The sequence below is a fragment of the Xenopus laevis genome, chromosome 8S (genome assembly GCF_017654675.1).
Source record: "Xenopus laevis strain J_2021 chromosome 8S, Xenopus_laevis_v10.1, whole genome shotgun sequence".
NCBI classification, from domain to species: Eukaryota; Metazoa; Chordata; class Amphibia; order Anura; family Pipidae; genus Xenopus; species Xenopus laevis.
In genome coordinates, this window is record NC_054386.1 from 5,058,558 (window position 1) to 5,196,855 (window position 138,298).

Sequence of the window (138,298 nt, forward strand, 5' to 3'; positions counted from 1 at the left end):
CCACAGAAACGAATTGAGCTACAGAGCATTTTGGCAGTAACACTGAAGAGTGATGTTTTGGCCAATGTGTTGTTTTCTTTATGAAAGTTCTGTAAATTTGAATACAGATATTACAAATGACTACACCTGCTGGGCTGTGAATTAATTCTAGCCTGTGAAAGTCCTTGAGGCCTGAAATTTAAAACTGATCTAAAAATTGGGAAATCGTGTATATTGATATACAGAAACATCAACAACAATATACAGAAACATCAAACAAATTTATGTGACTACGATGTTAGATAACTCAAACATCTGCCTGTCAGAATCACAGCATTGTCAGATACAAGGGTGCACAGCAGGAATCATGGAGGGTACTAGTTAGGAAATGTTTATTGCCAGCTAATAACTGGTCCTAGGGGAGTTGAGACTAAGGCAAATGAGCACATAGGCGGAGGGTGATTTCTTTTTTTAATTTTCTATTTAGGATTACCCAATGGCACATACTACTAGAAAAGTATATTATTATGAAAATGGTTTATTTACATGAAGCAGGGTTTTGCATATGAACCGCTTTATGCAGTATATTTTTACAGAGACCTACATTGTTTGGGGGGTATAGTTTTCCTTTAAAGGGATACTGTCATGGGAAAAAAATTTTGTTTCAAAATGAATCAGTTAATAGTGCTGCTCCAGCAGAATTCTGCACTGAAATCCATTTCTCAAAAGAGCAAACAGATTTTTTTATATTCAATTTTAAAATCTGACATAAGGCTAGACATATTGTCAATTTCCCAGCTGCCCCTGGTCATGTGACTTGTGTCTGCACTTTAGGAGAGAAATGCTTTCTGGCAGGCTGCTGTTTTTCCTTCTCAATGTAACTGAATGTGTCTCAGTGGGACATGGGTTTTTACTATTGATTGTTGTTCTTAGATCTACCAGGCAGCTGTTATCTTGTTTTAGGGAGCTGCTATCTGGTTACCTTCCCATTGTTCTGTTGTTTGGCTGCTGGGGGGAAAAGGGAGGGGGTGATATCACTCCAACTTGCAGTACAGCAGTAAAGAGTGATTGAAGTTTATCAGAGCACAAGTCACATGACTTGGGGCAGCTGGGAAATTGACAATATGTCTAGCCCCATGTCGGATTTCAAAATTGAATATAAAAAAATCAGTTTGCTCTTTTGAGAAATGGATTTCAGTGCAGAATTCTGCTGGAGCAGCACTATTAACTGATTCATTTTGAAAAAAAAAAAATTTGACAGTATCCCTTTAAGTTTTGTGAGTATTCAAGTTGTTTCATCTCTTGAATTTGGCAAATCAAATGAGAAGTTGTGCAAATGACAGGTCTCTTTTAAAGGGGTTGTTCACCTTCCAAACACTTTTTTCAGTTCAGTTGTTTTCAGATTAATCTCCATAAGAGACAAAGATTTTTTTTCAATTGCTTTCCATCTTTTTACCGTTTTCCGTTTAATGTTTCTGGCAGCTCAGTGATCCAGGAGCATCTGCACTTTTACATTTAGTTGATGCAATTAGTTGATCCATTTCTCAGCAGCATCTCTGGAATATCAGCAACTATTGTATCAATTCTAACAGCTGCCTTTAATGAAACTCAGGGATTCTGCTCAGTAGGGACAAAGATAAGAAATGTATCAACTAAATGTATCAATTTAGAACAGTTTACAGGGTCGGCGACCCCCCCCCTTTCCAATCTTCTCATTGAATAAATAAAGCCCTGCTTTTCCATTGTAGCATGTTTGAAATCAACAGTGTTGTGAAGTATCTGTTGTCTAACCAAAGCCCCACCTGATCAGTTTTGTTTAGATAATTTTGAATGGCCCCAAAGAGCTCTACTGCTTTCAATAGCAAAGTAAGTAACATAATTAAATATGTATAAGTTGGTTAAAATGCTGCTTTCTTTAATAATGCAAAAAACTTAATTGACTGGATGACATTTACATTTAAGTGACAGCAGGACCCTGCTTATACAACATATATAAACTCAATATTCAGTTGATTTTTGGGATGTCATGGTCCAGAATTTGCCAGTGCCAACAGGTGTGCCCTTCTGAGCATAATGGGGAAACCAGTAATTGCAGTCGGTTCCATTTTATGAAAGACAAGGCGTCATTTATCACACTGACATAATACATTTTTCTTAATATATCTAGAATAGGTAAATTTAAAACAACTGGACTTGTGGAGTAATCAATGAAGACGTTCTTCAGATGTCACCTCTTTGAAGAGTTACAATGTGCCATTGTAAATGGATTAGTGGAAGAGTTTATATGCCGAGAATTTCCCACACCAGTCAGTTGTACTGAAGAAGCTGCTCGGGTGAGTAGTGAAACGTCTTCATTGATTACTCAGCAAGTCCAGTTGTTTTAAATTTACCTGTACTAAATAAACCATGACCTGGATGAATGAAAATCTTCATAGTCATTTTCTGGAATATGTCATTGCTACCAAAAACAGATCAGCAGGTAACTTGACATGATCTACATTTGTTACTGGATCTCAAAGATTATACAGAAAATGAAATACCTATTTTTTTCTATATCTAGGCAGAAGACTTCTCATAAAAACATTGTCTGCATTCCGGGATCTTGGACATTTATATGATCTGATTTTAGATCTGATTTTAGAGCATGTAAAGTCAGCTGATCATCTTGAAACGATAATGATGCCTCTGGTGAAAGACTGGTGAGACTGTGCTTAGACTGTGGCATGAACGGGTCTGCCAGGCTGCTAGTTGGTGCTCACACAAAGTCATACACAAGAATTGTGAAGAAGCAGGTAGTTTCTTCAGTACCATGTTCACATAAATGCACATTTTAGGCAAATGTACCCCTGTAATAGAAGGGAAATCATTCCAAAGTGGGTCAGGATAATTGTCTGGTTGCCTATCTGTTAGATCCACCCAGGGGATTATATCCAGTGCCATTTTTAGTATCCAGTGCTTGGGTAAGTTTAAGTCTACAATACCGAAAAAAGACAGGTAAAACTATAGAGAGTGAAAGAGCACTTTAAAGGGATACTGTCATGGGAACAAAAATTTTTTTCAAAATGAATCAGTTAATAGTGCTGCTCCAGCAGAATTCTGCACTGAAATCCATTTCTCAAAAGAGCAAACTGATTTTTTTTTATATTCAATTTTGAAATCTGACATGGGGCTAGACATATTAGCAATTTCCCAGCTGCCCCAAGTCATGTGACTTGTGCTCTGATAAACTTCAATCACTCTTTACTGCTGTACTGCAAGTTGGAGTGATATCACCCCCCTCCCTTCCCCCCCCCCAGCAGCCAAACAAAAGACCAATGGGAAGGTAACCAGATAACAGCTCCCTAACACAAGATAACAGCTGCCTGGTAGATCTAAGAACAGCACTCAATAGTAAAAACCCATGTCCCACTGAGACACATTCAGTTACATTGAGAAGGAAAAACAGCAGCCTGCCAGAAAGCATTTCTCTCCTAAAGTGCAGGCACAAGTCACATGACCAGGGGCAGCTGGGAAATTGACAAAATGTCTAGCCCCGTGTCAGATTTAAAAATTGAATATAAAAAATCTGTTTGCTCTTTTGAGAAATGGATTTCAGTGCAGAATTCTGCTGGAGCAGCACTATTAACTGATGTGTTTTGAAAAAACCATTTTTTCCGATGACAGTATCCCTTTAAGGTAACGTTTAATGGCCAGTTCTAAGCAACTTTTCAATTGGTTTTCCTTATTTATTTTTTATAGTTTTATAATTATTTGCCTTTTTCTAAAGCAAATGCTTGGTAAGGCTACAAATGTATTGTTATTGTTACTTTTTATTACTGATCCTTCTATTCAGTTCTCTCCTATTCATATTCCAGTCTCTTATTCAAATCAATGCATGGTTGCTAAGGTGATTTGGACCTTAGTTACCAGATTGCTTAAGATGCAAATTGAAGAGCTGCTGCATAAAAATCTAAATAACTCAAAAACCGCAAATAATAAAAAATTAAAACCAATTGCAAATTGTCTCAGAATATCCCTCTCTAGATCACACTAATAGAAATTAAATGATGTTGTGGAGGGACAAGAAAAAAAAAAGGTGAAAGTAAAGGTGGAAAATGGGAAAAGAGTAAAGGTATAGTAGCCTATTACTCATTGGTGGATATAATGACATAGTGCTGATCTCTAGTGAGGAATGGCAGAGCATAGCAGGGATCTCTTATGGAATTCTGGCTTTGAATATTGCCTTGTGGTGAGGCTGGCAAGATTATTTGATAAAATGTGAATTTAAGCTGTGGCCATTTTACACCATTTCTGTCTCCTGGTGTTTATTTAAGGTATGTAACAATGGGGTTCAGTGGGAAGGCTGAAAGTGAAGGGTCAATTGAGGAATCCCCTTGTCAATAAACATTTGGCACTTGAGAATTTTCAGCTTCATAGCAGCAATTATTCAAGACTTCAAACTTGTCACAGGGGGTCACCATCTTGGAAAGTGTCTGTGACACTCACATGCTCAGTGGGCTCTGATTGGCTGTTGAGAAGCTAAGCTTAGGGCTCGTCACTAATTATCCAGCAGAAAATGAGCTTCCCTGGCTGTAATATAAGCTGATGCTACAGGTTTGCTGATTATTCAATTCTGATGCTAATTGCACTGGTTTCTGTGCTGCCATGTAATAATTATCTGTATTAATTACTAATCAGCCTTATATTGTGACATTTCTATTCTATGTGTACTGTATATTGTGAGTGGGTCCCTAAGCTCAGTAAGTGACAGCAGCACAGAGCATGTGCAGTGAATCAGCAGTCAATTTTACATTCACTTATTTTAAAGGTTTACTTATCCTTTAAGATAATCTTCACAGGATCAGAGCAGTAGATGAGCTGCAACTGTCAACTTTATGAAAACCCTCACAGCAATTGTCACTTTTTGCTGAGGGAAACAAGGTTTAAACTACTTGGGAGGTACAGGTGATATCGCTGGAGGTGATTGACTGAAACTGAGACGACAATGTATGTGCATTAAGGCTCAAAGGTTTAGAAAACATCTCAGTTATAGTCTTCACAATGATAAGATTTTTTAAAAATACAGTAGAGTTCTATAGAGAGGTGCTAAATGGATTGTTTGCTTTTCTATGTTTATTTGACTAGAAGATTAACGGGGGACTAAAGCTTAATTAAAGAATTAGGTAGAAATGTTGTACATTATATTTTGTGCTTCTGTACCAGCCCAAGGCAACCACAGCCCTTTAGCAGTAAAGATCTGTGTCTCCAAAGATGCCCCAGTAGCTCCCCATCTTCTTTTCTGCTGAAAAAATACAAATGGTGGTCTTATGCTTATTTCTTAGGGGGAAAAAAATAAGAAACCTTTCTCAAATCTTTCCTAAGCAGAAGAACATCAGCCTCTTTCTTTCTCCTGACAACTTCCTTGACTACTTGCTGGTCAGACTGGTGGGAAACTGACCAGCAGGTGGCGCTGTTGTAACAAAATTCATTCATATTAACAGTACATGTATCCCTTAATATCTTGGAATGAAAAAACAATAAATAATGAATGTACATTGCAAATGTGCTTAGAATAGCACCCTCATCAATTTTGCATTCACTTATTTTAAACGTATACTTATCCTTTAAAGTAGAGAGTTGTAGTCCAACTATAGCTGTAAGAAATATTTGTAGTTGCACTGGTACCTCACAGTCTTAGGGTCGTTTTAATGTTTAGAAACGGTGTAAATTATCTTTCGCCATCACATTCCACAGTAATGGTTGCTTTATTTTTTTTTTATTTAGGAAAATGAAGATTCCATTGCTATTGGTTATCTTTACTCTTGTGGTACAGCCTGCATTCCTGGTAATTATTCTTTCTCCTTATTGAATGTATTGAATATTTACTATATATTGAATGCTTTGGGATTTGTTACAGATGTTATGATTGGTTTAAAACAGTGGATATATGTGGCCTAATGTTACAGACACACAGGTACATCGATTGTAATAACACTAAGCAATGTCTTGGTGTTCTGTAAAACAATATGTTGTTTTATAATAACATTTACTATACACGTTCTTGCTTTAAAAGGCAGATCTGCAAAAACATGCTGCATGAATGCATTGGATGGTGATATTGTTTGAATATTCTGTAGGGCCTCCTTCCTACACAGTGGCACATTTATACCAGAGCCCAGGGTCCGACTGGGGGGCCTACAAATCTGGGTGTGGATCTGGGCCGGTGGGGCTCACAGGGTTTTTTCCAGTGTCCCGCAGGCCCAGTCCGACCCTGACAGAGCCCCATGTCTCCTGGGGAAGGGCAACCTTAGCCAACTCATACTTTTCATCTGTCTACACAAATGAGGAACCAGTTAATGAAGGTTTCCTTCTTAATAGTCCCAATTCTAGTAACACAACTAATGATGCATGGTTCACACATGGAATGGTCAGCCATATCAAATGCACAGGAGCAATACTGAACAATGTGCCACTCCGAGGTGAGTCCTGAGATGCAGCTCGCTCCTTGCCCACCGGTCCTGTGCCAAAGAGGGTCTGGGGGCTGCATTGCTAGTGCAATAGTCATGTCTGAACTAGAGGAGTTGAATTTCCAGTTTAAAAACCAATCAAGGATGATTGTAGAGCTGTAAGTACAGAGGAAGAAAGAATGCTAGATTTCCAAGTCAGACAGAATGGAAGCAGAGAACACTGCTAATGTGGTCTGTAGATGATGGCAAGGGAGGGTGGAAGATCTGATCACTATAAAAGATTTGATTTTAAAAGGCTTAAAAGATAGAAATTAGTTTGAACCAACAGTTGGAAGAGAGGAGGCTTTTTACTCCCCACTGTCCCCAATGGTCCAAAGTGTGTGAGGGAAAGAGGCCACCAGGAGAAAGCACAGTCTCAATGGCAGTGTCATTCTGGGAAAGCCAAGTTTCTGTTAGTGCAAGAAGTAAAACTGTTCCAATAAATGCAGATTTGTTAATTATAGGGATGCACCGAATCCAGGATCCGGTTCGGTATTCAGCTAGGATTTGGCCATTTTCAGCAGGATTCGGCCGAATCCTTGAGCCAGGCCGAACCCAGTCCGAATCCTTAAAATCATGTGACTTTTCGTCACAAAACATGGAAGTAAAAATATTTTTACGCACTTTGTGTGCGCCACTATTTTTCCCTCCCCCTCGCTGGTTTGCGTATGCAAATTAGGGTTTGCATTCGGTTCGGTATTCGGCGGAATCTTTCACAAAGGATTTGGGGGTTCGGCCGAATCCAAAAAAGTGGATTTGGTACATCCCTAGTTAATTTAAGAGCAGATGTTGCGATGGATACAAGAATAAGTGAAGTAAGAAGAAAGGGTTGGAATCTGAATAAAGTTAGAGAGGGTAGAGGACTGAGACGGTCTGAGCAAAGGAAAGAATAACAAGGATGAAGACAAGCTGCTATAGAGTTAAGAGAATATACATATACTAGAATACAGTTTTATATGTAAATATCAGTCTAATTCTTCTTTCTTTCTTTTTAAATATAATGGTGTAATTAACATAGGCAGTGGTCTACTATTTGGTAGAAAGGTTAGTAACATATGTGAAGTTCCAAAAATTCCAGTATAACCCCCCCCCCTTCTTCTGTCTTAAAATGGAAAGAATGTTTTTTTTAGTTCAAAATAGCAATCCAGAACAATAGATTGTACTTCATTCACATCAGTCCCTGCCTGAGATGTGCATTCTATGTTATATTTCCATTAGGTTCAGTTTTAACAGGGGAGCACTCGCCGGTGCTCCCTACTCTTCCGGCGTCTTCCCCAAGATGGCGGCGCCCAGCCGAGTCACGTGGGTCTTCGGACGCCAGTGCGCCATTCCGGAGCAGTGTAATTACAACAGCGTCAAAACGTGCGGCATCAGTACACAACATCACCGTGTGACGTCATCATGCAAGTCATATGCATAAAAGGACGCCAGAAGCCTGAATCTTTTCCTGATTATAGGTTCTTCTACTTAGAGTTCCTGGGTGTGCTTATTGTGTGAATTCCTGATCCTTGACCCAAGCCTGAATCCTGACCACAAAATCTTGCCGCCTGAACTGACCTTTGCCTGAACTGACGATTCTTCTGCCTAATGCTTCTGTACCGTGAACCGTGTTCCTCCCATACCGCTTCTTCCTTGGTCCACACTGCAAACTGAGCTTTCGGGCCCTGACAGTATAATCGGGCAAAGATTCAGGCCTCTGGCGTCTTTTTATGCGACTTTGAGCCAAACGTGCGTGATGATGTCGTGCGATGACGCCGCACATTTTGACGCTGGCATCGTTACGGTGGCGTAATTACGCTGCGCCGAAATGGCATGCTGGCGTCCGACAACCCACGTGACTCCCCTGGGCACCGACATCTTGGGGAAGACGCCGGAATAGTAGGGAGCGCAGGCAAGCGCTCCTTACAGGGTGGAATTCAGTGTGTCAGGAGCAATCCAGGCAGCCCCTATCTAAAGTCCAAATACATGCCTTCCAAATGGCTTCAGTTGACAGGACATTTCCATGATAAAGGCTCACAAAGGAGTAGAATGTAGAGTAGGAGCATGGCCTCAAGTATAGATTTTAAATAAGGAATATTGGGAGGTTTGCTCCAATACAAGAGTAGATAACTTATTTTGGTAAGTGCCATTATACTGGTGGGAAGCAAGACATTTCGAGATTCTGTACCACTGGAAATCACTTACTGTGATTTTTTTTTTCCTCCACCTTTGCGATTGATTTAAGGCCTAAAGCAATATTTATGAAAATGCAATATGTTTAGGTAATTGTGAGATTAAAAAGCTCTAGATTGTTCGTAAGATATGGAATATAAGAACTGATGGGGTTATCTCTAGGGCAGGAGTTCTGTGCTTTAAATATTCACTGATATACTAACTAACTAATATTCTGCAGGCAATACATTAATTTTATGTCCCAATGCTGTTGGGTGATGCACAGCACTGATTTAGTATCAATTTATTTGGATGAATGTGAGTCTTGTACGTGATTTCACCCCTGCTTATTGTGCTTAATTCTGCTGAGATTGTTGTCCATGTTGTATATGAGTAAACATACTGGGTTGTTCCTGTCAGTCTGTAATTCAATTATAGTTTCATTTCACTTGCTTTGTTCCACATTATGTCTGCGCCATTATTGTCAATCACTCATTTGTCATTTAACCATTTATTGAAGAAGCACAGTTTAGTGGCCTATAGTGTATAAATAGGTCTTTTTGGGTCATTTGGAGGGACTATTCTCTTCAACCCAAACGATCTGTGAATATGATGCTTATGAACAATATTCTGCAGACTATGTTTGGCAATATTTTGCAGCCACGGTAGAAAGTATTTACATGAAAGTATATGAGCAAAATATTTTCCTTAAAAATGCAATGTACTTATTTATACAACTGGAACGCCTGGGGCTTTGGAACTTTCTACTAACTTAAGTCCTCCTTATAAATTCTTGAAGGCAGAAGACAAAATGAATCAGATAACCTAAACTTTAGGCTTTTATAGGTTATCTGATTTATTTTGTGTATTTGATTTATCTCCAGCACTTTGGGTTCACTCTGTGGTTTGAAATTCACTTTTAAGAACCCTAATTCTGAGCCTAATGTACATGAATTCACATTGTTTCTGACTTGACATGTTGGTAAGTCCTCCGTTTAATTGCAATCATATCCATGTATTCATATAATCACTGCCAGAATGATTCATAGGTCACCCAACTTAGCCATTAGTTTAGGACTGTCTTGGGTATTTGGTTTAAGATGGACAAATCGCAACCTATTACAATTTTTTGACTTTTTCTTTTTTTCTATATAGTCTTTTCAAACCATTCAATATATTTCATATACAATACATATATTCAATCCCCCAACATTTTCTGAAAGCTGGTAATGACTAGGAGCTGAAGATTCAGTAAGACTATGGGCCGGATTTACTAAAGGACAAAGTGCCACCCGCAGGGACAATGGCAACTCACTAACAGGCGCAGGTGCCAATTCGCTAGTGAAAGAGACATTTGCTAGCGTTCGTTTGCACTCTATCGTCAGGCGACTTTTCGCTCTGGCGGAAAGTCATTACTCCGCAAATTCACTAAAGTGCGGATTTTACTGAATGTTACCTCTTTTACCAGAGTTGACTTCGCCACCTCAAACCAGACGAAGTGCTAAAAAGCAGCGAGATCCTCCTCAATCTTCTGTCACTTACATCATATCCCGTGTGCCGAAAATGCATTAAAGGACAAGGAAAAGCAAAACAATAAAATCCCATTTTTACATTCTTTAATGAAAAATAAACCTTTCTCCATTATACTTTAATTAAAAAATGTGTACAGTTTTTATAAGAAACCTGACTGTATGCAGTGAAATTCTCCCTTCATTTACTGCTGTGGATAGGAATTGTCAGACGGTCCCTAACTGCTGAGCAGGGAAACAATCATACTTATGAACAGCAGGGGGAGCCCCCGCCTTACTTCCCAGCCATGCAGAACTCAAGCAGCTTTGTTTATGACGATCCCTAAGCAGCCCAGACCACACTGAGCATGTGCAGGGTCAGGGTCAGGCAAAGATGTATAACAAAGTTACAAGATGGTGACCCCCTGTGGCCAACTTTGAAAGCATAAATCATTTGTTTGATTAGGCTTGTGGTGCAGTAAGTTCATGCTTATGTTTAGTATACAAAATACAGCATTTCTAGCCTTATTCTATTTTACACTTTCCTTGTCCTTTAAAGTTCCAAAAACATTGGCGAAGCGGTATTGGCTGTAAAAGTCCTAACAAACTTTTTTTAGGTAACCGGTTTTCTCCAGACATTTCATATTGATTTTACAGTGGGCTCATGTGTAGGGCATTATATATAAATTCTCTTGTCTTTATTAAGTTTCCCTGGATATTTGTAATAAAAAGTGGTAACTTCAAGCGTTTGCAGCAACATTTATAATAAAGACGTCCATACAAATTTAAATTATCCGCCGTATGGAAATTGGCCTAAGCACAAGATCACTAGCAAATTTTCGCTAGGCACAAACGAACGCTAGGGCATCTTCACTATGAAATGCTCGCACTGCCGAAGTATCGCTAGCCAAAAGTCACCAGCGATGGGTGCCCAGGGTGCAACTTTGCATATTAGTGAATTAGGGTAGTGGTAGCGAATTTGCGCCTAGCGAAGAGGTGTGATGTCTGCGAAGTGGTCGCTGGCGACAATTTGCCCTTTAGTGAATCTGCCCCTATATCTCCTTTTTCTCTATGCTGTTCCAGATAATATATTTTTTATTGTTGAACAACTGCCAATAACCCTTTTTTTTTTTTTACAGTTACGAAAGTCCAAACGGCAAAGTGACTTTTGGGACAACTGGGGAGAATGGAAGGAGTGCAGTCATAGTTGTGGGGGAGGAGTAAGTTTCAGAGAGCGCCAGTGCTACTCCCGCAGGTAAGAGACTCTTTATTATTGTTCACAAAATAATTGCAACTGGTCCTTTTTAAAGGGTTTTATTTTTGAGACCAAACCATATAAGAACAAGAATATCCTCTTGTTGTATGGCAGAGAGTTCAGGTTCTGAATAACACCACCATAACCCTCCTACTGTGTCATAAAACATCCTTAACAAGGGCAATACCTCATTTGTTCTGTACAAATTGATGTCACCTTGTGCCAGTCCTACTATTGCCCCACATTTTGCATTTATATTTTTTAAAACAGAAGAATGCCATTACATTCAAGTATACTGTGAATATCAGAAAACAGTATATTTTTTTAATAATGTCTTATTAGATAAGATATTGTTTCTAAAAGAGAAGCATAGTAAAGAGAAGTTTGCAAATTTGGATTGACATTTTGAGATTGCTATGGTCTGGAACTGGCTCTAAAACAACAGGTATTTGAAAAATGGAAGCATTTTGAAATATGATATAAAGGGCAATATACCGTATATACTCGAGTATAAGCCGAGCCCCCAAAATATGCTGAAAAACTCTATCTCGGCTTATACTCGGGTCAATTGCATAAACGGTCGCCGGCGTCCAAGAATAGTCGCCGATGTCCAAGAATAATCTCCAAGGATATTCGCCGTGGTCCAAGAATGGTAGCCGCATCCAAAAACGAGACGCCGGCACCTCCAAAGGGAGCAGAAACCCTCAATTTTTTGATTGAAACTTACCAGAAGCTGCTGTATTTCTCACCCTAGGCTTATACTCGAGTCAATAACTTTCCCAGTTTTTGGAGGTAAAATTAGGTACCTCGGCTTATACTCGGGACGGCTTATACTCGAGTATATACGGTACACCTGTGCCCATGTGGTTTTGTTTTTTCCTCTTTTTTTTTTCATTGCTATCTAGCAGTAATTAAAACATAGTCTAGATCAGGGGTCCCCAACCTTTTATACCTGTGAGCCACGTTCATATATTAAAAAAAGTTGGTGATCTGCAGAAGCATGCAAAAAGATCCTGGGGTGCCAAATATGGGCTGTGATTTGCTATTAGTAGCCCCTGTGGGGACTCTGTTTGACAGTACACATGTTTTATGCAATTCTGTGATGTAGGATATTATTAATTGCTTATTTGAGGCGAGGCATAAAACATTACTAACAGATCTGTAAATGTCAACCTTCAAAGGGCTGTGTCCCATCGATACTGTATAACATGATTTCCTAAATACCCTCTACAGTTCATACAATTATGATCATGCCATCTCTTCATTTCAGTCTACTGTACCATTGATATGGACACAAATAACAGAACTTCTCATTTGTGATGATGTGGCGATATTTTATTTGCATTCTCCCTTTGGGTGAGGCTCAGATACAGTTACACAATGATTTCCTTGTGGAAACTTGTTCCGCGTGCTGGATAAAATCTATTTTAAAGGGAATCTAATTCAAAAACTATGCTGTACATTTCTGTTGCTTGGAATACATATATTATTGTCAATAGAGTTTTACATTTTTAGGCTCTGTTTTTTCACAGAATATTCAGCATTTTTAACTTCTGTAAGTGTCTGATGTGAAACTGCTTGCTCTTGCCAAAACACAGCAGGCTTCCCTGATACACCCCACCCATTTATTGTACAGTGTTATGGAATCGGTTGACCCCTTATAAATATGTTACAACAATTATTATTATTATAGGATTGTACAGATTAGGGTACCGGCAAACAAGGAACCAAGCACTAACTCCAAGGTTCTGGCCAACTCTTCTGCCTATAGCAGCTGCCTTTGACTTCGGGTGGAGCCCTCTGCTACTCAAATGCCGCTAGGTCTTATTGTGGGAGAACCAAGGAGAGAGTTCTGGGCAAGCCCGGGAACCATGTATTCCCATATATGACACAGCTCCATTCAAGAAGATAATTTAAAAAGCCTTTATTAGCATATGGCTTTTAGATCTGCAACAAACATGATGTATCGGGCTCACCTGCAGCCTTTATTCAAGGTGCAGGTGAGCCCAAAACATCATGTTTGTTGCAGATCTAGAAGCCATATGCTAATAAAGGCTTTTTAAATGATCTTCTTGAATGGAGCTGTGTCATATATGGGAATACTTGTGAAACCGGCTGGACTGTGGACCACTGGACATGTGCACCGCCTAAATAATTAAGAGGTGAATAAGTGGTGCTGACTACAAAAAGTTTATAAGCACGGGAACCAAACCTAACCAGATAGGACGTGGGAGCAGACAATGAGGCTTGAACAGGCAGGGTAAATACCAGACTTCCAATGTAGTATCAAAATCAGATAGAAGGAGCAAGGTCCGGGTCATAGACCAGGGTCAAAACCAAAACAGTGGCGAGGTACACAATCTGAATCCAAGAACAGTCAAAACCAGGCAGGGGTCAGTTTCAGGCAGCAGTCAGACAGTTCAGGGACAGGCAAGGATCAAACTGGAATAATTAATTAGAAATAGCACCCAGGAACTCAGGAAATACCTTTTAGGTTGGGCAATGAACATGGGACCTTTGACTCTTGAAATATTTGAATTTCGCGACATCCGCAATAATGTCACATGGCGCACACACGGAAACTGTTGAGTTTACCCGAATGCCACACGAACCCGGAAGCAGTGTTCTGGAACGGCGACCAGGAGATCCAGGAGGCAGGCGGCCCCGCTGCCCTATTAGACCACCGGGTATTCTTACAAAAATTAGTTGCCCACAATAAATCTTTGCTAAACCCCCGGGCGACTGATCTTCTGCAAATGTTTTTCCAGCAGAAATAATGTAAATCACCAATGAAAAAACATGCAGCACTTTGTTTTTCCAAATGGTGGCAAAGTTTCGGCAGCAAAGTACTTTTACTACTGGTATAAGACGTTGGTTGGCTGATGGCTCATACTCAATGTCATTCACCCATAGGGGTGTCTATTGTATTCCTTTGTGAGTAAAATAGACAGCAGATTTAAGGTGAGATGAAGACAGATAGGAGTTTTACTAATCACATACTGAGTAAATGTTATGCTATTGACAAACATGATTACATATAGACTTTATTTACAAGTGTACCTGCATCCGCTGTATGTTTAGCTCACAAAAATCACATGGTCAACACGGCATCCCTCCATTTATTTCACTCCAATTCAAGCACTGGAAAAGAAAGGAACTTATCTATATGAAAAGTATCTATATGAAAAGAGTGTCTCTCGTATGGGTTGTTTTATGGGATTTATTTTTATGGAGAGCTTCAGTCTTCAGGAATACAGTTTCTCTTAATTCATGTAAAGTCCCATCAAGATAAAGCATGGCTGCAAAATACTCTTTCAAGCAGATACATTTCGTAGTCTTTGTGCTTGACACTGTAGGAATCATCATCATCATCAATGTATTTATGTATATAGTGCCAGTAAGTTATGCAGAACATTTTATTAAATTTGTAATAATTTAACAAACAAGGTTTACAGAATAAAAATGGGATCAGAGGGCCCTGCTCGTGAGAGTTTTCAATCTTAAATCAAAAAAATAATTATCTTTGGTAAAAGTACAACGTCTCACCCCTATTTGGTTGCATTAGTATGGCTTGGCTGACTAGTAACCAATGGCATGTTAGGAAGTCAGTCAGACAAGTCCTAGTACATAGGGATATGTCACATGATGGCATTCTGAACTAAATTATGTAGTAGCTAAAAAACTTAAATAATATAATATGGCAATGCATTATTAGTCAATAAGAAAAATATATGCACTGTGGGGCAGTGCAGCCCTACTATCTATCTACTATCTGTTTGTTATGTACTTTAGATTCTATGATTTTTGTTAAACAGTTTGCTGTTAAAAAATAAAAATAAGAACTTTATTAAGGATTTTATTGTTTTTTTAATTGCACCTGTTCTTTGTTTTTCTTTCTTAGGGCAGATGGGGGATCGATTTGTATTGGACCAACCAAAAACTACCGTTCCTGCAATGTTCAGGTAAATAAGTCTCTGTGAAACTATGTAACTATGAATCTTTGCAGAGGATTTCTGTACAGGTGAAAAGTACAATACAATCATGACTACAGCTTGAAACACGTCATTATTGGAGAGAAATGTAATTACTTGTCCTAAATGGTCTCATCCATAAGCAATGTATTTTAAATCTTAAAGGTTTTTTTTGTTGGCTCAGAAGTCATTTGACCAAAGATATGTTGGCAAAGTCAGAAAGTAGAAAGGTGTTTTCCACTGTGGCATATAATAAAATATTCATCTGTAAACTATTTTTCTGATATAGGCCAATAATGTGATTTCAAAAACATTTTTTTTCCTCCAAGACTCAAGACCCAATGGGTTTCTGGCCAACTTATAATTTGCTATGTGTTCTTTACACTGTTTCAGTGTAGAGATTTGATATTTGTGATACTTTCAAATTTGTCCCATAACGACTCACAACGATTGTCAGTCATTTCTGCCTTGCAGTTCTGCGTTTTTAGATTAGGATTTTCCAGCTTCCTTTGGATCAACTAGTTTAGATGGTTAGTAGCCAAGTGTAAACCTACCCCTAATGTTCATTAGTGTAGGGCAGGCTCTAGCTCCCAACTGTCCCTGTGTAGGCAGAACTGTCTGAATATTAAGGCATAAAAGACTTGAATACATTGCTGCTCAGTTCAGTCAAATCACTCTCAAAGTGGCAACAAACTGGCCAATGAGGTTCAATGTTGATAAATTCAACATTATGCTCTTTGGTGCTCTCACACTAACATCTAACTTCCTAATACACCCCGTACAATCTGGTTTCTGTCCCCACTACTCCTTACTAGGGTTGCCACCTTTTATACATTTTTTTTACCGGCTGCTGGGGGCGGGGCCTCAAATGGGCATGGCGTGAAGTCAAAAGGGGCGGGGCCACACAACGGAGACCCGCGGCTGCTAGAAATGGCAAAAAAAAAAGGTAAGTTTCAGGTGATTGGGGGCAGGCCGAGGGCTCCTTTTGATCGTATTACAAATTTACCGACAGCTACATTGCCGGTAAATTTGTAATACCGGCCCGGCCTTGGCAGGTATTTTACCGGCTAGGCCGGTAAAATACCGGCCGGGTGGCAACCCTACTCCTTACTAAAGTCAAATGTACCTTTCCTCTCTTAGTAATAAATAAACGGTGTAAAGGACTTGGCCCAGTGCTGATCGTTGTGGTTTTTAAGCTTAGTCCAATATATTAAAATATGTTCCAAGTACATAAATCCTCTGATGCCCAATAGTTTCACTCATTGAACTTCTAACCATATGCATCTTTGTGGTACTTGTCTTTTTTGTTACATAGGAATGCCCTGAGGGCTCTCGTGATTTCCGCGCAGAGCAGTGTTCAGAATATGATGGAATGGAATTCCAAGGCAAAAGGTACAAGTGGCTTCCATATTATGGAGGTAAGGAAGGCTTTTCTTTCTTTTTCACTGTCACTTTGGCCCACCGGGAGTTTTCCTGGTATCCCGGTGGGCCAGTCCGACACTGGAGGGAGAAGACACGGGTATGGGTTGAGCAAGGGCCCTGAAGAAGCAACATTTTGTGGGTTAGGGTCAAGTGCGGGTTAAGGTTTAGCGGGTTGAGTTTTTTTCTGACCCGTACATCACTACAAGTTACATTTAGGGGCATGGAGTTTCACAAGGCTTTTAAAGAAGCAGGCATCTCAAGTCTCAGTTATACATGTATACACACTATTGTGCAACTGCACATATCACTTTACTTTGTTTTTAATTACACCTGACTTCTACTTTCTAAAATGGGCGTTGGTTAAGGCAGTCTCTCCCTCTTAAAAGCCGCTGAGCAGTTGGCGGGGGAGGATTTAGCACAGGAGTTTGAAACCAAAGCACACGAGAAGTTTACATTAAGAATTGGTACTAAACAGAGAGGTAATATTCCTTTTTTACTATGATTAGAGATAAATAAGTTAGGGACCACCATGTGGGGTTTTACCTTGACGTGGGATGGTGGCTTATCAATATTATGATCATAACTTTGTAACAAAAAAACCCTGTTTCAAAATTACATGCACTTGCATATTTACTTGAATTACTTAGACAGGGCTTTAAACTTTTTGAAATTGGCCTCAGGCGTGTATCCACAACCCCCCATAGTTATCTCAAGTCTCAGGCCTCACTACTAGAAGACACTGATGTAGATAAAAATGTTTGAGTCTACTAAACAGGTGTGTAATTTAAATACATTTACATTTAATTAGATTAAATTATTTCCCTATGATTTAAAGCAATTCAATTCGAGTTAAAAAAAAACAACATATAAACAAGTAATAGTAGTATTGTCATTGTGTGCAGCATCATATTTATTTTTTTCATAAATAGAAAATCTTTACCTATGGGGAGGGGTCTATAGTAGCCCTATTCAGGCATTTTTATACATTCTGTTTTGTTTAAATGCTACATTCTCATTTCATTTTTGTCTTGTTCGTAGAAAGACTTTTAATAGTCAAAATAACAAAAATATTTCATTGTAGCATCCAATAAATGTGAGTTGAACTGTATCCCCAAGGGAGAGAATTTCTACTACAGACACAGAATGGCTGTGCTTGATGGGACCCCATGTGAGCCTGGAAGAAGAGACATTTGCATTGAGGGTGTGTGCAAGGTAGGCCTAAGGAATGTAATCTACAGTACAGAAATGCCTGTCTAATATAAAGTACTGTAGATATTAGACAGGCAAAAGCATGTATACAATGACGGGAATTCTCTACGTTTGCTTGAAGATTCAGTGATGAACCAGACAATTGTTCATATTACTTCAAAAAACTGACTGCAAGTTATTTTTGGGTTTTCAAATATGCACCTGTTATGTCAGGAACTTTTTGAGAATTCTGTGCCATTACAATCTTTCCAGAAGAAGTGGTGAACAAATACCTGGACTTGTCTACAATTGCTTCCCATCATGGAAAACTGTAACCCCCTCAAGTGTGGCACGAAAAGTGTCTGCAGTGTAGCCATCATGTTACACAAAAACAAAAATTTGTTCTTATAGAGGCCAAAGAGAAGCGCCTAAAAATCCAGTACTCTCCAAGTTCTCAAAGGTCTTTTAATACTTAAGTGCATTTAAGTTCTTAATGGTTTTTAAGTTCAAGGCTGTACCACACCAAACCATATGTAACCATATATAGTAAAGATTAAAGGATCAGTGCGCTCACTCCTGAAAAAAATATTGTCTTTAATATTGGATCACGCAACAGTTGCTTTTGAGTAATGTAGCCGTCATTCTATGTTCGAAGCAATTTCAGTTGTCCACAATGAAAAGTGACAGTAGCCCATTCCTGAAAGGTCTTGGCTACTATTCTAGGAGAACCCAGTTTAAACTTGTTATTGGGTTGGTGCTGAAGACACCCAGAGTAACTTAGAGCAGGTATTCGCCTGTGTTTTATTTACAGCAAGGATTTCACTGGAAATAGCTGATGTAATGGTCAATTATTTCAGTTCAAAATGCAGTTCTATTGTTTAATTTAATAAACTGTAGAAAGTGATGGAAAATGGGAACATAGAAACAATAATAATCTGATATACTCAATGCAATGAGTACATACTGTCCTTTTTCTTATTATTGTGTTATAAGGGATTATTACTATAGGTTTTCTTAAGGTCTCCATACACAGATGGATATAAGATGGCGACAGAAGTCCCGTCGGATCAAGGACCTCATTGGTACGTTGATGTAGTCCTCGATCCGACTGCCCATATTCTCCTCCTTGTGATCAGATTGTTGGGACCAAGGGCACACAATCAGATCAGCCCGATATCGCCCACCTCAAGGTGGGCATATAGGGGAGAGATCTGCTTGTTTGGTGACCTTCACATACAGAGATCCGCTCGTTTAGCTAGTCACCTTAATCAATAGTTTTTTCCTTTTTGGCTGCGGTAATCGTGCTTTTCCATCTATTTTAAATACTTTACAGTATTTTGGGTTGCTACATGGCCATTATTTCACTGGACCAGCTGGTCTAAATAATAATTGATGTCAATGTTATCCGTAGGAAAGAACAACAAATATAGGAAGGCCTTTTTTAGGTTTTCAAAATGGCAATTCAAAACACCAAATCATTTATCTATGTACGGTGTTTTTATTTGTGAAACCATATTGCGACATGAAGGCCAAAATGTTATAGTTGTAGTCAAGCTTTTGTAGCCAGTAAACCATCTGTGACCAAGTGTTACATATTGTATTAATCAGTATTAATCAGTATTAATTAGTATTCTTGATGGACATGGAGAAGAGGTTTTTCTTCTAAGATGAAATCCACCTTCTTTGGGTCACTGTTTGTGATTTTTCAGATGACATTTTAAGACTTTTGTTTGTATAAATTAACAAAGGTTCTATTAAAGGGCACGTAAAGGCAAAAAAATAAAATCACAGTTTTACATTCTTTAATGAAAAAGAAACCTATCTCCAATTTATTTTAATAAAAAATGTGTAACGTTTTTATAAAAAAAACTGACTGTATGCAGTGAAATTCTCCCTTCATTTACTGCTGTGGTACTAAATGAAGGGTAGTAAAGGAATTGTCAGACGGTCCCTAACTGCTCTGCAGGGAAACAATCATACTTATGAACAGCAGGGGGAGCCCCGCCTTACTTCCCAGCCATGCAGAACTCAAGCAGCTTTGTTTGTTTCCCTGTAGAGCAGTCGGCAACTGTGTAGAGATTTGTATTGGATTTTATTTTTGCCTTTACATCCCCTTTACTGTTTCCAACTCCAGCTGCAGGGACAAAGATAATGGAGCCAGATTTGAACAGATAAACTGGGATTCTATTTGGAGGATTATTTTGCAACAGTCACTGGTTCTGCAGATTTGCAGAAAGTTTGTATTAAACAACACAAAAACTATAAAATCCACATTAGATTACATGACAACACAGGACCCAGTGCAGTCTGTATATTCTGATTATTAATCAGTCTTGCTGTATCAGCTTCTGGCAGATATAATTTGACTTGTGCTGTTTTGATCATTTATGACGATCCCTAAGCAGCCCAGATCACACTGAGCATGTGCACAGTCTTAGTCTTGCAAAGATGTATAACAAAGTTACAAGATGGTGACCCCCTGTGGCCAACTTTGAAATCATAAATCATTTGTTTGATTAGGCTTGTGGTGCAGTAAGTTCATGTTTATGTTTAGTGTACAAAATACAGCATTTCTAGCCTTATTCTATTTTACTTTACTTCGCCTTTAACCATGGAAAACTCATCGTTCTCTTGTTTGTGTTGCATCTTTTGCTGACTGATTGCAATTGGGCAGACTGTTGGCTGCGATAACATATTGGACTCTTCCAAGAGGGAAGACATGTGCTTGGTGTGTGGAGATGATGGCAGGTCGTGTTATGAGGTCAAAGGACAGTACGTGTCACCTGTTTTGTCAAAAGGTAGTTTGCCTGATTTCATTTCAAAAGAGTAAATGTTACTCTTGCTGCACTCTCTCTCATCTTATTCTGTATTGTATATAAAATACTACAGTAACATAGAAGATATATAACTTAAAGTGGACCTGTCACCCAGACATAAAAAGCTGTAGAATAAAAGTCCTTTTCAAATTAAACATGAAATCCAAATTCTTTTTTTTATTACAGCATTTATAGCTGTTGTAAGCTCATTTAAAAATCTCAGCTGTCAATCAAATATTGTCTGCCCCTCCTCTATGCCCTAGGCAATTACTTTCACTTTCCATTCAGCACTTCCTACATGTCACTGCTCTCCCCACATTCCCCCGTTCTCTTTATCGTTTAATTGTGTAACCAGGACATGGGGATGGACATCAGGTCCCCCATTCTGGTGCACAAACAAGATTCTGAGATGATACAAGACTTGTCTTAATAACAGTGTCCACAAAATGGCTCCTGCCTGCTTGTTATAATTATGAATTCCCAGACTGAAGGAAACAAGATTCAAATAATTTATACAGTGTAATTAAAGTTAATTTTGCTTGACTAATGTGATAAAATAGGATTTGGAATAAGTTTTTTTTGGGTGACGGGTCCCCTTTAAAAAAATAGAGGAAGTCATGTGATATCTTTATCACTTTAACCAAAATGTAATTGGTAAATGGAATTTTACACATTGTTTCACATTTTATTTTGAGTACCGTTATTATATCTGTAGCCAGAGCAACCTGACTTTCATCTGTCTAGTTTATATTCTCTATCCATTAACTCCCTCCATTAACTGGTCTCTTATTAGTCCTATTCTAAAGACAAAGATCTGTCTTGTGGTTATTTAATTATATATGTTATGGATATTTGTTATAATGTTTTTCCTCTGGTCTTTCAGGATACAGTCAGCTTTTCACCATTCCCTTTGGGGCTACCAGCATCCAAATTAAAGAAGTTGCTCCTACAAGGAATTTCTTAGGTAAATAATGCACGTTAAGGGGGTTATTTATCAAATTCCGAATTTTTCTCAATTGGTTTTTTTTACACTTATGTATTATTACATTTTCCCAAAAATTTGCTTTGCTGGAAAAAAAAAAATCAGATTTTCATGTTTTTTTCAGTTTTTTCATCCAATTTTCATATTTTTATTTGGATTTTTCACCTGAAAACTCAGATTTTTGACAGAAAACTTCGGGGTATAGCACAAAACCCAGCGCACATCAAAAAAATCATAGATACTTCTCCCATTGAATTATATGCAACCTCAAAAGATCTGAGATGCCTGATTTTCTGATTTGGACTTTTGCATCCTCGGGGTTTAATAAATTCCGAAAAATTTGTGATTTTTTAAAAGTAAGATTTTATAGAAAAAAAATCACATATTTTTTGTGATTTTTCCATTCGGAGTTTAGTAAATAACCCCCTAAGTGTGTAACATCTATGGAAGTTTGTGTGTATATATATATATAAATGATAGAAGTGTCAAAACTCGCAGGTATTTTTTTTTTCTAAATGTTGAGAAACAATATCTTTTTTTCATCATTTAGGTCATATACGAACATCTCTCATCGGGAAGAAGGTCTCCATATGTTTAGTTAACTACAGAAAGAATCAGTGAAAAACACCATATTTGCAAATGTTATATTTGCGCAGTTAGATTTTATTTTGGCAACCTAAAAGTAGAACAGAAGGAAACACCCCCCCCTCCAAAACACAATGGATTATGGAGAGTGGAAATTACAAACATGAAACGCTTGGCAATTTTTTTCCCCATCAATTAGCTTTATTATCAGTTTAAAGGAGCTCATGATTGTTAAGTGACAGGGTAAAAACCATGAGTTTAAAGGGATACTGTCATGGCAAAAAAAATGTTTTTCAAAACGCATCAGTTAATAGTGCTGCTCCATCAGATTCTGCACTGAAATCCGTTTCTCAAAAGAGCAAACAGATTTTTTAAATTTAAATTTGAAATCCGACATGGGGCTAGACATATTGTTAGTTTCCCAGCTGCCCCCAGTCATGTGACTTGTGCTCTGATGAACTTCAGTCACTCTTTACTGCTGTACTGCAAGTTGGAGTAATATCACCCCCTCCCTTCCCCCCCCCATCAGTCTAACAACAGAACAATGGGAAGGTAACCAGACAGCAGCTCCCTAACACAAGATAACAGCTGCCTGGTAGATCAAAGAACAGCACTCAATAGTAAAATCCAGGTCCCACTGAGACACATTCAGTTACATTGAGTAGGAGAAACAACAGGCTGCCAGAAGGCAGTTCCATCCTAAAGTGCTGGCTCTTTCTGAAATCACATGACCAGGCAAAATGACCTGAGATGCACCTACACACCAATATTACAACTAAATACACTTGCTGCTTCAGGAATGACATTTTATATTGTAGAGTGAATTATTTGCAATGTAAACAGTGTCATTTAGAAATAAAAACTACATCATAAAAATCATAACAGAATCCCTTTAAGGTGTCAGATGTTATTATGCTCTGCAACTGCAACTCCCGAAGGCTATAAAGGCTTAATGAAGTAATAAGGGTAGCTGGACAAGTAGAAGGGCGATCAAACTTTTATTCATACTATTATTTTTTTCCCTGTGGTTTACAGTTTGTGAAATGAAAATGAACACTTGCAATTATAGTTTTATTTAAACTGATATCTTCAGTACTTGCACACGACTGACCATATAAGCAGGATCTACTTGTTAAAAATTGTGTTTGCTAATGTGGGTATTGTATCATGAATATATACAGTAAATCCATGTTTGTTCTTATGCCATGCTTCCTTTGCATCTATTGCCACCTATTTTTTGTAATTTCAGCATTTATTCATTTATAATAAGTCACTCTGTGCTGTGGTGTTCATGCAAATGGCCTGTAGATGTCACTGTGCTCATACTTATACTGTGCATACTTCCTGGTAGCTTAAAAGTGAAAGCTTACTGTTGTGTAATGCCTGCATGACTCTGCTAATAAAGCACTATTATACTCTACTCATCCTCGGTTATCTAAAACATAATTGGGGCTCATTTATCAACACTGGGCAAATTTGCCCATGGGCTGTTAACTATAGCAACCAATCAGGTTGCTGCATTCATAGTTCTTCTTGCAGCTGGCTTTATAAAGCTAATCACTGATTGGTTGCTATAGGTAACAGCCCATGGGCAAATTTGCCCAGTGTTGATAAATGAGCCCCGATGTCTCAAAGTGTCTTTTTATTTTCTTCTCTCTCATTATCTACAGCCATAAAGAATGTCCAAGGGGAGTATTATCTGAATGGATACTGGACCATTGAATTTAGTCGAGCTCTAGATGTTGCCAGTACAGTCCTTCATTACTATCGAGGAACTGAGGGAGATCTGGCCCCTGAGGTTATAACTGCCAGGGGTCCAACCACTGAGCCTCTTGTTGTGGAGGTGTGTTGGTTCATACCATTGTAGTTATCCTTCTATGTCCTTGTGGTGAGATCAGATCAGATATGGCAACTCTATAGCCTGTTCAAGGCTACAAATATATGTCTCAAAATACATGAAGGTTGATGCATATATATGCAATTTAGGGATACAGTTTTTGGGTACTTTTTTTTTTTTATCAATTTAAGCATGTATACAATGGTAATCCAGAAGTATTGTGTTTGCTTATCCAAAGACTAGAGATGGAACCCTGGCTGTTCATGTTCAGCTGAACCCCTAAATCCAGGGTAATCTATTGGGCTGAATCAGTGTTTCCTGTTTTACCAATATATATTGACATTTCTTATTAATTAGGGCCTCATAGGCCCCCTATACCTCCTGGGCCCCCCTGCAGGCGCAGGGTCTGCTTCCTCTGTAGTTACGCCCCTGGGCTGAATACCAAACCAAATTGGAACCCTCCCACAGTGCCGTGCATAAGAAGCGCACACCCAAATGTGCATGCTGATTTTTTCCAATTACTGTAAATAGGGTTCGGGTTTGCTTCGGCCAGGCTCCTGGATTGACCGAAAGTCGAATCTTGCTAATAATAGCTTGGATACAGCTGAATCCCAAATCGAATCCAGGATTCAGTGCATCTCTACCAACGACTGAAAGAAAATGTGGACATCCACTTGGAAGAAAAGAGCAATGTCACCATGTTTGCTGTGTGAATCTTTGTGTTTCATGACCAGTTCTAATAAAAAAATTAAGTATAGATTTTGATTGACAGTCAAATAAAAGCTACCACTGTAACCGGTGTCCATCACAAAAGCAAATGAGCAATTAGAAGACTTTAGTGCACAGTGTAATAGAGGAGGCTCCAGACTGTCTCATATAAACGAGTTTCTCACTTTTGTCTCCTCTGTTTTAACACACTCGTGGCACCAGGGATAACACAATCACAACAATACAACGTAGTTCACTCTATAGACAGGGAGACTGTATATATCCCTAAATATAAGCATGGTGGAAGGGTTTTATTCTAAATAATGCTTATGGAAACAGTGTATATCATTAATTAACTATTAATTAACCAGCAATTCTTTCTATTTTTTTTCTACTTTTCTGTACAGCTGATAGGAGAAGAAGCCAACCAAGGTATTCAGTATGAGTACTACCTCCCTAACCAGGCTAACCAGGATGATTACCATTGGAGTTACAGTTCTTGGAGCGAATGCAGTGCTGAGTGTGGAGGAGGTACATTGGCTGGTTAGAAAATGTTGTAAAGCAGATATCTGAGTGCTATCTTAAAGGAGAAACAAACCCTTAATAAAAAAAAACCCTACCCCCTACCCTACATAGACCCCCCTCCCTCACCCCCAGCCTAGCTGCCCCCCAGGCAAATGCCCTTAACTCTTTACTTACCCCTCTGTGCAGAGTTCACAGGCGCCATCTTCAGCCACTTCGGTAATCTTCGCAATGAGACTGGCACTTCGTCAATTATCGTGACTTTCGGCAAATGCGCAGTTGTCGCGCAACAGAAAATTTCTCTAACTGTGCATGCGCCACTTCGCCAGTCTCATTCTGAAGATTATCGAAGAGAAGAAGATGGCTGCCGTGAATCTGCATGGAGGGGTAAGTAAAGAGTTAGGGGCATTTGCCCAGGGGGCATCTAGGCTGGGGGCGGGGAGGAGGGAGGGGGGTCTATGTAGGGGTAGGGGGAGAGACAGGGAATAAGTATTGAACATGCTTACAGAAATGTATTTAATACTAAGTAGAAAAGCCTTTGTTGGTAATGACAGCTTCAAGACGTCTCCTGTATGGAGAAACTAGTCGTATGCATCACTCAGGTGTGATTTAGGTCCATTCTTCCACACAAATTGTCTTCAAATCTTGAAGGTTCGGGGGCCTCATGAACTATGATATTCAGTTCTTTCCATAGATTTTCAGTTGGTTTCAAGTCGGGTGATTGACTGGGCTATTCTATCAGCTTTATTTTCTTTCTCTCAAACCCAATGACTGTGTGTTTGGGATCATTGTCTTGCTGAGATCTCCACCCTTGTTTCATCTTCAGCATCCTGGTAGATGGCAGCAGATACTTATCAAGAGTTAGATGAAGTTTGCCAGTACCATATGCTGAAAAACAGCCCCATGCCCTGATGTTCCCACCTCCAAACTTCACTGTTGGCATGGTGTTTTTGGGTTGATGTGGAGTGTCATTTCTCCTCCAAATATGGTGTGTACAATGACTATACTAGACTCAACTATATTCTCCCAGGATTTCATTGTCTTTTCCAAATGTTATGCAACAAACTTTAAATGAGCTTCAACATGTTTTCTCTTCGGCAGTGGAGTCTTGTGCAGTGAGGTTGAGGTTGGTTGAGTGCATAACTTTCTTTTTTCTTTGAAATAACTGTACCTCCTAACTAAAGGTCTTTCTGAAGCTCTCCTTGAGTGATCCTTGGCTGTTGGATTACTCTTTTGATTATTCTTTTGACTCTTCTATCAGATATCTTGGAGAAGAACCTGGTCATGGCCGGTTTAGGGTGAAATGATGTTCTTTCCACTTCTGGTTTATGGCCCCAACAGTTTTCACTGGAACATTGAGAAGTTTATAAATACATCAGTAACCAACGCCATCAGTATGTTTTACAACAATAAGGTTGTGAAGGTCTTGAGAGAGCTCTTTGCTTTTACCCATCATGAGATGCTTCTTGTTTAATACCTTGGTAATGAGAAACCTTTTTATGAACCATAATTTAGGACTAAACCAGCTGATTAATTTGCACTGATAGGGGGCAGGATTGCTTTCTAAATACTGGCAGCTTTCAGCAGGTTTATTGGCTTTCCATGCCTTTTTGCACCTCCTTTTTTTCATTTGTTCAATACTTATTCCCTGGGTCATTCCACTTTATTCCACACAACTTAATTTATGGACATATTTGTTTTGAGTTCTTTGTATGTGTGGATTACTTGGTTTGTTACTGACATTTGGGGGCCGATTCACTAACTTCGAGTGAAGGATTCGAAGTAAAAAAACTTCGAATTTCGAAGTGTTTTTTGGGCTACTTCGACCATCGACTACGAATCGAACTATTCGAACTAAAAATCGTTCGACTAATCGACCATTCGATAGTCGAAGTACTGTCTCTTTAAGAAAAAACTTCGACCCCCTAGTTCGCCATCTAAAAGCTACCGAAGTCAATGTTAGCCTATGGGGAAGGTCCCCATAGGCTTTCCAACGTTTTTTTGGTCGAAGGATAATCCTTCGATCGTTGGATTAAAATCCTTCGAATCGTTGGATTCGAAGGATTTAATCGTTGGATTCGAAGAATTTAATCGTTGGATTCGAAGGATTTAATCGTTCGATTCGAAGGATTTAATCGTTCGATTCGAAGGATTATACCTTCTATCGTTCGATCGCAGTATTTGCGCTAAAATCCTTCGACTTCGATATTCGAAGTTGAAGGATTTTAATTCCCAGTCGAATATCGAGGGTTAATTAACGCTCGATATTCGACGCTTTGTCAATCGGCCCCCGGGTGTAAATTTCAAGTCAATAGCCCCCTTAGAAATAAGTATTAATGTGTTTTCTTTTCTTTTCAAATTCTTTTTATTGAGTTTGCAATAAAATATGAATAATTTACATAGCTTTTTGATAATCACAAGCATATGGTTATACAGAAACATGTATATGAGATACAGAAAGAATTAGTACAATATCAACCGTACACATTAAAACAAAAAAAAAATTAAAACAAATAAAACAAATAAAAATATAAATATATAAATATAAATAGACCTGTACTTTCCATATAGCTCAAGCTTTACAGAATAAAATTAATGACTCAGTCGAGAAAAATTAGATAAGATAAACAATGCAATTTAGTGAAAGGGCTTAGTCTTTGAATAAAATAACTAGTTATTTTCATCTTTACCCATAAGTTTGTGAATGAGTTTTCTTTTAGCATCATCAAGAGTTGCAATATAAAAAGACCATCTACGTTCAATCTTATTTCTCTGAGATAATTCATCAACTCTGTATCTAATGACCTCTTGGATACATAAATTGTATAAATATGAAAATACGTCTTTCAACTGTGGGGGATTGTCTCTAATCCAACATAAGAAAATAGATTTCCGGGAAGCTGCCAGGACTAACCAGCAATAATCAAATATTTCGGTTGAAAAATTTGCTAATGGAATATTATTTGCCACCAGAAAAGCGTCTTTAAGACCCAATAAAGCAAAATGTGGATTTAATACAATATCTGACTTAATAGACTTTTTAATAAAGCAGGTAACATATTCCCAAAACTGTTTAATAAATGGGCACGACCAAATATAATGAAAAAAATCAACATTTTGCTCTCTACACTTAGGACAATAGGAAACTTTCTGAGAGTCCATAGTATTCTGGAATAATATTCCATATCCAAGATGAGTAAATCGATAATGTTGATCTCTCCAACCCTCAGAATTTACATATTTCCTGAAATTTTGGAAGGATCTCAAAAGGTCTTTAGATGTTACACTAGTTTCCAAAAAAGAAGTCCATTTAGCTGATGAATTAACAAATGGATCTTTAGCCTTGGAAAATTTACTAAGTAAATGCGATGATATCAAAGGAATACTATTAAGACTAGGGTCATCCGATAATTTCAATATTGAATCGTAGAACTGATTATCTCTCAATTGCGACCTACTTCTGCTTTCAATTAATGAAAACCCCTGTCTAATTTGTGAATAGATTAGTCTATCTCTTTCTGAAATGTTATATAACCTTTTAACTATTTCCCAAGAAAAAGGATTACCTGTATCTGGATCTACAATATGTCTAATTTGGGATATACCAAGTTTTCTCCATTTATAAGAAAACTGATTACTTTGTTTTTTAGGAAAGCCTTTTAAAAAAAAGGGGGAAAGAAAAGGCGAAATTGTATAGTTTAAGTTATTCTGTTTACATAGAATCTTCCATGTAATAACCGTATCTCTATAGATAGGATTTTTTTTAATATCAATATGTTGGTCAGACCAGATTTTATGAAGAGAGGATGTAATATGTTCTTTGGAATCTAGGAATAATTCAAGATCAAGATTAGTGAATTTCTCCTTACCAGATAACCATTCCAAAATGTATCTAGTATTTGAAGCTAAATTAAATTTCCTAAAATTAGGAACATTAAGTCCTCCTGAAAATTTAGAACTTCTCAACCTCATTAAGGTTTAATGTGTTTTCAATGCTGTAGGTGTGAGAACAATGAGGGATGAGTAGTTCACTAGTTAGAATTCTCCCAGCCATCCAAATTCTGAACTAATGCTGAAGTAGGATTCTTCAGTTTGTGACCCTGACACTTTTCTGCTACGACAGGTTATCAGACACGTCTGGTTTTCTGCATTATAGACAATGAAGCATATCCAGACATTATGTGCAAGGAGAAGTCTTCTCCATCCAGCAACAGGACCTGCAATAACCGGCTTTGCCCACAAATGAAACGGTGAGACAGCCGTACACTGAATATTTGATATAATTGCCTTGTTTGATATTGATACATTTTCAGTTCCATGTTAAACAGACCATGAAAGTGCTTAGAAACTGTGCTGGCTCTTCCAGTGTAGACGAGTCAGAAGATGTGTCTATTCATGTGTAGCACAGGACTGAAGTTAGCAGTATATGGCCATTTAAATTCTGACTGTCAATTAGGCAGTTATGCCATACTGTCTCTGATTGGTCAGTTTGAGTCATTCAATTCAATCTCACTGTAACATGTACCTGTGTAATAAGTCATTCATCTGAATTCCAATGCTGGAATATTGTTTTAGGATAAACACCTCTTTTTTTACTAAATGTCCTGCATCTTTATTCTATGCAAAAGGATGTCTTACATTTATTCACCATCAACGTGGAGCCGAGCAGGAAACACAAAAATGACCAGGTAACGAGGAAAAATGTTCTCATGAAATGCCGCTTTGGGCTAAAAGGACTTTATTAACCTCCGAAATGTAAACTATTTGAATCTATTTCTGGTGGCAAGGCGATGGCTTTATTTGAAGCAGTGGGTGATGCTTTGCTGTGGCATTTGTGATACTAATATTAAAGGGACACTCTACCCTTAAATATCTCAGATTTATTGCAGTAAATTACCTATGATATTACAAAACATTGGCGGTTGTGAAAAGTCTGGCCAGCGATTTTCATTCTAGCCGGAGGAAGGCAGTTTGGGGAGATTAGTTGCCTCGAAGAAGAGGAGATTTGTCGCCGGCCGATTAATCTCCCCAAATCTGTTTTTGCCCTAAGTATCAAGGGTCGAATATCGAGGGTTAATTAACACTCGATATTCGACTGCCAAATTAAAATCCTTTGACTTCGAATATTGAAGTCGAAAGATTTTGCACTATCCAGTCGATCGAACGATTGAAGGAATAATCGTTCGATCGAATGATTAAATCCTTCAAATCGAACGTTTCGAAGGATTTTAATCCATCGATCGAAGGAATATCCTTCGATCATAAAATTGTTAGGAAGCCTATGGGGACCTTCCCTATAGACTAACATTGGCCTCGGTAGGTTTTAGGTGGCGAACTAGGGGGTCGAAGACATTTTTAAAGAGACAGTACTTCGACTATCGAATAGTCGAACGATTTTTAGTTCGAATCGTTCGATTCGAAGTCGAAGGCCGTAGTCGAAGTAGCCATATTCAATCATTCGAAATTCAAACTATCTTCCTCTATTACTTCACTCGAACTTAGTGAATGGGCCCCTAGGAATCCTGCGGGAGCTTATAAGAAGCTTTGGGAAATAGCTAGAGCAAGTGCTCGTTCAGCTGCTAACATTTTTCCTTCCAGGTTTGGTTTCAAGAGCAGATTGTGAAAAGAAGCAGGTACAATATGGTTTCTTTTTGCGACTGCAGTGTGTGCTTTGCTGTTTTAGTTGAGGTGTTGGGGGTGAAGTTTCTACCTTGCGTCTCGAAATCTTTCCTGAAAATGCCCTTGCTCTTTAGTTACAATAAAGCAAAATATTTGATAAATCAGTTTATTGTGAACTTTTTACAACCCTGATTATATTCATGAATATGTAGGTATGATACATACACAGCTTTATGCTTCGTATTCTTCGTATAGTGAAAAACTTAATACATGGGTGTAGCAGAAAATGTTGCAATAAGTTGAGTGACTTGGATCTTGATAAAGGGAAAATAACTTTTTTTTTTTTACCCTTAGGATAGAGGCATGTTCAGAGTTTTCTCTGAGTCACTGTGTTTTGCCGAGTGTTTATATTATTGAGCTAAAATCTGTCAGACAGAACTCAGGGAGGGAGAAAGCAGATCGGCCTTTCCTCTGTCTCTGTTTCTGCAGAGCAGGGGAAAAAGCAGTGTGTGCCACTAGCCTAAAGAGGAAATTACTAGCCGACAAGTGTTTAGCTCATATCCTTAAAGATATAGTTGTGTACAGTATAATAGCAAAACATAAAGAAAAATATATTACATTTGTGTTATTCCTTTGAATATTAGGCTGTTCCTTAAAATAGCAGTGTCTGCATTCTTCTTTACAACCTCAAACATTCACTGTATAAACTGAAAAATGTTTCAAGATTTTGCTTTCCTTTCAATCACTGAACTAATAATTAGTTGTATAATCAGTGTTTCTGAGAACGAACCATACACGTTAGGCAGGGCCGCCATCAGAAATCACACAACAAAATATTCTGGGCCCCCTCGCCACGCCTCCCTTAACCACGCCTCCCACCAGGTCACATGGACATTGATGGTTCAGGGGCCCTGCATGGGGGGATCAGGGGCCCTGCATTGATGGATAAGGGGCCCTTCCTTGGAGGGATCAGGGGCCCTTCCTTGGGGGGATTCAGGGGCCCTTCCTTGGGGGATTCATGGGCCCGCATTGGGGCTTCAGGGGGCCCGCATTAGGACTTCAGAAGCCCGCATTGGGACTTCAGGGGCCCGCATTGGGACTTCAGGGGCCCGCATAAGGGGGTTCAGGGGCCCACATTGGGACTTCAGGGGCCCGCATTGGGGCTTCAGGGGCCCACATTAGGGGTTCAGGGGCCTGCATGGGGCTTTAGGGGCCTGCACGGGGGTTCAGGGGCCTGCACGGGGGTTCAGGGGCCTGCACGGGGGTTCAGGGGCCTGCACGGGGGTTCAGGGGCCTGCACGGGGGTTCAGGGGCCTGCACGGGGGTTCAGGGGCCTGCACGGGGGTTCAGGGGCTCACTTTGGTGGTCAGTGGCTTATTCGTGGTCAGTGGCACTGCATAGTGGAATCAGGGGCTCACATTGGTGGTCAGTGGCACTTACCTGCAACTGGGGTTCTCCAATGGCGACTTCTCCTCCAGCGGTGTCTTTCGCGTCCTCGCCGTCTCCAGGAAGAAGCTCCTTCTCTAGATGCGTCTTCAATCTTCTGTGTGCAGGCGGCAGGCTGCCGGCGGTTTAAATAGAGTTGCGCCCAGAATGACTGACGTGAGTAATTAAACCCCACACTGCTATTATTTGGAACAAGCTATTATTATGTTGAACACTGCTATTATTTGGAACAAGCCTCAAGGAATGATTCAATGACACAGAATCAGCAGCATGTTATGACTGTTGGGTTTCTATTACTCTACTACACCTACTGGTAAATTATTTGCCATGTAGTAATAGAATTGCTACCAAATACGATGATAGATCAGGTTAGTGATGTCGGACTGCTATTATTCTGAACACAACTGTATATACTGTACATGCCATACTTTCCCCAGATGCATACCTCCCAACTGTCCCTTTTTCTGAGGGACATTCCCTCTTTTGATAGCTCAACCCACAGTCCCTCATTTGTACTGGAAAGTCCCTCTTTTCTCTGCACTGAACAGCCAGAAAAAGAAACAAAGTTTCTCACTTAATTGGCTTTTAGCAGAGAGCCCAGAACAGCCACAGCTGCAGATAAGATACTTTGTAACAATTTTGAGACACAAAAACACAGTTTAGATAAGGAGAAATATTTTCAAACTTTCATAACCTGCCAAATTTTGTAAAACAAACATGGTAATTAGGGGGTGTGGCCACAGAAAGGGGTGTGGTCAAAAAATTGCTGCACTACGCGCTAAAAATTTTTTTGTCCCTCTTTTTACTTCCAAAATGTTGGGAGGTATGCAGATGGACTGAATTAAACAGTAAAAGGCTGTGTATATATTTGTTCTACTTGATGGCACCAAACTGACATATTTAAATATGAGTTTCTAGTTGTGAGATGGTAGTGGGGAGATTTAAAAAAAAAATCCTATTAAATGAATAAATTATAACATTGCTCCTCTTGTGACTTTAACATAACATGCGCTATATCTGCTGAAAAACATTAAAAAAAAAACTATGAGTTGCTCAAAGCAATGCAACATGCTCTGTCTCCACCTGTTCTGTTGTTGCCGGATCCGCTGCTGGAATTGCAACTGTTTTTCACTTGCAGCTGGAAAGTGAATGAGTGGGGGTCATGTTCAGCCACTTGTGGGGGTGGCACCCAGAGTCGCTCAGTCAACTGCGTCACATATGAAGCGAGGGCTTCTCAGCGCGATGTTCCAGATGCAGAATGTGCAGCATTCACAGAAAAACCAGCTGCCCAACAGATCTGCAATCTCCGCGCCTGTGCAAAATGGAGTTTGGGACCATGGACAACGGTGAGTTAATAACTATTCTAAATGTCATTTAAATGCACATTGGTCCTACATAAATAAGGGAGTACTTGCAAATCCATTTTAAAGGCCAATTTCAAATTGCTTTAAAATATCACTGTTTATATCATACTACAAATGAATTGAACTTGTAAACTCTGGGAACATTTACAAGAGACATGGTCCTACAGTTATAGTTGCCTTTGAGAATATGGGCCTCATTTACTGTGGACCTGTCACCCAGACATAAAAAGCTGTTTAATAAAAGTCCTTTTCATATTAAACATGAAATCCAAATTCCTTTTTTTATTAAAGTATTCATTTTTTACAGTTGCTGTAAACTCATTTAAAAACCTTAGCTGTCAATCAAATATTGTCTGCCCCTCCTCTATGCCTTAGGCAATTACTTTCACTTTCACTTTCCATTCAGCACTTCCTACATGTCACTGCTCTCCCCACATTCCCCCGTTCTCTTCACAATTTAAAGTGGACCTGTCACCCAGACATAAAAATCTGCATAATAAAAGTCCTTTTTAAATTAAACATGAAATCCAATTTCTTTTTTTTATTAAAGAATTCATAGCTGTTGTAAACTCATTTAAAAATATCAGCTGTCAATCAAATATTGCCTACATGGCCTCTATGCCTAGGCATAGAGGCGGGGCAAACAATTACTTTCACTTTCCATTCAGCACTTCCTAGATGTCGCTGCTCTCCCCACATTCCCCCAGCTCTGTTAACGATTTAATTGTGTAACCAGTGCATTGGGTCCCTGTCCCCTGGTGCACAAACAAGATTCTGAGATGATACAAGACTTGCCTTAATAACAGTGTCCACAAAATGGCTCCTTCCTGGTTACTATAATTATTATTCCCAGACTGATGGAAACAATATTCAGATAATTTATACAGTGTAATTAAAGTTCATTTTGCTTGACTAACAGGATAAAATAGGATTTGGAATAATTTTGTTTGGGTGACGGGTCCCCTTTAATTATGTAACCAGGACATGGGGATGGACATCAGGTCCCCCATTCTGGTGCACAAACAAGATTCTGAGATGATACAAGACTTGTCTTAATAACAGTGTCCACAAAATGGCTGCTGCCTGCTTGTTATAATTATGAATTCCCAGACTGAAGGAAACAAGATTCAAATAATTTATATAGTGTAATTAAAGTTAATTATGCTTGACTAACTTTATAAAACAGGATTTGGAATATTTTTTTTAGGGTGACGGGTCCCCTTTAAGGGTGTGAAAGTACTTGGTATCATTTGCCATGGTTATCCCATAATGTTGCTTTTTTCCTACAGAATTCAGAAACAGTGTCATTTTGAATTCATTAATGAGGCAAAAGCTAAGAAGCAAACCAGAAAAAATGAGTATTAAATGAACGAACCAAACATAGTATATATGGCTACACAAAGGTCTCTGGCCAGTGTCTTAATATAGAATGCACCCCCTTTCCTCTGTGGGACAATCACTATTGATATTTAAGGGGTTGTTCTCCTTAAAGCACAGGATACACAGTAGATAACAGATAAGTACTACTATAGTTTATATAAACAAGCTGCTGTGTAGCCATGGGGGCAGCCATTCAAGCACAGGATACACAGTAGATAACACATAAGTACTACTATAGTTTATATAAACAAGCTGCTGTGTAGCCATAGGGGCAGCCATTCAAGCACATGATACACAGCAGATAACAGATAAGTACTACTATAGTTTATATAAACAAGCGGCTGTGTAGCCATGGGGGCAGCCATTCAAGCACAGGATACACAGTAGATAACAGATAAGTACTACTATAGTTTATATAAACAAGCTGCTGTGTAGCCATAGGTCAGCCATTCAAGCACAGGATACACAGTAGATAACAGATAAGTACTACTATAGTTTATATAAACAAGCTGCTGTGTAGCCATGGGGGAAGCCATTCAAGCACAGAATACACAGTAGATAACAGATAAGTACTACTATAGTTTATATAAACAAGCTGCTGTGTAGCCATGGGGGCAGCCATTCAAGCACAGGATACACAGTAGATAACATAAGTACTACTATAGTTTATATAAACACTGCTGTGTAGCCATGGGGCAGCCATTCAAGCACAGGATACACAGTAGATAACAGATAAGTACTACTATAGTTTATATAAACAAGCTGCTGTGTAGCCATAGGTCAGCCATTCAAGCACAGGATACACAGTAGATAACAGATAAGTACTACTATAGTTTATATAAACAAGCTGCTGTGTAGCCATGGGGGAAGCCATTCAAGCACAGAATACACAGTAGATAACAGATAAGTACTACTATAGTTTATATAAACAAGCTGCTGTGTAGCCATGGGGGCAGCCATTCAAACACAGGATACACAGTAGATAACAGATAAGTACTACTATAGTTTATATAAACAAGCTGCTGTGTAGCCATGGGGGCAGCCATTCAAGCACAGGATACACAGTAGATAACAGATAAGTACTACTATAGTTTATATAAACAAGCTGCTGTGTAGCCATGGGGGCAGCCATTCAAGCACAGGATACACAGTAGATAACAGATAAGTACTACTATAGTTTATATAAACAAGCTGCTGTGTAGCCATGGGGTCAGTCATTCAAGCACAGGATACACAGTAGATAACAGATAAGTACTACTATAGTTTATATAAACAAGCTGCTGTGTAGCCATGGGGGCAGTCATTCAAGCACAGGATACACAGTAGATAACAGAGAAGTACTACTATAGTTTATATAAACACTGCTGTGTAGCCATGGGGCAGCCATTCAAGCACAGGATACACAGTAGATAACAGATAAGTACTACTATAGTTTATATAAACAAGCTGCAGTGTAGCCATGGCGGAAATTGAAAAAAGTCTATATGGCGCAGGTTAAATAGTGGATAACAGATAACAATATGTTCTGCAGAGCTTATCTGCTGTCTTTTCTCTTTTGAATGGCTGCCCCCATGGCTACACAGCAGCTCATTTATATAAACTATAGTAGTGTTTCTGAAGCAAACACAGCAGTTTTACCAGTGCAGGGCAACACTACATTATATTTGTATTATTTTAAAACACTTTAATGTTTTGATGTTTCTTTTCCTTTAAATAGAACTTTATCCTTTGATTGGACATTCTCCATAAAGTGCTCCGACAGTCAGTGTATGAGTTGTTACCATATCAGGAATATTGTTAATGTGGTGTGTGACGCTCTCAGCTTATCGGATGTGGCATTGTCCCTATTGATTGGTACCAGTCAATACATGAAGTTGTTAAATTCACATAAATAAATAACTGTTTTTTAAATTGTCCTACATTTTGTGTCAGTGTTCCACAGAGTGTGGGGAAGGAATTCAGAAACGCACTGTATCTTGTACAATAGACTCTGGGGCTGTCGTACAGGACATTGTCTGCCTCATGCAGATGAAGCCTCCAGATACCCAGTTGTGCTATGGGGAAAACTGCATTCAAGAAATCGGCTGGCATATTGGAGAGTGGGGGCTGGTAAGCCAACAAGCTGCTTGGTACAGTCTTGGTACTAAAAAAGTTTCTTCCAAACATGGTGCCCGAACTACTCCTTAGATCAGGGGTCCCCAACCTTTTCACCCGTGAGCAACATTCAGATTTAAAAAGAGTTGGGGAGCAACACAACCATGAAAAAGTCCCTGTGGGAGCCAAATGAAGGATATAATTGGCTATTTAGTAGCCCTATGTGGACTGGCAGCCTACAGGAGGCTCTGTTTGGCCATAAATCTGTTTTTATACAAACAAAACTTGCATCCAAGTAAGGAATTCAAAAATAAGCCCCAGCTTTGAGGCCACTGGGAGCAACGTCCAAGGGGTTGGAGAGTAACATGTTGCCCACGAGCTACTGGTTGGAGATCACTGCTTTGGATAGACAAGGGGAGGGCTATAGAGGGAGCTGATCCCATTAGTAGATGTGGAAGGCAAGAAGTCACCTGCAGTTCTGGTGAATCACAAGGCAAACTCAAACTGAGCGGGGTGAAAAAATTTGCCCTAATTATATAAGTAGAGTTTTATTAAAGGAACAGTAACGTCAAAATTTCTTTTTTAAAAATTTGCTACTATACAACGAAAAAAAACCCCCAACACAAATTAAACTTTAAAATCACAAAGTCTTTATTAAGAAATAACTCACAGAAACTCCACTCAGAAAAGGCGACAGAGAGACCATCGATCCTGCTGTGCTCCATTTCTTCTGGCTGGCTATTCTTACTGACAGCATGCGGCTTCTTCTCCTTGTTGGATTCGGTGGATGAAGAAAGAAGACACTCTGGCAAGGCAATGGTGGTGCGTTAGGCATGTTTTGCAAGCAGATGCTTCCTACTGCTCCTACTGTACTGTATTTGCGCGCACGCTGCAGGGAGCCCGAGCAGATGCACCAAGCAAATCTTCCATCGGCGCACCTAGATCGATGGTCGCCCTGTCGCCTTTTCTGAAGAGCACAGGAAGTGGAATGAAGTTATTATGATTTTTAAGTTTAATTTGTGTTGGTGTTTTTTTTCTTCGTTGTATAGTAACAAATTTTTTTTTGATGTTACTGTTCCTTTAACTCAGAAACTGAGATGATTCTGAAATGTTTTTGTGATCCCAAATTGCCACAACTTCAGCGAATTCTTCACTATAACTGATGCATCCCCCCCAATATACTTCCCATACCATACTTCCCATGTACTGCACCATACTGTTCTCCTTTAATGGTTTTCCCTAGTGTTCAAAGAGCTGCAACAGCGGCATCAGGAAGCGCCAGGTGATCTGTGCCGACAATGATCGTAACTTCTATGAGCCGGAGACCTGTGAAGTTTATGAGCCTGAAAAGCCTTCTTTGATTGGGAGCTGTAACACGCAGCCCTGCCACCTGCAACAACGTAAGTCTTTCCCTGAACTATTCAATGTTTCCATTCTGTGATATCCAAAGGAGCGCTACACAGCCAAACCAAAGCACCTGCATGTAAAGCATATACACTTATACACACACATATACACTATATATATATTTATATACTACAATTAAGTGTTAGTCATAGAAATCTATGGTCTTTGCTCCCATCCATCAAGTCTACCCTATATTTTCTTTTAGCCAATTGTCCTGTATTCTCCTCTACATTCATCTTCAGGTGAATTACACTACTGTGTATGGGAAAACATTTTTTTTCAAAATGAATCAGTTAATAGTGCTGCTCCAGCAGAATTCTGCACTGAAATCCATTTCTCAAAAGAGCAAAGAGATATTTTTTTTATATTCACTTTTGAAATCTGACATGGGGCGTGACATAGTGTCAATTTCCCAGCTGCCCCAAGTCATGTGACTTGTGCTCTGATAAACTTCAATCACTCTTTACTGCTGTACTGCAAGTTGGAGTGATATCACCCCCCCCCCCAGCAGCCAAACAACAGAACAATGGGAAGGTAACCAGATAGCAGCTCCCTAACACAAGATAACAGCTGCCTGGTAGATCTAAGAACAACACTCAATAGTAAAAACCCATGTCCCACTGAGACACATTCAGTTACATTGAGAAGGAAAAACAGCAGCCTGCCAGAAAGCATTTCTCTCCTAAAGTGCAGGCACAAGTCACATGACTGGGGGCAGCTGGGAAATTGACAATATGTCTAGCCCCATGTCAGATTTCAAAATTGAATATAAAAAAATCAGTTTGCTCTTTTGAGAAATGGATTTCAGTGCAGAATTCTGCTGGAGCAGCACTATTAACTGACTCATTTTGAAAAAATGTTTTTCCCCCATGACAGTATCCCTTTAAACACCTCGGTCTTCTCCCTCTTTTAAAACAACCACAGCCAAAAAAAAACTACGCCCTGTCACTTTTGGGATGTGATGTCCATTATGTAATAGAAGCACCACTGGGCACAACCTCTTCAGAGGACAAAAGCTTAGGGAAGTATATAAGTTTATAATGTGACATTTCTTTGGCCAAGGTTTGGAAATGTTTCCATAGATTTCTATGTGATCCATAAAAAGACTTCAGACGGAATTTAAAAGACTTAGATTTGCTAGTCCTGCCCAAGAATATCATGTGAAAAATAGCAAAATAGAGTTGAAACATCTGAAACTGGTGCAACTGATCTGCAATTTATTTTGCAGAGGTTCCAAGCATGCAAGATACATGGGGCTACGATAATTCAGATCAGTTCATCCTGACGCGATATAATCGAGATGGCTCCACACAGAGTAAGTAACATTTCCTCTAATTATTGTACAATAAGTTGCATATTATGAAGAATATTCAGTATATCTGGATGGATGCCCTCTTATCACCCACAACAAACAACATTTCAATGCCCCTATTTTCTTTGGTCAAGCTTTGCGACTCAGATCCATTCCCTTTATTAAATTCGTTACCTTTTGCTGTTATTTGTCCTTAAATTTCCTTACTCTTCAGATTATAAATAATAATGTTTTACTATGATCGGATTCTTTCTATCATTTTACCAAACTGGATTATCCATTTCCCTGGCCATTCCGCCATAATGCCCAAAGTTTGTTCTATGTCTAAACCGCTGATTGCACAATTTTGCATCATTTAGGGGCAGATGTATTAAGGGTCGAATTTCGAGGGGTTAAATCCCTGGAAATTTGACTGGGGAATAGAATCGAATAGGGAATTCGGGCGAATTTACGCGCTGGCGAATAGTTGAATGTGCGAATATTCGCCTGGCGAATAGTCGAGCAATCAAATATTCGATCGAAGATTTTCATTCGATCGAATGCCTTTTTATTCGATCAAAAACTGCTTTTAAAGCAATTCGGTAGGTTTAATCTGGCGAAGTGGGCAGTCGAATGATTTTTAAAAGAGACAGTACTTCGACTATCGAAAGTGGACAGAGATTGCAAATTTCTTAGGTGGAATTGATATGTTTATACTGTAAGATTGTGGAGCATTTAAAAGATTATCACAGGCAAATTTAGGATGAAGCGTTGTTTAATTGTTGGACACTTGCATAACCCAAAGCATAAAATGATGCTGCAATGAACTCTTTTAATCAATGGCTCAGTCTAGACCAGTGGTCCCCAACCAGTAGCTCGTGAGTAACATGTTGCTCTCCAACTCCTTGGATGTTGCTCTCAGTGGCCTCAAAGCAGGAGCTTATTTTTGAATTCCAGGCTTGGAGGCAAGTTTTGGTTGCAGCTGTACTGCCAAACAGAGTCTCAGTAGGATGACAATCCACATAGAGGCTACTAAGTGGCCAATCACAGCCCTTATTTGGCACCCCAGAAACATTTTTCATGCTGAATGTTGCTCACGGGTTCTAAAGGTTGGGGATCCCTGGTCTAGACTATCTCTTGTCTTGAGAAGATGGCTCTGAAATGACTTTCTCTATCTCCCAGAGGGCCTTTAGCAATTAATAATTTGGCAAGTTGTCCTATGTCTAAATGCAGCACAAGCTGGTGGAGATGGTGAGGATGCCTAACAATTCTGCAATTAAAATGAAAAAAAAAAGGGATAGGAACTATTTGTCATGTCAACAATGAGTGTATTACCAGTGTCGGACTGGGACACCAGGGGCCCATCCAAAAACCTTAGACCAGGGGCCCACTCTCAGTACCAATATTCTTCATCTCCTCAATCAACCTCTATTCTCCTAGTCTCTTTTCTTTATATACTATAATCTATTATTCCATCTATTTAGCCTCTTTGTTCTCATATAATGGAATGGCCATGAAATAGGCCAAATATTTAGCAGCATGAGGGGCCACTGACACCTTGGCCCTCCGGGAGTTTTCCTGGTATCCTGGTGGGCCAGTCCGACACTGTGTATTTCTATTACTTATTACTATTAGTGATGGGCAAATTTGTTCCGTTTGGTGAATTTCCAACGAAATTCGCGAAACAATGAAAATTTGCGAAATGTGTATTTTAATGCCCATGTTAAAGTCAATCGGCCTCCAAATAATTTTGATGCGCAACAGCTTTTATGCGCGCAACTATTATTTTCGCACAGTTTTGAGAATTTATTTGACGACAGCAAAATGCGGAAATTTGCTGCGAATATGCGCCTGGTGAATTTATTCGCCCATCACTGATTACTATTGCTATTACTATTTCTGTCGTTTATAACAAAACATGGTCATTTATGCTTTTATCCAGACCGCAGACTAGTGGACAAAAACAGAAATGAAGACAACTCCATTCCCAATTACCCCAGAGACTGCCGACGGAACAGGTAGACGTGTGTGTCAAGGAGCAACAGTATCAAATACAGTAACTTCTTGCTTTAATGTAGGAACTCCTCCATGTCTATTGTACAGTGTTGGGCCCAGAACTTAAATTGGGTGTTTTTTGTTCTTAGATTTGGTTGTTGCCCTGATGGTGTCACAGAAGCTCACGGCTACAACAACAAGGGATGCCCCCGGGATTATGGAGATCCTTATGTTGGCAGAAACCAGAGAGCTGATCCTTCTCCTGGAGTAAGTTTGATATTTTACGAGTCTATTTTTGTAGAAAGTGGAAATTTCTACCCTTGTAATTTTTCTGAATACCTGACGGGATTGGAAAGATAATTTGCAACTTATAAAATGTCAGCTTCTATGGGCAAAACAATTGTTGACTACCGTGGTTTTGAAGCCCATGACTTCTCTGATCCACAATATAACGTTTACTCGCTAAACAGAAGGATTATGACATTCATATACTAATTTTCCCTTAAGGACATAATTGAGCAAATGTATTTTATACATTTATAATTGAACATTCCCTTTATTGCTTCAATAACTATAGAGATTATTTAATGTGAAGGCTAATTTGATGGCGGAATGGTTGATGCCATTGTAGTTTGCCTTTAGAGGCCATGTTGGGTTTAGAAGGGATGGATGGCAATTTTATTCATTTTTATCACCTTTATCTCTTTAGATTCCATCTGAGGAGTGCCGAGCTTCTCAGTACGGATGTTGTTTTGACAACATGAATAAAGCCACTGGTCCTGTGGGTGAAGGGTGCAGAAGTAAACCAAGTTATCGTAAGTCCTTTTACTTCTCATTGATCCAGGGCCGGGCCAAGGGGTAGGCAGAGTAGGAATGTGACTAGGGCACAAAGCTCGGGGGCACCAGCCACGTACCTGCTCTATCGCCTACCCCACATCCGGTCCCCTACTCCCCGGCTTTCTCTTGTGCAGCGCACATGCGCGCACTGATTTGTGCTGCTGCGCATGCGCGTCGGTGTCACCGCGCACCGGCATCATCTCAGCCGGTCACACAGCCGGACACCGCAGCCGGCCAGGTTGCCTAGAGCGTCTGGCTGGTGTGGCCCGGCTCTGCATTGATCACAAGGGTTCGCTTGTTGTTTCATATTTGTTATTGTGCTAAATGGGTACGTCATCACTTAATACCATTGACTTGTTTTTTAATTACAACACAAGCGTCTATGGGGCAGATTTACTAAAGGACGAAGTGGCTAATGCTAGCGACTTTTCGCCAGAAATCACATCCGCAGGGACATCGGCAATTCGCTAGAGAAAGAGACCGTCGGTAGCTCTCATTCGCACTCCATCAACTGGCGACTTTTCGCAGGTGGCGAATGGTCGTTGCTCCACAAATTCACTAAAGTGGATTTTACTCAACGTTACCTTTCTCCAGAGATGACTTCAGGCCTGGATTTGCGGCAAGGCCGCATAGGCCCGGGCCTAGGGCGGCAAAAAATAGGGGCGGCATGCCGCCCAGCCGCATTATGGGGATCTTTGCTTCCCCGTTGAACTACACCAGCTGTGCCGGCGTTTTTTCGCCGGCACGCTGGGAAGGCGGGCGCTAGGACCTCGCGGTCTGACAAGGCGACCGCGCGGCCTAGGGACGGCCCGAGAAGAAATCCGGTGCTGGTTGACTTTGCCACCTCAGACCAGGCGAAAAGCTAAAATGAAGCTAGACACTTACATCATATCCTGTCTGCCGAAAATGCAGGTGAAAGGTGAAAAACGCTGGCGACTTTTTCTTTTTTAAGCGGGATTGCCTGCAAAAGTCCTAACAAGCTTTTTTGGTTTAACATTTTTCCCCAGACATTTTACAGTGGGCTCATGTGTAGGGCATTATACGATCTCTTTTGTCTTTATTAAGGTTCCCTGGACACTTGTAATAAAAAGTGGCCACTTCAAGCATTTGCACCAACATCTCTAATAAACTTTAATGTACCCGCCCTATTCAAATTGACCTAAGCGTAAGATCACTAGTGATTTTTCGCTAGGCCTAAATAGCTTGCAAATCTTCTCTATGAAATGCTCCCACTGAAGAAGTATCGCTAGCGAAAAGTCGCCATCATTCGGTGTCCAGGACGCAACCTCTCATTTTAGTGAATTAGCGTAGTGGTAACGAATTTGCGACTGGCGAATTGTGCAAAGCGGTTGCTGAAGACATTTCGCCTTTTAGTAAATCTGCCCCAATGTCTCTCATATATACCCTTTTGAACTACAGACGCCCTACGATCTTTCCATCGGTGGAGTATTGTCCCAAGACCCACCTGAGTTGCTGCCTGTCATTGACTTTAAAGGCAACCACCTTCCTTTGCATAAACAAGAGGATTTGGGGGCTGGTTTACTTACAATGAATATAAATAACTGATGTTTTGACCTAAAAACACACTGTTTTGAGACTTCAGGAGGTGGCACCAGAACACAGTTGTCCAGTGCTTCTCAGACTATTGTTGCTTGAAAACATGAACTGCCATGTTCCAAGTGACAAATGACTGGCTAGTTACTGCAAAAGCGCTTTTATGAAATTGTTGGGCAATTTCAGGAGATTTTGTTCTGATTTCTAAGCAAATAACAATTTTAAGCGCTAGAAAATTTCCAGTGTGCAATTGCCCTTAGGAAAATAAGAAAAGCTTTGCTCACAGCCTGTAGAAGGAGACAGTGTTGGACTGGGACACCAGGGGCCCAACAAAGAACATTAGACCAGGGGCCACTCTCAGTACTATTATTCATCCTCTCCTCACTCAACCTCTATTCTCCTAGTCTCTTCTTTACATACTATCATTTATTATTCCATCTATTTAGTTCTCATAGAAATAGGGAATGACAATGAAATAGGCCCAAAGTTTAGCAGCATGAGGGGCCACTGACACTTTGGCCCACCAGGAGTTTTCCTGGTATCCCGGTGGGCCAGTCCAACACTGCCAGGGGCCACTCTCAGTACTAATATTCTTCCTCTCCTCACTCAACCTCTATTCTCCTAGTTTGTTTTCTTTACATACTATAATCCAGTGATCCCCAACCAGTAGCTCGTGAGTAACAAGTTGCTCTCGAACCCCTTGGATGTTGCTCCCAGTGGCCTCAAAGCAGGAGCTTATTTTTGAATTCCAGGCTTGGAGGCAAGTTTTGGTTGTATAAAAACCAGGTGCACTGCCAAACAGAGCCTCAATGTAGGTTGACAATCCACATAGGGGCTACTAAATGGCCAATCACGGCCCTTATTTGGCACCCCAAGAACATTTTTCATGCTGGTGTTGCTCCCCAACTCCTTTTACTTCTGAATGTTGCTCACGGGTTAAAAAGGTTGGGGATCCCTGCTGTAACCTATTACTCCATCTATTTAGCCTCTTTGTTCTCATAGAAATCGGTAATGGCCATGAAATAGGCCAAATGTTTATCAGCATGAGGGGCCCACTGACACCTGGGCCCACCGGAGTTTTCCTGGTATCCCTGTGGGCCAGTCCGACACTGGATGGAGATTTTATAGGATAAAATGATTTCCGTAGAGCTATTCCCCTTTATAAAGAACAATACCAGTAGTATGGTAACCTTTTCTCAGGACACATTATGGTTTGATATTTGATTTCAGTGTGACAATGTGACAATTCTAATATCTATCTAAGGATTAAAAGACAAGTCTCTTTGTTGCATGTATTTTTCCCAGCATATCCTACAATTTGTCTGCTACCAAGTGCTACAGGACCATGCGCTGATTGGTCAACCCGTTGGTACTTTGCGCCTGAAGTTGGAAAATGCAGTCGTTTTTGGTACGGCAGCTGCCACGGCAACAAAAATAACTTTGCCACAGAGGAGGAGTGCAGGAGATCTTGCCAGCAAGTACAGGGCAGAAGTTCTGGTAATGTAAAGTATAGGTTCCGCAAGAGAGGCATGAAATGGGACCGACTGGCTCACATTCATTCAGTGGCCCAAGGAGAGGACCAGCCAGTAGAAGAGAGAAGAGATCAGAATCACGGGACGGCCAAAACACTTGACCAAGATCTTGAAGGTAGTGATGTCGCTGGTCATAGTCAAGACCGCAGGATGGACCACAGAAGAAATGGAGGTTTCACAGAAAAGCATGGAACTAACACAGAAGCGAAATCATCTAAGAATTCTTCAGTTTACAGGTACATTCATCTTGATATCTAAAACCCTCAAATCCTGACATGCGAGAATTCTTATTACCCTATAGTGGAACACTACATGGAAGTTTAGGCCTCATTCCAAAGTTGTATATTTTTTTTCACCATTAGATTGACTAAAAATGCCCTTTATATTGTAAATTTCCCTTTGGGAGTAAATTATTATTAACATTTTCAAGAGTGATATTACAATAGGGAGCGCTACAATCACTTTAAATTAACAGAAAATTCCTATATTTGAAATTGTTTGAAAGCGGTAAAAAAACATGAAGTGGATTTTTTTTTAAAATTTTTAAAGTCTATTAAAAGATTTTAACATTAGTAAAATAAAAAGTGAAAAAGGTTTTACATACATTGTATTCCTTAGTTTTATGTGATTCACATTACCATCATATGATCAGATTATCATTATTTCAGATTATCACATTTCAATAAAAACATCGAACCCTTAAAGGAGAAGGAAAGCTCCAAGACGGTTTATTGCCAACAGATTAGCCACAATAGTACAAGCTATAACACTATATTTATTCTGCAGAATGCTTTACCATACCCGAGTAACAGCTCTAGACAATGTCTCTGTTTGTTTAGGATAGAAGATGCCATATAAGCTTGGTGTGACATCACTTCCTGCCTGAGTCTCTCCCTGCTCACTTACAGCTCTGAGCTCAGATTACAGCAGGGATGGGAGGAGGGAGGGAGAGAGGAGCAAACTGAGCATGCTCAAGCCCTGGAGGTTTAAGATGAAAACAGTCTCTGAAATTGGAAGTTAGGGCCAGATCATCTTCCAGCCCCCACGACTGCCAGTGAGTTGGACAACAAATGACACAACCAATAAAACTGCTCCCCTCTGTGTTTGAGACCTGATAATTTAGGTTTTTAGAAAGTTTTAGTTTTGCAGCTGGGCAGGGGGCAGGTATGGGTAGGGGGGCTTACGCTTCCTTCAATACCCGAGACAATAAAAAAATTCCTGATACCCCCCCCCCATGCCTTGTTAATAAATCACATTGAGATGCTTCTCTTAATACCTTTCCATGCCGCAGTATTCGTCAGCTGTATCTTTTTGTTTCACCACAGCACCTCCGTTAAAACTTACAGAACTGCACAGAGAATGTATAGACCACCCAGAACTGGCCAACTGTGAACTTGTTGTCTACACCCTCCTCTGCTCCAATGAGTACTACACCCTCCTCTGCTCCAATGAGTACTACGCCCTCCTCTGCTCCAATGAGTACTAAGCCCTCCTCTGCTCCAATGAGTACTACGCCCTCCTCTGCTCCAATGAGTACCACGCCCTCCTCTGCTCCAATGAGTACCACGCCCGCCTCTGCTCCAATGAGTACCACGCCCTCCTCTGCTCCAATGAGTACCACGCCCTCCTCTGCTCCAATGAGTACCACGCCCGCCTCTGCTCCAATGAGTACCACGCCCGCCTCTGCTCCAATGAGTACCACGCCCTCCTCTGCTCCAATGAGTACCACGCCCTCCTCTGCTCCAATGAGTACTACGCCCTCCTCTGCTAAAATGAGTACTACGCCCTCCTCTGCTCCAATGAGTACTACGCCCTCCTCTGCTCCAATGAGTACTACACCAGCTTCTGTTGTACCAGCTGCTCCGGACACTGACCCCACACACAACCCAAAATGGTACCATGGTACATAGACATTACCTTAAACTTTCCATGCTTCACGGATCGTCACCAGCTGCAGAATTCAAGAAACCTGTGCCTGGACGTTGCTCTGTGAAAGATCATTCGTTGGTTTGGATCCCTACTGTCTGGTTGTAGATATTACTTTTTAAAAGCAGGATTTAAAGCAGAAAGAATCACAATATAAATATATAAAGTGTTTAATTGCTTCTTGTTTAAAATGTCACCAGATTAGTGTTTGGGGGAATGTATATCTGGGAGTAGGAGTTACCAGCTGATCAAAGCCCAGAGTCAGGCAGATTGTGCAACTGAATGTCACCCAGAAATGCCATCCTTACAAGAGAATAATGGGGGTTCGGCCTCATAGTAATTGTGATATAAATGTCGCTATCCTCAGTTCAAGGATAATAAATGTTTTGTTGATCTACAACTCCGAGGGCCATTGTTGAGAGGGACCATGTGTCTAATACAACTGTACTGTAACAAGCCCAGTGCTACTTAGGTTTCTTATTTCTTGCAACTCTCTTTCATTTATACAAAGCAGAGACATTGTTGGGGTGTAATGAGCAAGGCTAAACACCACCCCCAAATGATGTCTCTGAAGATATATAAACCATAGTGAGCAAAAAAAAAAAAAAAAACAGGACAAGATTAGCCCCTAAATGGGAAGGATTCCTGAAGCCATACAGGTTATTGCTAGGAAAAAGCGTCTACACTTATATCTGGGGCCATAACTGGCAGTGGTGTAACTACCGGGGGAGCAGGAGGTGTGATTGGCTCGCGCTCCACTGACTCCGGCGACAGAAAATGGCTGCACGTCCCGCCCCCCTCTAGTTACGTTACTGATAATTTAGTAGAGTTGGTTGTTTGTGGAAATGTTGGAACCTGCACTTTGGATACGAGTATGCGCTTCATCCTAGCAACAGATAGAAGCCTTTAATCTATAAACACTTAAGCATATTGTACTGTACAAGACATTTGTTTTATAGTGTATTTTGTAGGGTAGGTTGTATTTGCCGTTATGCTGCAAGACATATGGGTATATTTATCAAGGAGTGAAGTGAGAGATCCCCACAGTCCACTAGAGTGAAATTCCGCCTCTCTCCATTCATTTCTATGGGATTTTGAAAGGCGTATTTATCAAAGGGTGAACTTTCACCCATTGATAAATACTCTTTTATAAATCCCATAGAAATGAATGGAGAGAGGCGGAATTTCACAGGTGGATCTCTGACTTCACTCTTTGATAAATATAAATATACCCCATTGAGTGAAGCTGTCGGCAAACTGAACAGAATATAGTAGATTTCACGTGTGTTTACCAAGCATTTTAATTTCAATTAATTGTACAGAAATGATCAAACTCCATTCACATTCCGCCTGCTCTCAAAACTCTTCATTTTTCCTTTGCAGTTTGGTGTCATGGATTCTGCTGGTAAAAAGGATTAAACAGCATTAAAGTGAATTTATAACACTTTTTTTACATTTCTCGTTGTGACCCCCTAATATGGTCTGCCAGACTGAACACTGACCTGTTTGCAGCAGACGTATAATGAGGGGAGCAGTGGGCACATGAAATCAAATATCACTTCTACAACAGTCACATGAGCTGGAATTAACCAATGTGGTTCTTTAATGGGGCACCATCTCCATACCACTTACATTGGGGGTTTAAAGGAGAAGGAAAGGTTAAAACGAAGTAAACTTTATCAGAAAGGTCTATATAAATACACCAGTAAACCCTCAAAGTAATGCTGCTCTGAGTCCTCTGTCAAAAGAAACAGCACATTTCTTTCCTTCTATTGTGTACTCATGGGCTTCTGTATCAGACTTCCTGTTTTCAGCTTAAACCTCCTTGCCCCGGGCGTGAGCATGCTCAGTTTGCTCTTCTCTCCCTCCCTCCCTCCTCCCGGCTGTAATCTGAGCCCAGAGCTATGAGTGAGCAGGAAGTGATGTCACAAAAAGCCAATATGGCAGCTGCTAACCTAAGCAAACAGAGACAAATGTCTGTTTACTCAGGTATGGTAAAGTATTCTGCAGAATAAATAGTGTTATAGCTTTCACTATTGTGGCTAATCTATTGGTAATAAACTGCTTTGGTAGCTTTCCTTCTCCTTTAAGGGTGATATCTGCAATATGTTTGCTTGTGTAATCTCTTATATTTCTATTTAAGTCTGACAAATAGGTTCACTTTAAAAATCACTTGGGACCAGTGGTCCCCAAACATTGGCTAGTGAAAACATGTTGCTCCCAGTGGCCTCAAAGCAGGGGCTTATATTTGAATTTCAGGCTTGGAGGCAAGTTTTGGTTGTATAAAAACCAGATGCACTGCCAAACAGAGTCTCCTGTAGGCTACCAGTCCACATAGGGGCTACCAAATGGCCAATCACAGCCCTTATTTTGCACTAGCCAGGAACTTTTATTTATTTATTTTTTTTTAAATATTTTATTTTCATATTCAACAAATGAAATCAGAATGACAGCAAATGTTATTCAGATGAAGAAAATATATTGCATTGGATACAATGGTATGATATTCTCAAAACTGTACAGTTTTCATGTTTGCGTTGCTCCCCAAAACTTTGCTCAGGGGTAAAAAAAAAAATAGTTGGGGACCCTGGTGTAGACAAAAGAATTATTAGGCGCTTCCATACGGCTATCTATGCGGTGTTTTATTATGCATTCCACTGCCTAGGAATACCGTATATACTCGAGTATAAGCCGAGTTTTTCAGCCCCCAAAATATGCTGAAAAACTCTACCTCGGCTTATACTCGGGTCAAGCGCAAAAACGGTCGCCAGCTTCTAAGAATAGTCGCCGGCGTCCAAGAATAGTCGCCGGCATCCAAGAATAGTCGCCGGCATCCAAGAATAGCCGCCGGCATCCAAGAATAGTCTGCAAAATATTCGCTGGCATCCAAGAATTGTTGCCGGCATCCAAAATTGAGATGCCAGCACCTCCAATGGGAGCAGAAGCTTGTTTATATAAACTATAGTAGTACTTATCTGTTATCTGCTGTGTATCCTGTGCTTGAATGGCAGCCCCCATGGCTACACAGCAGCTTGTTTATATAAACTATAGTAGTACTTATCTGTTATCTACTGTGTATCCTGTGCTTGAATGGCTGCCCCCATGGCTATACAGCAGCTTGTTTATATAAACTATAGTAGTACTTATCTGTTATCTACTGTGTATCCTGTGCTTGAATGGCTGCCCCCATGGCTACACAGCAGCTTGTTTATATAAACTATAGTAGTACTTATCTGTTATCTACTGTGTGTCCTGTGCTTGAATGGCTGCCCCCATAGCTACACAGCAGCTTGTTTATATAAACTATAGTAGTACTTATCTGTTATCTTTTATGTCTACACATAGAACATTAAAAGGTTTAGTAAAAGGAAGATTAAAAGAAAATCTAAATTTGTGATTCTGAAATTTGTGAGCAAGAAATTTGATAAATTATTTTTTTTAAAAAATTCTGTAACATTGGCCAAGCACAAGACAAGCACAAGAAAGGCTTTTTTTTCCCACCACCAACATTTATTTGTTAAAGAAGACTGTAAATCAGTACAAATATACACATAGATGCAAAATCAACATTAACACATAAAGGTGATTTGAGGTATACAAAAAAAAAAAAAAAAATATGAACGAAAAATTATTACAGAAAAGTGGAAATCAATAACGAGAATAAAATAAAGTCTTGTGTGCATTAGATCATAGTGGTATTAAAAGTCTAAAATATATATTAATATATATATATATATATAATCATATACATGAATATATATAAGTATACATATATAAAAAGTCCAGCAGTATGCCAAAAAGAAACTTTTATAGAGAATATATATTTCAATATCTTTCTATGGCTGTTACGCCAGGCAATACTGCTCTTTCATTTGCTTTAAAGGACCAGTAACAAACATTTTTTTTTTAAAATTCATTAGTATACAAGGAAAAAACAAACCACAAAGACAAATTAAACGTTGAAATCGCTAAGTCTTTATTAAGAAATAACTTACTGAATCTCCGCTTACGCTCCTGTTCAGAAACGGCGATCCATCGTGCGGCGCTCGATTTCTCCTCCCGGCTTTCCTTATAGGAGATAAGCAGGGAGGAAGCAATCGAGCGCCGCACGATGGATCGCCATTTCTAAAGAGGAGCGTAAGCGGAGTTTCGTTAAGTTATTTCTTAAAAAAGGCGATTTCAACGTTTAATTTGTCTGTGTGGTTTTTTTTTTCCGTTGTATACCAACGATTTTTTTTTTTTTTGAAAAAAGAATTGAATGTTACTGGTCCTTTAAAGTACAACAGAGATATTTCTCCTGGTTGTGATTGTTTAAAGCAATGTGCTACATAGGAGGAAGGTGCAAGGAAATAAAAGCGCAGGCAAGTCCAGTTCTTTAGAATTAGCAGCTAAATCTTATATACAATTAATCACAACTGAACTTTCCAGCTTCGTTTTAACCTTTGGCAAAATTACTTACAAACGTACGGATTAGGGCAGGACTACACAGACTTTTTTGGGGCGATCCGACGCGCTGCGACAAATCGCATGTGACGGAAATAAGGTAAGAGACGGAAATATCGTATGAAGTAGCAGCGTTGATGTGACGCAACATCTGCATCCGACAGTCGTGTCGCGTTGGATCAACGATGCGACTTCATCCGATATTTCCGTCTCTCATCTTATTTCAATCGCATGCATTTTGTCGCAGCGAGTCGGATCGCCCCAAAAAAGTCTGTGTAGTCCTGCCCTAAACCCCACGCTATTTAAAATATTTGTAATGCATAAAAATAAAGATTTTGGCTTTAGCCCTTTGCTGCCAGAGCTGTGACGCAATACTTAGCAGTGTGCTTCAGCCCCCTTTGGCGTAAAAGGCAGTTAAACGTTTCCCCCCGCCCCTTTAATCTCCATATATATTTACACAAATCCTTTAAAGGGGTTGTTCACCTTTGAGATAAATTTCAGTGTGATGTAGAGAGGGATATTCTGAGACTATTTGCAATTGGTTTTCATTTTTTATTATTTGTGGCATTTGAGTTATTTAGCTTTTTATTCAGCAGCTCTCCAGTTTGCAATTTCAGCAGTCTGGTTGATAGGGTCCAAATTCCCCTAGCAACCATGCATTGACTTGAATAAGAGATTGAATTATAAATAGGAGAGAGTCTAAATAAAAGGATCAGTAATAAAAAGTAACAATAACAATACAATTGTAGCCTTACAGAGCATTTGTTTTTTAGATGGAGTCGGCGATGCCCATTTGAAAGCTGGAAAGAATCAGAAGAAAAAGACAAATAACTATAAAACTATATAAAAAATAATGATGAAAACCAATTGCTTAGAATTACATAATATACTAAAAGTTACCTTAAAGGTGAACCACTCCTATAATATGGAAGCTCAGGCAGTGCAGCGTTCTCTGCAGAGAGTCGAATCTCCAGTGGGCGGCCATTTTCGCTTCTTGCCATAACCACTGTCCAGGTTCTTCTCCGGTTTTCTGTGCCAACACGGGGTAGATGAGATCTGCGGGGTCGGCTATTCTTAAATATTCCCCGTACATTTCCATTGCAGTTACTGTCCAATGGGGTTTTCATGCCCCTCCCCCCGTGGTCCTTTTCTGTGGAAAGCTGGCCATGGATGTAAAGGTTTTTAAAAGATCTTTTCGTTATCGTGAGACCAAGATTATCTTGAAACGATCGTTTAAATGTAGGATTTGTCCATCAACTAAAAAGAGCAGTTGAAGCAATGTTAGCCAAGAAAACGGAGGGGAGCTGTCTGCTCGGCCCTGCAAACGATTGGACAATAGAAAGATTTCACTGCAACCAATGAAAATTTTCTAACCTGGCCGATCAATTTTCAGACAGATGTCGAACGAAAAATCATAAAATGCGCGATCGTTCCCGCTAACCTCACGTTAATTTGACGGATTGGTTGGATTGCACTAAAATCGGTCTATGGGGACCTTAAGTCTAAGGAGATGCTTTTTTGAGAAAAGATTTGAAATCTTTTACTCCCCAAAGAGATTGGATTCGTGTTCGCTCCGGCTCTATAGTTCGATTTCGAAAGTCTTTTGAAGGTCACTAGAGAAGGGATTAGTAGGGGATGGGTTTGTACGAGGTTTAGATTTGCCTTCAAGAGCCGCCCATTGAGCTTCAAATGGGTCCACAGGAGGAGCGGCTACTGGAGCTGGTTGCTTCTTGGCTCCCAATTCCCAGCCACTTCTCTCAACCCCATTAAAAGCAATAGAGCCATTTTGTTGCTGAGCAGGAGGCTTATAGAATGGGCTGCTGGACACACTGGAAGCTTCATAAGTCGGATACGTCTGCTGTGCGACTACATTTGGAGTTGGCTTAGGCTGGTAAACCTGCGGAGCTGCAACTCCAAAAACATTCGCTACCATTTGGGAAGGGGTGATGCCAACAACTGGAACACTGGAAGCTGGATAACTCATTCCATTGGCTACAGAGTACGATGGCTGCACAGGCATGAAGGGAGGTTGCAGACCTGGGACAACAGAAACAGGTATAGGCTGTGGGGTCACGTAAGTATTGCCCAGATACGGCTGCTTAGACTGTGGTGCAACAAGGACAGGTTGTACCAGAGGCTGAGCCTGGACTGTGGGGACTGGGGACTGTCTTTGCAGGACTGTTTTGGATACTTCTTCAAGCCAGCGGTCGGCCTCAGAGGGCGTTCGTTTGTGGTTTGATTGGTGAGAACTGGCTGAAGACACAGGACCTAAGAAAACAGTTTAAACAGTCAGTGCTCATAGCGAAATTGATTCAAGTTGTAATAAAACCGCAACATTCCCTTTATACTGTAGGTCACATTTAGTCTCTTATATGGCACCAATGCCTGCAATTCTTTTTCCAAAATTCTTCAAAAACACAAGAATATATTAAAGAGATACTGACATCAGAAAATAACCTTTTTTTATATCAATCATCACATTATCTTTGAATGCAACTTATAATGTTGCCATAAACGTATATGGCTGATGCTTTTCATTACCTTTCTTACCCCCATGTTCCTGTATGAGGGGGCTGCCATATTTGTGCAGCAGGAGTCCGTTAGCATTAGAAACTCTAACTGACAGGTTAAGAAGTGACAGTCAGGTTGGTAAAACTGTCAGGTTTAGGAACTACAAGTAACAATTACTTACAAAAGCAGAACTATCAGCAAAAAAATGTCAACATGACCTATAGGTAACTTTTAATATCGAATCAAAAGATTCAGGCAACGGAGTTCACCGCAGCCATCTTCTGGGTCTTCGTGTCTTCTTCCGGCGCTTCATCAATTTTCCATCTATTTTAGCGTATGCGCAATTGTCATAAACCGGGAAATCGTTCCAAATGCGCATGCGCCACCACACCGGTCTCTCACTCTTACCGAAGACCTGGAAGATGGCTGCGGTGAACTCCGATGCCTGAATCTGCGCTGAGGGGTAAGTATAAAGTTAGGGGCATTTCCCCGGAGGTTCAGCTAGCCTGGGGGGGGGGGGGAGGAGGGAGGGAGTCTATGTGGGGTGGGGGGTATGAGTTTTTTTTGGCTAAACGGTTGAATTCTTCTTTAAACTGCATGGTCTGTGTACATACAGGGATTGGTTAAAAGTAGGATTTACTGGATTCTCTAGGGCAAGTACTATCTGTGTTCTGTTGAGGAGTAATATACACATTTCAGAGGCCCATGCAGCTCTTTTTCAATTATTATTTATATTTTCTTGTAATATCTGTTCCTGGGTCTAGACGAGCGCACACGCAGAGAGAAGAGAGCTGGCAAGGGGCGTGTGTGCAGATTTGTGATGTCACTGGTGCAAAGCGACCCTATGTAGAGAGCTCAGGCCTGGATCTGGACAAACCAAATTCAGCAGTAGCTAGGGTTGCCACCCGGCCGCTATTTTACCGACCTAGCCGGTAAAACACCTGCCAAGGCCGGTATTACAAATTTACCCGCAATGTAGCTGCCGGTAAATTTGTAATACCCTTCAAAAAGACCCCTTGGCCTGCCCCCAATCCCCTGAAACTTACCTTTTCTCCTCCGTCTTTTGGTTCTCCGTGTCGTGGCCCGTCCCTTTTGACGTCACACCCGCCCCTTTTGTTCCCGCCCCCCACCAGTCCGGTAACAAACATAGGAAAAGGTGGCAACCCTAGCAGTAGCCCAGACGGGATGGCCTGTGGATGGAGTTTAGGGGCATCACATCTCATTAATCTGCCACTGGGTGTGTCTTTTATTCCTCCACAGAGAGTAAAATTTACAGTATTTGTTTACTCATCTATTTATCTTCCTGTGTGTGCGCAACTTCTACAATCAGTCTTTACGTTAAAATTGTAAATGTGGCCTTACAGACTTTTTTTTTTTTTTTTAAAAGATTTATTTATTAGTCCAATACAAAGCCATACAAAGTAGCATAGTCAGCATATTAAACAAATAATGCAATTGGCAACGCATCGGAAGATTTTTTGTTAAACCCCTGGGAAAACAAAGAGGATGCAAAGAGGCATCCGGGGAAAGTCGAAAGGTCATATAGAGAGCAGCGAGAAGGAGATAAGAAAAGAGGTGAGATAAGGAGAGAGGAGAAGAAGAAAGGAAGAAAAAGAAAAGAAGAAAAGAAATGAAAAGAGGGAGGGAGACAGTGAGCTAAATAGCAGCTACAGGAGATTGCGAGATATAAATAGATGGGCAGTGTATTCACCATCGTGCATTCACAAGTGCACATATAGACTAGGAGACAAACATTCTAAAGGATCCATGACCCGCGAGGCACATCCCTCGGTCCGTTCAACCCAAATAAGTAATAAGAAATAAGAAAGAGGAGCAGTCGGCTATCAGGGGTCTGGTGGAAGCCAGTCAATGTGGGGGGAGTGTGAGTCTCCAGGTCTATTGGAGTAGGAGTTGTTATGTAAAATCCACAGCGACCAGGTGTTAGTAAATTTAGTTGGGCATCCCCTGGCTGCATAAATTTGTTCCAGAATGGGCAGGGTTTGTTCCACCAGACTGATCCAAAAGGGTATTGTAGGCGGTTGCTCCTCTTTCCACTTAATAGCAATGGCCTTTTTAGCCTGAAAAAGCAAAAAAAGAAGGAGATTCCTTTCTGATCGTGAGATCACAGTGTCCGCGAGATAGTTGAGAAGGAGGACCGTTGGATGATGTTCTATAGGCAAGACCATGAGCTGTGTGAGATAAGTAACAATATCAGTCCAGAACCGATGTATCTGTGGGCAAGACCAAACCATATGGAAAAAGTCAGCTTGTGAACTCTTACATCTGTTGCATTGATCAGGTATAGCAGGGTTAATTTTGTGGAGCAGGGAGGGCGTATAATATGCCCTATGAAGATATTTGAACTGAATGAGTCTGTCACGAGACCTAATAAGGGGAGAGAGGGTATCCTGCAAGATTGAAGTCCATTGCTCAATGGTGAGGTCAGGGATATTAACAATCCATTTCTCGTAGAGACCTTGGGCGGATGAGGGCTTGGCTCGACCAATCAGGCCATATAAAGTCGAGAGAGGTTTGCAGAGATGCTGCTTGCGAAGTAGGTCTTCAATTGGGGAAGTTTTGATCTGTAGGGTTTTGGAGTGAAATTGTTGGGTGAGGGCATGCCTCAATTGCAAAAAACGGAAAAGCATTCTGTTGGGAAGGTGAAATTTGTCCTTGAGCTGATCAAAAGTGAGTAACACATTATCTGCATAAACATCATTGACATATTTAACATTGAACTGTGCCCAAATAGCGGGGTCAGGTATAGTGAGCAGTTGGTCAAGATACGGATTACACCATAGCGGAGTGAACGGTGAAAGAGCTACATCAGAGTTAGAACACCCCGGGTGCACCTGTTTCCAGGCCCTAGCCACATTTCTCATCATAGATGTGCATGAAGTCAGAGGGAGCTTATCCCTGTAAATAAAGTTCCTAAGCCCTTCCAGAGAGCCAACTATTTGGGCCTCAAGGAGAGTAACCGGGTCCTCTGGGGTAGACTCAAGCCACCTTTTTATAGGTAATAATTGGGAGGCAATAAAATAACCCAGCATGTCAGGGGCTGCTAGTCCACCTGCAGTGAGGGGGGGAGCAGTGCCGAGTATTTGACCCTCACCGGCCCGGGGGACCAGTAAAGTTTGATGAGCAAGGAGCGCAGATGCTTAAAAAAAACAGGGGGCAGCCAAATGGGTGATTGTCGAAACAAATAAAGAAATTTAGGGAGAAACTTCATCTTAAAAAGGTTAATCCTGCCAATTATGGAAAGTGGGAGCCTAAGCCATCTATCAACTGCTTTATGTAGGGAGGCCATAAGCGGGTCTATATTGAGTTCCATGAATCTCCCTATTTGGGGGTGGATATGGATACCTAAGTATTTCAGAACAGGAACCTGCTGCAACGGGAGGTCTGGGTCAAGGAGGGCCACCGCGTCCGGGTCAAGAAGGAGAATGGTGGATTTGGCCCAGTTGATTTTGAGGCCCGAGAAGGCGGTATGGGAATTAATTAGCTGAAGGGCTGTTCTTAGGGAGGGACCAGGATCATGGAGGTAGAGGAGGGTGTCATCAGCAAAGAGGGATATTTTCTCCCTGAGTTGGCCAAACTCAAATCCCCGAACCTCTGGGCAGGACCGGATCAAGCACGCCAGGGGCTCCATAGCCAGTGCAAAAAGACCAGGGGAGAGAGGACACCCCTGACGGGTCCCCCTAGCCAAGGATATAGGGGGGGAGATATCCAGATTCGACATGACTCTGGCCATGGGATTAGTATAGATAGCCCGAAGCCATATTAAGAAATTTTCTCTAAAGCCAAATTTTTTAAGGGTTTCCCAAAGGTAGACCCATTCAACAGAATCAAAAGCCTTCTCATTGTCGAGTGAGGCTATAATCCTGGAGCCCATATTGTCATGGGGAATAGTTAAATTGGTATAAAGGCGTCTGATGTTAAGTTCCGCAGCTTTATGGGGTATGAACCCAACCTGATCTGGGGCCACTATGGAAGTGATAACATGGTTAAGTCTTCTGGCGAGAACCTTGGTCAAAATCTTATAGTCAGAGTTGATAAGCGAGATAGGTCTATAGGAGGCACTTAAATGCGAGGGTTTCCCAGGCTTCAATATAAGCACTATGATGGCGTCCTTAAAGGAAGGTGGGAGTTGGGCCGTGGCGAGGGTGTGGTTGAACACAGCAGTGAGGTGCGGGGCTAACAGAGGGGCATAGGTGGTATACCAGAGATTGGGGATACCGTCTGGGCCCGGGGTTTTCCCTGTAGGTAAAGTTGATATGGCCTCTAATACTTCCTGTTCCTGAATAGGGGTATCTAACATAGCCCTGTATTCCAGAGGGAGAGTAGGGAGATCAAGGGTCTCTAAGTATTCCGCAATCTCGATGGGTGATTTTTGAAGTTTGGAGGAGTACAACTCCGTGTAGAAATCAGCTAGACACTTATTGATTGCAAACGGGCAGGTGATGAGCTCCTTATCAGTATTCTCTAGGGCATGAATGGCTGGCCTAGTGTATTCATCCCTAGCCAAGAGAGCTAGCATCCTACCATTTTTGTCGCCTTTCTCATACAGTGCAAATTTGTGATAGAGTTGTCCCTTGTGGGCCACCTTCCATTGCGCCTGGGCAAATTTCCGCTGCGCTACTACATGTTCAAGCTTAGTTTGTTCATTGGGGCATTGGATGTACCGCGCCTCCGCCTCTCTCTGACCATCCTCCAGCTCAGACATCGATCGTCTCGCCAGTTTCTTGGCATAAGCTATTTTGGCAATATAAGATCCTCTAAGCACAGCCTTCATGGCGTCCCAGACAAAGGGGAGAGGGGCACTGTCCAAATTAACCTGAAAATATGATTCAATTGTCTGGTGAATCTCTTTCTGAATGTCAGGATGAGTAATCCAGTAAGGATTAAGTCTCCACAATCTGTGGACGGAATTAGAGTGCATACGCCAAGATATTACTAAAGGGGCATGGTCAGATATGCCTCTGGAGAGAAACTCAGATTTGAGGATTTTGGGAGACAGATCGAGCGAGGCAAAGGCGAGGTCAATCCTAGACATAGAACCCCGTGCATAGCAAGAAAACATTCGTTTGTTAGGATTGCGAGCCCTCCACACATCAACAAACCCCGAAGTATCCGCCCACGATTTTAGTGCAGATGGACCCAATCTCGGTGTAGAAGACAGCGAGAGACGGTCCATCTCGGGGTCCATGACCGCATTAAAGTCGCCCATAATCAGTACTGGGTCGGGATTCAGAGCAGCAAGAAGCTGTAACAGGTGATAGAGAATATCATCTTGAAAGGGCGGAGGTATATATACATTTACTATAATATGAGGGGTTCCTGCAAGGGATGCATGTAGGATTGTAAACCTCCCATCAGGGTCATTCTGTATACTGAGAAGTTGGAATGGAAGCGCCTTGCTGATTAAAATGGAAGTGCCCCTGGCATAATTCGAGTAAACAGCGTGATAGGCATGCGCTATCCAGGACTTTTTGAGTAGTTGCGGGCTAGAGGTTTTGGAAAGGTGGGTCTCCTGGAGACAAATAACATGGGGGGAATATTTTCGCAAGAAGTTTAATACCAGGGACCTCTTCATGGAGGAGTTCAGCCCTCTAACATTCCACGTTATAGCTGTGATTTCTGACATAAAACAAAGTGAAATAATACCTGTCGATGTCCCCCCCCCCATAGCAAGGGTAGGTAGAGAAAAGAGTAAAGAGAGAGAACAGAGGGAGAAGAGAGAGAAAGAAAAGAAGGAGAGAAGCAATCCCAAAATTTCCCACCCTACTTGCTCCCATAGTGGAGAAGCTTGGAGCCCGAAACATAACAATTTCTCGAGGGGTGCGCCGAAACAATGAGCACACGCAACAATAAGTACAAAGTAAATAACAACTGAACAAACAAATAAAGGATATGTGTAGTGATCACTGGGAGCAAATGATCAATAGTGTTCCGCCAGGAAAGTGGAAACAGATGCCAAAGCGTAATTCCCTGAAACCGCTATGGCGGATTAAGCCCCCAGCAAAGTCACCGTGACTAAACTGATACAGAGGGAGCAAGGGTGGCTCAAAGGTAGGGTACGTGCCCAAGGAGACACTTGGGTGGCACATAAACCAATGGATCCTCAAGCCATTAGTAACAAAGGCAAAGTGGGCCATTCCTGCCCGGTGTAGAGTACCCTCCATAACTCTCTCAAGGACGTCGATCAAGCCATTGAGATGCCTCGGTAGGAGAACTGAAGAAGAGGGATTTGCCATCCAGGGAAACCCGCAGCTTCGCAGGGTACATCATAGCATACTGTATGCCAGCATCTCGAAAGCGCCGCTTCACACCCATGAACTGTTGGCGTTGTTTCCGAAGATCATTCGAAAAGTCCGGGTAAAGGGAGATAACTGCATTTTCGTAGCGTAGCTCACCCTTTTTCCGTGCTGCGGCCAGAGCCGCATCCCTATCTCTAAAGTTCAGGAGACGGGCTATCAAAGGCCTAGGAGGTGCGCCCGGTGGCAGCGGCCGAGCAGGGATGCGATGCGCCCGCTCAATAACAAAGGCAGAGGAGAATGTATCGTCGCCAAATTCCGCCTTCAACCAATTTTCCAAGAACTTAGCAGGGTCAGGTCCCTCCGATCGCTCAGGAAACCCGACAAACCGGACATTATTTCGCCTGAGGCGATTTTCCAAATCGTCGGATTTGGCCTCCACCGACTCAAGCCTCCGGTGCAATAAATCAATGCGTTCAGGCAGAGGATTGCAGGTGTCCTCAAGGTCACTCACCCTACGCTCCACCTCAGTGGTCCGATCCCGGACCCGCTGGAGGTCCTGTCGCAGGATCGCAAAGTCCACACGGAGCTCGTCCACTTTAGCCATCGTCGCCACGTGACAGGATTGGATAGTGGAGCGGAGGGTCGCGACTACCTCCGCCAGGGTAAGGTCTTCCTCGCCAGTAAGGCCCGAGGGCTGTCCACAAGCGTGAGGTGAAGAAGCAGGGGCACTCACCGCTGAGGACGCATCGTTGGTCTCTAACGCCTCAGAGTGTGGAGTCGAGGCAGGAGGTGAGTGCACAGGCCGCACACGCTGTTCCTTAGGAGACTCAGGGCGCGGCTCGTCCGCCATTTTGGAAGGCCTCACAGAGTCTCGCAAATGTCTCCGAATATCAGGGGATTGTGCCACCGGGTGCTTCTTTTTCCCCATAAGCGTAGAGGAAACAAGGTAAAGTAACTGTTGAGTCACAGAGAGGCTGGGTAAGTCAGGATAAATACCGGAGATAGCGGTAAATCAGCGGAGCTCCGACGGCGTGCGACTGCTCACATCAGTAGTTGGCCACGCCCCCACCCGTGGCCTTACAGACTTTATAATAAAATACTTTGAGCAGATTCCACCTCCTCGTAGCCACAACAGAGACTATCAAATGCTCAAGTGGCTTGTTAAAGGAGAAGGAAAGGTTAAAACTAAGTAAGCCTTATCAGAAAGGTCCATCTAAATATACCAGTAAACCCCCAAAGTAATGCTGCTCTGAGTCCCCTGTCAAAAGAAACACTGCATTTCTTTCCTTCTATTGTGTACTCATGGGCTTCTGTATCAGACTTCATGCCTTCAGCTTAAACCTCATTGCCCTGGGCAAGAGCATGCTCAGTTTGCTCCTCTCCCCCCACCCCCTCCCTTCTCTACTGTAATCTGAGCCCAGAGCAGGGAGAGACTCAGGCAGGAAGTGATGTCACACCACATTAATACTGCAGCTCCTATTCTAAACAAACAGAGAGTTTCTAGAGCTTTTTACTCAGGTATGGTAAAACATTCTACAGAATAAATATAGCATTCTAGCTTGCACTATTGCAGCTAATCTATTGGCAATAAAATGCCTCCATAGCTTTCCTTCTCCTTTAAGTCTTGCTTTTGCTTTTCTTGGATTGTTATTTTATAAACCCCATTACTGTTCTTGTTAGGCAGGGCTCTTTTAGCAAAGTTATTTATCTAAACGGTTGGTTCACCTTCAAGTAAACGTTAAGTATATTACAGAATGGCCACGTCTAAGCAACCTTTCAATTAGTCTTCATTATTTATTTTTGATAGTTTTTGAATTATTTGCCTTCTTCCTCTGACTATTTCCACCTTACAAATGGGGGTCAATGACCTCATCTAAAAAACAAATGCTTTTTAATGTGTTGTTATTGCTACTTTTTATTACTCGTTTTTCTATTCAGGCCTCTCCTATTCATATTCCAGTCTCTTATTTTAAAATCAATACATGGTTGCTAGGGTTATTTAGACCCTAGCAATCAGATGGTTGACAGTGCAAAATGGAGAGCTGCTGAATAAAAAGTTAAATAACTCAAACCACAAATAATAAAAAATGAAAACCAATTGCAAATTGTCTCAGAACATTCCTCTCTACATCCTACTAAAATTTGACTCAAAGGTGAACAATCCCTTTAAGATATCAATGCTTGACTCGTGCACTTAATTTAAATCTTTTCTGAATGCCATTTTATTTTATGCAGTGGAACAGAAAGAAGCCCACAGTGGACTTACCAACTAAGGGGGCTACAGGCAGTGCTCCAGTGGTAGTGGCTGGTAAGTGAGAAGCTGCGGGGGCATTGGCCCAAGGGTTGGTCTCACGTACAGGTGCAGCTGCAGTGGTTACAGAGACTGGTGCTGGTGTAGCCGCAGGCAAAATGAATGCATAGGCAGTGCCATTTACTAAAAAGAAGCACAAAAGAACATGTTAGTTCTGCTGGACACACAATAAGAGCCACTTACAAACATAAATTGGGCACTGATTTCAAACAGGCCCAAAACATTTTGTATTTAACACACACTCTTTATTTTAACAATATAGAAAGATAAAGCTGATAAAATATAACCAATATCCTGTACCATTTACAGTCATATGAAAAATGTTGGGAACCCCTCTTAATTCTTTGGAGTTTTGTTTATCATTGGCTGAGCTTTCAAATGAGCAACTTCCTTTTAATATATAACTTAAACATAACAAAATTAGACAGGTGCATAAATGTGGGCACCCCAACAGAGATATTACATCAATACTTAGTTACAAATGTAACAGCCTCTAGACGCCTCCTATAGCCTTTGATGAGTGTCTGGATTCTGGATGTGGCTATTTTTGACCATTGGTCCATACAAAATCTCTCCAGTTCAGTTAAATTTGATGGCTGCCGAGCATGGACAGTCTGCTTCAAATCATCCATGAGATTTTCCATGATATTCGAGTCGGGGGACTGTGACGGCCATTCCAGAATATTGTACTTGTCCCTCTGCATAAATGTCTTTGTAGATTTCCAAGTGAGTTTAGGGTCATTGTCTTGTTGGAATATCCAACCCCTGCAGCGGAACTTCAACTTTGTGACTGATGCTTGAACATTATCCTGAAGAATTTGTTGATATTGGGTTGAATTCATCCGACCCTCGCCTTTAACAAGGGCCCCAGTAGTCCCTGAACTAGTCACACAGCCCCACAGAATGATGGGACCTCCACCAAATGTGACAGTCGATAGCAGGTGTTTTTTCTTGGAATGCCGTGTTCTTCTTCCTAAATTTGTCTCATCAGTCCAAAGCACTTTGTTCCAAAATGACTGTGTCTTGTCTAAATGAGCTTTTCCATACAACAAGCGACTCTGTTTTTGTTTGTGTGAGTGCAGAAAGGGCTTCTTTCTCATCCCCCTGCCATACACATGTTCTTTGTGCAAATTGTGCTGAATTGTAGAACGATGTACAGATACACCATCTGCAGCAAGATGTTCTTGCAGATCTTTGGAGGTGATCTTTGGCTTGTCTGTAACATTCTCACAATCCTCCGCATATGTCGCTCCTGTATTTTTCTTGGCCTGCCAGACCTGGGTTTTACAGCAACTGTGCCTGTGGCCTTCCATTTCCTGATTCCATTCCTTACAGTTGAAACTGACAGTTGAAACCTCTGAGATAGCTTTTTGTAGCCTTCCCCTAAACCATGATACTGAACAATCTTTGTTTTCAGATCTTTTGAGAGTTGCTTTGAGGATCCCATGCTGTCACTCTTCAGAGGAGAGTCAAACAGAAGCACAACTTGCAATTGGTCACCTTAAATACCTTTTCTTGTGATTAGACACACCTGCCTATGAAGTTCAAGGTTTAACGAGCTAATCCAACCAATTTGGTGTTGCCAGTAATCAGTATTGAGCAGTTACATGCATTCAAATTAGCAAAATTACAAGGGTATCCAAATTTTATAATCCATATTTTTCGCAAATGGTTGTATTGCGCATGTTTTTTCCTGAACGCTAATATATTGCACTGCTCCGGCCATCTTTCCGGTTTTTGTGAATTCACAGTGTGAATAAATTTTCGCAAATGGTGCACAAATGAGACGGGAGTTTGCGCGAGCGCACCCAATGTGCGAGGTTGTTGTGCGCAAAAATAGCGTTGACAGTAACTTAGATTCGCAGTTATTTTATCCGCCACCAAGTTGTGGCGTAGTTGAGTCACAGAGGGTGTGCATAAAGATACGCAATTTGCGAATTTTGACATATTTAAAAAGCTCCTATAGACATTCGCATTGTGAAAAAAAAATTTGCAATTCTGTTTAGCACCCTCTTATTCAGCTTTATAAATATAACCATGCGCAGGGCAAATATTTTCACTTTGCGAACCAATCTGCCCTGTGCGAAGTTTATAAATGACCCCCACTATATATAAAGCCTTTTTCTCTTGATACAACTACAACAATCATGTTATTTGAATAAAATGCCACTGCGAGGGTTACAGTGAATCAGCGCATGGTTTACAAACCTTCAAAAGATGGGGATTGTGGTGTGGTGGCTTTAGTCATGGGTGCAGAAGAGAACGGACCCTCAGTCGCAACGCTGAACGTGTTTGTGATCTGGGAACACAGGGCGCTTATGCTGTCGTTTTCTCCTTCCATCTCTGCAACTAAAATACATCACAGCCAATGTTAGCAGTGATTTACCTTATAAGCAAAGCTTAGAGGGAGACTATAATCTAAAAAGTAACCACAATGAAAAGCAAATGCATCTTAAACCTAAATGCTTAAAGGGGACCTGTCACCTAAGAAATAAATCCAAATTCTTTTCTATCATGTTAGTTGAGCAAAATAAACTTTACTTACACTGTATTTATTATTTACATTTAGTTTCCTTCTGTCTTGGAATTATACAAACACAGCAAGCAGGCAGCTGCCATTTTGTGGACACGGTTATTAAGGGAAATTGTGTATCACCCCAAAATCTTTTGTATGAATCAGAATGGGGGACCTAATGTCGATGGGCCGTGCCCTACACAATTATAGAGCCTGAGGAGGGAAGGGGGGGAATGTGGGGAGAGCAGTGACATGTAGAAAGTGCTGAATGGAAAGTGAAAGTAATTGACTGCCCCTCCTCGAGGCGGGGCAGGTAATATTTGATTGACAGTTCAGATATTTAAACACCTTTATAACAGGTATGGATGTTTTAATGAAAAAAATTATTTGTGTTCCCTGTTTCATTTGCAAAGGACTTTCATTATGCAGCTTTTTATGTGTAGGTGACAGGTCCACTTTAAATAAAAATGAAGGTGTACAAGAAGAGATCCCAAGCCAGTGGCTGAAGAGCAACATGTTTCTCACCAACCCCTTGGATGTTGCTACAGAGGCCTCAAAGCAGGGGCTTATTTTTGAATTTCTGGCTTGAAGACAAGTTTTAGTTGCATAAAAACCAGGTGTACTGCCAAACAGAGGCTCCTGTAGGCTGCCAGTTCCACATACCAGGCTACTAAATAGCCAATCACAGCCCTTATTTTGCTTGTGTTGCTCCTCTGCTTCTTTTTACATCTGAATGTGGCTCATGGGTAAAAAAGGTTGGTGACCCCTTTATGTACAGACTTAAAATGATACTTATCTAAATCCCACATACATATTTACACTACCAACCTATTACAAGGAGATGCTTCGGAGATGAATGAAGAAATCAAAGTTTGCCAATTAGATGTTTTTTTTTTTTTAAATATCTGCTTTGAAACATGATGAAAAAACACAGCAGTTGAGGAATGCAGCCTAATAAAGATTTATAGAGCCCTTTTATATAGTGTATCCCTGCTGCTTTGAGCAAATTCACTGATTAAAAAAAAAAAGCTGCAAAAAGAACTGCTGTTCATACAGTTTGGTTTGAGAATTACCAAAATTGAAAAACCATTTAAGGAGCTCTGGCATTAAACCTGCTATACAATCGGCAGCAGTAGGCAGGCCCTGTATATTGTGCCCTATCTATATCACACACGTCTAATCTCTTTACCATCTTAAAGGGATACTGTCATGGGAAAAATTTTTTTTCCCAAAATGAATCAGTTAATAGTGCTACTCCAGCAGAATTCTGCACTGAAATTCATTTCTCAAAAGAGCAAACAGATTTTTTTATATTCAATTTTGAAATCTGACATGGGGCTAGACATTTTTTCAGTTTCCCAGCTGCCCCTGGTCATGTGACTTGTGCCTGCACTTTAGGAGAGAAATGCTTTCTGGCAGGCTGCTGTTTCTCCTACTCAATGTAACTGAATGTGTCTCAGTGGGACATGGGATTTTACTATTAAGTGTTGTTCTTAGATCTACCAGGCAGTTGTTATCTTGTGTTAGGGAGCTGCTATCTGGTTACCTTCCCATTGTTCTTTTGTTTGGCTGCTGGGGGGAAAGGGAGGGGGTGATATCACTCCTACTTGCAGTACAGCAGTAAAGAGTGATTGATGTTTATCAGAGCACAAGTCACATGACTTGGGGCAGCTGGGAAATTGACAATATGTCTAGCCCCATGCCAGATTTCAAAATTGAATATAAAAAAACCTATTTGTTCTTTTGAGAAATGGATTTCATTGCAGAATTCTGCCGGAGCAGCTCTATTAACTGATTCACTTTGAATTTTTTTTTTTCCCCATGACAGTATCCCTTTAATTTAAAATATGCCCTAATTACAATGTGATGTAGAAGGGTGTGGAATTTATTTGTATGAGGTGGATGTCTCACCTCGATTTGTGGCCTGAAAGTCAGATTTTCTTTGAACAGTTGATGGCAGCGCATTGATTCGTAACGAAAGCTGACGCTTGAATGGGGACATTTTTTGGCTGAGAGCAGGGAAACCCCGGAAGGAGCCCTGCCTGGCAATCTGTTCCACGGTCGCATGCCTACGAGGGATTGCATGGGGGTTGTTCAGATCTTTATTGTCCTCAACCACAAACACCTCAGAGGTTGGATAGGATGGCAGCACTGGAGTTGGAGTAGAAGACACAGTTGTAGAAGATACTGCTGGTGCTACTGGTGCTTTCACTTCCATCTCTGCAAATCCAGGACAAAAGAACATTTAATCAACCCTTAAAGCAATGAAAATCTTGTTAACATATTGACATAGATGGACCATTGCATTTATATCATATTTAAAATACAGCTAAGATAATTTTGTAAAATTGTTTTATACTTGATAAACAAGAGAGAGTATTTCACGTCAATCATTTTTAGATTGAAAAGCACAAGGTTCCTCAAGAAAGAAAAAAACTGTATGGTGGAAAAAAATATAAAACAAATGATAAAGTACCTCGAAAATGTAAATAGACAACAAGACGATGGCTTCCATTTAAAATGCATTTGGCGGTGATCATATAAGTCTTCCCTAGTGCACCACTTCATATTCCCTAATGAATAGGGTTTGTTCTGAACTTTTTTGCCTATTGGTTTAGTTTGGAGAGATCTGTGGCTTCTGTTATTATTTGCACCAGACAAGAAAATTAAACCTCTTCCATTTTGTAACTTTCTGTTATTGCTCCTTATCTGAAAGCCTGCAGCTTAGGTGAATCTGGGCCTGATTGGAGACGAGGACAACAGTGTTCTGATGCTGATGGGTTTTCAAACCTGCCTGATGAATATTTGGCCAATGGCAGACCTCTCAGAGTGCCCCATACACTGCTGACTAAATGGGCCAAATGTTCCACAAAGAACAAGTCTGTTCCCAGAAGAGCAAATATAAATGGACTCTGGTTCAAATACAGTTTGTGAAAGTTGTCTAACATAACATTCTGTTCAGCATTCTCCACTTCACACGCTGAAAACTCATTACACATTTACATACATTAGAGTCCTGCGCGGGTCCATTTTTTGGAACCCGTAACCGACCCGTAGCCGCAACCTGCAATCCGTGCTGTCATTGTAAACTGGAAGTGACTTCATCGGAAGTAGGCGTGATCGGAAAAAAAAGGAGTAAAACAGGAAGTGCCGTCATTGTAAACCGGAAGTGAAATCACCGGAAGTAGATGTGATCAGAAAAAAACAGTAAAAATCGATATTGAGAAGACCCGCGGCCCGATCCGCAGAACCGCGTCTATACCCGCACCTGGAACTTCTACTGGCAGGTTTTTGCAGGTAACCCCCGGGTACCCGACCCGATGCAGGACTCTAACATACATTACCTTTCCTGGATTCCTGTATCTGCTTCATGACTTCCTCTCTCTCAGCTTGCTCCGTGGCTGTGGTCACCCTGAATGAGCCTTCCCGGGTGAAAGTAGTTCTGCTGGCATCAAACAAAGCCGTCACTCCACATTCCTTTTCCCGCTTCTGCTTCCTCTCCAGACAAGCCGCAAATGCACATCCAACAGCATGGCTGAGCCTCTCACCCTGTAAAAGTGATATTAAAATCATAATGACAATCTACAATTACTTTCAGTAATATTTACATTGTAGGTTATTGAAAAACGCCTTTTTTTATTTCTTAGGACCTGATGGATGGGCAGAATGACAAGGAACTGTAAAGTTTGCTGGGTTTAGCGACTTCCCAGGTAACACAACATACTATTAAAGTGATGGAAACAGTGTTCCTTGACAGTTTGACAACTTCTAATGCAAACCAGTTCAGGTGGTAGACAAGTACAATTAAATTAGTTTATTACCCACATTAAAACTTGGCTTTTAATTACTTTGATTAAAATACCACAAACACTGGGCCGTGCCCATACAACAAACCACAAATAGTGACGGACACACTGTGTTTTGCAGTTATAAGCAGTGCAGGACATTAGCCTTAAAAAACATGGAAATATAAAAACTGAAATAGGTGGAGGGTGAGGGTATATAGTAACTGCTATGTCAAGCAGCCAAATTAAGAACACTTTTAATTTTAAATGAGCCCATATAGTCGCTCAGTATGCCCCTGATGAAGCCAAGGATGCAGCGAAATGCGTAGGGCAGCATAGGTGGACGGTGGGGGAAGTAGCTCCCATCTGTTCCCAACGTAGACAGGTAGAATTTAATCTATTGGGAGTTGGTATATATATAAAAATGTACTTAATTTAGCTGCTTGACATAGCAGTTACTATATATCCTCATCCTCCACCTTTGCAGTTTTTATATTTCCATGTTTTTTAAGGCTTATGTCCTGCACGGCTTATAACTGCAAAACGCAGTGTGTCCGTCACTATTTGTGGTTTGTTGTATGGGCGCTAAGCTAAGTTTTAATGTGGGTACTAAACTTATATAATTGTACTTGTCTATTACCTGAACTGGTTTGCATTAGAAGGTGGCAAAGTGCTCTTGACTGTCAAGGAACACTGTTTCCATCTCTTATAACTGCAAAACGCAGTGTGTCTGTCACTATTTGTGGTTTGTTGTATGGGCGCGGCCCAGTCTTTGGGGCATTTTAAGCGAAGTAAATAAAAGTGAAGTTTTAATGTGGGTACTAAACTAATTTAATTGTACTTAAAGGTGGCCTTGAATGTCAAGGAATACTGTTTCCATGTCTTTAGTAGTATGTTGTTATATTTAGAAATCACAAACTTGCGGGTGAGACAATCACACTTGATTATTTGCTCAATCAGACTGTGGATACTTCCCAGGTAAGTAAAATGCCAGTGAAGTAATTAATCAGTTTTTCACAGGCTGGTGCAGTTTCCTATGAAAAGAAACACTGGCCTGAAAAAAGTCATTTATTACACTGCGAGATGCTTAACAGTGAATTGTGCTTTCCTTGTCCCTGAAACTATGATATCAGTGAACTGCTAAAAAAAGGTGCAAAGGTTCCTATGGATCTAATGGGGTTTATAATTACATCAATTCTTCCTTAGGACTGTTGTTAATTCATTGTTGGAGAGCAAACAGACGAAATGTACTGACCGTATCTCTAACAGCCATGAAGCAGTGGCAGATCCATCGCCTAGTTGTGCCGTCACGACAGATATAAGAAAAGGCTCTGTCAAAATTTCTATCTGGAGCGCAGAAAGAGACTTTCTCAATAGTCTGGTCAAGCAGAAGGTCCTGAATTAAAACAAAAAGCATGCGGCACATTAGTACTAGTTAAAACGAAATTCACAAATGTATTAGAGTAGAGAAAAACATTGTGTGCCAGAAGGTGGCGCCTCACTGCCATAGGTTGGCAAGCTCAACACTCAACACTTTATCAGTATTTATAGATTATATTGCATCTGCAAATATGACTTTATGAAAATGTTTTCTTCAGGCATTCTACAGTGACAAAATACAGAGGCCTGGCTTACATCGCTTGTCCCAAAAATGGGATTAGACATTTCATTTTCAGCAACTAGAAGGTTCTTCTGTGCCACTTAACATATTCCTGTATTCTCCAGATAAAGCACAACACAAATATGAGTCTTATTAAGAATAAAAATGAGGCTGGGTCATATGTTCAGATTGTACTTATAGGTGTAACTGATGTTCACAAAACTTTATTTTCCCCCTCCCCCCAATACTACACCAAAAAGAATGATTTTTGGCCTAAGGAAATGAGACCTTAAAGTGGACCTGTCACCCAGACACAAAAATCTGTATAATAAAAGTCCTTTTCAAATTAAACATGAAATCCAATTTCTATTTTTTATTTAAGCATTCATAGCTGTTGTAAGCGCATTTAAACATCTTAGCTGTCAATCAAATATTGTCTGCCCCTCCTCTATGCCCGTGGCATAGAGGCGGGGCAGACAATTACTTTCAATTCAGCACTTACTAGATGTCTCTGCTCTCCCCACATTCCCCCACTTCTCTTTACCATATAATTGTGTGGCCAGGACATGGGGATGGACATCGGGTCCCCCATTCTGGTGCACAAAAAAAATTCTGAGATGATGCAAGGCTTGTCTTAATAACAGTGTCCACAAAATGGCTCCTGCCTGCTTTCTATCAGTTTGAAATCCCAGACTGAAGGAAACAAGATTCAAATAATTTATATAGTGTAATTAAAGTTCATTTTCCTTGACTAATCTGATAAAATAGGATTTTGAATAATTTTTTTGGGTGACGGGTCCCCTTTAAAATAATAAAATTGGAATGATAAGACAAATGGAAAGAGTGAACTACACATAAGACAAGGACTATCTGTACGTAACATAGAATAGTTAGAAACACCATTATTCATTCTTCGTGTTCTAATAATAATAATTATAATAATTCCTTAAAGGGGACCCATCACCCAAAAAAATGATTCCAAATGCTATTTTATCATGTTAGTCAAGCAAAATGAACTTTAATTACACTGTAAAAACTATTTGAATTTTGTTTTCATCCGTCTCAGAATTCATAATTATAACAAGCAGGCAGGAGGCATTTTGTGGACACTGTTATTAAGACAAGTCTTGTATCATCTCAGAATCTTGTTTGTGCACCAGAATGGGGGACCTGATGTTCATCCCCATGCAATGGCATCATAATTAAATGGTACAGAGAACGAGGAATCTGGTTAGAGCAGTGACATGTAGGAAGTGCTGAATGGAAAGTGAAAGTAATTGTCTGCCTAAGGCATAGAGGAGGGGCAGACAATATTTGATCGACAGCTGAGATATTTAAATGAGTTTACAACAGCTATGAATGCTTTAATAAAAAAAAGAATTTGGATTTCATGTTTAATTTGAAAAGGGCATTTATTATACAGCTTTTTAGGTCTGGGTGACCAGTCCACTTTAAGACAGATACAAAGGTAAACAAGGAGGCAATTGCAGTTGTTTTTATGTTCCAACCTTTGTCTTTTCATCCACAACTCGGAGTCCATCAGCCGAAACCCACAGGACAGCCTTGATTGCCTTCTTGCCGCTCTTTAAAAATGAGAAGGAAAAAAAAAAAGATTTTTATGTTGGTTGTTAAGACTGCAGTTATGGAGTGAAAGACTTAAAGTAAAAAAATGACACACATCAATCAGTACACCGCAAAATAACAACAGTCCCCAACAGAACAACAGATCCATGCTTCTCCAGACACCCAGCGGGAAGCTAGAATTATAGAAACAATGCAAGGAGGAAAGAGAAAGTCAAACACATCATTTCTGTAATGGAAATAAATCTGTATTATAGTTATTACAAAGGTCTGCATAACTGTTAAGAATCCAACACACCTGAATAAGGAGTTACTTCACCAGTACATTTGTGCCAAAACATTTCAGGCTGATGGCTAAAAAGCACCGGAAATTGCCCCCTGCCATGTCTCACTGACTTCCGGAAAAACACCTGCAGAGCTGACAGTTTATACAGTGTGAGGGGTTTTGCTCAGGTACCACAGGCAGGTTAATTGGTGGTTGAAAAACCTGACCATAAAGCTTCACTGGGGCAGGGACTTATTTATATAATGTTTATCATGTAATAATGATAGTAGTAATGCTGCTCTGCATTTCAGTGGTTGTTGCTGGTGTAACAGGGGAAGCGGTTTGTTTTGTTGGGTTTTGTTGGTACTTTTAAATGAATGTTTAGTTTATTCAGATAATTCAGAATGGACCACCTTTTGGCATTTAAACCTGACTGTGGTCAGATTTAAATGCCAACTGTGGTTGGATAGTGACAATGAAAGGGGAAAAAGAATAATAGAGAAAAGGATCAATATTACTACAAAGCTCCTAATACACAGGCCTTATTATTTGCAATTGCTTGTAGGAGCACAGAATCCACAATTTTAGGTTAAGGCAGAATACCAAATCTACCAGTAAAGATGGTTCTTCTAAACCCAGAACTGAAACCAAAGCCATATTAGCACATGCAGAAAATGAGAAAAATTAGAATAGGAGAGTGTGGAAAAAGTTGTCATGCGGAGTCATTGAGTGTTCTAAAGTCATGTGATGTTTAGAGTTTGGATTCCGATTGGCCAGGCACCCAGAACTGGACCAAATCAAACCGAATCCAGATTACAATGCATCCCTATTTGTTTGAGGTTGTATTTCTGCTCTTTTTTGTCTCATTGCTATGTAAGTATTGATCACAGTCTGTGATGTGGGACTGCAAACACGGGAAGGGACAGTATCAATCATTAGAGAAAAAAGCCACTTATTAAAACCACGGAGAGAGCCACAAGGCAGTGCTGCTGATAATCACTTGATAAAGAGCCAATGGGGCTGGAAACATGTTGTGTAATAAACCACATAAGCAGCAAACACTATTTTGTGGACTTAGGAAGGTCAGAAAACCACCCTGGACTGGGCCTATACAGATCAGTGGCTTTGCCTGTGTGTGGGCAACTTAAAGAGTATGAAGGTGTCAGAGAGTTGACAGATAACTAATATAATGGTACATTTTAACCTAAAAGGAAATTTGCTTGACGACAGTGAAACAGGCACACTTACTGCCATTACATTTCCACCAATGTCAGTGGAATACAGAGTGGAGTGCACATATTGCTTAATTATGAGAGTTTGTCGTGAGGCAGGTAACAATATAATTCAGGTAAGGATATAAGGGAGGCAAGGATATAAGGCAGGTAAGGATATAAGGGAGGCAAGGATATAAGGGAGGCAAGGATATAAGGGAGGCAAGGATATAAGGGAGGCAAGGATATAAGGGAGGCAAGGATATAAGGGAGGCAAGGATATAAGGGAGGCAAGGATATAAGGGAGGCAAGGATATGAGGCAGGTAAAGATAGAATGCAGATAAGGATATAAGGCAGGTAAGGATATAAGGCAGGTAAGGATATAAGGCAGGTAAGGATATAAGGCAGGTAAGGATATAAGGCAGGTAAGGATATAAGGCAGGTAAGGATATAAGGCAGGTAAGGATATAAGGGAGGTAAGGATATAAGGGAGGTAAGGATAGAAGGGAGGTAAGGATAGAAGGCAGGTAAGGATAGAAGGCAGGTAAGGATATGAGACAGGTAAGGATATAAGGCAGGTAAGGATATAAGGCAGGTAAGGATATAAGGCAGGTAAGGATATAAGGCAGGTAAGGATATAAGGCAGGTAAGGATATAAGGGAGGTAAGGATATAAGGGAGGTAAGGATATAAGGGAGGTAAGGATAGAAGGGAGGTAAGGATAGAAGGGAGGTAAGGATAGAAGGGAGGTAAGGATAGAAGGCAGGTAAGGATAGGAGACAGGTAAGGATATAAGGCAGGTAAGGATATGAGGCAGGTAAGGATATAAGGCAGGCAAGGATATAAGACAGGTAAAGTTATGAGGCAGGTAAGGATATAAGGGAGGTAAGGATATAAGGGAGGTAAGGATATAAGGGAGGTAAGGATATAAGGGAGGTAAGGATAGAAGGGAGGTAAGGATAGAAGGCAGGTAAGGATATGAGACAGGTAAGGATATGAGACAGGTAAGGATATAAGGCAGGTAAGGATATGAGGCAGGTAAGGATATAAGGCAGGCAAGGATATAAGACAGGTAAAGTTATGAGGCAGGTAAGGATATGAGGCAGGTCAGTAGGGATGGGCAAATTTTTTCGACTTGATTCGCCGCAAAAATAATGCCCATAGACTTGTATGGCATTGTGCGTCGACAAAACTTTTTGAAGCCCATAGACTTTAATTGGCATTGGCGACATTTCGGCAGCGGCAAATTTTTGTTGAAACAAAACGGGTCAAATTCGCCCATCCCTACCAGTAAGGATATGAGGCAGGTAAGGATATAATACAAGGAATACCACATAGAGAGATAGCACTGTACCAGTGAGTAACTCCTTATCATTTTAACCACAGACAAGCGCGTTGAACTTACTTTTGAAAAGAAGCCCTTGAAGTATTTCCTTTCCTGGAGGAACAGGGGAAGGGACAAGTCAAGCAATATTATTGCCAGAAGCTGCAAGTCTCCCATTACTTTTTTATTTAATCAACAAGCATCAAACAGATTGGGGGGTATAGAGGGTATTAGTTAATCCCACAGTGAAGCCAACAGGGAAAAAAGCCTAATAATGCACAGGGGTTACATGGGGTCCTGCAGAGGCGGCAGTTTACAAAGGTAGAAGAGAATGGTGTGATATTAGAGAGCTGGCCTGCTTTACCCCATGCAAAGAACAAGTTGAGATTTTAAGTGATTATTCCTTCCTTTTTAGATTTTAAAAAATAAAGCAATTCCATAGCTTAAATGGTATGATCATGGCAAGAATCCATCTACAGGAAAGCCCAACGGAATCACTGCAGAAATGAGTTGTAAAGTGGCAAAGTTTGGGCACTAACCTGTCCAATCCTTGTGCAGTGGCAACAAGATGACCAATGATTGGTAGTAACAGGTTACTGGCTCAAGGCTATTATATCCCCCTATTACTATATAGTGGATACGACAACGTTTTGTAGCTCCTTGTAGCTATAAAAAATCTTTACATACATTTTCCACTTATAGAGAGACATAGGTGTAGTTTAAAGGAGAACTAAACCCCCAATAAGAAAACCCCCTACCTTCTACCCTAGGTAGTCCTCGTTACCTGCTCCCCCCCCTGCATAGTTAGTTACCCCTGAAATTGCCCCTAAGAGTTTGCTCACGTATTGGTTAGGGATGCACCAAATCCACTATTTTGGATGCGGCCGATCCCCTGAATACCGATTCCAATCCCAATTTGCATAAGCAAATCAGGGGTGGGAAGGGGAAAACATTTTTTACTTCCTTTTTTTTGTGACATAAAGTCAGGCGAAATCCCTGATCGTCCCTAATTTGCATATGCAAATTAGGATTCAGTTGGGCCGGGCAGAATCCTGCTAAAAAAAAGGCGAATCCTGGCAGAATCCTAGATTCGGTACATCCCTAGTATTGGTGCAGACTAAGTGCAGTGGAGATCATGGGTGCAACCTTCCGCATTGCTCGTTTTTTTTCTGAACACTGTATTGGCGCATGCGCAATTGGAGCAGTCTTCTGGTTCGTAGCAACTGCGCAAGAACAAAAGTGCTGAATATTGCCGAAGGGAAGGAAATTGCCATAGGGAAGGAAAAGGACCCGAAGAAGATGGTGCCCATGAGCTCTGCTGCACTGATATGTTAGCAAACACTTAGGGGCAATTTCAGGGGTAACTAACTATGCGGGGGAAGCAGGCAGGGACTACCTAGTAGGGATGCACCGAATCCAGGATTCGGGATTCGGCCTTTTTCAGCAGGATTCGGATTCGGCCGAATCCTTCTGTCCGGCCGAACCGAAACCGAATTTGCATATGCAAATTAGGGGCGGGGAGGGAAATTGCGTGACTTTTTGTCAGAAAAAGGAAGTAAAAAATGTTTTCCCCTTCCCACCCCTAATTGCATATGCAAATTAGGGTTCGGATTCGGTTCGGTATTCGGCCGAATCCTTTGTGAAGGATTCGGGGGTTCGGCCGAATCCAAAAAAGTGGATTCGGTGCATCCCTACTACCTAGGGTAGTAGGTAAGGGATTTTCTTACTGGGGGGGGTTATTTCTCCTTTAGGGTAAGAACACACAGGCAGATTCGGGGAGATTAGTCGCCCCGGCGACAAATCGCCGCTTCTTCGGGGCGACAGTCTCCCCGAACTGCCTTCCCCTTCCTTCCTGCCACTTTCTGCTTCGTTTTCCAAAGTTGCTATTTTTCATTATAGCCGGCGAGAATGTAGGGGAAGGCAGTTCAGGGAGATTGTTGCCCCGAAGAAGAGGCGATTTGTCGCCGGGGCGACTGATCGCCCCGAATCTGGCAGTGTGTCCTTATCCTTAATCTGTAGTTTTTGTAATTGAAGGAGCACTTCACTTCTAAATGGTCTTTTCCAACATACACACAATATCCTATTTCTAGTAAATTTCACTTTGTCTTCATTTTTATCGTTTTTGAATTATTTTTCTTCATCCTACGGACTAGGGATGCACCGAATCCACTATTTTGGATTCGGCCGAACCCCCGAATCCTTTGTGAAAGATTTGGCCGAATACCGAACCCCAAAATTTTTTTACTTCCTTGTTTTGTGACAAAAAGTCAAGCGATTTCCCTCCCCACCCCTAATTTGGATATGCAAATTAGGATTCGGTTCGGCCAGGCAGCAGGATTCAGCCGAATCCGAATCCTGCTGAAAAAGGCCGAATCCCGAACCGAATCCTGGATTCGGTGCATCCCTACTACAGACCTTTGCAACTTTCAAATGGTGCCACTCAACCTGGATGCCAAAAAAAAGATAATTGGTCTCTGAGGCTACAATTTTATGGTAACTGTGTATTCCTTGTCTTTCTATTGAGACCTTTCCTTTTCCTATTGTTATCCCAGTCTCTTATTCAAACCACTGCTTGGTTGTTAGGGTAAATTAGATCCCAGCAACCACACTGCAGCTGATATTCCAAAATAGCTAGTAATTAGAAAACCCTCGAAAAATACAAAATAAAGGCCAAGTGCAGATTGGCTGACGTTATCACTGTCTAGATCTATATACCAAAAGCAGCTCGTATGTCTGCAGAGAAGAGCCACTGATGAGATTCTCACACACATCCTTATAACGATCAGCCACAACTTCTGCATATCACTACAAAAGGGAAGAAATAAGATTTCATATTTGATTTTCTATTATTCATAGGCTGGCTAGTTGTGTGATGTTGCGGAACTCTGTAATAACTAGATAGAAGTGGCTTCCCAGCTGAAGTGGAACTACAGCTCCCAGTATCCCTCACTGTGCACTGGTGGGAAGTTGAAGCAGTAGCTGGAAGGCCGCAGGTTGGACATAGTTGAAGTAGTGGAACAAGGCAGCAGAAGGTCAGTGTCTATGAAAGTGGAAATAAAGTAGACAAGCCGCAATGCGGCCATTGATCAGTAACCACTTGCACAGTATGGTCATAAATGATCCGATCAGTCAGGAGATCTGCATAAAGCTTTCATTATCTCCATACACAAAGATGTTCCAAATATTGTTATATTCAATTCAGATGAATGTAACATGTCAGGAGTGTGGCTTCCATGGTCACATGTTGCAGATGCCATTCTAGCTGACACAGCTGACAGTCACGCTTTTGGTTTAGCACTGGTTCATAATATTATGAGGAAAGGTGTGTGCATGGTGCCGATTATAAATAATGCCTGAATGTGATTCATTGCACCGGATCTGTCAATTAGAAAGGCAGGAGTTACTGAACATCTCGGCAATTCACAGCTCTGACAACCAGTAAGCCTGGCAGCAAAAATGCCCTTTCGATTGCACTAACTATCCTCCGGCTCCCGATAAATCCAGGAAGCAGGTGAAAAAAAGAAAAGACACAAGAATAATCAGGGATAATGAAAAAAGCTACAGCCCAATGCAAACTTGCATCGCTTTAAAGGAACAGTAACACCAAAAAAGTGTTTTAAAGGGATGACAATATAATGTAGTGTTGCCCTGCACTGGGAAAACTAGTGTGTTTGCTTCAGAAAGACTACTATAGTTTATATAAACAAGCTGCTGTATAGCAATAGGGACTATAGTAGTACTTATCTGTTATCTACTGTGTATCCTGTGCTTGAATGGCTGCCCCCATGGCTACACAACAGCTTGTTTATATAAACTATAGTAGTACTTATCTGTTATCTACTGTGTATCCTGTGCTTGAATGGCTGCCCCCATGGCTACACAGCAGCTTGTTTATATAAACTATAGTAGTACTTATCTGTTATCTACTGTGTATCCTGTGCTTGAATGGCTGCCCCCATGGCTACACAGCAGCTTGTTTATATAAACTATAGTAGTACTTATCTGTTATCTACTGTGTATCCTGTGCTTGAATGGCTGCCCCCATGGCTACACAGCAGCTTGTTTATATAAACTATAGTAGTACTTATCTGTTATCTACTGTGTATACCGTGCTTGAATGGCTGCCCCCATGGCTACACAGCAGCTTGTTTATATAAACTATAGTAGTACTTATCTGCTATCTACTGTTTATCCTGTGCTTGAATGGCTGCCCCCATGGCTACACAGCAGCTTGTTTATATAAACTATAGTAGTGTTTCTGAAGCCAGGTTTACCAGTGCAGGGCAACACTGCATTATATTGTCATTCCTTTAAAACACTTTCAATTTTTGGTGTTACTGTTCTTTTAAAGTAAGGTATAAAAAGTGATAGGAGCAGCAATTAAACAATATTTATGATCACCATGACTCACTTTGTTTTTAAAGGTGCATATAAAAGAGATAATATTATTTTATATCTTTAATATTTGCAATAAAGAAGCTGTGAGTGTAATTATTTGGTGGTGGGGCACCTTTTTTTTATTCTTAAAACAACCCATCAATATAAGATGGTACATTTCTCCTTTGTTCCATGTCTGCAGGAAGAGACTTGCCTCCGAGTACAGTTTAAGCTTCAGAACCGGTCAAAAAAAATCCTCTGCTATTAAAAGAATGGTTTGAGAAGAGTTTCGTAAAATTAGGGATGCACTAAATCCAGAAACGTAACTAGAGGGGGGCGGGCCCTGGCACAGGATGCGCAGCCGGGCCCCGCCCCCTCCGTACACCCAGAACTGGCCGGGAATATGCGGCGCGCGGACTGCCGGGGGGCCCTGAAGGGGTGCACCCCCTGCTCCCCCGGTTGTTCCGCCACTGACCAAATCTAGGATTCGGTTCGAGATTCGGCCTTTTTCGGCAGGATTCGGCTGAATCCTTCTGCCCGGCCGAACCGGATCCGAATTTGCATATGCTAATTAGTGGTGGGGAGGGAAATTGCACTACTTTTTGTCACAAAACAAGGAAGTAAAAAATGTGTTCCCCTTCCCACCCCTAGAATTCGGATTGGTATTCGGCTGAATCTTTCGCAAAGGATTCAGCCGAATCCAAAATAGTGGATTCGGTGCATCCCTAGTAAAAAATGGCTGCCTGAGAGCATCATGCGAGTATGGCATAAATCACTAGGGGATTGTGCCTAATGAGAAAAGACGTGCCTTCTGCTGCCAAGTTCAGTGACCCCCCACATTACCCTCATCCATACAGGGCACCCAGCAGAACACACAGACGCATCACCTCAGCTCCCTCATTTTCAGGGTGACAGTTAATCATGGTTTACTTCAAAAGAACTCCAGAAGGGTTAAAGAGAGGAGCGTTCATGCAAAGGTTGATTTTCTGAAAATGTTTCTACATTGGTTAAATGTTATGATCACATGTTAAACAAAGTTACAGATTCTGTACACAACCTGCTGAAACAAGAAAACATATTAAACATGTCAAACATCTGAGCCACAAAAAGACTTCAATAAGCAGCAGGAGAATGAGCCAATTCTGGCCTCGTGGAGTGGGCAGAAAGGGCTGTTATTTCCCTACAGAGAGAAGTACAATTTTATTCTGGAAGGAATATGGTATGAGACGCTTCACCGATTGTCCTTAGTGGAAGGAATGGGTTAATACATTCACCAAAAAACACTTGTGCTGTGTACGAGCCGGCACCTATTAAATTGTTTCCTACAGAGGCAACTGCCTAAAATGATATTTTTGGAGAATAAAGGTGGCCATAGACTTAGAGATCCGCTCGTTTGCCGATGTCAGACGCACAGATGCGGCGGCGATCCGACGGGATTTTTTTAACCTGCCCAATCGAGATTGGGGAAGCCCGTCGGATGGCCCCACACACAGGCCAATAAGCTGCCGACTCGGTCTGTCGGCAGCTTTTATCAGTCCGTGTATAGTGGCCTTAAAGGAAAACTTTACCCCCAAAATGAACACTTAAAAGGATACTGTCATCGGAAAACATGTTTTTTTCAAAACACATCAGTTAATAGTGCTACTCCAGCAGAATTCTGCACTGAAATCCATTTCTCAAAAGAGCAAACAGATTTTTTTATATTCAATTTTGAAATCTGACATGGGGCTAGACATATCGTCAGTTTCTCAGCATGCCTCCAGTCATGTGACTTGTGCTTTGATAAACTTCAGTCACTCCCAGATAGCAGCTACCTAACAAAAGATAACAGCTGCCTGGTAGATCTAAGAACAACACTCAATAGTAGAAGCCAAGTCCCACTGAGACTGATTCAGTTACATTGAGTAGGAGAAATAACAGCCTGTCAGAAAGTAGTTCCATCCTAAAGTGCAGGCACAAGTCACATGACTGGGGGGCAGCTGGGAAACTGACAATATGTCTAGCCCCATGTCAGATTTCAAAATTAAATATAAAAAAATCTGTTTGCTCTTTTGAGAAACGGATTTCAGTGCAAAATTCTGCTGGAGCAGCACTATTAACTGATGTGTTTTGATAAAAACATGTTTTCCCATGACAGGATCCCTTTAAGCAACAGATAGTTTACATCATATTAAGTGACATATTAAAGAACCTTACCAAACTGGAATATATGTTTAAGTAAATCTTGCCCTTTTACATCTCTTGCCTTGTGATGGTCTATATGCTGCCTCGGAGATCACCTGACCAGAAATACTGCAGCTCTAACTGTAACAGGAAGAAGTGAGGAAGCAAAAGGCAGAACTCTGTCTGTTAATTGGCTCATGTGACCTAACATGTATGGTTGGTTTGGTATGTTTGTGTGCACTGTGAATTCTAGGATCCCAGGGGGCAGCCCTTATTTTTTAAAATGGCAGTTTTCTATTTATGATTACCCAATGGCACATAGTACTAGAAAAGTATAATGGTGTATTTACATGAAGCAGGATTTTACATATGAGCTGTTTTATGCAATATCTTTTTATAGAGACCTACATTGTTTGGGGGGTATAGTTTTCCTTTAAGAGAGCAGGCTTGTACCTTACTGCATTGAAGAGATGCACCAACCAGGAACAGTGACAGGACAGATGGATCTGGGGGAGAGAAACTGTTTTTTACGTAAGAGAGACTAATGAGCAACGAGTTCTAATAAGTGATGAGTGGGCGAGATCTAATGATAAATCTATGGTATCTGCTAGAAGTAGAATTCATTAGGAGGTGCTGCTTTGTGATTCTTCTCATAACAATCACCCGTCCCCAGTGTTATTTTACAGCATTACCCATAGCAGCTTGGTCTCTGGTGCCCTTACACTGTACCTTCAAGGCAAATGCAAGAGGACTTTTTATATTTTACAAAGGAAACTATTCAGCCCATATGTGGAACATTGCGCCCTATAAATAAAGACTATTTGTGAAAAATATATTTTCCTTGTACTCTGTGCCCCTGGATAATCCCATTTAGAAAAACTACCATTACAAATACAAAAGACAGTTCTTCGGTTTATATGAGGCAATGCACTCACAGATGAACCAAAGGCCAGTGACATGCTAGGTTATATCAGCCACTAAATGGACAGCTGCCTCTTACCACCAAACTTTATCCTGTTAGCTGCATTATTTCCTGTTCTAGTCATTATTTGTTCTGAAGGTGCTCTTTCCCTTTAAAACCAGAAAAACAAATGGGGCAAGCCCTAAATTATCACCTGCGTGACCCTCGGTTGGTCATTAATTACACATTTTGTCAATGAGATGTGTGAAAAAAATCCATTGCAGACACAACGGAGTTTTACAGCTACAGCAGTGTCCCTTTAAGGGTAAAACCCCACGGTGCAGCTCGAGCCGACACGTCGCCATGCGACGAAACGCATAAGATCTGTCGGATGTCCTGAAGGTACTGGAAGCGAAGGAGAAATCGCAGGTAAGAACTACATTTATCCACCTGTCGGATGTAAACGCTGCGTTTTCATCCGACAGTCGGATAAATGTAGTTCTTACCTGCGATTTCTCCTTCTTCAGGACGTCTGACACATCGCATTCGTCCAAAGCCTAGCACAGGTTCCGGACTGAGGATCATAATAGGCTCTGGCATTTCAGGTACACAAAGGCCCAAACAGCCCCGACAGCCCACTAAATACTGACTTTCAATGGCACCTTATAGCAGCCCCTCTGGCATTTGCCAGAACCCACAGATTGCCAGTCCGGGCAGAACATGATGTATAAAATATTTGGGAGGCAGTGTGATGGCTTGGGCGTGCATGGCTGCCAGTGGCACTGGGACACTAGTGTTTATCCATCATGTGACACAGGACACAAGCACAAGAATGAATTGTGAGCTCTTCAGAGACACTGTCTGCTCAAATCCAGCTAAATGCACTCACATTGATTGGGAGGCGTCTCATAATGTCCCAAAACATACAGCCAAAGCAACCCAGGAGTTTATTAAAGCAAAGAAGTGGAATATTGTTGAATGGCCAAGTCAGTCACCTGATCTGAAGCCAATTGATCTGCATTTCACTTGTTGAAGACTAAACTTGGGACAGAAAGGCCACAAACAAACAGCAAGTGAAAGAAGCGGCTGCAGTAAAGGCCTGGCAGAGCATTAAACAGGAGCAAACCCAGAATCTGCTGATGTCCATGAGTTCAACACTTCAGCCTGTTATTGCCAGCAAAGGCTTTTCAATCAACTATTAGAAATGAACATTTTATTTTCAGTTTTTTGATTTGTCCAATTACTGAAATGAAGTGATTGTGTTAAAAAAAGGCTTTAGTTCCTCACATTTTCATACAATCTTTTTGTTCAACCCACTGAATTAAAGCTGAAAGTCTGCAGTTCAACTGCATCTGAGTTGTTTCATTTACAATCCATTGGGGTCATGTACAGAACCAAAATTAGAAAGATAAGTTGTCTCTCTCTAAATATGTATGGGCCTAACTGTAGCAACCAGATAACTTCTGAAATTCCAAACGGCTGTACAAAAAGCTAAATAACTCAAAAACCACAAAAATTTTAAATGAAAACCAATTGTAAAATGTCTACAGCAGGGATCCCCAACCTTTAGAGCCTGTGAGCAACATTCAGAAGTAAAAGGAGTTGGGGAACAACACTAGCATGAAAAATGTTCTTGGGGTGCCAAATAAGGGCTGTGATTGGCCATTTAATAGCCTGTATGTGGATTGTCATTCTACATTGAAGCTCTGTTTGGCAGTACAACTGGTTTTATACAACTAAAACTTGCTTCCAAGCCTGGAATTTAAAAATAATCATCTGCTTTGAGGACACTGAGAGCAACATCCAAGGGGTTGGGGAGCAACATGTTACTCACGAGCTACTGGTTGGGGATCACTGGTCTACAGGATACTAAAGGTTTATTTTCCATCAAAGTAGCACATAAAGCACTGCTCTATTTGTATTTTAGTCGCATTTGTAAAGACCTGTAAACTACAGAAATGTTTACCACGGCTGCACATAATCAGTTTTATAGTCTTTAAAAAAAATAAATGTGTGAAAGGTACAATGTGTGAATAATATCTTATTCTGTTTTATTGATCGCTACTAATAAAAGAAGTTAAAGATAAATAAATAGGTATACATACAGATTTTAGTCTTTTCACTGCTTCTTCGCAGATGTGCATCCCTCTTGATTCCTCCACTTCCACGTGGCCCAGATACTGAGGAAAAGAAAACAGCGTATCGGTGACTGGAGGAATGTAGAAAGCATGCATGGAATGAATCTCAGCAACAACTTATGCAACAAAGTGATTTCATTTAAAGGCAAATCCCACTAGGAAATACGTGCTTCCCAAATGCTCACTCACAGTGTGATCCATGATACAGCAAGACAGACTATTCACCGGTATTCAGTGCCTTACATTTGAGCATTAAAATGAATGTCAGCAGTAGATGAGAATTTAAGAAGTTTAGACATTAAAAAAGCATTTAAAGGAACAGTAACCCCAATAAAATTAAAGTGTTTTCAAGTAATGAAAATATAATGTAGTGTAGATAACAGATAAGTACTACTATAGTTTATATAAACAAGCGGTGTGTAGCCATGGGGGCAGCCATTCAAGCACAGGATACACAGTAGATAACCGATAAGTACTACTATAGTTTATATAAACAAGCTGCTGTGTAGCCATGGGGACAGCCATTCAAGCACAGGATACACAGTAGATAACAGATAAGTACTACTATAGTTTATATAAACAAGCTGCTGTGTAGCCATGGGGACAGTCATTCAAGCACAGGATACACAGTAGATAACAGATAAGTACTACTATAGTTTATATAAACAAGCGGTGTGTAGCAATGACAGCAACTGAAAGGGCTAAGGGTGGTGGCACACGGGGAGATTAGTCGCCAACAGACAAATCTTCTCTACTGCGGGTGACTAATCTCCAGCCAGCCGGCAAGAATACGAATCACCAGCGGGATGGCATGAATATCGCTTTGGTTTTCCAAAGTCACCCAGAGTTGCCCGACGAGGAAACTACAGACGACTTCGAAAAACAGAAGTGATACATATGCATTCCCGCCGGCGATTCATATTCTTGCTGGCAGGAAGGCATTTCGGGGAGATTATCAACTGCAGTAGAGAAGATTTGTCTCTTGGCGACTAATCTCCCAGTGTGCCAGCACCCTAAATGGAGCAGGTTAAATAGTGGATAACAGATAACACCATTATGTTCTACAGAGCTTATCTGCTGTGTAACCTGAGCCTTTTCTCCTTGGCTACACAGCAGCTTGTTTATATGAACTATAGTAGTACTTATCTGTTATCTACTGTGTATCCTGTGCTTGAATGGCTGCCCCCATGGCTACACAGCAGCTTGTTTATATGAACTATAGTAGTACTTATCTGTTATCTACTGTGTATCCTGTGCTTGAATGGCTGCCCCCATGGCTACACAGCAGCTTGTTTATATAAACTATAGTAGTACTTATCTGTTATCTACTGTGTATCCTGTGCTTGAATGGCTGCCCCCATGGCTACACAGCAGCTTGTTTATCTAAACTATAGTAGCACTTATCTGTTATCTACTGTGTATCCTGTGCTTGAATGGCTGCCCCCATGGCTACACAGCAGCTTGTTTATATGAACTATAGTAGTACTTATCTGTTATCTACTGTGTATCCTGGGCTTGAATGGCTGCCCCATGGCTACACAGCAGCTTGTTTATATAAACTATAGTAGTACTTATCTGTTATCTACTGTGTATCCTGTGCTTGAATGGCTGCCCCCATGGCTACACAGCAGCTTGTTTATATAAACTATAGTAGTACTTATCTGTTATCTACTGTGTATCCTGTGCTTGAATGGCTGCCCCCATGGCTACACAGCAGCTTGTTTATATAAACTATAGTAGTACTTATCTGTTATCTACTGTGTAGCCTGTGCTTGAATGGCTGCCCGCATGGCTACACAGCAGCTTATTTATATCAACAATAGTAGTGTCTCTGAACAAACACAGCAGTTTTAGTAGTGCAGGGCAACACTGCATTATATTTTTATTAATTTAAAACATTTTCATTTTTTGATGTTACTGTTCCTTTAAGACAATTCTCTTTGCATAAGAGGGCCCCTCAGTTGCCATGTAAAGTGGAAACACCTGAAACCCACCGGTTCCACGAGAAGGGGGAAACAGAACTGCAAACAGAATACAAAAAAAGAATACCAAGAAAGACCAGAAGATTGGCGGTTGAGAAGCTAAGCTTAGGGCTCGTCACTAATTATCCAGCAGAAAATGAGCTTCCCTGGCTGTAATATAAGCTGATGCTACAGGTTTGCTGATTATTAAATTCTGATGCTAATTGCACTGGTTTCTGTGCTGCCATGTAGTAATTATGTGTATTAATTGCTAATCAGCCTTATATTGTGACATTTCTATTCTATGTGTACTGTATATTGTGAGTGGGTCCCTAAGCTCAGTAAGTGACAGCAGCACAGAGCATGTGCAGTGAATCAGCAGAAAAGAAGATGAGGAGCTACTGGGGCATCTTTGGAGACACAGATCTTTACTGCTAAAGGGCTGTGGTTGCCTTGGGCTGGTACAGAAGCACAAAACACAATATACAACATTTCTAACATTTTTATATTCAGTTTTGAAATCTGACATGGGGCTAGACATTTTGTAAATTTTCCAGCTGCCCCTGGTCATGTGACTTGTGCCTGCAACTGAGAGAAATGCTTTCTGGCAGGCTGCTGTTTTTCCTTCTCAATGTAACTGAAGGTGTCTCAGTGAGACATGGATTTTTCTATTGAGTGTTGTTCTTAGATCTACCAGGCAGCTGTTATCTTGTGTTAGGGAGCTGCTATCTGGTTACCTTCCCATTGTTCTTTTGTTTGGCTGCTGGGGGGGGGGGAGGGACGGGGGTGATATCACTCCAACTTGCAGTAAAGCAGTAAATAGTGATTGAAGTTCACATGACTTGGGGCAGCTGGGAAATTGACAATATGTCTAGCTCCATGTCGGATTTCAAAATTGAATATAACAAAAACTGTTTGCTCTTTTGAGAAATGGATTTCAGTGCAGAATTCTGCTCGATCAGCACTATTAAGTGATTCACTTTGAAAAATTTTTTATTTCCCCAGGACAATATCCCTTTAAGTGCTCAGGCGGCGGCAGCCCCAGAATCAGCGCTGCGTGTATGGGGGCCTTATGATTGCTCAGAGATTCCACAAGATAGCAAAGTACTGGGAGCTGCTTTGTGAAATGTGCTATTCAGAGCCTCGAAGATCCAATTTCTTTACAATAGAAGCAAAGCCTGCGTCGAATACTTGAGCACTATGTTATCTGCTAAAAGGTCAAATAAAAGATCTATAACAAATGTTTTTGTTCCACACTCATCTCCATTAACTCAATTGTGTGCTAATTACTATGGGAATAATTACAGAGGAAAACGTTTCAGAGGCAAAGAAAAACATCACTTTTTCCAGGTCCTACTGCAGTGACACCTTTTAATACGTGAATTTTAAAATAATAAACACACAGGGTGAACAGTGTAATCTATATTGCCATGTAAGACATCCTTATCACGCTGATCGCAATGCATTATAATAATTACATGCATTTAATATATACAGAAACACAAAATACTGGTGTTTTCAGATCACCCATCTACTTGTACATTTCTTTAAACTCAGTGGCCAATACAAGATCATAAACACCTTCGTTTTAATATTCCATCAGTACTAAATGGCCAAAAATGTGGTCTACATTCCACTTGCTTATGTGGGATCTTTATTTACTCAATGATAACCCATTGTTAATATATAGAACAGCTTGATAAGCTCCGGTAAGTAGCTCCATAATTCCCTTAAAGGGGAAGGAAACCTAGTCGGCGCAAACCCCCCACCCCCCTCCCGTTTGTTGCCCACCCTCCCTCCTCCCCCTGGCCTACCCGTCCCGCTGGGCAAATGCCCCTAACTTGTTACTCACCCTTCTGCGCAGGTCCTGTCCACGGAGTTCACAGACGACATCTTCTTCCACACAATCTTCTTCCTGCTATGAACGGCGTTTTGGCGCATGCGCAGTAGGATCATTTCGCCGGTACGGATCTACTGCGCATGCGCCAAAAGTCACGCGCATTCGCAGTAGATCGTACCGGCGAAATGATCCTACTGCGCATGCGCCGTTCACAGCAGGAAGAAGATCGCGTGGAAGAAGATGTCGTCTGTGAACTCCGTGGACTGGACCTGCGCAGAAGGGTAAGTAACAAGTTAGGGGCATTTGCCCAGCGGGACGGGTAGGCCAGGGGGGAGGAGGGTGGGTGGGCAACAAACGGGAGGGGGGGGTGGGGGGTTTGCGCCGACTAGGTTTCCTTCCCCTTTAAGGGTTCAAGCACACGTGCAGATTCGTGAAGATTTAGTCGCAAGGTGACTAATCGCCTCTTCTGCGGGGCGACAATCTCCCTGAACTGCCTTCTGCCTGCTATAATGCAAAAACGCCAGCGCCAATGCACTCGCGGCGATACGATTTCCGAAGTCGCCCGAGGTTTCCTCGTGAGGCAACTTCGGAAATCGAAGCGCCGTGATAATTCCAATATTTGCCCCCTAAAACCTGCCCAGCTCATGTACAAGTCAATGGCAGATGTCCGTTGAGCCAACTGGAGATCTTAATAGCCTTCCTGACAATTCTATTCGGATGAATCAAATACGAATTGAATATGATTCGCATTTTTGGGTCGGAACCATTAGATCGAATATTAGCCATTCGAATTCTTACCAGTCGAATTGTGAGTATATTCAAATATTCACATGAATTATAAATCCGACCTTTGATAAATGGGCCTCCCCATGTTCACATGTACAAAGTGTTCCCTTCATTTAATAAATTGGGGAGAGGCCCAGCCTTCCATTGAGCATTTCTACTCTTTTCAGTGTTCTGCATTATCACATTAAACTTCTTTATTGAGGCATATTTCGTTTTATCACTACATTTTTATCAAGATAAGAGAAGAGTGTTCTCATGATATCATGATGCCGGGTTAAGGCAAATCCATATGTGTGTTAAACAGGCTTCTCTGCTTAACTCAAACATGTTGCCTCACAAATCAGCAAGAGCAATAGATGCTGACAACTTTGGCCAAACAGTCCTTAAAAAAATAAATCATTCTTGCAACACAACACCCTTTGGATACAGTTATTTTAGGTGCAGCACAGCAGCAACAAGTCAGAGCCACCTACAGTATGACACTTGTCGGTGTTATTTTTTTTAACCCCTAACCAATTCTAAACTTAGCAATGAAAGACTAAACATGAAAACTAATGTCGGTGGAACGGTGTGTAAACCAAATTTTTAAAAAATATAATTAGGTAACATACCACCTTAGATAATCTCAAATCACTTCCCATTGTAGATAATGGTGCTTACAACAAACAAACATCCATCTCCTAAATAAATCGTTCTTTTAAAGGAACAGTTTAGTGTAAAAATAAAAACTGGGTAAATAAATAGGCTGTGCACAATAAAAAAATATATCTAATATAGTTAGTTAGCCAAAAATGTATAAAGACTGGAGTGACTGGATGTGTAACATAATAGCCAGAACTCTACTTCCTGCTTTTCAGCTCTCTTGGTTTCCATTGATTGGTTACCCGGCAGTAACCAATCAGAGACTTGAGGGATCATAACTGTTACTTTTGAATCTGAGCTGAATGCTGAGGATCAATTGCAAACTCACTGAACAGAAATGTACCATGTGGCCCCCCTTATAGTTGCTGACTAACTCAGAGTTAGAGAGCTGAAAAGTAGTGTTCTGGCTATTATGTTACACATGCAGTCACTCCAGCCTTTATACATTTTTGGCTAACTCACTATATTAGATATGTTTTTTATTTTTCACAGCCTATATATTTACACAGTATTTTTTTCACACTGAACTGTTTCTTTAAATAGCCCAGTTATTCCCATCCACTATTTTAAAATGCTATTTAAAGGAGAATTTAAAAAAAAAAAAAAAAATCCTACCCCCCCACCCCACGACGACCCCCCCTCCCCCCCAGCATAGTTGCCCCCCAGGGAAATGCCCCAACTTTATACTTACCCCTCAGCTCAGATTCAGGCATTGGAGTTCCACGCAGCCATCTTCCAGGTCTTTGTGTCTTTTTCTGGCGCTTCTTCAATTTTTGTGAGTTTCGGCACACGCGCCGCTTTGCTGGTCTCCCACTCAGCTTACCGAATACTCGGAAGATGGCTGTGTGGAACTCCAATGCCTGAATCTGCGCCGAGGGGTAAGTATAAAGTTGGGGCATTTCCCCTGGGAGCAGCTATGTTGGGGGGGGAGGGGTCTTTGTGGAGTAGGGGTTTGTTTTTTAATAAGGGGTTTGTTTCTCCTTTGAGCAAAACAGCGAGTTGGCCAATAGATGGATGCCAAAGATGTCCCATCATAATAACTACTAAAGGTATAAGAAATAATTCATTATTTGGCCTGGAACCTAAACTGATGCAGTCAGTTGCTACCTGGCACCCGCTACACCAGTGAATTTTTGTGAAGCACTGACAGAGTATTATTTAGTATAATAAATATCTGCACTTATTTTATATGAATAATACTAATGCAAGTGCTACATGGCAGCGTTGTGTACTTCAAAAATGATGGAACCCCTCTTTCCATTATAACTCCCCAAAGACCCTCTGGGATGCTCTTTTTAGCATTACACACATTTTACAGTATTTTGTTGCCCCTGTCCAAACTTTTTGGAACAATGGTGCTGGCATCAAATACAAAATGTGCATATATTTTTCAGAAAACAATGACATTTCTCAGTTGTAAGATTGTATATGTCGTCACCACACTATTTACTATTAAATACAGAGTTTCAATGATTTGCAAACCATCTCATTCTCTTCCACAGAGTCTTTTTTGAAAACAGGGTTGTCCACGTGTATTCTACTGCCAACTTTGCATGGAGTCAAGGTGCGCACTTTCAACTCTACTGCTTCTATAAACACACATACCTTTTAAACCTTCAGTTCCTGGGCTGCCTTATACTTCTGTTATCATACATTTACTCACGTTACTTTTGATGAAAGCCCCTCAAAGAAATTCAGTTTCTTCCATCGCAGAGAAATGATCACGTAAACCAAAAAGCTGCATTTAAGATGATACGGACGCAACGCTACTTACCTTTACTGGAAAACTACATTTCCCATTCCGGACGGATTCTTCATCAGTCTGCCACTGGTGGGGTCGGCTTGCCTCTGGGACGTAGATGTCTTTCTTCCGCCGAAAACTCTGGCGCAGTTTGTTCATTTTCAGCTCTAACAGCCTGAGAAGAGGAGATTTGTTACTCAAGTAAACGTACACATTTCTTTACATTGAACATTTCTTCTGACCCTTCTTATTTATAATACAGCTTAAATAAATACTGGAAGCAGGTTATATACAACCAATACAAACACACACACACAACTTATATTTAATCATATTTAAATGTTCCAAAAAACATAAATTGCTAAATTATTTTGATTTCAATGTTTGCTGTAACCAAAAAAATAGATTTTACTTAAATCTGTGTATGCAGACTCGTAGGACCGGTTATCCAGAAATCTCTGCATTACGGTTAAGTCACCTCCCATAGACTCCATTTTAACCAAATTCTTAGAAATTATTTCCTTCTTCTCTATAATAATAATAATAATAACAACAATAATAAATAGTACCTTGTAGTTGATCCAAACTAAGATATAATTAATCCTTATTAGGGGAAAAACAATCTTTTGAGGTTTATTTATTGTTTAAAGGAGAGGGAAAGGCTAAAAGTAAGTAAGCTTTATCAGAAAGGTCTATATAAATACACCAGTAAACCCCTCAAAGTAATGCTGCTCTGAGTCCTCTGTCAAAAGAAACACCACATTTCTTTCCTTCTATTGTGTACTCATGGGCTTCTGTATCAGACTTCCTGTTTTCAGCTTAAACCTCCAGGGCTAGGGCTTGAGCATGCTCAGTTTGCTCCTCTCCTTCCCTTCTCTGCTGTAATATGAACCCTGAGCTATAAGTGAGCAGGGAGAGACCAAGGCAGGAAGTGATATCACACCAAGCTAATACTGCAGCTGCTATCCTAAACAGAGAGCTTCTAGAGCTTTTTACTCAGGTACAGTAAAACATTCTACAGAATAAATATAGTATTCTAGCTTGCACTATTGCAGCTAATCTATTGGCAATAAAATGCCTCCATAGCTTTCCTTCTCCTTTAAATAATTTTAAGCAGGGAAGGCCCAGGGAATCACCAGCTCTAGTGAAGAATAGTGGCTACATGGTACATACCCACAAAGAGCTCCAAAATTGTGATCAGTAATCCTGAATCCTCAGGCTAGCATTATGCTAAATACATAAGTGTATAAATTACTTCTGTCAGCTTACGGTATTTTACTTTTGTCAGTTTACTAAAAATATAATATCTATAGATAATAATATTTATGATACTTTAGGATGGGAGCGTGTGCTTGTGCCACAACTATTTCTAACCATTTGATGTGTGACTTAGCAGTACTTTGTAAATGCATTACACGCAGTAGATTTCACATCAAAAGGACATGCAAACACCCATCAAAAAATGTGAAAATCAGTGACTAGAAATTAAATTAAATTACCTGCCACTTCAGTAGTTCAAAGTTAATAGTAAGGCTGCAGCTGGGCCAGAGACACAGTCCCCTAGAGCTGGTCATACACAGGCCGATATAAACCAGGAGCTTACTGGCCCATGTATGATGACATCTCAATGGCTTCTTGCAAATTTGCCCATGGGCAGTAACCCATCGCAAACAATCAAACTGCTGCATTCATTGTTCTATTTGCAGCTGGCTTCAAAAAGCTAATCACTGATTGGTTGCTATAGGTAACTGCCCATGGGCAAATTTGCCCAGTGTTGATAAATAAGTACCATTGTTTCCTATACACAACAATGCACAGCAGGTATTTTCATCCTATTGACAATAAAAAGTTTGCAAGTTACCTTGGCAGTGGTTTTCTGTTACAGTGGTTCTCAAAGGTTCTGTTGGTTTGTTCCTACAAAAAAAAAAAAAAAAATTAAAATTGGTCAGAGCTAACACTTAGGGGGTTTATCAAAGTTCGAATTTCAAAGTTATGTGGATTTTTTTTTGTTAACACTAATAAATTCTCATGGACTCACAACTAGAATGGGGGGTTATTTATGAAAAAACTCGAACGTTTAACATTTGATCGAATAGGAACAACCCTAAAATTTGAATCAAATCTAAATCAAATTTTCCTCTGAAAAAAAAAAAAAAACTTGAACGTCAGGAAGGCTATTAACAGATTCAAATGGTTCAACAGACCTCTGCCGTTGACTTCTACATGAGCTCGGCAGGTTTTAGGCGGCGAACTATCAAATTAGAATGTTTCCAGGGTCGAGGTGTGATAAATCTCACATTCAAATTCGAGTTGGTGGTTTTTAATTCGAATCTGTGAGTTCTGACACAAAAAAAAATTGAAAATTCCAATTCTAATTTACTGTTCGAACCTTACTATTTCATAGTAACACAGCAAAGCTGGCCATAGATGTTGAGATGTTTAAAAGATCAGATCCTCATCGTGAGACCACGATCTTCTCAGAACGATCGTACGAATTTACCATCAACTAAAAAGACCAGTTTGGCAGGAAAACAAAGGGGAGCTGCCTGCTTGGCCCTGCAAACATAGATACATTGCACTGGGACCGACAAAGATTTTTTGACCTGGCCGATCAATTTCCTGACAGATGTCGGCCGAAAAATCGTAAGATGTACGATCGTTTGAATCCCACTAACTGCACAATAATTTCGAAGGATTGGTCGGGCTTCCCTAAAATCGGTCGTTCGGAAAGAAGAATCGTCGCGTCTATGGGGAGCTTTAGTTAGGTTGAAAAAAGACAAGTCCATCAAGTTCAACCTTTGAAGGCAAAAAAACCCCATCTGAAGCATCTCCAATTTGCCTCAGAGGGGGAAAATTCCATCCTGGCTCCAAGATGGCAATCGGACCAGTCCCTGGATCAAAGTTGTAGTTAGCAGTTTAGCCTATAACATACACAACAACAGGACCCTACAAGTAAGATGATAGTTCAATCACTTGAGTTTTAAGACAACACGTTTCAAGAGTGAGAACCAAAGAATGGATATCAATGTAGAGAAAATCAGTTCTCCTCCAAGTGTGTTAAAAACCTGGCAAAGTATGTGACAAAGTATGTCCTCTTTCAATTGTGAGGTTTTACAAAGCAGGATATAAACAGTTCTCCAGTCCTCATCATGTACCAAAACTAGATAATTATTAAGTTCATGTGACATATTGCACATAACAGATATTAGCTTGTCTTTGTAAGGGCCCGAAGGCACCGTTGGAGTGAGGACCAAGGAGGAGACCAGACCAGGTTCGCAGTACAAGAAGGATTTATCAAAGACGTAGTCAGGGACAGGCAAATGGGTCAGTACAGGCAGCAATCAACAATACGAGAAGGCAGGCAAGAGTCGGTACACAGTATATCAATATAAGCAGTAGGCACACCCAGGAACACAATAGCTTGGAACCTATAATTGGGCACTGAGTCAATGACAAGTCCGCCTTTAAATAGGCAAAGGGTTCGCGCCAATCTGGACGCAGTGGCGTCATTTCCGGCGCGCCGGCGTCAGTTCCGACGCGCTGGCGTCAGTTCCGGCGCGCTGGCGTCAGTGACGCCGGCGTTCTGACGCCGACGTCCATTCCGACGCTGTTGCAGGCGACCAATCAGGGAGTGGGACGAAGATGATGCAGGAGCCATGCGGTGGGGAGTAAAGCCATCTTGGACGCCATCTTGGGAGACAGGTACAGCATCCATTACAGTACCCCCCTCCTTAGGGGGGGCCCCAGGACCCCCAGGACCAGGGCTAGAAGGAAAGCGTCTGTGAAAATTCCGAACAAGGAGAGGGGCATGAACATCGGAGCTCCTCACCCAAGAACACTCTTCAGGACCGAACCCCCTCCATTCGATAAGGTACTGCAGGGAACCTCTAGAAAATCGAGAGTCCAGAATCTTCTGCACTTCAAACTCCTGATGACCATCCACAAGAACAGGAGCTGGGGAGGAAAAAGAAGAAGAAGAAGAATTTGCAGGCTTTAGGAGAGACACATGGAAGGCATTCGGAATCCGCATCTCGGGAGGAAGTTGCAACCGGACCGCCACAGGGTTGATGATGTCTATGACAGGAAAGGGGCCGATGAACTTCGGACCCAGTTTGGGTGTTGGAACTTTGAGACGGATATTCCGAGTGGAAAGCCAGACCTTGTCTCCCAGGGCATAAGGAGGGGAGGAAACTCTTCTCTTGTCAGCGAACTTCTTCTGTGCCAACGAACTCTTCTCCAGATTAGCAGTAGTAGCATGCCAGATCGCCATCATGTGGGCAGCTTGGTCATTGGCAGCAGGAACATTTGTGAGAAGAAGATCCTGAGGAAAAGCCAACGGATTAATACCATAGACACAGAAAAAAGGAGACTTTTCAGAGGAAGAGTGTAAGGCATTATTATGGGCAAACTCAGCCCAAGGAAGGAGGTCAGCCCAATCGTCTTGGCACAAAGACACATGACACCGGAGGAACTGTTCAAGGGCCTGATTGACTCTTTCTGCTGCTCCATTAGACTGGGGATGGTAAGCTGAAGAAAACTGAAGGGAAACACCAAGGGAACTACAAAGGGACCTCCAGAATTTCGAGACGAATTGAGACCCACGGTCAGAGACGATCTCCGCAGGAAAACCGTGAAGTCTGAAGATATGTTCAATGAATAATCTGGAGAGTTCTGGAGCAGAAGGAAGTTTACGTAAGGGAGTAAAATGTGCCATTTTGCTGAATCTGTCGATTACCACCCAAATCACAGTAAAACCAGAAGAAACAGGAAGATCCACAATGAAGTCCATCGCCAAATGAGTCCATGGCCGGGATGGGATGGGTAAGGGCAACAATAACCCCTTGGGAGGGGAATGTCCAGACTTAGAAACAGCACAGATGGAGCATGAAGAGACAAAATCTTTAACGTCCTTCCTCAAAGAGGGCCACCAAACAAGGCGAGATAAGAGTTCTGTAGTTTTCTTGATTCCAGGATGACCTGCTTGCTTCGAATTATGAGCCTGGACCAGAATATCATGACGGAATTCAGGAGGAACGTAGGCCATACCCACAGGAGTATCCCCCGGAGCAGAGGATTGGGCAGATAATAAGTTGGAGGCCAAGGAAGGAAACAATGCGGCAATAAACTTTGCAGGAGGTAATATTGGTTCTGGGTCTTCAGAAATGGGATCATCAGGAACAAAGCTCCGGGAGAGGGCATCCGCCTTCTTATTTCTGGAACCGGGACGAAAAGTAATAATGAAGTTGAAGCGTGAGAAGAAAAGAGACCATCTGGCTTGTCGGGGATTGAGACGCTTGAGTGACTGGATATATTCTAAGTTTTTATGGTCGGTAAAGATGGTTACAGGCACTGCAGAACCCTCAAGTAAGTGTCTCCATTCTTCAAGAGCCAGTTTAACGGCCAACAACTCACGGTTTCCCACGTCATAATTCTGTTCAGGAGGAGAGAATTTTTTAGAGAAAAAGGCACAGGGATGTAATTTCCCATCGGCAGACGACCTTTGAGATAATATGGCTCCAGCACCGACATCCGAGGCATCCACTTCGACGAAGAAAGGTTGAAGGGGTTCAGGGTGTCTAAGGATTGGGGCAGAAAAGAAGGATTCTTTGAGATTCTTGAAGGCTTCTAAGGCTGACGGAGGCCAATGCTGAGGTCTTCCCCCTGTACGGATGAGAGCCAGGATTGGGGAGATTTTGGACGAAAAACCTTTAATAAATTGTCTATAGTAATTAGCAAAGCCAATGAATCTTTGGACAGCCTTGACACTGGTGGGGAGAGGCCAATCCTGGATTGCAGAAACCTTGGCTGGATCCATCTTGAAGCCTTGCTGAGAGATGATGTATCCGAGGAAAGAGATGGACGACACTTCGAAAGAACACTTCTCTAATTTAGCAAAGAGATTGTTCCTTCTCAGGCGGGACAGAACCTCCTGGACTTGACAGCGATGTTCATTAAGTGACTTGGAAAAAACGAGGATATCATCCAAATAAACGACCACGCTTTGCCCTAACAAGTCCCGGAAAATATCATTAATAAACTCCTGGAAGACTGCAGGAGCATTACAAAGGCCGAACGGCATCACCAAGTACTCGTAATGCCCATCTCGAGTGTTGAACGCAGTCTTCCACTCGTCTCCCTCTCTGATCCGGATAAGATTATAGGCCCCACGAAGATCTAATTTAGTAAATACACTGGCCCCCTTGAGCTGGTCGAACAGTTCAGAGATGAGAGGGAGAGGGTAACGATTCTTCAAAGTTATCTTATTCAACCCTCTGTAATCAATACAAGGCCTCAAACCGCCGTCTTTTTTCTCCACAAAGAAGAATCCGGCTCCAGCAGGAGAGGAGGATGGACGGATGAAACCTCTCTGAAGATTCTCCTGGATGTAATCTTTCATGGCAGAGGTTTCAGAAGGAGAAAGCGGATAGGTGCGGCCACGAGGGGGCATGGTTCCAGGAAGGAGTTCAACAGGGCAATCATAGGGGCGATGAGGGGGCAAGGTTTCAGCCGACTTCTTATCGAATACATCAGCGAAGGCCTGATAGACAGATGGCAAGGATGGATTCGAAGTCACCGAAGAAACTTTGATAATAGATTTGGTAGGTAAACAGTTCTGTTGGCAAAAGGAACTCCAGCGGGAAATCTGAGAAGAAGCCCAATCGATTACAGGATTATGAATATTCAACCAGGGCAGACCAAGTACAATGGGAGTAGAAGGACAATCGATTAGGAGGAAGGATAATCTTTCAAGGTGCATAGATCCCACAATAACGGAAAGTTCATCGGTGGAGTGGGAAATAGTAGCGGAAGAAAGTGGACGATCGTCAATCGCCAATGCTCGAAGAGGAACAGCCAGAGATCGCAGAGGAATGGAATGGCTTTCTGCAAAGACCTTATCGATGAAATTCCCAGCTGCACCGGAGTCAAGGAAAGCCTCAGAGGAAATCGTCTGGGTTCCAAAACGAATCTGCACAGGAAGAAGGAAGCGTTGAGCAGAAGAATGGGGAGAGGGACCAATTCCACCCAGGTAAGTCTCCCCAGTCTTACCTAGGTGTTGGCGTTTCCCGGCTTCACTGGACACTCATAGGCGAAGTGGGATTTTCCACCACAGTAAAGGCAAAGTCCAGCAGCCCTTCTCCGAAGATTTTCCTGTTCGGTCAGACGAGCCCGTCCGATCTGCATTGGTTCTTCCGAAGGCAGGGAAGAAGAGGCAGGAACCGCAGGATTTGGAGAAGACAAGGTGGAAGCCGGGTTGGGAAGGAAGGGTCTTTGAAAACGAGGAGCCAGAGTAGGTTGGAACTTGTGGAATCTTTTGGTTGGGGAGTGCTCTCTGTCGAGTTCAGCTTGAAACTCCCTCTGCCGAGTATCTACCTTTATGGCCAGGGCGACTAGATCTTCCCAACGGGATGGAATTTCCCTGGACACCAGATCAGACTTTATACGTATCGCCAGGCCGTTGTAAAAGGCAGCGTGATACCCGTCGTTGTTCCACGAAGTCTCTGCAACCAGGGTGCGGAACTCAATGGCGTACTCCGAGACTGAGCGAGTTCCCTGTAGAAGATGGAACAGGCGTGCGGAGGCAGCAGTGGCACGACCCGGAGCATCGAAGACCACACGAAGTTCCCGGACGAAGGCTCGGGCATCATCGATAATGGGATCCTCCTTTTCCCATAGAGGCGAAGCCCACTCCAATGCCTTCCCTTGCAGACGGGAGAATATGAAGCCCACCTTGGCTCGTTCCGACAGGAATTGACTGGGTGCGAGTGTAAAGTGGACCTCGCACTGGTTAATAAACCCACGGCAAGCTGTAGGATCACCACTGTAGAGTGGGGGAGCCGGAATGCGGGGTTCGGTGGCGTGAAGCGGAACTACAGGTACTGGTGCAGGAATAGGATCGGCAGGTGTTAGCTCCGACAGTTTAGCAAGAATGGATTCCAAAGCCTGACCAAAGTGAGATTGCTGTACCTCATAGGACTGCATGCGGGATGCCAGACCACGAAGCGCTCCACCGACATCAGGCGGCGCAGGATTCTCCTCTGACGGGTCCATGGCCCAATTATACTGTAAGGGCCCGAAGGCACCGTTGGAGTGAGGACCAAGGAGGAGACCAGACCAGGTTCGCAGTACAAGAAGGATTTATCAAAGACGTAGTCAAGGACAGGCAAATGGGTCAGTACAGGCAGCAATCAACAATACGAGAAGGCAGGCAAGAGTCGGTACACAGTATATCAATATAAGCAGTAGGCACACCCAGGAACACAATAGCTTGGAACCTATAATTGGGCACTGAGTCAATGACAAGTCCGCCTTTAAATAGGCAAAGGGTTCGCGCCAATCTGGACGCAGTGGCGTCATTTCCGGCGCGCCGGCGTCAGTTCCGACGCGCCGGCGTCAGTTCCGACGCGCCGGCGTCAGTTCCGGCGCGCTGGCGTCAGTGACGCCGGCGTTCTGACGCCGACGTCCATTCCGACGCCGGCGCTGTTGCAGGCGACCAATCAGGGAGTGGGACGAAGATGATGCAGGAGCCATGCGGTGGGGAGTAAAGCCATCTTGGACGCCATCTTGGGAGACAGGTACAGCATCCATTACAGTCTTCACACATTCCCAACATGAAGAAGCTACCTGTGAAAATGCAAGTTATTTCATCCTCCTGTTGATTATCAAATGTATTTTATTGTCAGAAAGTTTTACAATCACTAAATAAAAGCAAAACTCTTTAGTGGCTTGGCCCCAGTGTCGGACTGGCCCACCGGGATACCAGGAAAACTCCCGGTGGGCCCTGGTGTCAGTGGGCCCTCCTGCTTCTAAACATTTTGCCCATTTCATGGTCATTCCCTATTTCTATGAGAACAAAGAGGCTAAATAGATGGAATAATAGATTATAGTATGTAAAGAAAAGAGACTAGGAGAATAGAGGTTGAGTGAGGGAAGGAAGAAAATAAAACTGAAAATACTTTGGTTTGTGCTACTGCCACATAAAAAAATATCTATGGTACTCTCAGCAAATGAATGTTAAATGAGTAAAGATACAAAAATATATAATAGAAAAAATAATGAGAAAACACTCACAGTTCACCTCAGTCCCAAGGTGCAAAAACCAAAAACACTGTATCCAAAGGGTGTGAGGATCTCCAAAAATAAAGAGACAAATATAAAAAGTAGAAAAATTTATTAGGACATGAAGACCTAACGCGTTTCGTGCCTATAGGGGCACTTAATCATAGGCTAAATGGCACACCCTGTACACCTGTTATATAGGGCCCCTATATAACAGGTGTACAGGGGTGTGCCATTTAGCCTATAGGCACGAAACGCGTTAGGTCTTCATGTCCTAATAAATTTTTCTACTTTTTATATTTGTCTCTTTATTTTTGGAGATCCTCACATCCTTTGGATACAGTGTTTAAGGAAGAAAATAATACTTGAAGTGGGCCCCTGGTCTAAAGGTTTTTGGTGGGCCCCTGGTGTCCCAGTCTGACATGGCTTGGCCCGGAGCCTCCAAACCTGTTAATACCATGTCATGCTTATATATACATAGAAGGTGTTATTTGGCGAAAACAAGTCTATAATTAGAGTGAGGAACTATTTACAAATGGATAATATTCAGTTTCATATAAATCCCATGAATGGATGTTCCAGCAAATTCACTAATGTGCCAAGTAAACACAAAAATACCCAAAAGCTACATCCAGAGAAGTGATGTGCTGTCACAAATACTATGACCCACATCTGCCCCTGACCCTCTGCTAAGGAACCCACACCCACTCAAGTCCACAGACCATTCATTTTAACTCAACCCGCACCCACTCGTGGTATCACAGGGGGCGGAGCCTGCAACTGGGAGGGAGTGTTTGCCGGAAGATCCCAGCAAAGGTATTGCAGGTGGTAGGTCTTGCAATACCAAGAGCTTGGCCCACCATGAGCCCAAAGCTGCACAAGCAAACAAAAAAAAGGGGGCGGGAGAAAAAGAATGGCAGGATATTTTTAAAATCATTGTGTAAAGGGAATGACTAATGAATGAGGAACAGTCACAGATTTAACATCAGTCCAATAATATTGTCTTGGAAATAGAATGGATGTGTCTGAAGTTTTCATCTAAAAATAATAAAATGTGTCAATGATGAATAACAGTGATTGTCATTTAACAATCAGAAATAGGGGCTGGTCTAAAACTGAACTGAGCTCTCTTAGAACCCGGGGGTGTATGCCATCAGGCCCTGGAGCCTTGTTTACATTCATTTTTTATAAAAGCTTTATAGATCATATCCTGAGTCAGCCACTGACTAGATTGAGCTGAGCCATCAGTGCAGCTATGAAGTAAGCCTGGAAACACAGACTCCTTTATTGTATACACTGAAGAAAAGAACTGATTTAGCACATTTGCCTTTTCTGTATCTGTTACAACCTGGTACCATTATTTAATGAACCACACTCTCAACCTGCATCTTTTTACTATTAATTTATTTAAAAACTTTTTGGGGTTAGTCTTAGCCTCCGCCGCAATGCATTCATTCATTTCCTTTCTTTGCCTTCCCGATTGCTGATTTATAAAATGCTGTTATTTAGAATTCCTCAACAGAGGCAAACAATACATCATTAAAAGAATCTTCTACACAAATACAGACATGACCTATGGACTGAGGCTCAAATATGACATTTTAAGTCAAAGTATTCCTCTACCACTGAACATCAAACTTAAAGGGGTTGCTCACCTTTAAATTAATGTTCAGTATGATGTAGAGAGTGATATTCTGAGACAATTTGCATTTGGTTTTCATTTTTTATTTGGAGTTATTTAGCTTTTTATTCAGTAGCTCTCTAGAATGCAATTTCAGCAATCTGGTTGCTAGCAACCAAGCACTGATTTGAATAAGAGACTGGAATATGAATAGGAGAGGCCTGAATAGAAAGATGACGAAGATGAGAAGCAATAACAATACATTTGTAGCCTTACAGAGCATTTGTTTTTAAGATGGGGTCCACGACCCCCATTTGAAAGCTGGAAAGAGTTAGAAGAAAAGGGCAAATAATTCAAAAATTACAAAAAAGAAAAAATGAAGACCAATTGAAAAGTTGCTTAGAATTAGCCATTCTATAACATACTAAAAATCACCTTAAATGTGAACCACCCCTTTAAAGGGGATTTAGGGGCAACATACTGTCATGGGAAAAAAAATTTTTTCAAAATGAATCAGTTAATAGTGCTGCTCCAGCAGATTTCTGCACTGAAATCCATTTCTCAAAAGAGCAAACAGATTTTTTTATATTCAATTTTGAAATCTGACATGGGGCTAGACATTTTGTCAATTTCCCAGCTGCCCCTGGTCATGTGCCTGCACTTTAGGAGAGAAATGCTTTCTGGCAGGCTGCTGTTTTTCCTTCTCAATGTAACTGAATGTGTTTCAGCGAGACATGGGTTTTTACTATTGAGTGTTGTTCTTATATCTACCAGGCAGCTCTTATCTTGTGTTATGGAGCTGCTATCTGGTTACCTTCCCATTGTTCTTTTGTTTGGCTGCTGGGGGGAAAAGGGAGGGGGGTGATATCACTCCAACTTGCACTACAGCAGTAAAGAGTGATTGAAATTTATCAGAGCACAAGTCACATGACTGGGGGCAGCTGGGAAACTGACAATATGTCTAGCCCCATGTCAGATTTAAAAATTGAATATAAAAAAAAAATCTGTTTGCTCTTTTGAGAAATAGATTTCAGTGCAGAATTCTGCTGGAGCAGCACTATTAACTGATTCATTTTGAAAACATTTTTTTTCCCATAACAGTATCCCTTTAAAGTTTTCTTTTACACGAAGATTACAACATCATCAGTTACAGCTTGCTATATTCATCGCAAAATGAAAGTATTGCTGCTGCATGTAAGTTTGTTCTCCTGGAAGTAAGTCCTTCCTACTTTAGTGAAGTCATTTGAGGTACAAAGTCTTCCTCCTGGACTGCGTAACAAAGAAACCTGTAAGAAGATAAAGCCTATTTTTAGACCAGAAAGGGGTAGTTATAAATGAAAGTACACATATTAGAAATGCGTTATTGTTTTAAACAATAATATAATTATACTGAATATTTGCTTGTGCAAATTCTCTTCCGATTTGTATGGAAAATAAACTCCTTTATTGGGCCTTTGAATTCAGAGGAAAAGCTATTGTTCCTCAGGTCTTCATAATGGCAAAACTCAAGAAAGAAATGGAAATCAGGCAGCTCCGGGCTTTAAAGGGGTTGTTCACCTTAAAGTTAACGGTTAGCATGATGTAGAGAGTGATATTCTGAGACAATTTGCAATTAGTTTTCATTTTTTATTGCTGTTTAGCTTTTTATTCAGCAGCTCTCCAGTTTGCAGTTTCAGCAATCTGGTTGCTAGGATCCACATGACCCCAACAACCATGCATTGATTTGAATAAGAGACTGGAATATGAATAGGAAACTGGAAAGAGTCAGAAGAAAATTGCAAATAATTAAAAAACTATAAAAACTAAATAATGAAGACCAGTTGAAAAGTTGCTTAGAATCAGCCATTCTAATAACAACATACTAAAAGTTAAAGGGATCCTGTCATCAGAAAACATGTTTTTTTCAAAAGGAATCAGTTAATAGTGCTACTCCAGCAGAATTCTGCACTGAAATCCATTTCTCAAAAGAGCAAACAGATTTTTTTATATTCAATTTTGAAATCTGACATGGGGCTAGACATTTTGCCAATTTCCCAGCTGCCCCCAGTCATGTGACTTGTGCTCTGATAAACTTCATTCACTCTTTACTGCTGTACTGCAAGTTGGAGTGATATCACCCCCTCCCTTTCCCCCCCAGCAGCCAAACAACAGAACAATGGGAAGGTAACCAGATAGCAGCTCCCTAACAAAAGATAACAGCTGCCTGGTAGATCTAAGAACAACACTCAATAGTAAAATCCAGGTGCCACTGCAACACATTCAGTTACATTGTGTTGGAGAAACAACAGCCTGCCAGAATGCAGTTCCATCCTAAAGTGCTGGCTCTTTCTAAAAGCACATGACCAGGCAAAATTACCCAAGATGCACCTACAAATAAAAAATACATTTGCTGGTTCAGGAATGAAGTACACCTATAAGATATATTGGATCATTCATCCGACATCCAACTGCTGCATGAAGACAGAATGCTGAGAGAGGAATAGTGAACATAAACTTTATTATTTCAGAAACGATGCAGAATATTTAATTGATTGTATTTAGAGAGTTTCTTATTTCAGAATGAGGAAGCTTATATACAATTTTCAATAATCTTTATAGTTCCCCTTTGAAAAGTGCCGTCAGTTTTACTTCTAGAGATCACTGAGACAATTTAAATTCTGCTTCATTAAAAACTGCATTCTGCTTCAATTATTAGGCTGGAGAAATGCAAAAGAGAATGGAAAAGAAAAATGGTCGAGAAGGTAATTTCTACTCAAACTTTCCCTTTAAGATAAGTTAATGAATTCTGAACAGCCTACAGGGCAATAAAATGCTGGTTTTGTGATCTTTGACCTAATAGCAGGTAGTCTTCTGTATCAGTACATCAAATGCAAAGTAAACAGACGCTCACAAATGAACTCTGCTACTATGTCTCTATTCAGCTGACTTGTAAAAGACAACTGATACCACTGATACCACTGGTATAAATAAAACACTACTTAAAACAGTTTCATATTAATGCACAAAATATGGAATGAAGCAGTAAAAAATCAGATGGCAAAACCTATTGTTAAATGGCATGTGAAGGCAAAAAAATAAAATACAATTTTTACTTTCTTTAATGAAAAAGAAACCTATCTCCAATATACTTTAATTAAAAATGTGTACCGTTTTTATAAGAAACCCGACTGTATGCAGTGAAATTCTCCCTTCATTTACTGCTGTGGATAGGAATTGTGAGACAGTCCCTAACTGCTGTGCAGGGAAACAATCATACTTATGAACAGCAGGGGGAGCCCCCCCCCCTTACTTCCCAGCCATGCAGAACTCAAGCAGCTTTGTTTGTTTCCCTGTAGAGCAGTCGGCGACAGTGTCGGGGTTTTATTTTTGCCTTTACATCCCCTTTACGGTTTCCAACTCCAGCTGCAGGGGGAATAAACTGGGATTCTATTTGGAGGATTATTTTGCTACAGCCACTGGTTCTGCAGAGTTGGAGAAAGTTTGTATTAAACAATACAAAAACTATAAAATCCACATTAGATTACATGACAACACAGGACCCAGTGGAGTCTGTATATTCTGATTATTAATCAGTCGTGCTGCGTCGCCTTCTGGCAGATAGAATTTGACTTGTGCTGTTTTGATAATTTGTGACGATCCCTAAGCAGCCCAGACCACACTGAGCATGTGCACAGTCTTGGTCTTGCAAAGATGTTACAACAGGGATCAGGAACCTTGGCTCTCCAGCTGTTAAGGAACTACAAGTCCCACGATGCAATAATGGAGCCTTTTGAAGGAGTCTAAAGGCAAATGCATTGTGGGACGTGTAGTTCCTTAACAGCTGGAGAGCCAAGGTTCCTGATCCCTGCGTTACAAGATGGTGAGCCCCGCGGCCAACTTTGAAAGCATAAATCATTTGTTTGATTAGACTTGTGGTGCAGTAAGTTCATGTTTATGTTTAGTATACAAAATATAGCATTTCTAGCCTTATTCTATTTTACACCTTACTTCTCCTTTAATGGCGAGGGTTTGCTGAACACCCATTTATGATAAGGTATGGGCAGGAGGGAGCAGTGGAAAGCTCTGTGGAAAATAGGTAACACGAGGATCTGGGCATAGTAAGGCAAAATTCTAATAAAAGCACCAGCCCAGAATATCAGGAAAGTTAATGTAGCCAACGTTTGTCATCCCACCCCTTGATTTTAACAAACAAGACAAAAATAGAGCAAATAAAATCATTGAACTTTAAAAATAATTCTGAGTAAAAAAAAATAAAAATGCTATGTTATTATAAACAGGTAGTATTAATGCAATAAAGCCACTGTGCTGGGAATTGATGTCTTTATGTCTTAGTGGATTAGTCAAGTGTTATATTGATTTAAATTATAAAGCTAAGCAAAGGTAGAGAAAATAAACACATTTTTTAGATACGTCATTTAATATCTGTTGATAACCCCCCTTTATATACTGTACATTTACAATATGATAGTGTTTAGAGAGAGATGCTACTACTTTGAATATTAATCTGTTGATACCCTCTGTAATAGAAAGAAGTGTTTACCATCACTCACTTGCTTTGGTGTCACAATTTACTTTTGTGGTTACATCCACGGCTTTTGTCACAGCAGTGCGAACAAGCGGATTTCTCAAAGCACAAAAACCAATTCAAGTAAGAGGGGCAAACACATGATCAGAACACCCAGAAGACGTTCTTGTGGGTGGCAGCTTACCTTCTAACAGATACATGAGCAAGCATAAAAACAACACCTAATGTGTCATTAGCCTTTTATGACTCATGTTTTTGTTTCAAGTGTTCCTCCTAGTGAGCAGTGGGAGGTTTTTTTTTTCCCTGCCTGATCCAGTTGCTTATAGGAGAAGGAAAGCTACCGAAGCAGTTTATTGCCAATAGATTAGCCACAATAGTGCTATAACACTATATTTATTCTACAGAATGCTTTACCATACCTGAGTAAACAGCTCTAGAAACTCTGTTTGTTTAGGATAGCAGCTGCCATATTAGCTTGGTGTGACATCACTTCCTGTCTGAGTCTCTCCCTACTCACTCATAGCTCAGATTACAGGAGGGAGGGGAGAGAGGAACAAACTGAGCATGCTCAAGCCCTAGCCCTGGAGGTTTAAGCAGAAAACAGGAAGTCTGATACAGAAGCCCATGAGTACACAATAGAAGGAAAGAAATGTGGTGTTTCTTTTGACAGAGGACTTGGAGCAGCATTACTTTGAGGGATTACTGGTGTATTTATATAGACCTTTCTGATAAAGCTTACTTAGTTTATATAGGGTATAGACGTGGGTCGGTGGTTCTGCGGGTTTGCGGTTTGGGCCGTGAGTCTTCTCAATAGCGATTTTCACCCCTTTTTTCTGATCACGCCTACTTCCGATGATGTCACTTCCGGTTTACAATAAGCACTTCCTGATTCTTGATGGCCACGGGGCCGGGTTGCGGTTAAGGTACTTGCAGGTCGGGTAGCGGGTTCAATTGGGTAAGAATGCAGGTTGCGGGTACGGGTTGTGGATTGTGGATTGCGGGTACGGGTTGTGGATTGCAGGTATGGGTTCCAAAAAACGGACCCGCGCAGGACTCTAGCTTAAGTTATGTTTTTGTGGAGTTCCCCTTTAATCTGAATTTTGCTCAGAGGAAGAAAAAAAAAAAAAGTTGGGGACTCCTGGTTTAGAATAATCTTTACTTTAATTAAGGGGGGGGGGGGAAAACTGTTTTTGGGTTGAGCGCTCCAATAAATTAAAATCAAATTTCCTGTTATAGAGAGCACTTTTCATTTGAATCACAAGTGCTCCATGGCATGCTGGACAGCACGGAAGCAATGATTGTGTAATGGTAATCTTTAGGAAGAGGATCACCCACAGTTACAGCCAGAGGTTGCAGGGCACAAAGTCAATTTAACATGCAGAACTGAAACTGAATGCTTCTAACAAAAGCTGGTATAATCACAGGTTTTACACAATGCGCTAAAGTGATTTCACACCAGGCTGAAATGATATCACTGACACGCGCTAGTCAATGAAATCAAAAATGTACCCGACATCGCCAAACGAGCGGATCTCTCCGTGTATGGCCACCTTTAGAGATCATATATCAATTCAGGAATCGGGAGTCCATATAATTATTTAACCAGGCCGAAGGGACCCGCCCCAGTTCCAAAGGCAATCAGTTACAGAAAGGTTTATATCAAAAACGATATAAGTCCCAAGGCCTCTTAGAGTAAAAACAAAATTAATTTATTGATATTCACATTTAAAAAAGTATCCAGTACATACTACCCCACATATCCCACCTTACGCGTTTCACACCCTCCGGCGCTTAGTCATAGGTGTGCACCTTTAGAGATCGTCACATTCCGCTAGAGTGAAATTCCGCCACTCTCCATTAATTTTTATGGGATTTTGAAAGGCGTGTTTATAAAATGGTGAACTTTCACTTTCACCCATTGATAAATACGCTTTTAAATATCTCATAGAAACGGACTGAGAGTGGCGTAATTTCACTCTAGCGGACTGTGGCGATCTCTATCTAAATCTACCCATTGACATCCTCAATGTGGGCATAACGGCCCTTGAATTTAAATTCATTAGTATTTACGAATTAGTATTAATAAGCACAGCATTTAAAGTCAATGGAAGCATTAAAATGTGTAGAATATATAAAGCAATTTAAAGAAATCGCCACACTTCACACGACCAAGAAAAGCAGCATGGAAGCCAAAAAAATAAATAAATAAGATTTCTGTACCATGGAATGAATAGTATACTATGAAATCATATTTTAACAGCTCCATGAAAGAGAAACACTACAAGACAGCATTTCACTTTATGGCTAAGGTCCATTTTGCACTTACATATATGTGCTCTGATATACACTAATTAAAATGTGAAATACAGCAGTCTGGGAGAGGAAATGTATATCTCCCTGGCAAACCAAAAATATGCCAGAGCCATAAAAGGGATAACAATATTTATATCACAAACATGTCAGCACATTTTTAGTCTGGTTAAAAAAAAAAAAAGGACTGAATTAGTTCCAGTGACTTCAATAAGATATTCCACAAAAGAAAATAAGAGTTTCACATGTAGAGGATAATGCAGTGAAACCAAAACCCATTTGTTTTTTTGATGAATAACTAACTCTCCTCCTTAAGATGTCATTTCTGATGCGACTTCTTATTTTAAACTAGCGATGCACTGAATCCACTATTTGGGAATCGGCCGGATCCCAGAATCCTTTGTGAACGATTTGGCCGAATACCGAACCAAATCCTAATTTGCATATGCAAATTAGGGGCAGGAAGGGGAAAAGCGGAAAAACATTTTTAACTTCCTTGTTTTGTGACGAAAAGTCACGTGATTTCCCTCCCCAGCCCTAATTTACATATGCAGAATCAGATTTGGTTCAGCCAGACTCAAGGATTTGGGCGAATCCGAATCCTGCTGAAAAAGGCCGCATCCCGAACCGAATCTAGGGTTGCCACCTTTTATAAAAAATGTTACCGGCTGCTGGGGGGCGGGGCCTCAAATGGGCGGGCGTGACGTCAAAGGGGGTGGGGCGTGGCCACGCAACGGAGACCTGCGGACGCGAGAAGAGGCAAAAGAAAAGATAAGTTGCAGGGGATTGGGGGCAGGCCGAGGGCTCCTTTTAATCGTATTACAAATTTACCGGCAGCTACATTGCCGGTAAATTTGCAATACTGGCCAAAGCCTTTGCAGGTATTTTACCGGCTAGGCCGGTAAAATACCAGCCGGGTGGCAACCCTAACCGAATCCTGGATTTGGCGCATCCCTATTTTGCACTAGCCCCAGACCCACGTCTTATACAAGTTCTGTCCATTCTGCAGAAAACAGAGGTTACCAGCAATCTGCCTTCAGAATCGAAAAGACATTCCATGTTCATTTAATGAGATTATATCTTATCCAGGCTATAATCAGGCTATAATCAGCATGGACCTATCGGCATACTTCAATAACCCATTAGTCAAATAGAAAACATGTCAGCACTGTTATTTTATCATCAAGTATCCATTCAGCACACTGCTACTTTAAAGCAATTTGTGAGGCCTTGAAGGAAAGGAAGCTTTTTAGCCCACACAAGAGAGTGTATGAATAAAACATGCTCTTGATATAGAACTATTGACTTCCTTGCCAAACCAATAATCATGATCATGAAATACCATATTAGCAGCGCTGGTGTTGAAGTAAAGGCAGACCCTGATTATGGTTACAAGCATGTACTACAAATTGGGGGCGGAAACTTCGTGCGACTTTGGAAAATGAATCGCCATCCTGTCGGCAATTTCCATTCTAGCCGGCGAGAAGGCAGTTTGGGGAGATTAGTTGCCCCAATAAGAGGAGATTTGTTGCCGGGTAACTAATCTCCCCGAATCTGCTTGTGCGCCCTGAACCTAAAGGTGTTTACTATCAGTCCCATACAACAAGCAAGATAATTAGAACTAGAGGCGCAAACTAGGCCAGCACAAAAATATAGCAGCCTCTTAATTCCAAAGAGACAAGATGTTTATAGTAGTTTGTCCCTACCGATATCAATTAGAAGCGCATTTATTTGCACCAGTAAAACACAAACCTGCAGCACAAGGCACAGGAGGGAAGAAAGTGTAAAGCCGGGACTTCTTCAGGCTGACAGTGTTTCCCGAAAGAGGGTAAAGTCCAAACTTCATAAAAATTTAAGGCAACTTAAAAGGGTTGTTCACCTTCCAAATACTTTTTACAGTTTAATTGTTTTCAGATGGTTCACCAGAAATAAAGACTTTTTCAATTGCTTTAGATTTTTTATAATTTTTCCAAAACTGAAGTTTAAAGGGGTTGTTCACCTTTGAGATAACTTTTAGTATGATGCAGAGAGTGATATTGTGAGACAATTTGCAATTGGTTTTAATTTTTTATTATTTGTGATTTTTGAGTTATTTAGCTTTTTATTCAGCAGCTCTTCAATTTGCATTTTAAGCTATTTGATTGCTAGGGTCCAAATTACCCTAGCAACCATGCAGCAATCTAAATAAGACACTGGAATATAAATAAGAGAGGGTCCGAATAGAAAGATGAGTAATAAAAATTAGCAGTAATAAGACATGTGTAGCCTTACAGAGCATTTGTTTTTTAGAAGGGGTCAGCGACGCCCATTTGAAAGCTGCAAAGAGTCAGAAGAAAAAGGCAAATAATTATAAACCTATAAAAAAATAAATAATAAAAACCAATTGAAAAGTTGCTTAGAATTGGCCATTCTATAACATACTCAAAGTTACCTTAAAGGTGAACCACCCCTTTAAGGGCAACGTACAGCCGAGTGTAAATAGACACAAAATGAAGCCCTATTGAAAATAATGGAATACGCACCATAGCAATTCCCACAGGTCGCTTGCGAGCCAACATCCGCCACAAGACGCCAGTATTTGCGTTTTTTTAGCAGAAACGCCAAAGAAATGTCATATTATTGAACTCTATGGGATCTGCAGGTTTGGAAATACACTTTGCTGAAATACGCTGTGTATTTCAATATCATCTTGCGAGATGAATTTCGCATATACGTTTTTACGGCATTATATGCTGGTGACGTTATTACGTTGTGTATTGAAGAGCAGGTTTTTTTTCTAAAATTCTTCTGAGTGGAATTGTGGGGAACAAGAAAAAACTGAAATGCATGTTGGGAAAAGAAAACGACATAATATCATGCGCGTGTGGTTTCATTGGCGTATCTACGCTCGGCCGTGCATTTTTAAAAATGCAACGTAAAAACGCCATATGCCCTAAAGTTTAATATTCGTGTCTCAGTGATCCAGGAGCAGATTCTGAACTGTTACAATCGGATACATTTAGTTGATACGATACATTTAACAGCGGTGCCTTTGGAATATTAGCAACTATTGTATCAATTCTAAGGGCAGTGGCAACTTCGGAAAAAAAAAGCTTTCCAAGTGCCATCCCGCCGGCGATTTACTTTCTAGCTGGCGGGAAGGCATTTAAGGAAGATTAGTCACCCGAAGAAGATGCGATTTGTCGCTGGGCGACTGATCTCCCCCAGCAGCCTTGTGTGCCACCACCCTTAAAGGGTCGGCGACCCTTCCTCTCCTTAAGCTGCTTTAGAAGGTGAAAAATTAAACTTTACCTTTCATGATTAGAAAAACTGTCACAAATAGGAAATAGAATGTAATTGCAAAAAGTCTTTATTGCTGGTGAACAATCTGAAACCAACTAAAGTGTTTGAAGGTGAACAACCCCTTTCATGCTGATTAGACAGCAACTTCCCAAGACAAATGGTCCCGTCATGAAATCAAACCCAAATAAGGGTGATCTCCAGAGACTAAATACAATTTTCTACCCTAGAGAGACAACACTCATAGCATGCGGCAACCACAGCTGTAACAGACATCTTAAAACAAATGCTCTGTAAGGCTACAAATGTATTATTATTGCCACCTTTTACTCATCTTTCTATTCAAATTCATAAGCCTCTCCTGTTCATATTCCAGGCTTTTATTCAAATCAATGCATGGTTGCTAGGGTAATTTGAACTCTAGCAACCAGACGGCTGTAATTGCAAACTGGAGAGCTGCTGGATAAAATCTAAATAACTCAAAGACCACCAATAATAAAAAAAAAGAAAACCAATTGCAAATGGTCTGAGAATATCCCTCTCCACATCATAGTAAAAGTTAACTCAAATGTGAACAACCCCTTTAAAGACTTAAGCTCCCCATAGACACGACGATTCTTCTTGGCGAACGACCGATTTTAGGGAAGCCCGACCAATCCTTCGAAATTATCGTGCGGTTAGTGGGATTCGAACGATCGTACATCTTACGATTTTTCGGCCGACATCTGTCAGGAAATTGATCGGCCAGGTCAAAAAATCTTTGTCGGTCCCAGTGCAATCTCTCTATGTTTGCAGGGCCAAGCAGGCAGCTCCCCTTTGTTTTCCTGCCAAATTGGTCTTTTTAGTTGATGGTAAATTCGTATGATCGTTCCGAGAAGATTGTGGTCTCACGATGAGGATCTTATCTTTTAACAATCTCAACATCTATGGGCAGCTTTAGGGGCACTTACAGGTATTAACACCGGTGCGGGGGGACTATTGAGGGTAGTAGTTTTCATTAGTTTGGAGGTTTAGTTCTCCTTTAATAAACGTGGGGATCTCCCCACTACGCCTGCTTCCATGTTTAGTAAATTTCTTGTAGCAGTACTTTGGGAGAGGTGCCGACCCCTCCAACCAGCACTAGGCATTCCATTTCTGGAAAGACTGGGGAGCTCAAATCTCAATCAGCAATTGGCTTATTTCTAAAATCTTGCCCAAAATGAATGTCCACCCACCACTGCTCCACAAACCCACAATCTGGCATTCCCTGAAAAGCTGATCTTACTGGTGGTATAATAATAAAAAGAAGGGCCACGTCCCTGACTGCAGATAATAGTGTGTGTGTGCGGATCCGTGAGTTCAATACTGTTGCTAAGGGACCTGGGCGGGTCGACGGAGGACCAGCAGCACCAGCATTGCAGTGAGTTGAGGGAGAGCGGTCGATATAGCACATTACAAAGTCTAAAGGTGGCCACACACGGCCAGATAAAGTCCTTTAGACCAATTCGGCAATTTATCTGCCAGTGTATGGGGACTTCCCGATCAATATCTGGCCACGATGTCCATCGGGAAGGTTTCATTTTTAATTTTTCCGCTGACCAACTCATCGGAGCCCATTGCTCCTCGTTGTAATCCAATGGTTCGGCCCTAGGGATATAGTCCTGCCGTTGGCGGGCATATTGGGGAAAGATTCGCTCGTTTGGCGAAGTCGCTAGACGAGCGGATCTCTTCATGTATGGCCAAATTAAGCGATTCCAAACTGAATTATTCCATTAGTCCCAACACAGTGAAGCAGGTGCCGCTGTGTCGGTCAAGTGACATGTTGTCCACAGAAATGGGCCACGGCCATTGCCTAAACCAATCACAATGCAGGATATTAACATGTGGCACAGCCATTGCCTAAACCAATCACAATGCAGGATATTAACATGTGGCACAGCCATTGCCTAAACCAATCACAATGCAGGATATTAACATGTGGCACAGCCATTGCCTAAACCAATCACAATGCAGGATATTAACATGTGGCACAGCTGTCCAGGGGCAGAACAGTCACGTGACGTTGACTACATTTCGTTCCTCAGTGATATTTGACACCAATAAGGCCCCTCCACTATCACACTCACAAAATACCACACAACAAGGACTTTCAGCCTCCGCCTTCCGGTATAAAAGGGGGTTATGGGAGTTGTAGTTCGTGACGTAACCACGGGGTCATGTGGCTCAAGCGGCACAACAACTGGTCACGTGACAGGTTACCGCTCTCCCAAAGTGCATCACTGCTGCCCTGACAGAGAGGAAACATCATTTCTCTCCTTCCCAATGTGCGGGGAGCGCCATGTATTCAATAGAGATAGTCCAGCCTGAACGAGACACTTTCACTCACCTGAGGAGCGGCACATCCGTCCTTCCAACCCGAGTCTGCGAGTCCACTTCCCAGGTCTCTCACCTGCCCATCCACAACCTAACCCTGCAGCACCAACTCCAGTACCGCCTCCTCAAGCAGGATACACATTTGATTGGTCCCACTTCCTTTCCGTCACACACATTGCCCTGTCCCCTTCCCGCCTCTTCGCTGCCTCCCACTTGTTAGGGCTCTGGGCTCACAGCTCAGCAAGTACGGCCTCTTCGTGCTTCGATTGGTCAACTTCTTCTTATCGGCTGGCCATTGGCTGTAAATACAAGAAGCGAGTGATGTCATTGGAGAAGCTGCATGCCGTTAAACGTTCGATTGAAGAAGGTATTTCCGCTGGGTTTGGTTGCAGAACAGCAGCGAGAGACAATTTATATGGCGCACTGAGTATTGACTGCCTCACAGAACTGCTGCAGCTGGGAACTTCCAATAGACTCTGTAGTGCTCTGTAGCCAGGCGCCACAGCTGAGAGTTCATGAGTTTGATGTTTAGTTAAATTGGTTGCTCCCCTTTAAATTAACTGTTAGTATGACACAGAGAGGGATATTCTGAGACAGTTTGCTATTGGTTTTCATTTTTTATTATTTGTGGTTTTTGAGTTATTAAGCTTTTTATTCAGCGGCTCTTCGTTTGTAATTTCAGCTGTTTGGTTGCTAGGGTCCAAGTTCCCCTAGCAACCATGCATTGATTTGAATAAGAGATTGGAATATGAAAAGGAGAGGCCTGAATAGAAAGAGGAGTAATAAAAAGTAACAATAACAATACATTTGTAGCCTTACAGAGCATTTGTTTTTTAGATGGGGTCAGTGACCCCCATTTGAAAGCTGGAAAGCATCAGAAGAAAAAGGCAAATAACTCAAAAAGTACAATATATAAATAACGAAGACCAATAGCAAAGTAGCTAGGAATTCTATGACATAGTTAAAGTTACCTCAAAGGTGAACAAACTGACAGGACAGAAACTGTGACTTTACTATTGTGATTGGAGGGAGTTGTTTGTCGGTCGGTGATTGGTTAAACAGATGGTTAAACAGATGGTTTACCTTTAAGTTATCTTTCAGTATATTGTAGAATGGCCAATTATAGGTAACTTTTCAATTGCTCTTCATTATAGTTTTTTTTTCTTTATTGTCTTTTTCTTCTGACGCTTTCCAGGTTTCAAATGGGGGTCACTGACCCCCATCTAAAAAAACAAATGCTCTGTAAGGCTACCAATGTAGTGTTATTGCCACTTTTTATTCCTCATCTTTCTATTCAGGCCTCTCTTATTCATATTCCAGTCTCTTATTCAAATCAGTTCCCTTCCAACAAGAGGTCACTTTGCGAACGATTACCAAACCAAATCCTAATTTGCATATGCAAAATATAGGTGGGAATGGGACATTTCTGCTTGTTTTGTGACAAAAACTCACACGATGTCCTTCCCTGTCCCTAATTTGCATATGCAAATTCGGATTCGATTTTTCCAAATCCCGAACCGAATCCTGGATTCGGTGCATCCCTAAATTTAGCAACTGTTGGGTTGTTTTATTTTACCTCTCAGGGATGGAAGTGGGATTCACAGGTTGGACAGTGGTGAAGTTCTAGGCTAAGGGGCCAATTCATTAACTTCGAGTGAAGGATTCAAAGTAAAAAAAAAACTTCGAATTTCGAAAGTATTTTTTGGGCTGCTTCGACCATCGAATGGGCTTCTTCGACTACGACTTTGAATTGAAGGATTCGAACTAAAAATCGTTCGACTATTCGATAGTCGAAGTACTGTCTCTTTAAGAAAAACTTCAACCCCCTAGTTCGCCATCTAAAAGCTACCAAACTCAATTTTAGCCTATGGGGAAGGTCCCCATAGGCTTTCCTAATTTTTTTTGGTCGAAGGATAATCCTTTGATCATTGGATTAAAATCCTTCGAATCGTTCGATTCGAAGGATTTAATCGGAAGGATTATTCCTTCAATCGTTCGATCGAACTATTTGCGCTAAAATCCTTCGACTTCAATATTCGAAGTCGAAGGATTTTAATTCCCAGTTAATTAACCCTCTATATTCGACCCTTGATGAATTTGCCCCTTAGTGTGGACCTTAGTGTGGACCAAAGCCATTTGCATTTGGTCTTCATTTTTTATTATTTGGAGTTTTTGAGTTATTTAGCTTTTTATTCTGCAGCTCTTCAGTTTCAGCAAGCTGGTTGCTAGGGTCCTAATTAACCTAGTAACCATGCATTGTATAAGAAACTGGAATATGAATAGGAGAGGCCTGAATAGGCCTTTCCCTTTAGAGTGTAAGCTCTCTCTGCATAGGGCCTTCCTCACCTTTTTGTACCTGTATTGATTGTGATGTATGTTGCTCCATATGTTCTATGTATATAATTCGTGTGATTTAGTTGTATAATCACATTTACTTTACAGTGCTACGCAATATGTTGGCGCTATATAAATACATGTTAATAAATAATAACTAAAGCTTAATTCACCAACTGCAAAAAAGGAGGGTTGTTGGGTTATGGGGTTTACCTTGATGTGATATGGCGGCTTATCAATTTTATGATCATAACTTTGTAACAAAAAACCCTGTTTTTCTCTTTTTTAGACAGGGGATTATTGTATTTAAATATGTTTTTATATGGCCTTAGGAGGGCACCCACAACCCCCCTCTTGTACCTTAATTCACCAACTACCTCAAACTTAAGGCACCTGCAAAACTCTTACTGGAGCAAGGAATGGAAGCCCACCCTGCTCTCTTCCATTCACTCCAGGGACCCATTATCCAGCTTTTCCTAAGCCAGTACACAACTTCAGCCAATCTTGCTGCAACACTACACATCGTTCCATGGAGTTTAACACTGGTGAAATATACACAATATTGTCCCCTTTGTACACACAGATCTTGCAATAATTATATGGTAAAAGCTGGGCAGCTATGATTTAAATCGACCATCATTAATAACACCTGTGGTTCCATGTTCAAGGAAAATAAAAACCCTGTGTATCATAGAAGTTTCATAACTCCTTTGTCATTATGTGTTTGTCATTCCAAAACAATGTACGAGCTGTTCCTTTTCGGGTTTCCCTTTGCATAACCCTTTAACTGTTTAATTATTCTCTGGCAGGAATTCTTGGCCGTGGACTCCCGATGCAACAGATTTTCACATTCCTATGAAAGACGAAATGTTGCGCATGAGCAAAGCCAACATAAAGGCTAATGGTAAAGCTAAGCACGGCGCTGCAAAGCATTTGCAGATTCTTCATTCAGAAAGCTTGTCTAAAGGGGATATTCCAAGGGATTTTTTTTGGCTGGTTTTATTGTAAATTCTTCACCTGGGGTAGGAAAATCCATAGGTGTTCAGTGAAGAAAATGATTGCTTCTGGGTGTATGTACCAGAGCCGGGCCAAGTAGGGCAGGCGCCTTCCCGGCTGCTGCGCGTCTGGTTGCGCGCAAACTAGATGTTTGCTTGTGTGCGGATAGGCGATTGTGCGTATGCGCAAAAAGACGCTTCTGCTCATGCGCGAAAAGATAGACGCTCGTACGCATGCGCACTCGATCAGATGAAAACAAGTGGCCGGTCGGCAGAGAAGGGACCGGACTAGGGGTAGGAGTAAGTACGTGCCTGGCGCCCCTCCACCTTTGCCTACTCCTAGTTCCGGCCCTAGTATGTACAAGGGATGCACCAAATCCACTATTTTGTATTTTGGTTTACTTCCTTGTTTTGTGACGAAAAGTCACGTGAAATCTCGCCCTGCCCACAATTTGCATATGCAAATTAGGATTTGGTTCCACCAGGCATAAAATGGCCATAGATGTTAAGATTTTTAAAAGATCTGATCCTGATCGTGAGACCACGATTTTCTCGGAACAATCGTACGAATTGTCCATCAACTAAAAAGACCAATTTGGCAGGAAAACAAAGGGGAGCTGCCTGCTTGGCCCTGCAAACATAGATATATTGCACTGGGACCCACAAAGATTTTTTGACCTGGCCGATCAATTTCCTGACAGATGTCGGCCGAAAAATCATAAGATGTACGATCGTTCGAATCCCACTAACCGCACGATAATTTTGAAGGATTGGTCGGACTTCCCTAGAATCGTTGCGTCTATGGGGAGCTATAAGGATTCCGCTGAATCTGAATCCTGCTGAAAAAGGCCAAATCCTGGATTCGGTCCCTAGTATGTACATACACACGCGTGCACACACACACATACAAAATGCGTAGCACTAAAGTTCGTAAAATCATTCTTGACACAGTGTTAAACCCTATATAAAATAGATAAATCAGTTGAAATCATTCATAATAATGTGATCCGTTATAATATATTGGTATAATACACAAAAGCCATGAATTTCGTGTAAATCTGTCCTTATAAAAAGTGCTTAGTGATGTCATAATCAATGCTTAGTGATGTCATTTGTCACACGACTCACCTTTTGGATATTAGATGCACCTCAGTGTTCTATGACTTGTATAAAAGCGTTTAGAGGGTCATCAGGGATTTATAATATACTTATATTATACAATAGGGGAAACTTTATTCAATATATAATGGGTAAGTATTTGAAAGTTTCAAAATAAGCTATACTGCTCTCACTTAAAGGATAAGTAAACGTTTAAAATAAGTGAGTGTAAAACTGATGAGGGGGCTATTCTAAGCACATTTGCAATGTACAATTATTATTTATTATTTTTAAATCCCAAGATATTAAGGGATACATGTACTGTTAATATGAATGAATTTTGTTACAACAGCGCCACCTGCTGGTCAGTTTCCCACCAGTCTGACCAGCAAGTAGTCAAGGAAGTTGTCAGAAGAAAGAAAGAGGCTGATGTTCTTCTGCTTAGGAAAGATTTGAGAAAGGTTTTTTATTATTTTCCTAAGCAGAAGAACATCAGTCTCTTTCTTTCTCCTGACAACTTCCTTGACTACTTGGTGGTCAGACTGGTGGGAAACTGACCAGCAGGTGGCGCTGTTGTAACAAAATTCATTCATATCAACAGTACATGTATCCCCTAATATCTCGCAATAAAAACAGAATAAATAATGAATGTACATTGCAAAAGTCCTTAGAATAGCCCCCTCATCAGTTTTAAATTCACTTATTTTAAAGGTTTACTTATCCTTTAATTCAATAAAAGTCTAGTACCCAGTCTAGTAACCTATAGCAACCAAACAGCAGGTAGCATTTAGCAGCCACCTGTTTTACAGCAATGGGTAAGCAGACATGGTACAACCCCCATAGACTTTTAAAGGAGTTTAAGATCTTTTACATAATGAATGAATGTTACCCTATTGTAAGTAGGGATGCACCAAATCCACTATTTTGGATTCGGCCGAACCCCAGAATCCTTTGCGAATTATTCGGCCGAACCGAATCCTAATTTGTATATGCAAATTAGGGGTGGGAATTGTTTTGTGACAAACTCATGATTTCCAGGTCCACCCCTAATTTGCATATGCAAATTAAGATTTGGTTTGAGCCGGGAAGAAGGATTCCGCTAAATCCTGGCTGAATCCCGAACCGAATCCTGGATTCGGTGCATCCCCAATTGTAAGCAAATTTTCAGCTGCTCTATATCATTATACTTTTTCGGTTAGTAGCATTTCTGGTCTGCCACTAAAAGTGCAAGCTGGGAGCAGACTGATTTTGTTCACAAAATGCATTAATGCTTCCTCAAAATAAAAGAGATGTCGTGGTTTAAGAAATCTGATAAGCTCTGGGCAAGTTCTTGTTCCCGTTTTAAAGAAAGTGAATTAATTCAAAAGGCTCAAAATGAGTAGACGGTCATCTGCATATCCCAAATGTGACATTAATGTTTTATATGCTGCAGTTTCAAGTGTGGGTATTGCCAAAATATACAGAGTACAGCTTATATTTCCCAAATAAGTAATAAACAAAAAATAAACAAAGAATTGAACTTTTTCATATGACTGTATGCGCACACAGCTTAATAGAGAAAACATTACCCCTAGTAGTGATGCACCGAATCCAGGATTCGGCCAAATCCTTCCGCCCCGGCCGAACCAAATCCGAATTTGCATATGCAAATTAGGGGCGACGAGGAGAATCGTGTGACTTTTTGTCACAAACAAGGAAGTAAAAAAAATGTTTTCCCCTTTCCACCGCTAATTTGCATATGCAAATTAGGATTCCGTATTCGGCAGAATCTTTCACAAAGGATTCGGGGGTTCGGCCGAATCCATAATAGTGGATTCGGTGCATCCCTAGCCCCTAGTACCATTAACTGCAGGCTGTTTTGGATATTCTTTAAATATTCTGCTAAGGTTCCGTTTGGCGAATTGTTCAGATCTGAATTAAGTATATTGGGGCATAAGTGCTTGGCTGCCAGTATGTATGTGAGCAGCTGTATTATATTAAAACATGGGGCAGTAGTGTCAAAATACAGTTGGGCCCATAAATCTTTGGACAGAGACAACTTTTTTCTCATTTTGGTTCTGTACATTCCCACAATGGATTTTAAATGAAACAACTCAGATGCAGTTAAACTGCAGACTTTCATCTTTAATTCAGTGGGTTGAACAAAAAGATTGTATAAAAATGTGACGAACTAAAGCTTTTTTTTTTTAACACAATCACTTCATTTAAAACAGGGGTGTCCAAACTTTTTGAAATGAGGGCCACATTTGGTGAGGTGAAAATGTGTGGGGGCCGACCATTCAGTCTGACATTCTGTGAACCATTAACATCATTTAACTCATTTAAATAAGGAATCACGTAGCGGTAATATTTGGGCACATTAGTGAAATGATCTGCCACTTGGTCTATGCTGCTGCCTGTGAGCTGAAGGTGTTAGTAATAGACACGTACTGGAACGTAGTGACGCCATACTTCTTTACTTTACTGTACTGGCACGTCAGTACTTCTACTGACACCTTCAGGCCTAAAGATGTATGTGAGCGCATCACTCGGCCCTCTTGCTTCTAACAATTTGGCCTATTTCATGGTCATTCTCTATTTCTTTATGGTAAAAAAGAGGCTTAAAGGGATATTGACATGGGAAAAACATTTTTTTTCCAAAATGCATCAGTTAATAGTGCTGAATTCTGCACTGAAATCCATTTCTCAAAAGAGCAAACAGATTTTTTTATATTCAATTTTGAAATCTGACATGGGGCTAGACATATTGTCAATTTCCCAGCTGCCCCAAGTCATGTGACTTGTGCTCTGATAAACGTCAATCACTCTTTACTGCTGTACTGCAAGTTGGAGTGATATCACCCCCTCCCTTTCCCCCCCAGCAGCCAAACAAAAGAACAATGGGAAGGTAACCAGATAACAGCTCCCTAACACAAGATAACAGCTGCCTGGTAGATCTAAGAACAACACTCAATAGTAAAATCCATGTCTCACTGAGACACATTCAGTTACATTGAGAAGGAAAAACAGCAGCCTGCCAGAAAGCATTTCTCTCCTAAAGTGCAGGCACAAGTCACATGACTGGGGGCAGCTGGGAAATTGACAAAATGTCTAGCCCCATGTCAGATTTCAAAATTGAATATAAAAAAATCTGTTTGCTCTTTTGAGAAATGGATTTCAGTGCAGAATTCTGCTGGAGCAGCACTATTAACTGATGCGTTTTGAAAAAAACATGTTTTCCGATGACAGGATCCCTTTAATAATGGAAGAATAAAGTACATTAAGTAGATATAAAAGACTAGGAGAATAAAGAGGTTGACTGAGGAGAGGAGGAATAAAAGTTTGGAAAGTGGGCCCACCGTCTAAGATTTTCTGGTGGGCCCCTGGCATCCCAGTCTGACACTGGCATCACTACGTTTCTGTTCGTGTCTATTACTAACACCTTCAGCTCACAGGCAGCAGTATAGACCAAGTGGCAGATCATTTCACTAATTTGCCCAAATATTACTGCTATGGCTGCATGATTCCAGATCGCACTATGCTGGCGGGCTGCATTATTTTTAATTTCATGATGGAGGCTGAGGGCCTGTGTAAATTTGAAAACGGGCCACAATTGGCCCCCGGCCCCCTGACTTTGGACATGTCTGATTTAAAGTAATGTATAATTTAATATCAGAAGTCCACCACTAGAGGTCGTGGTTAGCTCTACCTATTGATACCGACACTCTCACCAATGTTCCTTTATGCTTATGATTAAGAGCGGCTGTGCCTGAAACACGTCAAGCAACCATACTGCGTGTCTTTTAAATACGGACGAATAAAGATTTCTGCTTTTAAACTCCACCTTCTGTTCTCCTATTGTATGCTGCATGGGACGCCAAGGGGATCCAGCACCCGGCTGTACTCTTTCAAGCTGCCAGACTTCTACCTTGTGATTTGCGGTGAGTCGGAGCGGTTGTTTTTATTTGCCTGCACAAATTTAGACAATCATCCATAATTTCCTTTGTTGTTAAAGGGGGAACTTTTGCAAAAATAAAAACTCAATATAAGCTTAATCATACTGAAATAATATGTTTTCTAAATACAATCAATTCAAAATTCTGTACGGTTTCTGAAATAATCAAGTTTATCTTCACTATTCCTCTCTCAGCATCTTTTTCTCTTCATTCTGTCTTCATGCAGCAGTTGGGTGTCAGACAGTGTCGGACTGGCCCACAGGGATACCAGGAAAAGTCCCGGGGGGCCCAAGTGTCAGTGGCCCCTCATGCTGATAAACTTTTGGCCTATTTCATGGCCATTCCCTATTTCAATGAGAACAAAGAGGCTAAATAGATGGAATAATAGATTATAGTATGTAAAGAAAAAAAGACTAAGGGGCAAATTCATCAAGGGTCGAATATCGAGGGTTAATTAACCCTCGATATTCGACTGGGAATGAAAATCCTTCGAAGTCGAAGGATTATGCTCAAAAACTGCGATCGAACGATCCAACGATTAAATCCTTTGAATGATTCCAAGGATTTTAATCCAACGATCGAAGGAATATCCTTCGACCAAAAAAACTTAGCCAAGCCTATGGGGACCTTCCCCATAGACTAACATTGGGTTCGGTAGGTTTTAGGTGGCGAACTAAGGGGTCGAAGTTTTTTCTTAAAGAGACAGTACTTCGACTATCGAATGGTCGAATAGTCGAACGATTTTTAGTTCTAATCCTTCGATTTGAAGTCATAGTGGAAGGTCGAAGTAGCCCATTCGATGGTCGAAGTAGCCAAAAAAAACACTTAGAAATTTTTTACTTCGAATCCTTCACTCGAAGTTAATGAATTGGCCCCTAGAAGAATGGAGGTTAAGTGAGAAGAGGAAGAAAAATAGTACTGAGAGTGGGCCCATGGTCTAAGGTTTTTGGGTGGGCCCCTGGTCTCCCAGTCAGACAGTGGTGTCAGATATTCACTGACAGTTAGATCCAATATATCTTATAGGGGGGCTCCTTTTGCCTAGAAGATGTATTAGAGCTCACTCTATTAAAATCACCAGACATCATGTCTCTCTACATGCAGGATTTGTGCAAAAGGCAGTTATTTTGTTACATTTTGTTTGTACTGGAATCAGTTATTTGAGTGAGCTCTAATACATCTGCTAGGAAAGGAAGCCACACACACGGGCCAATAAGCTGCCAACTCCGTCTGTCTACAGCTTTTCTCGTCCCGTGTATGGGGGCCCTTAAAGGTGGCCACACACGGAGAGGTATATCGCACCTTGAGGTGGGCAATATCGGGCTGATCCGATCGTGGGCCCTAGGGCCTAACGATTGGGTCCTAACAAATTGTAACGGACAGTAGGATCGCGGGACCACATCAACGAACAGATGCAGCCGCGATTCGACAGGATTTTTTGTCCCATCCGATGAAGATATGGCCGACTTTTGGCCAGATCTCGATCGGGGAAGCCCGTCGGGGGGGCCCCATACACGGGCCAATAAGATGCCGACTCGGTCTGTCGGCAGCTTTTATCGGCCCGTGTATGGCCAGCTTTATGCCACGCAACCAATAAATGCTTTCATAAGTCTAACTGTACTAGAGCAGTGAGCCTTCTGATTGGTTGCTGATAGCGATTGGACTGGTGTGGGGCATTCCTGTTTTCTAACTGTGGCTTCAATACTTTTTTTTAGTTTGGTCAGGAAGTTATAGTATTATAAATACTTCATCCACCGTCAACTTTAAAATCAAAGCAATCATGCACTTTGAGCTAAAGGTCAGTGGCAAAACACTGGTACTCATTTAAAAAGTTCCCTTCCATGTACCTGCAAAAAGAATTGCAAATAACAAGTAGCTTTAAATGACGGACATAATACTTGTTGAGCTGGAGGAGGAAAATAAGGAAAGCTTTTTTTTTTCTATACAAACATTTATAAAGAAATTATTTTTCTGTAAAGTGCAATAAGTTTCTTTTTCTATAATATGTGTGCTATTTTATATGGTTATAATGCAAGTTAGTTATTTATCTAAAATGAATGCATATTGCTTTTCTATGAATTTATTTGTACTCTATGCCTGCGTCGTGAAGCATTTATTAATATAAATATTTGAATTACTTATGGGTCTGGTTTATTTGTATTTTAAAAGTGGTGTCCCACAGCTATCATGACAAAGCTGAAATCGTTGGGAGGCTTGGGAGTACCCCATCTATATAGATATTAGTAGGCTAGAAGCAATGGTACACACACATGCACCAACAGAAGAACCCTGGAAAACCATCGAAAATCATTACACAGCCCCGCTGCAGCTCGCCCATTTATTTTGGATCCCTAAGACGGCTAGGGATTCCCCACCGCATCTCCTTCCCCCGTCTCAGCAAGCATTGGATCTATGGGACTCTATAACATTCAAGATGAAGTTAAGCAACACTACCACGAAATACAGGACTATTTTTAACAATAAAGACTTCTCTCCGGGTAGCACTCCCATGGAGTTTCGAATATGGATATCTGCAAATCTGACAACCTTACTAGATTTCGTTTCTGACAGGACAGTTAAATCTTAGGGAAGAATGTAGTATCCCCCATACACAATTCTATCGATATTTGCAGATAAGGCATTATTTGGAAGCTGCTTGCAAATCCCAAACGTCTCAAACCCTTACATATTTTGAAAGGATGTGTCACAACCACTCATACCCAACACACCTTATCTCACTTCTGTATATGAACCTCGCGACAGACAATACAGACGCACGTCAACCTTACATGCTAAAGCGGGAAGAGGACTTAGACCTCACAATTTCTGAAAAGTCCTGGACAGAAATTTGGGAAATGGCCAAACGAACATCTATATGTGCAGCCTCTAGTGAGAGAGCTTATAAAATAATATTTCGTTGGTACTACACCCCTACACGAATTGCTAAACTAAGCGGTAACCCGGATCACTCAAAGTGCTTTAGAGGATGTGGAGAGAGGGGTTCCTTCCTGCACACCTGGTGGACCTGTACAGTAGCTCAGGAATTTTGGGGGATGGTTTGCACCTTAGAGGTACCGTGCACTGATCTGAATTTACTACCTCCCCAGACCTAGTCAGACCTGTCTACTTTTCTATTTCTCTTGTTTCTTAAACAAACATACAAAAACTTCTTCTACTTCCATTAGGACTCAATATTTCGTTATTGCAATGTACATTTTCAGGATTTGATGCATAAGTGTTGGTTGAGCTAATTGAAGAGTTCTGTTTTACTGTGCAACATCTGAAACAGTCAACTGGATAATTTCTTACACCACTGTTGTACCTGTTATCTTTCCTTGGAAGTGAAGATCAATAAAAAGTTGAATTACAAAAAGTGGTGTCACAGATACAAGGTCCTCTGAATATGATCAAGTGATGTGAAGAAACTTCCAAATTAAAGCATCAGCTTAGAAGCCGCACACACATCTCATATGGCCTATAAAAATTCAGCTGTCAGACCTGTGACCGTTTTTTCTTGTCTGTATTCTGCACTCTTGTTTGTGATGATTCCTTTCTCTATGTGACTGCAGAGGGGCATATTTATTAGTGTGAAAAATGTACACAATTCTCAATATTACCACGAGTAATGCAAATTAAGTATTTGTAATTTAGCCACAAAATCACAGAGCACACATGGCTAATTCACATAACATTTTGGAGTAGTTTGTGATGATTTGTCTTTTCACCTTTAGATAAAGGACAGTGACACACAAATAGATTGTGCAAATAGTTGACCAAGGTCATAACTCCTCCATTGATCTCAATGATAATCTCTTGCCAGGGCAGGGTCCAATTCTCACTCATATATGTGATCACTTTCCAACAATAATCACCTAATCTACACTGGCAACATACAGGCCGTTACTATGCAGGTCAATGGAGGGGAAATAACCGGCAGACCAAAAGCTGACAATCTTCCCATATATACAGTCATATGAAAAAGTTTGGGAACCCCTTTTAATTCTTTGGAGATTTGTTTATTATTGGCTGAGCTTTCAAAGTAGCAACTTCCTTTTAATATATAACTTGCCTTATGGAAACAGTAGTATTTCAGCAGTGACATCAAGTTTATTGGATTAACAGAAAATATGCATCATAACAAAATTAGACAGGTGCATAAATTTGGGCACCCAACAGAGATATTACATCAATACTTAGTTACAAATGTAACAGCCTCTAGACGCCTCCTATAGCCTTTGATGAGTGTCTGGATTCTGGATGTGGCTATTTCTGACCATTGGTCCATACAAAATCTCTCCAGTTCTGTTAAATTTGATGGCTGCCGAGCATGGACAGTCTGCTTCAAATCATCCCATAGATTTTCCATCATATTCAAGTCGGGGGACTCCAGAATATTGTACTTGTCCCTCTGCATAAATGTCTTTGTAGATTTCCAAGTGTGTTTAGGGTCATTTTCTTGTTGGAATATCCAACCCCTGCAGCGTAACTTCAACTTAGTGACTGATGCTTGAACATTATCCTGAAGAATTTGTTTGATATTGTGTTAAATTCATCCGACCCTCGACTTTAACAAGGGCCCCAGTAGTCCCTGAACTAGTCACACAGCCCCACAGCATGATGGGACCTCCACCAAATGTGACAGTCGGTAGCAGGTGTTTTTCTTGGAATGCCGTGTTCTTCTTCCGCCATGCAAAGCGCTTTTTGTTATGACCAAATAAGTAAATTTTTGTCTCATCAGTCCAAAGCACTTTGTTCCAAAATGACTGTGTCTTGTCTAAATGAGCTTTTGCATACAACAAGTGACTCTGTTTGTGTTTGTGTGAGTGCAGAAAGGGCTTCTTTCTCATCCCCCTGCCATACACATGTTCTTTGTGCAAATTGTGCTGAATTGTAGAACGATGTACAGATACACCTGCATCTGCAGCAAGATGTTCTTGCAGGTCTTTGGAGATGATCTTTGGGTTGTCTGTAACATTATCACAATCCTCCGCATATGTCGCTCCTGTATTTTTCTTGGCCTGCCAGACCTGGGTTTTACAGCAACTGTGCCTGTGGCCTTCCATTTCCTGATTTCATTCCTTACAGTTGAAACTGACAGTTTAAACCTCTGAGATGCTTTTTGTAGCCTTCCCCTAAACCATGATACTGAACAATCTTTGTTTTCAGATCTCTCGAGAGTTGCTTTGAGGATCCCATGCTGTCACTCTTCAGAGGAGATTCAAACAGAAGCACAACTTGCAATTGGTCACCTTAAATACCTTTTCTCATGATTGGACACACCTACCTATGAAGTTCAAGGCTTAACGAGCTAATCCAAACAATTTGGTGTTGCCAGTAATCAGTATTGAGCAGTTACATGCATTCAAATTAGCAAAATTACAAGGGTACCCAATTTGTTGCACAGCCAGTTTTCACATTTGATTTAATCCCATACAACTGAATACTGCTTCACTAAACATCTTTATTCAGAAAACTCCCAAGTAATCAGATGTTCCTGGGAAATGAAAGACATACCACTGTTATCTTATTTGTTGAAAGTGGAGTAAATTATTATGCAGACTGAGAGGGGTTCCCAAACTTTTTCATATGACTGTATAAGTGAGGATCTAGATTTTAACTTATTTACAAGTTAATATAAGAATCTGAGCATGTACAGAATGTGGCACTATTTATCAGAAAGAAGACAAGTATGTGTATCATAGTGTTACACTGTAGTAGTATTACTACAGCTTAATGCATAATATATGTCATTTACAAAGCTTTTCTGAAAACACAGTACAGATGAGTTTCAATCTGAGTGAAATACAATTGACTAGACCTGTGGAAGGACATCAGTCAGATCTGCTCTCCCATTTTAGAAACATCCTTTTCTGAGAACTACTGAGCAATACTGGCAACATCAGGATTTATAATAATGCAAACTGAAAGCATTACTGTACATAAAATATTCATTCATTCTGCATTTTAAGGCAATATATCTTAAATATTTTATTTCTCTACAAGGTATTTGTGTGCAACAGTCTGTGCAAATGTCCTTTACTTTAGCTGGAAACAGTATGGATTTTAGGCGACTGAGATGCGAGTACTTGAAGGGTATTTGGACATCCTTAGCATTTCCTAGTCTGATTCCATCTCCCAGCACTTGTATTAAAGGGATACTGTCATGGGAAAAACGTTTTTTTCAAAATGAATCAGTTAATAGTGCTGCTCCAGCAGAATTCTGCACTGAAATCCATTTCTCAAAAGAGCAAACAGATTTTTTTATATTCAATTTTGAAATCTGACATGGGGCTAGACATATTGTCAATTTCCCAGCTGCCCCAAGTCATGTGACTTGTGCTCTGATAAACTTCAATCACTCTTTACTGCTATACTGCAAGTTGGAGTGATATCACCCCCTCCCTTCCCCCCCCCCCCCCAGCAGCCAAACAACAGAACAATGGGAAGGTAACCAGATAGCAGCTCCCTAACACAAGATAACAGCTGCCTGGTAGATCTAAGAACAACACTCAATAGTAAAATCCCATGTCCCACTGAGACACATTCAGTTACATTGAGAAGGAAAAACAGCAGCCTGCCAGAAAGCATTTCTCTCCTAAAGTGCAGGCACGAGTCACATGACCAGGGGCAGCTGGGAAATTGACAAAATGTCTAGCCCCATGTCAGATTTCAAAATTGAATATAAAAAAATCTGTTTGCTCTTTTGAGAAATGGATTTCAGTGCAGAATTCTGCTGGAGTAGCACTATTAACTGATGCGTTTTGAAAAAAAAAATTTTTCCCATGACAGGATCCCTTTAAAGCAAATGAATGAAATAAAAGTACAAGGTTTTTAACTTTAGTTTCATTTTGCTTCATCTTTGCATTTCTTTTTTCAGCAACAAAGCGTTTACCTGAATTGGCGGCACTGCTTCTCCCTAGTGCCAAGATTTAAACGCGCGTTTCCAAGCGCCCAATGAAAAGCCTTCTCATTCGACACAGAAATAAGTTCCGAACGGCCAAAAAAGATGGGACTTCGTTTGTGTGCCTCATAATACAGAACCTGGCAAGAATGTACAATAATCACACGCATGGGGTTTTAAATAAAAGCGAAAATAAATAAAATACAGCAGAAGATTTAATGACAGTTAATCGTATATACAGTCACAGTTTGTAATGCATGGTTATTACCAAGTCAAAACACAGAACAAAAGATAAAGAACATTTCTGCAATTTCTATTGAAGAGGAGCCACATTAAAGGATATACGTTTGTCTGAAAACAAAAATGTATAATATTGTGTATGTTTTTGTGGCGAAACACATTTCACGTTATTGCTGGAAAAGTGATTGGATATTCCATTGTTTGTACTGGGGAATCATTTCCATGGTACTCACATGGCTATTTCTGTTTTCTTTCAGGCAAACAGCATCTTGCTTTATGGCAAGGCTTCTAAATACAGTTATGCCCATAAATCTTTGGACAGAGACAACTTTTTTTCTAATTTTGGTTCTGTACATGACCCCAATGAATTCTAAATGAAACGACTCAGATGCAGTTGAACTGCAGACTTTAAATTTTGGTATGATGTAGACATTCATATTCTAAGACTATTTGCAATTAATTTTTATTTGTTATGCTTTTAGAATTATTCAGCACTTTAAAGGGATCCTGTCATGGGAAAACATGTTTTTTTCAAAATGAATCAGTTAATAGTGCTACTCCAGCAGAATTCTGCACTGGAATCCATTTCTCAAAAGAGCAAACATTATTTTTATTGAATTTTGAAATCTGACATGGGGCTAGACATATTGTCAATTTCCCAGCTGCCCCTGGTCATGTGACTTGTGCCTGCACTTTAGGAGAGAAATGCTTTCTGGCAGGCTGCTGTTTTTCCTTCTCAATGTAACTGAATGTGTCTCAGTGGGACATAAGTTTTTACTATTGAGTGTTGTTCTTAGATCTACCAGGCAGCTGTTATCTTGTGTTAGGGAGCTGCTATCTGGTTACCTTCCCATTGTTCTTTTGTTTGGCTGCTGGGGGGGGGAAAGGGAGGGGCTGATATCACTCCAACTTGCAGTACAGCAGTAAAGAGTGATTGAAGTTTATCAGAGCACAATTCACATGACTGGGGGCAGCTGGGAAATTGACAAAATTTTTAGCCCCATGTCAGATTTCAAAATTAAATATAAAAAAATCTGTTTGCTCTTTTGAGAAACGGATTTCAGTGCAAAATTCTGCTGGAACAGCACTATTAACGGATTCATTTTGAAAAACTTTTTTTTTCCCATGACAGTATCCCTTTAAGCAGCTCTCCAGTTTGGAATTTCAGCGACTATCTGGTTGCTAGGGTCCAGTTTACCCTAGAAATCAGGCAGTGGATTGAATGAGAGACAGATAATGGTATAAACCATAGCCTTTTGGCTCTAAGGATTACAAGAAGCACACAATAAAAATTATATATGCCCATATACTTTATGTATAATGGATGTTTCAAGAACACTGAACCGTCAAATAAATTATACATATTCCTTTTAAAACCACATCCTTTACAGATGATTAAAATAAAATGGGACTGGGGGCAGTAACAATATACATTTGAACAACATTTTTAGGGCAGCGACACATGCGTCTGTGTGAGTACAGCCACACTAAATTCATCTACTCCTGCGGCTGAACGCATGAAACGCATGAAACCAGAACGCAGCTAAAAACGCTCGTCTGTAAGAGCCCAAACACATATGCTCTGTAGAATATAATGGGTTTAGGTCTTACACAGGTAAAAATAATGTGCTATATGCACAGTATGGGCCACACATGAAATGTATGATCCTCTATTCATGTATGGGTATCAGTGATGAATGAATCAAAGTCTGGAACATTGACAGCAGAATTGGACAACATGGAAAACTAGAATAATATATTGACTAAGAATGACATAGACTGTCCTATGCACATGCCAATGTGCTGGAACACTGTTGTTTCGTTATCTTTGTATGGGGGGGCTAAACAGTAATGAAAGTATGCTCACAGTAATGAAAAGTCTGCACTAGAGTAAATTTTTCATTTATTTCCCTTACAAGCAACATTCTTTTTGCATTTGTGCATTTATTTGTGCATTTATGAGAGCAAGAGCTTCCATACTGCTTGACTAAACAGAGCAGCAGCATCTATATAAAGCCAATATCAAAGCTATTGCACAGATGTGTAAGGAGAGTAAAGGTGGCCATAGACGCACAGATAATTTTGTACAAAACAGATTTTTTTACGATATTTGGTGCGTGTATGGTGGGAAATGAGCCGACCGATATCGGCAGAAGACTTGGGTATCGGTTGGCTCGACGATCGGACTGGTCAGAAAATTTTGATTGGGCTCCTTAAAAGGCACCTGATCATCGGCCATTGTTAGTGCTGAACGGTCAGATACAGGTAGAATTCTATTGTTTCTATATGTATATCTGACCATTCAGCTCTACACGTGTGTATTGGAACTAACGATCTTTCCCCGAAACATCTTTTCCAAGAAAGATCATACTTGTGGGAAGATTTTCAGGAAGAATAGGTGAGTGGCAGTACTGCAAGCAACAAGGTATTAAAGGATAACTATACCACTAAAATGAATAAGTAAATATTGTCCTTTTACATCTCTTGCCTTGAGCCACCATGTTGTGATGGTCTGTGTGCTGCCTCAGAGATCACCTGACCAGAAATACTGCAGCTCTAACTGTAACAGGAAGAGATCACCTGACCAGAAATACTGCAGCTCTAACTGTAACAGGAAGAGATCACCTGACCAGAAATACTGCAGCTCTAACTGTAACAGGAAGAGATCACCTGACCAGAAATACTGCAGCTCTAACTGTAACAGGAAGAGATCACCTGACCAGAAATACTGAAGCTCTAACTGTAACAGGAATAGATCACCTGACCAGAAATACTGCAGCTCTAACTGTAACAGGAAGAGATAGGGTTGCCACCTTTTCCAGAAAAAAATACCGGCCTTCCTATCTATTTATCTTTTTATCTATTTATAACATTGGGATCAACCATAATTTTTACCTGCCAGGCCGGTGAAATACCGGTCAGGTGGCAACCCTAGGAAGAGATCACCTGACCAGAAATACTGCAGCTCTAACTGTAACAGGAAGAGATCACCTGACCAGAAATACTGCAGCTCTAACTGTAACAGGAAGAGATCACCTGACCAGAAATACTGCAGCTCTAACTGTAACAGGAAGAGATCACCTGACCAGAAATACTGCAGCTCTAACTGTAACAGGAAGAGATCACCTGACCAGAAATACTGCAGCTCTAACTGTAACAGGAAGAAGTGTGGAAGAAAAGACAGAACTTTGTCTTTTAATTGGCTCATGTGACCTAACATGTATGGTGTTTGTGTGCACCGTGAATCCTACGATCCTAGGGGCGGCCCTTATTTTTTAAAATGGAACTTTCTATTTATGATTACCCAATGGTACATTACAGTATATTATTAGGAAAATATTTTTTTTACATGAAGCAGGGTTTTACATACAAGTTCTTTTATGCAGTATATTTTTATAGAGACCTACATTGTTCGGGGTATTGTTTTCCTTTAATATTATATTAAAACCTTTTTTTTTTTTTAACAGTCATACCAGATTCCAACCATGATGGTCTTGCCTGCACTCACTGGCACCAGTTCCCCACTTAATACAACCCCTTCATTATGAATTTCAAAATTTTGGCACTTAAAATTCTCTGGAAAGCAGAGGGACGTCAAGCCCCAGAATCCATCACTTCACAACAGAACAAGGTAAGAGAGGAGTTGCATTACTGCACAAGGGTAAGGTAATTGGGAACTGATCACAAAAGCAGATTATGGTGGTTTCCTTTTAATCTGTGGAACCGGGTATGTCTTTATAAAAAAGAAAATGATTTATATTCATTTCTGGAAGTTCAGGGATGGGGAGGGAAATTTTGTGACTTTTTGTTACCAAACAAGGAAGTAAAAATGTTTTCCCTTTCCCACCCCTAATTTGCATAAGCAAATTAGGATTTGCTTCTGTAATCGGCCGAGGATTTGGTGGTTCGGCCGAATCCAAAATAGTGGATTCGGTGCATCCATATATAGGATAAGAGGAACGGATTTTTTTTTTTAATATAGTTTCACAATTCTGATTACAGTATTATACTGGTTTTCAAAGCTGCAAGCATCAGTGTTAATATGACATTCCCCCCTATCCATAATCACAGATTTCTGATGTGTATTTAGAGGGGGTGTTCTCATTGCAACAAAAAAAATATACAAAGCAGTTTTCCCTTTTTAAGACATGTTTTCAAGAAAAAAATAACACTTAAATAACAGTTCCAATGAAATAAAAAAATAGAAAAATAAAAAACAATATTAACATATTAACAAAAACAGTGCAGACAAACGCTCGCCTATTACTCACATGTACAATTTTCGGGGCAGTTCATTATAGCAGACTTGCCATGATGTCTATACATTGTTCCACAAGAATGGAGAGGCCAAACCAATTGTAGACACACAAATTAACTTAAAGGGATCCTGTCATCAGAAAACATGTTTTTTTCAAAACGCATCAGTTAATAGTGCTGCTCCAGCAGAATTCTGCACTGAAATCCATTTCTCAAAAGAGCAAACAGATTTTTTTATATTTAATTTTGAAATCTGACATGGGGCTAGACATATTGTCAATTTCCCAGCTGCCCCTGATCATGTGACTTGTGCCTGCACTTTAGGAGAGAAATGCTTTCTGGCAGGCTGCTGTTTTTCCTTCTCAATGTAACTGAATGTGTCTCAGTGAGACGTGGGATTTTACTAGTGATGGGCGAATTTATTTGCCAGGCGCAAATTCGTGGCGAATTTGCGCGATTCGCCGCCAGCGAATAAATTTGCGAAATGCCCCGCGAAAATTTGCAAAAAAAATTTGCCGGCGTCAAATTTTTTTTTTAAAATTTTTCGGCGAAGCGAAACGGCGCAAATTCGCCCATCACTAGTTTTTACTATTGAGTGTTGTTCTTAGATTTACCAGGCAGCTGTTATCTTGTGTTAGGGAGCTGCTATCTGGTTACCTTCCCATTCAGGCCTGGACTGTGAGTCAATATAGGCCCTGCCATTCCAAGTACACAGAGGCCCAAACAGACCCCTACCAGCCCACTATATGGTAACTTTCTATGGAGCCGTACAGCAGCCCCTCTGGCATTTGCCAGAACCCACAGATTGCCAGTCTGGGCCTGTTCCCATTGTTCTTTTGTTTGGCTGCTGGGGGGGGGGGGGAAAGGGAGGGGGTGATATCACTCCAACTTGCAGTACAGCAGTAAAGAGTGATTGAAGTTTATCAGAGCACAAGTCAGATGACTTGGGGCAGCTGGGAAATTGACAAAATGTCTAGCCCCATGTCAGATTTCAAAATTAAATATAAAAAAATCTGTTTGCTCTTTTGAGAAATGGATTTCAGTGCAGAATTCTGCTGGAGCAGCACTATTAACTGATTCATTTTGTAAAAAAATTTTTTACCATGAAAGTATCCCTTTAAAAAACATTATTTTAGCAGTCTACAAATGCAGAAAGAGTATATGTATAGATTTTATATATATATTTATAAATATTTATATATGATATCATTTACCACTAGGACATGCAGTTATGGGAACAAACGACTGTACAATATAATACAAAGAAGAAACAGAGAGAAGACTGCAGCTTGTTCAGGAGTGGATAAGTAGAAAATCCCACACAATGTTGAAGTTACATATATGTAAATAGCCTACAGTGCTAAAGATGATCGCTATGTCCCTCCAGCACAGCAGAGGTTAAATGGGTCAGACCAAGGCAGAGTTATAGACACAGGTAAAAGCTAAGAACAAAATGGATTCCCTTGTATGATTTTCATAGGGATAAGCCACAATGGATTCTGCAGCGCACAGAGCAATGATTGTTCATATTAACCTTTCAAGGTTACAGCTGCATGCAAGTCACTGCATAGAAATACACATATATTTCTATATATAATGCAACGCTGGCTCATTTACTAACGAATGATTAGATAAATGTACATTCAAAGTTCTGCACCTTCCGCAATCACAAGCAAAGAAAGCTATTGCTTATGTGAAGTGGATTCCCGAGCCAGCTCAGGGTTTTCTGGGTAACCGCTCCACATTTGATCCTATGCAAACAAGGTGGCGTCTAAAGGTACCCCAAGAAGAACTCTGCATTTGATCCTATGCAAACAAAGTGGCTTCTGAAGGTACCCCAAGAAGAACTCTGCATTTGATCCTATGCAAACAAAGTGGCTTCTGAATGTACCCCAAGAAGAACTCTGCATTTGATCCTATGCAAACAAAGTGGCTTCTGAAGGTACCCCAAGAAGAACTCTGCATTTGATCCTATGTAAACAAAGTGGCTTCTGAATGTACCCCCAAAAAGAACTCTGCATTTCATCCTATGCAAACAAGGTGGCTTCTAAAGGTACCCCAAAAAGAACTCTGCATTTGATCCTATGCAAACAAGGTGGCTTCTAAAGGTACCCCAAAAAGAACTCTGCATTTGATCCTATGCGAACAAGGTGGCGTCTAAAGGTACCCCAAGAAGAACTCTGCATTTGATCCTATGCAAACAAAGTGGCTTCTGAAGGTACCCCAAGAAGAACTCTGCATTTGATCCTATGTAAACAAAGTGGCTTCTGAATGTACCCAAGAAGAACTCTGCATTTGATCCTATGCAAACAAAGTGGCTTCTGAAGGTACCCCAAAAAGAACTCTGTATTTGATCCTATGTGAACAAAGTGGCTTCTGAAGGTACCCCAAAAAGAACTCTAAACTGGCGATATAGGGAAGTACAGCTAAAGGGCTCTTCAACATTCTGGGTCGCTCGGATTCCCAAGCCAGCTCAGGGTTTTCTGGGTAACCGCTCCACATTTGATCCTATGCAAACAAGGCAGCTTCTGAAGGGACCCCAAAAAGAACTCTGCATTTGATCCTATGCGAACAAGGTGGCTTCTGAAGGTACCCCGAGAAGAACTCTGCATTTGATCCTATGCGAACAAGGTGGCTTCTGAAGGGACCCCAAAAAGAATTCTAAACTGGTGATATAGGGAAGAACAGCTAAAGGGCTCTTTAACATTCTGCTTCCCTGAGGCAATGCAACCTTGCTTTGAGGCTTTTGTGATTGGTTGAATTCACACAAAAAAAACAGCAATTACTAAAGGCTCCCCTTCACAGGCCAATAAAAGGCACAGGCAGCTTATTGGCCCGTGTGTGGGGCCATCCGCTTACCCGATCAGGCAGGTTAAAAAATCTCGTTGGATCGCGGTCGCATCTGTGCGTTTATGTGGTCCTTCGATCTGACCGCCCGTATTGGATGCATTATGATACGATCAGATCAGATCAGCCCGATATTGGCCACCTCAATGTGGGCATATCGGGGGGAGAGATCTGCTCATTTGGTGACATCCCAGAACAAGCAGATCTCTACATCTATGGCCACCTTTAGGGCTGCAAAGCCACTGACATTAGAATTTTATCTAGCCGAGACCATGAACTTGTGTCTCTACTGTATCAATTCCACTACAAATCTGAATACTTTTTGGAAAGGCTGGGAGTGGACG

The 138,298-nt window shown here is 40.9% G+C and overlaps 2 protein-coding genes across 5 annotated transcripts; one reads left to right on the forward strand and one right to left on the reverse strand.

The window, feature by feature from the left end:
• The first annotated feature begins 5,548 nt into the window (after positions 1-5,548).
• LOC108700465 (papilin) lies at positions 5,549-47,346 on the forward strand. The gene is made up of 20 exons (XM_041574920.1): positions 5,549-5,803; positions 11,263-11,378; positions 15,280-15,340; positions 16,665-16,767; positions 17,853-17,983; positions 20,634-20,757; positions 21,659-21,739; positions 24,013-24,185; positions 25,295-25,418; positions 29,533-29,659; positions 30,038-30,097; positions 33,613-33,820; positions 37,151-37,327; positions 38,556-38,712; positions 39,948-40,034; positions 41,953-42,028; positions 42,155-42,272; positions 42,715-42,820; positions 45,702-46,164; positions 47,254-47,346. The coding sequence occupies exons 1-20, from the start codon at positions 5,747-5,749 to the stop codon at positions 47,318-47,320; spliced, it is 2,616 nt and encodes an 871-aa protein (XP_041430854.1). The 5' UTR covers positions 5,549-5,746; the 3' UTR covers positions 47,321-47,346.
• Positions 47,347-53,056: 5,710 nt separating this feature from the next.
• On the reverse strand, positions 53,057-115,507 carry LOC108699734 (protein numb homolog). Of its 4 annotated transcripts, none has more exons than XM_018232249.2 (13): positions 115,364-115,507; positions 104,114-104,170; positions 94,068-94,120; positions 92,240-92,381; positions 85,204-85,278; positions 75,739-75,771; positions 72,785-72,859; positions 70,932-71,072; positions 69,236-69,440; positions 67,803-68,111; positions 65,585-65,725; positions 63,332-63,499; positions 53,057-54,565 (listed from the first exon to the last, which is right to left on the reverse strand). In XM_018232249.2, exons 4-13 carry the CDS (start codon positions 92,363-92,365, stop codon positions 53,877-53,879), a joined length of 1,962 nt encoding a protein of 653 aa, XP_018087738.1. In that variant the 5' UTR covers positions 92,366-92,381; positions 94,068-94,120; positions 104,114-104,170; positions 115,364-115,507; the 3' UTR covers positions 53,057-53,876. The 4 variants fall into 4 exon arrangements, with proteins under 4 accessions (XP_018087738.1, XP_018087737.1, XP_018087736.1 ...); XM_018232248.2 differs by having other exon boundaries at positions 94,068-94,122; positions 103,994-104,170; XM_018232247.2 differs by lacking the exon at positions 104,114-104,170 and having other exon boundaries at positions 115,364-115,502.
• Positions 115,508-138,298: the final 22,791 nt, after the last annotated feature.

What these genes read in the sequence shown, in the direction of transcription:
- LOC108700465 (XM_041574920.1), top strand. Translation starts at nt 5,747, where the DNA reads ATGAAGATTCCATTGCTATTGGTTATCTTTACTCTTGTGGTACAGCCT. An exon ending in GCCCTGCCACCTGCAACAAC is followed by an intron (nt 38,713 to 39,947) that starts GTAAGTCTTTCC and finishes TTTATTTTGCAG; the next exon opens with AGGTTCCAAGCATGCAAGAT. An exon ending in CAGAAGTAAACCAAGTTATC is followed by an intron (nt 42,821 to 45,701) that starts GTAAGTCCTTTT and finishes TATTTTTCCCAG; the next exon opens with CATATCCTACAATTTGTCTG.
- LOC108699734 (XM_018232249.2), bottom strand. Translation starts at nt 92,365, where the DNA reads ATGAACAAACTGCGCCAGAGTTTTCGGCGGAAGAAAGACATCTACGTC. An exon ending in AATGTAGTTTTCCAGTAAAG is followed by an intron (nt 85,279 to 92,239) that starts GTAAGTAGCGTT and finishes TCTTTTCCTCAG; the next exon opens with TATCTGGGCCACGTGGAAGT. An exon ending in CTTTCAGGCCACAAATCGAG is followed by an intron (nt 65,726 to 67,802) that starts GTGAGACATCCA and finishes GATGTATTTTAG; the next exon opens with TTGCAGAGATGGAAGGAGAA.